Source organism: Triturus cristatus, chromosome 6 (genome assembly GCF_964204655.1).
Source record: "Triturus cristatus chromosome 6, aTriCri1.1, whole genome shotgun sequence".
Lineage (NCBI taxonomy): Eukaryota > Metazoa > Chordata > Amphibia > Caudata > Salamandridae > Triturus > Triturus cristatus.
The window spans coordinates 525,185,753-525,329,931 of record NC_140589.1 but is presented as its reverse complement, the minus strand read 5'-3'; positions in this window follow the sequence as shown (position 1 = coordinate 525,329,931).

Genomic DNA, 144,179 nt, shown 5'->3' with positions numbered 1-144,179 from the left:
CTTTATGCATGTAAGTATTACTAATTCTAGTTGGAACTACTTTTTGTGAACTTCTCTCTACATTAGTCTCATTCCCAGTATGTATTTCAAATGTACCTATTGTAATTCTAAATGTAACTAATAAAGCTAAAACACCCCATAGTAGCATTAATAATCCAGTACAGCAACAGTACATTCTACACCATCTTTTCAAGAAGGCACATCTACTTTGATTATTCTCTATGTTAGCCATTTTACTACTTTGACCGTGTCTTTTGACTTAGCCTCTACTACTCCACTACTGTATTACTCTTTATTTCTGGATTACTTCAGACAGCTGAATTTCAGACTTACTCCTTTTCACTTTTCTCCAAGTGATTTCTTCAGTTCACTCAATTTGGATATTCATCACTTTTCACTCCTTCTTCTTCAGCAACATCAAATTGTATCAAATCATCAACAACATCCTGTGCATCCGACTCTTCTCCAATGTCAGTCAGGATAACTTTTAAGATTCCAACAGATTTTTCCTTTTCCTCAACCACTTTTCTCAAGATCCCCTCCGGATTGTCTCGATTCACTGTTTCTTCTTCTTCTCCTCCTTCAGACAGTGCCACATAAGACCATTCCGGTGATCTGTACTTTTGGTTGGGTCTTCTAATTCTCTTTATCTCCTCAGGTTCTCTTGACTCCTTTTGCTCCTTTCTTTTTACTTCATTTTGACTCGACACCTCATTCACTTGTTCAGCTTTCGATGTATTTGCTCTTATCAGTCTGTATCTCAGCCTCTTTACTCTGTTGTTAGGCCAAAAATCTCCTCTTACAACCTTTTTTGGTCTTGTTTCTGTATTATTTCTTTCTCCAATCCAAGTTCTCTTTCTCAGAACTCGACCTTCTGATATTTCATTCTCCCTTTCATCCGATTCTGTTTCAAATGCCTCTTGTTCTTCAGCAGTTTTCTTTCGCTCCACAGTCTTTTTCACCACTGTTTGAGACTTCCCTACTTCTTTCCCTCCTCGAGTCTCCGACACGCAATCTTCTTGCTGTCTACTTGTCCCTTCACCTAGCTTATCAGGAATGTTCCCTACACCTCCTCGGGGGTCTTCCGCAATCTGTCCCTCTCTATCTTCTTTTGACCCTACTTCTTCAGGTATAATCTCAAGTGGTTCTTCAATCTCCTCTTCTGATTCAGGAGTCTCTGTGGAATTACTCTTTTCTCTTCTTTTCCCTCCACTGCTTTTTGGAACTTCAGGCTCTCTTACAGAATCTGATCTCCCTTCTGAGACTCTCAATGGTTCTCTTGAAGTCTTTTCTACTTCTTTTCCTGAACTTTGATTTTTTCTCACTGGTTCTGGGTCTTCATCATCACTGGAATCTGATTCTTCAAAATACTCCTTGCCAGTCCCATCCTTTGGGTTTGGAACTCTCAGAGTATGACTCGCATGTACCCAGTTTTTCACACCAGCACACTTCACTGCAGTTGTCGTAGTCAAAATAACTTGTCTTGGCCTTCCCCACCTTGGAACCAAGCAATTTCTTCTTCTGTGTACTTTAATCCTCACCCAGTCCCCTGGACTCAGATCATGAGCTTGCTTCTTCTCAAGTGTGGTAGCTTCTTCTCCAACCTGGTGAAACACAGAATGAACTGCGTCAGCCAGGCCTTTACAGTAATCCAAAATCATGTCATCAGTTATTGTCATCAACTTATTGACAGGTACAAATGCATGACGCATTGCACGTCCCATCAAAATCTCGTGCGGACTCAACCCAGTAGTTCTATCTGGAGTAGATCTAATAGTCATTAGCACTAGAGGCAAGACATCAGGCCATTTCATTCCAGTGGCTAAACACATCTTACCAATCCTGTTCTTGATTGTGCCATTTATCTGCTCAACAACACCAGAAGCCTCTGGCCTGTATGCACAATGTAGCTTTTGCTGTATGCCCAATGCTTCACAAATCAAACTCATGAGCTCATTATAGAAGTGTCCACCTCTATCAGACTCAATCGTTACTGGAAACCCGTACCTAGGAATCAACTCTCTTAACAGTAACTTTGCCACTGTTATTCCATCATTTCTCCTAGTCGGATAGGCCTCCACCCATCTTGAGAACAAACAGACTACCACTAGAACATACCTCAGTCTGTTCACTTGGGGCATTTCAATGAAATCTACCTGCATTCTCGTAAAAGGACCACCTTCTCTGCCTATCGTTCCCAGACTCACCACTGTCTTTTTCCCAGTGTTAAATTGCTGGCAAATCAAACATCTCTGACAGATGCTCTCTGCAATTGTCCTGAACTTTGCATTGTACCAAGTCTGTTTAAAAGACCTGATCATCGCATCCCTTCCCAAATGTCCCTGGCCATGATACATCCTTGCCATTGTCGACAGCATTGAGTTTGGCATGACTGGTCTGCCATCTCTATAGACCCAAACATGGTCTGTTTCTCTTGGGGCACAACCTGCCTTGATCCAGTCTTTCTTTTCTTCCTTTCCTGCCTCATCCTGTAACTGTTTCACTTCATCCCACGTTTCTAGGACATTAGTAAACATCACAGAACAAAAAGACATTTCTCCTTCTCGTTCCCTATTAATCGAGTGATTGTTCTTAGCACAATATTGTGCAATGTCGTTGGCAAATCTATTTCCAACTGTCACAAAATCATCTCCTTGTCCATGAGCAGCACATTTTACAACTGCTAATTCTTTAGGCAGCTGTATCGCCTCAAGCAATTTCCCAATCACTTCAGCATTCTTTATTGGAGTCCCACTCGACGTCAAGAAACCTCTCTGTAGCCAAAGTTGGCCAAAATCATGCACAACTCCAAATCCATACTGACTATCAGTCATCACAGTCACTCTCAGATCTTTCCCAATCTCACAAGCTTTCGTCAATGCCACCAATTCTGCAACTTGTGCAGATTTCACTCCTTTCAATGATGATGCTTCCATAACTTCTGAAACCTTGCACACTGCATATGCTGCACTCAGCACACCCTCATCATTCCTCAGGCATGATCCATCTACAAACAGCACATGATCACTCTCAAGTAAGGGAAGATCCCTTATGTCTGGTCTCGGTTTTGTACAGTAATCCAGCACATCCAAACAATTGTGATCATCTTCTGTCTTCACACCCACATTTTCAATATCCGGCAACAATGTCGCTGGATTCACATTCACACATCTTTCCAGAGTCACATTTGATGCTCCCAGAATGACTTTTTCATATTTAGTCAGCCGACTATGTGACATGTACTGAGTTCTGCTTCTTGTCAAAAGAATTGCCACATTATGAGGTACGAATACCCTTACAGGATATCCCATTATGATTCCCTCACTCTGTTCCAGACTTCTGCATGTTGCAGCCACAGATTTCAGGCAACCTGGTAAACCCACAGCTACAGGGTCAAGTGTCGATGAGAAGTACGCAATAGGCCTTCTCAGTAATCCATGCTTCTGAATTAACACTGAAAGTGCACATCCATTTCTCTCACTACAGTACAATTCAAACTCTTTCTCATAGTCTGGCATACCCAAAGCAGGGGCTTCACACATTCTGCTCTTCAGCTCCTCAAATGCTGCCATTTGTTCTCCATCTAGTTCCAATGGATCTGTCATCTCACTTTTTGTCAGCTTAATCAGTGGCTTTGCTATCAGCGAGAAATTAATTATCCACTGACGACAATAACCCACCATTCCCAGGAACATTCTCACTTCCCTCTGGGTCTTTGGGGCTTTCATTTCTCTGATAATTCTAATCCTGTCATCAGTCACTTTTCTTAGACCTTTTTCAATATTGTGTCCAAGATAATGCACCTCTTTCTTGCAAAATTGCAATTTAGCTGGAGATACCTTTAACCCTCCATCTGCCAGATGATTCAGTAAAGCTATGGTATCTACTTCACAAGCTTCACGTGTCTTTGATGCCACGAGTAGATCATCAATATACTGCACTAGTACTGAATTTTCAGGCATAATCAAGCTCTCCAATGATTTTTTCAATAACTGATTGAATATCGAAGGACTCTCCGTATACCCCTGTGGGATACGACACCATGCTAAAATACGCTGGCCAAACCTAAATGCAAAAATCGGCTGGCTGTCATGATGCAATGGAATTGAAAAGAAAGCATGACACAAATCAATCACTGTGTACCACTCAGCATCATGTGGAATGTGATACAAAATCACTGACGGATTTGGCACAATAGGACAACATGCCACCACAATTTGATTAACTTTTCTCAAATCCTGTACAATCCTGAACTTCCCATTAGGTTTCTTTAGCCCCATTATCGGTGAGTTACACGGGCTACTCAATAGTTCTCTTAAAACTCCTTGCTGAATCATTTTCTCAATAATAGGAGTTATTCCCTCAATTATTTCTGGTGTCATTTTGTACTGAGGAATGTTAGGATAAGTAATTCCCTCTTTCACTGAAATTTTCACAGGATCTACATTATTCATTAATCCCACATCTTCTCCAGTAAAATCCCAAACTGTCCTTTTCACTGTGTCTCTCAGCTCTTGAGGCAAATCCTCCAGATCAAACACAGCATATGCACCAATTAACTCACTCTCTCTATTTTCTAGAGTAATTCGGCACAAAACATCCTCATCTGGTGTTTCAAAAGCTATTCCATCCGGTGTACAAAAAATTGTACAGTTCATTTTACAAAGCAGATCCCTGCCTAACAAGTTCACTGGACTAGTGTCACAGACAATAAATCTGTGCATGTCTGAAAATTTCCCTATTTGTACTCTTACTGGTTCAGTAAGACTTGTCTTGATTTGTGTATTGGCTACACCAACTACTTGGATTGCTTCATCCGAGAGAGGAAGATTTCTAATATCTGTTGACCTGACAGTTGATCTTGTCGCACCTGTGTCTACTAAAAAAGTAACACTTTCTTCATTTATTTTTCCATCCACAAATGGTCCTGCCTGGTCTATTTCTAGAGTTGCACCAAGTATGCACTCTTCCTCCTCTCTTCGGCACCGTCAATAATCACCTTCAGACTCACTCCCTTCATTCTTTAACAAGTACTGCTGTACCTGGTTAGAACGCCTTGGTTTGTTTACCTGCTCATCATTGTAGAATCCCGAATCCTTATTATACTTTTGTGATCCTCTATTCTGCGGCAAGGGCGGTTTTGGCTCTTGACTCTGCTGTTTCACAACAGAAGGTTGTTGCTGCTGTCGATTATTCCCTTCGTTCTGCACCTGTTGATTTAAGGGTTTACTCTCATTATTCGCTAATGGTGGATTGGTACATTCAGATCTCCAATGTCCCAGTTGGCCACAGTTGTGACACGGGAACTTTTTTTTGGCTTCCTCAAGATTCCCCTTTCCTTTCCCTGCATATCTAGGCCTATTCCCTGGATTATTTTCTGCATTATTCGCCTGTTCCACCAACTGTGCTTCCTGTCTTTCCGCAACTTTCACTTGTGCCCACATTGCTTTCTCTTTCAGCTTTCTCTGTTTTGCTTCAATTTCATCACTGAAGTATTTTGCATGTCTCAAAATCTCATCTATTTTCTTACTCTGCCAGTCCACTGTATGCTCACGAATTCTCTCACTAATCTCAGGTCTCAGGCCATCTACAAATCTGTATACAAAATGACTCAAATCCTTGTCACCCAGGTGTTCATTCCCACTGAATTGTTTAAAAGCCAGTATCAGCCTCTCATAAAAAGCATGAACCGATTCTTTTGCTTCCTGATGTGTTCGATCTATTTTAACCCAGTCTGTCTCTTTTGGAGGTACTTTATTTTTCAGGTATACGATCACCTGCTCATACTTTCTCATTACCTCTGGATCTGGTGCTCCTGTTCTCTGGTCTCTTGGATATTCCTCAGTAGGCCAACTTACAACTATTTTACACTCAGCCCACAAGTCTGCTGGAACAATTATATCCAACAGACTATTCAGGTCAATCCACAGCACTTTTGACAATTTCACAAACCTGTCTACCTGCCTATACCACTCGACGGGCTTTTCTCTCAGTCGAGGGAAATCATTCGTAAATGATAAAATATCCTGTCTGGTCCATGGAACATGTACATATCCTCCTCCAGGTATTTCTCTCATAGGATAAGCATCCACTGTTTTCTCTTTTTCTCTCACAGAAAATGCTGAATAAGTCCTATCCCCTGATTCTTCTCTTTTCTTGTACCACCTATCCTTCCACTTCTCAACATCACCCCATTTTCGCAATAAAGCGATCATCTCTTTAATCTGTCCTGGTCTACCAGCACCATTCAGATTCTCAATATCTTTGTCTGTGAAATCCATCCTGTAAGACTTCTGCAAAGCTTTCACTTTATCAATGTCAACTCCGTGCTCATTCACTATTGCTCTTAATCTGTCATGTGTATTTTTAGCTCTCCAGGTGATATTTTTACACATAAATAACAATTCACCATCATGATGATTTTTCAGAATTTCTGTAGGAACTGTCCCTGCAACAAGCTCTTCTAATTCTACACGTAACCTAGCCACATCAATTGCCTGTGAATCTTTATCCCTCTTTTGAAGAACTTTCATCCATTCATTCAAATCTTCAGCTGTTATTTCAGTAGATTTTCTCACTGGAATCACTTTCTTCTGCGGTTCTAAAATCGGCATCCCTGAACAACTAGCTTCACCAGCATCCAATCTTGAATTAGACTGTATCTCTAATCCTTCACTACATGTCTCATGTCTGGATTGTTTCAAATCATCATTTTCTGTCCTTTTCCCTGAATCTCCTGAAGGACCAGCCAAACTTGTCAATCTATTCCCAACATATGGAATCACCAAATTATTTTCACCCGTCCTCTGCTTATCAAAAACAGGCATAACTGGACCTATGGTTACAGGCACCGTAACAGCTTCTAGATTCTTTGTCAGCTCTCTAATTTTTTCAGTCAACTCCGATGTAGTTCTGGCTAATTCTCTTGTATTTTCGCCACCGCTTCTATTCTCTCTTTCCCTGAAAGGATTACCACTTCTTAACTCAGGTGTCACATTTTCTGTCTCAATGATACGCAATGTATCTCTTATCGGAGAAACAACTGGTGTGCTCTCTTCTGGTTCTGGTCTATATGGAGGTGGTCTTTTGTAAATCATGTCATTCAAGACTTCATCCTCATACTCATTAACTCCATATCTTCTCACTTCTGCCTCAGGAACCCTTTCTGTACCCTTCTCTTCAATTGTTCTCATAGGGTATAATCCCTCTGACATACTAGCATCTCGCCATCTCTTCATTCGATCATGATGAGTTTCACGATCATGTCTCCTCCCAAACATGTACCTATAATTTCCCCCAGACCTTTGTTTTTCTCGCTCATGTACTTCCTCTTCCCATTCCACTAAAGCCTCAAACTGTGTCGGCCTTGGTCTTGGGTCAAGACACAACATCTTTTCCCGCAAATTTTTCAACACGCCCAAATTAAATGAACCATGTTCTGGGAATGCTAGAACACCATCTTCTTTAGTATACCTAACCCAATTCTCCAACCATATACAGGTATGATACCCATATCTCGCAGCCATGAAGGATGCAGGCGTTTTCGATGGAGGTAACAATTCACCTTCTCTCGTTTTAACATCTTTATCCTTATCGAACCAATTTTTAATCTTTCTAAACAAAGATTTTTTCTTTTTCTCTTCTTGGTAATACATTTTAGTTTTTACCAAACTTTCTAATCCCTTCCGTAATACAACTGAATAGTACGATGTTTTATCCAATAACAGCGCGACTCACACTAACGCACCACTCCTGGAGCGTCTACGTCACAAGAATACAAGGTGACTCTTTCCAATCCTTGCGCGGCTCACACCAACGCACCAATCTCAGCGCGAGCACTGTTCTGATCTAATATCCAATCAGAGCGCGGTCTGTTTGACGTCAGCAGTTGCTGCAGTCTCTCCTGCTCCTGTCTCCTGTCAGTCGTCTACCCCTCCTTTACAAAACTTCTCAGTAGACTTCGTGTCAGATTCTACAAAATCTATTAGTTACAACATATAAACATCTCCATTGTCTGCTTCGCTAACCAAAGAATAGTAAAGAAAATCTATTTCACAAGAATACCGTTGACACAGTAGCACATCCCTCTACTCTGCCCTTCTAACATGCATTCATTAACTGTTTCCTCTAGGACTGCTCCAAAGAGTATTACAATTAACTAAATATATGAGCATTCATGCACATTCATACAAGAAAATGTAGTACATACACACAGAATCCTGCTTTTCCCGAGAACAGCGAACAATCTGCCCCACTACAGAATTATAACATACGTTAACCAAGCAGTGTTTACCTCTGCCCAGTCCTTCAGACAAGCTCAGAGAATACCTATTACTCCTCCCGCGATAAGCTTTAACGGTGAACCTTACGGATCCCTGGGACTTAAGACCAGAGTTTCACAGATAACCTTCGCTACAATACACACTCCTTTTATACCAGAAATATTTCTCTAATAGTAACACACGACGATGTCACTGATTCCGAACCCAGACAATGTGACGCGCAACTTCAATTGTCACACGTTTTTCCTGCATACGTACAGGACCAACAATCCCGTCTTTCCCGAGAGCAGCATATACTTCCCTCTGCCCTACTACGGAACTGCTACCAGCTCCCAAATTCCAGAAGCACTACATAAAACTCAACATGACGACTTCAACATATAGTATTAGTACATATACCAACATCAATCAATAATCAATAAATCAAAAGCCAATGTACAAGCAATCTAATCAGATCAAGACAATCATCAATAACCATCAAATTCTGCTACCAGGAAATTGGTGCAGATTGGGGTGTACAAATTCTCCCTACTTCCACGGATAGAGTAAATTCACAGATACACGCACATACACTCATCATACGCTTGGGCCCATTTCACTAACATACACTCAGATTACTCTATCAGCACTGAACCTGTGGAAAGAAAACCTTCTAAACACCCTACATCTACACTATGGTCGATAAGACCTAATTGACACTGTCTTGAGTCATGATTTAACCAATAATAATCAACAATAATCAAATAGAGTACTCAATAATTGACAAGAAATAATAACCAACACTGTATTTAAAATTATGATTCTTTATCTAAAATTAGTTCAAATGGAAAGGCAATCAAAATAAAATCATTATTCTCATAGTTACCTATTCTAGCCAAATGTCATAAATGGATCATCAGGACAGGTCTCTCAATAGAAGTCTCTTAGGTCACCGTCCTCACAGCATCAATCCTCACCAACGCAAGTTCAGAAAGAAGTGGCCTCAGAATCCAAAATGCAACGAACGAACCCTCTCTAAGCTAACAATATTTATAATGAATTTAACAATAGAAGGCAACATAAAATGTTTTCGATATCCGCTGAACCGCTGAGCAAAGCGAGCAGGAAAGGATGTAGCATCGCTACATTTGGAAAAACTCCGCTCAGAAAAATCACAAAAATAAAAAGACGGAAGACGGAACTAAATCTTGAAATGTTTCTTTTCATGTTCATATTTCCTCAGAACCAGCATAGTGATCACAATGTTCATTGAGGCTCCTTTGTCTTCCAAGGACATTTGGATGTCCGCCCAGAGCTGCTGTCCTCACGGAAAACTTTTAACCATGCGAAGACTGTGGTCAGATGACTCTCGACCATGTTCAGCAAGGCCTTCTCATCAAAATCTCAGCACTCAAATATAGGCTTTAAACGGTAGCCATTTTTCACTAGGCCAAAACGTATCATCTTAATTAAAAGAGACAAAAACAACGTTACCACAGCATAGTGATTAAACAGTGTTAACCCCACTAATACCCTTATGTGTATGTAATTATCTAGCCTTTGCAACACAAGAAAAGCATTAGTACATGACATTTAAAAAGCGTTTTTGTGCTTTAAAATAAACACCACTCAGCAACATTTATTAATAAAACATGCACATTATTAGTAAACAACACAAATGCATCCCCACGTGTAGTTTTCTCTTGTTAGTTTGTATTGGTTAATTAGAACATTTACACAAAACAAATAATTAGTAATTATAAATTAATAATTTTAATTTCTTTCGACAATAGACAAACCAGAGCTTAAAAAAACCAATAGATTTTCAACAGAAAACTCTGCTCCAGCATTACTGCTTCAGTCGCAGCTGTACAGACAACTGTTACTAGGGTTGTAACAGCACAGCCATTAGATATTCGCACAATGACTCGTCCAACTAATGTCATTCCAAATGCAGTTCAAGGAATGTAGTTCAAGGAGCCACTGGAGGAGCATCTGTAACAGGGTTTGTTCTGACATTACGTTAGACATTGGGTTTCTGATGGCAGAGGTATGCACACTATCCAAGCATGAACCACAATCCTAGTCAGGGTAAGTCAAATACACCATAAATTAACATGTACCCACCCTCAGGTAGCTTGGCACAGAGCAGGCAGGCTTAACTTAAGAGGCAATGTGTAAAGTATATGTGCAACATTTCAAACAATAACACAGTGAAAACACCACAAAAGGACTCCACAGCAGTTTAAAATAAATCTTATATTTTTATGAACAAAACAGGACCAAAACGAAAAAAGTATAAATGGAGGTATGTATTTTTAAAGAATAAATGACAATATAGTGCCTAAAAGCTTAAAGCACCAACCAGGGACATCTGGTTTTGCTTGACGGAGTAAATCCAAAAGATCAAGCCTACCATGATCAGCCTTGGCCTGCTGAAAAGAACCTGGGATGTGTCGTCAACCGAGGGTAGCAGGTAGCAGGGCAGCACAGCAGAAAAGTGTTATAAATGGTAGTTCAGCTTTAATTGTGGCATGTGGAATTTGACGTGTGTGGAATTCCATGCATTGTTTCAGACTACCGTTCCATGAGAGAGAGTTTACCTGACCAGCATGGGAGCTGGTTGCAACTGGTGTTACTTGAATAAAGCATTGAAGATATACATACCAGAAGACCTCTAGGCTTCTTATTTATGAACATTTTTGGGAACGTGCTGGCCAGAGGTACTGCTTATTTGAGGCAGAGACTGGAGTATACCTGTTGCAGCATTGGTGCGACAACCTAGAATCCATGGAGTGGACTCATGAAGAATTCACAGTACTACGATATGGAAGTCGATTGGAAGTACTCCGGATGGTCCTGATGGCAAGTGCAGCCACAAATTAGCTGAAATTTAAGGAATTACTGTTGCGCTTCTCGCGTTTGAGCTCCCGAACCTGAAGCGTCCACCCGGGCTGCTCGGGCTGGTGCCTACTATTGCATCATGTACGATACCTCATGCACTGTGGCCATCTTAAGCAGAGTTCGGAGACCCGGTCTAGTCGTCTGGTGTGCCATGTCAAGACGCATTACGTATTTACCATCTTAGAAGAAGATCCCAATCCTGACATAGAATGCAGAGTGTTTGACTGGTGATGCGCACATCTGCACATCTAGTCGAGTCATGTCATTGCCCAGTGCTCATCGGAATGGTGATGCACACACGTTTTGAGGATTATTCTGAAGTAAAGACAAGTGAGTCATAATGGTGACACGCACACCAAACTGCGTGTGTTTTAATGGTGTCACACACCAAGCATCGGTAACACATAATCTTCATTTCTGTCTCTACAGGTGTGCTCAACTACAGTGGATAGTAATGTCTCTAATGTTTTATTTTTATTAACATGTAGCAGGCACAAGTTATGCAATACAAAATTTCAACTGTTATTTTGTGTTTTTTAGAGTGTAGTAATAATTACATATTACATACCCTCAACTGACAACAACCCTCTAGTTCTTGAAAATTCAGTAAGACATGGAAGCTTCACAACTCTCAGTATTAACACCACCAAGGTTTTTAGCACAGCTTGGAGAACCATCTATTCTATGGGAAGATTGGTTATCCATGTTTGAAAATTACATTGTGACCCTTGATAGTCTTGAGTTTTCTGTTGTGCAGAAAAAGGCTTTGCTATTAAGCACTTTGGGGAAAGAGGGTCAGAATATTTTTAGATACTTGCCTCAGGCTGTAGAAACCAATGGTCAACCTGTACGTAATAAGTTCGAGGACACCAAGTGTCGCTTAGAACTTAGGTTCACAAAGGAGGAGAATTTAGTCATGACTTGATTATAATGCTATACTCAATAACAGATGAAAGAAGAGTCTATTGACAAATTTGTGGTCAGGCTAAGGTAATTATCTACCAAATGTATGTTTGGCACCATGACAGATGAACTAATTTGGGACCAGCTAAGAGTTCAGTGCCATAGCAAAAAAGTACAGGAAAGACTCTGGGCAGCTAAAATCCTTTCTTAAAAATGCTATAGATATTGCAAAAGCCATTGAACAATCTACCTATTGCATGAAAGAAATGGAAAGGAAAAATAATAAAGGGATTCACGATGCACCAGATGTTGGTGAGCTCATAAGTCCAGGTGGCAGTTCTGTTTTAGCTGTAAGTTCCCAGAAAAATTACAACAAAGGAAGTGCCCAGGGAAGTGGACAGTTGAGACAAACTACTAAGCATTGTAGCAAATGTGGGTGTATGGGTCATACAAGTGAAGCATAGTACAGTTGGGCCAACAACAAATGTCAAAAATGTGGTAGGGTTGGTCACTTTTCTAATATGTGTAGGACAACAAGACGAGGTAAAGTGTCCATAGTTTCTGCTGAGACTCAAGAATGTGACCATGAATGTGACAGGATGATTGTGAGGGTGATTGCGAGGGCAAGAGAATAAATTGATCCAAAGCTATGTTTGTATTTGATGGTCGTGATGTGCAACTTATGGTTGATACAGGGTCAATGTATATGATCATTCTTAGGAGTATATTTGACCATGAGTGGCATGGTAGAACTCTATCATCCAAAGACATTTCCCCTGGAGGCTATCGGGGGAATCTATAGACATCTTGGGTTATTTGGATGTGGGCATTAAGTTCAGTGGAAGGAGTATTTGAGGTAAAGTGTACATAGCAGGGCGAGGCCACCCAATATGGGCTGGCTACACCAGTTCTGATGTTTTCTCTTGTGAACTTTGGATGTAGTCCTGATGAGGTTGCCAATATCGGCTCTACTTCTGAATGTCTCCCCTGAAATATACATATTCCTTTCTATGGATGCTCCTTTAAATATGTATTTGTTCTAATGATGACCTTATAATAATATAGGTCAAAACACCGTCAATGCCTATTCTTGGCTTACAATTATAAAGAAACATTGACTGCTATTTTCTGTTCCTGTTACTTGTTGGACTGATTCTTGTTTAAAAATGTTGTTTCCTTTTTGCCATTGTTTTTTGTCTTGCACTGTATATTATGTTATAAATTATGTTTTTTGTATCACTATGTGGGCACCATTTCTTGTAATTGTCCTTTTATACCTTGATATTGTAGTAAAGAACATATTTTTCTAATAATTTTCTGTGTTTAATACCCTTTTAAGATTTATTTTGTCTTAATGTTATGTCCAGGTTTTCTTGTACAGATTCTCTTGCTCTGATATCCTCTTGTGATTATTTGTATGTAATTTTCGTTTTTTTTTAACCATTGTAGCTCTAATATTGTTTACTTACCCCAGGTCTGGGAAATAAGGTTATTCCCTGTTTGTTTTAATCTATCCTTCTAAAAGAGGCATTTTTGAAAGGGTAAGGATAAATCCAACTTTACTTGTAGAGAGGATTCATTATCACTATTCTAGTGATATGAAACATAATAGATCTACTCCTTCTCACTCAGAAATTACAGCTTATAAGTGTATTAAGGAATTTCCAATGTTCCACTAAGACAGAGGTAGGCCTCAGAGTAGTGAAAACCGAATTTGGGTGTTTTTCACTACCAGGACATGCAAAACGTAAAAGTACATTTCCTACCTTTTGATTACACTGCACCCTGTCCTATGGGTTTCCTAGGGCCTACCCTAGGAGTGACTTATATATAATAAAAGGGAAGTTTAAGGCTTGGCAAGGGGTTTAAAATGCCACATTGACACTGCAGTGTGAACTACACACACAGGCTCTGCAGTGGCAGGCCAGAGACATGTTTAAAGAGCCCTGCTTCCTTGTTGCACTACACTCCGAGATTTCCGAACTGATATGTACACTGATGATTATTTGTGATTCCTGTACTATAATTACTGTAAAGCGCTCCGATACCCTCGGGTCTGGCTAGCGCTATATAAAACTCCTAAAATAGAATAAATAAATAATAAAAACTTGTGTGTGTGGCACAATTAGTGCTGCAGGCCTACAAGTTGCATTTCATTTAGTTAAGATTTCCAAAGTGTTGTGGATTGAATTGAATACATTTATTGAGATTGTTGTGCCAAATGATTTTTGGCCTGAATGTAAAGTTGCGGTACAATGGCAACTTGAAGATCCAATATGAGATGCTCGCACTAATGCACTATCTCCTATAGTCATGGAAAAATATGAAGCAGTGATTACATTTTTTAAAGGAAAAATTCCTCCAAAAGATAATGACTGGGTGAAGATTAAAAGAACTACACATGAATGAAAAGAAGCAGTGCATGAGTACTATAAGCAATGGCTTTAGGTGTTTCAACAGCACAATGGATGGGAATATCCAGAATCAAGTGATATGAAATTTTTCATGTCTCAGTTTGTTATCAGATTAAGACCAGAGATCAGTACGCATATACAACAAAGTGTGATTTGCTGGCAAACAAAATGGTCGGATGAAATTTTGAGATATGTAAAGTATTGCAGAGATTAAACAAAATAAGCTTAAGGAGAAATGTATGTAGGCTCAGATGAAGTTTGCACAGTATGGTTTCCAGAAGCAGTTGTTTGCAGGAAATCAAGGTGGACTGCAAACAGTTGGAATGCAGGTTCTAAACGTTCAAGGAGGATTTGGTGTTTCATAGGCTAGAGGTAAAGATGTTGCAGTTGATCTGGCTTCTGGTGTGAATGTTGCAACACTGAAGAAAATGACCCCATGTTATGTTTGTAATAAAAGCAATCATTGGAAGAAGGAGTGTAGACTTAATCCTGATAGAGCAAAAGGAAATATTCAAATGCAGGGAGGAAATCAAATGCAGATGCAAAAGTACCCGTTCAGCTGATGCAAGTGCCAATGCATGAATAAGTTCTGACGATGAAGTCTCCGCAAGCCCAAATGGTTGCAAAAAATATGGGGAATCTTAGATTTAATATTATTCAACTGCTCAAAGCTAATTTGAATTCCCAATGACGGTGCCTGAGAGGGGAGGACGATTACTTGCTTGGCACAGTCTTGGAGGCATACTGTAGCTGACTATTTGTAGAAGGAGAAGTAAATGGCCACCAAGTGTCATTTCTAATTGACAGATGTGCAACTGGAGCCACTGTGAGAACAGCAGAAGTTTCAGACCTACCCCTCTCAGAAAAGAAGATCCAAGTTGTAGGCATTTAAAATAAACAGATCACTAAACCAGTTCCAGAGAAGATCCTTGTAAAATGTATTCTTCAAACACATTTGCCTCTGCTTGGATCTGGTTTAGAGTGTCTGTAACTCATTCACAGTGCTTCTTTCTAATCTGTCCTCTTCTAATTTATAACAATCATTCTGTGTCGCCTGCTGATTTTTTACTGCCAAGGCTCCTTTGAGCAGCCTAAGTCATCCAATGTTTTGGCTCATTTAGGGCCTACCTCCAGCTATTCAGGAGTGTTAGGCTTATCAGCCTGCTCATCTAAGCTTCTCCAGACACCTTGGCAGCAGTGGAGCTGTGTCATGCTGGTCTGGGCTATGAATGGGTTCCTGGTTTTATTTGTCTCCACTGTCTGTTGCATACATCTCCATGCTCATCCATGAAAACAGTAAGCACTGTTAGTGATATTAAAGCTTTCCTGCAAGGAACACCCATGGGGGCAAGCAAAAAACCCTTACGGCAGGGTACCTTTTTGTCGCAAAGCCAGTGTAGTACCACTCTAGAAAAATATTGACCTGTTAAGGTTTTCTACAAGATTGCTTTCTCATTCACTTTCTTGCTTGTGGGTTACAGTTACAAAGCTTAAATACTAAATGGTATAAAAGAAATGCAAATGCGGCAAAATTTAGGGTTTTTCAGTTTCCAGCGAAAATGTACATTTTTCTTGTTATTTATCGGTTTTACCTGATAAGTGAAAATCCGATGTATGGCCACTCAAGAATCAACATTCTTAGATAGGTAGGGGAGCACAGAATAATACTGTCAGACTGATGTTCTTCAGCAATGTGGCAGGAGAAAGCATCTAATAATAAAAGCATATAGTAATATTTAACACTCTAGTTTACTCTTGTTCTCAGTTTGACCATTGCTTTTGCTGCCTCTTTTACCTTCTGTAATTGGTTGGAATCAGGATGTGAATAATAATAATAATAATAATAATATTAATAATAATAATAATAATAATAATAATACTTATAAAGCGCAAACAGCTACCTCAACCAGAGGTGTCCTGGCGCTCTAGCAGCAGGCAGTACGCACATAGAAGTCCAAGCACTGGTCCCAAGCCTAGTCTAGCCTAAAGAGCCATGTCGTCAGCGCTTTCCTAAAGCAGGTCTCTGAATCAGCTTGGCGGAGGTCCCAGTCAGGGCGTTCCACATTTTGGCCGTCCTCACTGAGAACGCTCTACTGCCCAGACGGGCTTTCGCAAAGCAGGGGGTACAAAGCAGATTTTATGAATTTCTGCTTGTCTACTGGGACCCAGTGAAGCTCGAGTAAATGCGGAGAGACATGATGCCGAAAAGGTATGCGTCTGATCAGTCTCGCAGCTGCATTCTGTACCATCTAAAGGCGTCTAATCAAATATTTAGGAAGGCCAAGATATAGACCATTTTCGTAATCCAGCCTTCATGTCACTGTGGCATGGACTACGGATTTTGTTTTATGACGGAACGCTTGCCCTTAAACTGACCGGGTTTGGCCAGTTTAACAAAAAGTGATCCGACCAGACCAATGGGCAGGGAGCCTCCATACCTATAGATGCGATGTTAGAAAAAACTAGATCTAGGGTATGACCTGCTTTGTGCGTAGGGGAAGATACATGTTGCATAAAATTGACCCCTGCCAAGGAAGAGACCAACTGAGCTGCTTGTGCACAGCTGGGGTCATTCACGTGCAGATTAAAATCGCCAAGGGCCGTAAAATTAGCATGTACTATCGATTTCTGAGCAATATAATTGCAGAGATCCTGGCATACAATCGCTGCACAATCAGGCGGTCTATAAATAAGAATGCCCGAGAAGGAGGTTGAGGGGTTAATTTGGAGGCAAGAATTGAGGCCTTCAATGCCCTGCATGTAGAGTGGGGCAGAGGAAACTAACTACCATAAGTCTTTAAAGATAATGGCCAACCGCCCCCTCTTTTTTTGAACTCCCTATTAGCATAGCACATTTTAAAACCTGGCGGGATGGCAAGAACTCTTGCTGCCACAGAGTCCACGTTTAGCCAAGTTTCTGTTAGAAACATGGCGTCCCAAGTATTCTCAGCTAAAACTAGCCAAATATCATCAGCATGTATGGGCAGAGATCTGCAGTTTACTAGGCACACCCTAATTCTTTCAGTGTGCCTGATTGCTATGCCCTGGGGAGCAGCTCTACCAATGCTACTGTTCCCCTGCAAGCATGTGGGATCTCTCTGTGCCAATGTCTTCATTGCAAGGTTAATCTGGTGAGCCCTGGGGCAATCAATACCTTTGTGTGACAACAGCTCGTCCCTAGACCAACGTATGGCCTCTTCGCCCTCCCGACCGCAGCATGGCTGGCGCTGGCCGCGTTACGGTCGTGATCGGCTGCAGACAGGCATGCCTTTGGGCGTGCCCGCTGCGCGGCCAGGCCCCCATTTGCCCTAAATACCCAATTGAGTAGGCAGGAAGTGATGGAATTCGGGGGAGGAGTGGCATCCCTCCATTCAACCAGCACCAAGAAAGCTATGACTGACCTGGGACAGCGGGAAAGGAAAGCAAGATAAAAGTGCAAATACGCAGGTAGGAACACAGTACAGTACTAATCCAAAGAACAAAATTTAAAACACAACTATACAGATTTAAAATAAGATTAAAATCGGATGCCTGGTAGCATGTAGCCTCAAGGCGCGTGCTACCTACCGCTGCGTGGCTGGGCCCTCATCTGCCCTAAATACCCAATTGAGGAGGCAGGAAGTTTTGGAATTCGGGGGAGGAGTCGCGTCCCTCCGTTCAACTGGCACCAAGAAAGCCGTAACGGACCGGGGGCAGCGGGAAAGGAAAGCGAGACAAAAGTGTAAATACGCAGGTAGGAACACAGTACAGTAATAATCCAAAGAACAAAATTTAAAACACAACTATACAGATTTAAAATGAGTTTAAAATCGGATGCCTAGTAGCATGTGGCCTCACGGCGCACGCTACCTACCGCTGCACGTCCGGGCCCCCATCTGCCCTAAATACCCAATTGAGTAGGCAGGAAGTAATGGAATTCGGGGGAGGAGTCGCGTCCCTCCGTTCAACCGGCACCAAAAAAGGCCATGACGGACTGGAGACAGCGGGAAAGGAAAGCGAGACAAAAGTGCAAATATGCAGGTAGGAACACAGTACAGTACTGATCCAAAGAACAAAATTTAAGACACAACTATACAGATTTAAAATATGTTTAAAATCGGATGCCTGGTAGCATGTAACCTCACGGCGCGCGCTACCTACCGTATGCCTAAACATCTTTCAACTGGTGTTATTAAATGGTGTTGTATTAGAATGAAGCAAACACAAGGAGATGATGGATGGAGTGCTGAAACTTTTCAGACACTCACCCCCAGTCACAGATCTGGGTTGAATCCATCATGGCTTTTTAACTAACTTTGCCACCTCAGTACAGACCCAGCCATATGCAAATCAGTCTTGACCCTGTGCCTCATGGGAACAGTCCAGCCCGAACTGCCAAGCCGGGTCTTCCCTGAACTGGAAACAAGCATCCTGGGACCGGTTTCAGCCAGGCTAGCTTGAATCCTGTGGCAAAGTGAGCAAGGGACCCACGTCTGGGCAGACCCTGCCAAATCAGGGCGAACAAAGCAAGCACAGGGAGATGATGGACGGAGTGCAGAAACTTTTCAGACACTCACCCCTAGTCACAGATCTGGGTTGAATCCATCATCGTGTTTTAGCTCACTTTGCCATCTCAGTTCAATAATTTTATCGCCTGGCTTGATAATATGCCCCTGTATTTGCATACTCGGACGGATCTGAAGGATCTCAGGCTGAGCCATCCTTGGTATGATTGAAACGTGTGATCTGCATATCCACATGCAAGGATTCCTCCAGTTCCTTTAACAGTTTAAGAAATCAATGTCATACGTTTCTTCATTTCTGACAAAGAGAGGCGTGCTACATGTCCAAAACTAATGCTGACCAGCGTTGGCTTAAATGTAAAAGAGAACATCAGTTGAAATTAAATCATTTATCATGCTCAATTGCAGACTGCCACAGTTCTTCTACTCTCTTTCATGAAGCAGTGCTTACACCAAGGAAACCATAGGTAGGAAGCCTGCCAGAACTGCATAGACAGATTACAGCGAATCAAAAGGAAAACTCAACTTGTTGAATGGGCGGCTTGTAAATATTGCCAGTTACGCGGCTAGAAACACGTCATCTTCATTCTTCTACAAAGCACGATCTATCAATGCACCTGAACCCGACTGAAGGAAAGAATGCAATCACGTCATGCCCGGAGAGTTTTCCATAACCCAGGCGAGGTGACTTCTCACCCAGCTGCGGAAACATGTCCTGAATGCTAATGACGGTGAATTTCTAAAACCATAATTGCTCAGTAATTCAAAAAAGGCATTTCGCGGAAAATACCAATCGCACCACGAGGATGCATGTTTCTCCCGATGAAAAGTTACTTAAGATTAGGCAATGCATTTATTAAAAATGGTTTTGAAGTAACTGGCGCGGGAGCTTCATTCTGTAAGCCCAGGAGGAGCCATTCTGTAAAAGGTTGCCAGAGCTCACTAATTTTACATGAGTTGCTGAATTAAAGGATTCATCTCACCGAGAGTGTAAACCCTGTAGATCTGATGTTTCCATAAGCGTTTAAACATATTTTATTGACCAGACCAATACAAGAAAACATCTGCTTTTCGGAATGTGTGACCATAATTATTATAATTGCCATCTAACTGCAATTGTTTCAGATTTCAAGTTTAGCGAGTAAAAATGAAATCGTGACCAGTGTTGTGTGGTATGCTTCCCCTTATCCGAGGAGTCTGCATATGCCAATCGATCTGTTAACCCGTTCCGTGCTCATGACGGAACCACTCCATCATGAGCCACGGGTGCGCTGTGCTCATGACGGAGTGGTTCCGTCATGCTGCGGCCGTTGGCGGCTGCTCCGCCCACGCGGCGCTAATTCCCCGCCTGTGCGGGCGATTAGCGCAGTGGGCGGAGACGTGACGGAACCACTCCGTCATGAGCACAGCTCACCCGTGACTCATGACGGAGTGGTTCCGTCACGAGCACGGCGGCACCATAACTGCCCCCAAACCCCCCCAGTGCCGCGGCGGAATTCCTGCCGCGGCGAAGGGGTTAATTACTACTCTGTCTTCCTTCCTAAAACACTGCCTTTATTCTTTGAGCGGTATCAGATTCCCTGGAGTGAGCCACCCTGCTTAACTTACTTTAGTCATCTACTTCCGGGTGTGTTTATATTTGTATGTTAAAATAACTTATTCGCCATCAATTCCTCTATAGGCCTGACCAACCCAATCAGTCTAACCCTCCCAATTTCTTTATCGGCTATGGGAAACAACTAGCAAGGACATCTAACCTGAGCTTCAATTGGAATTCCATAGAGCATATTATCAAGCCCATTATTGCCGTTTTAGCGGCAGTTTTCTGCCGCTAAAGCGGCGATAATTTTATCACCTGTCTTGATAATATGCCCCTTGTTTCTTTGCCTGCTACTACGCGATATGTCTCTTTCTTTCTATTTTGCGGGTATCCGTTGCAAATACTTTGAGCTATTTGCTTTTCTTTGCACTCGGATCATGCATGGTGGGAGTTGTGTGTGTTGAACATAGGACGTTAATTTCTTATTTCTCACTACTCTGTTTTGAGCTTGTGCCTAAAGCTGAGAAGGTATATGGGAAAATATTTTTTGTCTGAAATGATTGATCTCTGTTTTGATCTTGTGAAAGATATTCCAATGAAGCGTAGCACATGGATATTGCAGTATGGGTGCTATGGTCATATTGCAAGCTGCCATCCAGCAGTCAGTGGAATTCTCACAGTGTGGGATTTTGATGCCCACAGCTCTCCTGATTTTCAATGGGCAAGTGGGTATTAGGAGTTCACAGAAGTGCACACCTCCAAGGAGGAGCCAATGGGAATCGGATAATCCTTGTCAGACCCCATTGGGGTGACTGAGGTTGTGTGCCACATGTGTCCTGGGGCACTCCCTCATGTGACACTGAAAACTGGTTCAGGTACAACCACTTCTACACTTCAGGGTAGCGAACTTGAGTAGCCATTGGCTTCTCAGGAGGTAGCGTGGGGTGCATGAGCTCAAAACTTAACAATTAACCAACAGATGCAATAACTTCACTGTCTATCTCTGTGCTCATATTTTAGGAAGAATGTATGTTTAAACCTTACAGCAATGTTAAATAATACACAATTCAACTTAAGACACAAGCAAGTGACCGTTTTTGCACTTCTTCCTTGAGCCGCCTTGTTCATAACCCTCCCTGGTTAACACCCTAGGTGGCACATCTACCCCAGTAGTTATGGTGAAAGCATGAATCAGGCACAGGTGCATTGTCGACTGTCCCCCGCAAATCAAATGAACACTAAGTCAACTTTGAATCAAGTCCCTAGTAAAGCAATAATTTATGATGTTCCCCCCAGAGCATAGCCAGCAGTATTTTATTCCTTCTCACTGGTGGGCACAGAATGAGCAAGAACAGCCTCAGGAACTTCTGCATAGGCTAGGCATGACCGTGTCTCCCTGACTGGCTCTAACTTCACAGTGCAGGAGATCTGCACATACATTATAAATGCAGCCGATGCAGCTGTTGTTCAGTTTAGCTGTAAACTGAATGTATGATCCCTCGACCTGTCTGGGCCAGCACTATGGCAGATGAAGCCCTGGTCAGGCCAATATCATCCACTGGGTACATAAAGCCAAGTCAGGCAGGTACAAGTAGTTGGAGACCCTAGTAGGCAAATATTGTCAACACAGTAGATGTAGCCCTAACCAGGCCAAAGTCATCAAAATGGCAGATACCAGCCAAACCAAGTCAGAGCAGACAGATGCAATCCCAACCGGGTGAGAAGAAACAGTTGTTGGGCCGTTCAGGTGAATGTCCTAAATATTGCAGCTTCACCCGCAACAGAGCCGGAACAGGTATAGGCAGATATAGGCCTCATTCGCCCAATGTTGTCAACATGGTAGATGCAGCCTCAACTGGGCTTACTGCAGCACAGGTCGTTCCAAACTCACTATCACATAGTCAGATTCCACTGGATGTCCCACAGCCTCTGGGACATGCTTGGCTTCTCCTCCTGGACAGAATCTGTTTCAGCAGGGACAGGCATACCTTTTCCATCTCTGAGCGTTCAAGCATGCAGTCTTCTAGGCACTCAAGTAGACCCCCAACTTCACTTGCAAAATGTACAGACTTCAAGTGAAGTTTCCTCACTACTGGGAGATTGGCAGTCAGGCAGACACCAGCGCTGGTCACACAGGGGGCTCTTGAAAACTCTGTGGAGTACTCCGTTCATTGGCCTTGAAGAACATAGAACTGGAAACCAATGAGGTGGTTTATGCCCCTACTCTTATAAAAAAACTTCTACTTCTAGGATGTGGATCCACTGTCTCAAACTTCAGACCAGGTTTGAGTTGTTTCTGTTTTCAAGTGTCCTTCTCAGGTTTCTCACCAGAAAAACCATTGTGCAATGCGATGCTTCTAACTGCAGATAGCACTGGGTTGCCTCCAGACTGGAGCACCCAAACCACAGGTGCAATAAAATGCGATATTTCTGCACCTGGCAGTCATTGGACTCTCTAAACAACAATAATCAGGGATAGGTAAAGGGCAGGTCTGACCTTGAAACCTCCTCACCTATCACAACTGAAACTACAGTCCTACCTCTTACGCCTATGATCAACCAAATGGAGGTGCTCAGGAGAACTAAGGATAACTAAGACTAAGAGAGCTCAACGTCGCCCCTGCGGCCGTCTGCTCAGACTGGGACACGACTGTTGGCAGCGGGGCTGCCTCCGCTGCGGGTTGCTGCGCGGTCGGCCAGAAGACACCTGCGTTGCTGTAGCCCAGGCTCGAAAGATACCCGGACTGCCCGAGCTGTGACTGCTTTCCCCCCGGTGGCGCCAGCCGGCTCCATGGATTGGAGACGCACAGAGGTGAGCTGAGGCCTTGCGCGCTGAGAAGGAGGTCCCCAAGCACCATCAAGAGCATTGGGAGGCCTCCACCAGGCTGGCGGTAGCCACAAAGATCCTGCTGAAGCCGCGTGTACCTGTGGCTCCTGCCGGCTGGCAAGGAGCTGGAAACCGCATGTGGAGGTGCACTCCCCGAGCAGAAAACGCACTGAATAATTAACTGGCACGCAGGTACGGAGGGTGGTTCAAGGGAGTTTGGCCTACACTAATGAACCACTCAGTACACGGTCTTTATGATCTAACTGGAATCTGCTCTGCATTCGCCCTTCACAGCGATCGCTCCCGAAACACTGCCTGTACCTGCCTGACTTTAAAATGGCAGCCGCAATATCCCTCGACCCTCGTATACACACATCTCGCCGCAATATTTGTTTCCTTTGTAATGCTGAACCCAAAGTTTTGCCAGCGCTCTCTTCACTCTGTGGCCCTTTGACCCGTTATAACTGCTCATTCACTCATCTTTAGTCCATGAGTGTAGCAGCAACTGAAGGAGCTATGAACAAAATGGCCTCAACCCATGTTAATGCTGTACTTTACCTGCAATATCATTACCAACATTTGCTATATTGAGGCAGCAGATTCCAAGACAACTGAACCAGCGAACCAACTATTCAATAACCCCCACAGCAATTAGGGTCTTTCTTACCAGCCTGACTGTCCCTAAGATTAGCCACCACGAGTGGGCCTTCCACAAAAGCACTCTTTCTCCCCTTGTGGGTGAGGGATCCAGCATTTGCTCTCTGGGGGTTTAGAGACCTCTCTAAGAGTGAACACAGAGGCAAGGGAGACACACTCAGTAGAAGATTGGGAGTGGTACCACTATCACTGGGATCGTAGCACCGTACACTGTGACCAGTGCTCTCCATGGAACTTTTGACGATGGCCCCCAGTTGGCAACCATAATCTGTCTGTATGTACCGGGGAGCCCATGCGACTTTGGCCGATACCCGGTGGAGCTGTCCTATTCAGCTATAGAGGAGTTTGTCTCTGGTTCACCCCTCAGCCATCACCTACCCAGCCGGACATCGGACATTGTTTTCCTCGTCTCCCCCGTTGGGTTTCTTTACCCCCCACGCCTCCTCCCTCCGGGATTCATTGTCTACCTCCCCTTTTCCAGCTTGACCGTTTCTACATCCTCTGAAGTACTTTCCCCCTTGCCTGTTTTTTCTATATTATGCTATGCTTCAGTAACTCAGTATAATAAACTATTGTTATACTGTCTCCCTTACTATGTTATGTGGAGCTCCAGAAACTGATGTAACTATGTAACAATGTTCTGAAACAATGTTCTACCTCATGTAAAGCGCTCTGATACCTCCAGGTCTAGCCAGCGCTATATAAAACCTTTCAAATAAATAAATAAACTAATCAGTGTCTCTTTGCTATCAAAGATCCTCATGAAATTTATTAAGATAGTTCTATCTCCATCCTCCCTACTGTAGCATCTGGATTTCCACCCTCCAGCCAAAGTATTACAGGCAGCACTTCCACTCTCTCCATCTCGTGCTATGCCAAGTCAGAGGCATCCAAAATATATCACACTGGCCTCAGTGTCCAGGCGCACTCAAATACAGACCCCTAGCACTGCACACATGCTAAACACATGCACTCAACGTTTACAAAGGGTGCGATTGCAAGGTCTGCGCTTACACAGCAGAACTTTACTCAAATGGGCCCTTTACTTCACACTCTCAGTGACGCAGGCAAACAGGTGTAGTCACACTTTCAATCTCTAAACACGCAGTATGCAGTCAGAAACAGTAATCCTCTATGCGCTATGAGGGCATTCTTGGTGCACCCTTCCAGGCCACAGGACGAGCACAAAATTACCCTGCATTAATAGGGATAGGCCTAGGCCTCTGCACAAATGCTCAGATAAGCGTGGCACTAGGGCCAAAATAAAAGTGTAGGATACCAGGTATACATGTAGCCATACACTCAGGGCAAGTCTTTATACTACACCATGCAGGGCACATTCCAATCCCAACAATCTTAAACACTTTACATCTGTAAAGAAGGATTGTGTGAGTCTTCAAGCGTTCTTGAATAGCTGTGGCTGTTCAGTAAAGTGCATAGATATCATGGTGGTCACCAAATAACCACAAGTGCCACGTTGATTTGCATGGCTTGTAGGAAATTATATATTCACCTGAATATAACTTGTTCGATTATTATAATTGCTGTAGTAAATTATAAGACTGCTTTGCCAGAATCTTTCAATTTTTTTCTTATAATGATAAAAAAAAGTATTGGTCTCATGTGCTGTATTGGATTAGAACACTTAAGCTTCCATCCCCAGTGACATTAATTGTGCATGCTTTCTTTGGAGCCTATATTGACGTAGCGATTAGACGTTCCATCCATTCCTTTCTAGAAGTCCAAGAGAAACTGGATCCTGACCACACACATTCATAGTAAAATATTGCTTGATATTCTGATTTATGCTAGGAAGATTCTAACATGAGCTGCAATTGTTGCATGACTCCGATACAACAGAAAGCCTCTTGATTGAAAACTACTCTCCCGTTGTTTTCAAATGCTCATATTTCAAGTATTGGATTCTAATGGCTATGACGGTTCAGGATTCTTTCCAATGATGACTGGTTTCTCTACACCTCCTCTCTTCGCTGTAAACTATCTCCTGGTAATCAATGCCAGCAAATCATGCCAGGTACTTACCAAAGTCAGATGATGTTTGTTATAAATTTCCAAGAAGCCCCCTGTGAATCTAATGATCTAATTAAAATTGGAATTCATTACTTGGCAATCTCTGAGCCTCTGATGCTTCGTAGGTGGATGAGTCTCAACTCAGGGAAGTTTGAGACTAGGCTGTTTTTTTGTAATCTGCACAACCATTAAAGATCAACTTTGAAATATTGGGATGTTTGCTTCCCTTTGCCACGTCTGTGTGAAAACTCAGGAGTTGCAAACATATATGTTTTGTATATATATATATATGTATGTTATATTTACAATATTGTATTACAGTATATAATTTTAGCATAATGCATCAGGTAAATGCAGACACCACACCTTTCTAAGTTTCACACTTCAGCATGATAATTGCATGGCAATGGTTTTCCCATTCGCAGGAGCAAAACAGAATGTCATGTTTTTAATCCACAGATTTTACAAAACTTAACCTGGTAGAGAATGTGTGTGGGAAAATACCACAGGTGCAGTAATTACCTAAAAAAATCGGAATCTCATTTGCAATCACATTTTTTGCTGCTTGGAGTCTTCCGTGAAAGGGGAGAGCCACGCTGTGTGCCAGAAAGAGTCCAGGAGGGGAAGACTGCGGGTGAGATTTACTAAGTTTTTATGCCATGTTTGCAAATTGACACAAACATCTTTTTTACCTAGTTTACTTTCCAGCGAGTAAAAGTATCATGTGAGGGGCTGATAATAATGTAGCCACTGGGGCCTGAAACCAGTATCCAACCCCCAGCTATCAAGAGAATCCATACAGCTGGGAGGAGTTGTGAGGATCTCAAATAACTACTTACCCCAACTTACCCCCATAAGGAACTAGCAGGTTGCACACCACCAAGGCACTTTCATAGTCCAGATTCCTCATCGGTGGATGACATTCGAGACCGGGTGATACAGGTCCCTAGACCTTCCACACTGATAGAGGCAATTGATGGGGAAAAAGACTGAGGAGGATCCCAGGGGAAGGTTGAGGCATGCTGGTAAGCTGCCACAAAATTTAGGTCTCCCGCCAGCCACCTGCCCTTATGTTTTAATCTTGGCAAATATCCAAGAGCTGAGGGGGGCTCAGTCGGAGACACCTGAGCAGCTCATGGCTAAAGTGCTCAACTGGCTGACTAGGACAGCGAGGGGGGCAGGCTACCTTAGCAGACATATTATTATGACAAGGAGAGTGGCGTGGGTGGCTGGTCCCCTAAAGCACTATCAGGTGATTGCATAGTTGTTAACTTTAACGATCGAAGGGTGGTGGGGAACTTGCTACAGCGACTTCCCAACACACCCTCCCTAGGGTCGCAGATCCATGCCCTTCCCTTGGGATACTTTTACAGACCTGTTAGAAATGGGGGTCTCTAGTTGGCAGAGGTAGGTACCTTTGTCCAAATAGGGACCATTGCTTCTAGTTAGGGTAAGGGAGCTCCAGTCATAAATAACCCCTGATCACCCCTTGGTAGCTTGGCACGGGCAGGCCGGCTTATCTCAGAGGCAGTGTGTAAAGCATTTGTGAACACATACAGTAACACAGTGAAAACACTACTAATGGACACCACACCAGTTTAGAAAAATAAGTAATCTTTACTAGACTTAACACAAGACCAAACAACAAAAATCCACAATACTGTAATCAAAAATAAGTCTTTAAAATGGTAGAAAATGGTAGAATGGTAGAAATTAGCTTAGTTCAATGTAGATGGTAAATGCAACACTTTACTCTCAAATTACCTTAGATGCATCACACAATACAAACAAAAGGGTCGCAGGGAAGTTGATGCACCGTTCCTTACACTCAGGGGAGTGGATGCGTCGGTTCCTTATTGCTGCGCAGGGGAGGTGATGCGTCGCTTCCTTACTGTGTGGGGAGTTGATGCGTCGTTTCTTACTGCGGCCCAGTGATGATGCGACAAGATGGCGCCTTGATGCGATGTGAGAATCCGATGCGATGCAACAAAATGGCGTCTTTGATGCAATGCGACAACGTTGGATGCAATGCATGCACGCCCGACTGCCGCGCCGCAAACTCAGTAACTTCTGAGCCGCAACAGGCCCTGCGACATGCTTCTCCGGTGATGTGACGACGACCTCTGTGGCGGCGACATGCTTCTCCTCGTTGCGTCGCACTTCCAGCTCCCAGCGACACTTCTCAGAGGGCCCAACCAACTGTAGGCGCCTTTCTGCAGGTAGAATTCCCAGCAAGGGAATTCAGTTGAGCTGGTGGTGAAGTCTTGTATCCCTGAGACTTCAGGCAGGAGACAAGCACACTTCATGCTCTTGGAGATTCTTCTTCAAGATGATGAAAACTTCACAAAAGTCCTGTTCTCCTTTCCTTGGCAAATAAAGTAACCACTGCAGGCCAACCTCAGAAATAGCACAGCACAGGGGTAATCCCCTCCTTCAGCTTTTTTGGTTCTTCTCCTTGGTAAAGGTTTGGCTTGATTCCCAGAAGTGATCTAAAGTTCTGGGGTCTGGGCCCCAATATTTATACCAGTAAATCCTTTGTCCTCTGAAGGCAGAGGGTGCCTGTGCCCAGCCAAAACCAGTCCTGTGCAGCTTCCTGGCAGGAGGTGGAGACAGCATCGTTTGAGAGCAGACCTGGCCCAGGTAGCTGAAAGGAAATCTCCTCCCCCTACTCTCTATTCTATGAGGGCTCAGGTCAGTGAAAGGAAATCTCCGTCCCCACTCTCTATTCAATGTAGGTTCTATTCAGCCCAGCACTGACCCATCAGACTGCTGGAGCCAAAGCTCTCTCCAACCCCCTGTCGCTCACAAACCAGACATGGAATACACAAACCTAGCAGAGGCATCCTGGATGGTTAGGCAAGAAAATACCTACTTTCTAAAAGTGGTATTTTCAAACACAGAATGTAAATATCACCCTCACTAAAAGATGTATTTTAACATTCTGAGTTCAGGCATACTAAACTCGTATTTCTACCTTGTTCCCTGGGTCAGTTAGGATTATAAAATGTTATAATGAATCTGCCCATTCTGGCCTGTGGGAGCAGGTAGCCTTGCAATAGTGAAAATCAGGACATGCCACACACATCAGGGCATGTCCTACCTTTCACGTACAATGCACCCTGCCCATGGGGGTACCCTGGGCCTACCTTAGGGTGATCAACATGTAGAAAAGGGAAGGTTCAGGGACTGGCAAGTGGGTGCAAGTGGGTGCATTTGCCAAGCCGACATGGCAGTCCCAGACAGCACACAGGCTTTGCAATGGCAACCTAAGCCATACTTTACAAGCTGCTTCTGTGGGTGGGACAATCAGTGCTGCAAGCCCACCAGAAGCATTTGATTTCCAGCCCCATGGCACACATGGTGCACTGTACTAGGGTCTGACAAGTAAATCAAATAAGCCAATCATTGAGTCACTAATCCAATACAACAATTTACAATACGGAGCACTTGCACTTTGGCACTGAATGGCAGTGGCAAAGTGCCCAAAGCATCTAGACCAGCAAAAACATAGCAAAACAACGGGAGGCAACAGTGAAAAAATGTAAAGGAGACCCACGCCAATGGTGCCAGGTCTAACAAGACCTATTAGGTCGACAGCCTTCGAACAGGTGAGGAGAAGTTCTGGAACTCGCCGCCCCACTGTGCCACATGTTACGACCCAGCTAGATTTGAAGTAAGATTTGATAATTGGTTAAGTCCTCTGGAGGACCTGGAGTCCTGTGATTGACTGAGTAAAGATTATTCAGACCCCCTCATGGCTACTCATCCCAAACATGTAAGACAGAAAGGGGAGGATATGAAGGGGGTAGTTAACTACAGTGTAAACAGAGTTACCTGGAATGTAGCAGGTTTAAAACAAAAGTTGGGTAACTCAGATTGGAAAAGTCTTGTGGTGGGATAGGATATTTTTTGCCTCCAGGAAACATGGGAAACAGGCCCAATTTCTCTGGATGTGTATAGATCCTTCCAATCCACAGCAGTTCCCTACCTGATGGGCAGAGCGAGAGGTGGTTTTGTGACCCTAATAGTAAACACACTAAGATTAAATGTAAGAAAGTTTTTTAACTCCTCTCCTTACTTCCATATTTTACTATGTGAACGTTTAGACAACTGGGATTGGTATTGATTTATTATTACAACAATAACTTTGGTTGGAATATGGCTTCAGTGGTTGGGTTACTGGAAAAGGAAATTGTTGCCATCTGTGAAGCACACCAAAAATTTATTAATATTGTGTGTATGGGTGATTTTAATGCTCATTGCTGTGAGAATATGACAAATCCTGTGTGTGATTTGTAGATGCTGAGGGAAATGTAACCCCCCATTTCATGCACAATAAACATGGCAATTTGCTTAACAGGCTTCCAATAATTATGAATCTTGAGGTAATTAACAAGCCAGATCCCGAAACAGGATTAGTCCCAAAGACATTCTAGAGTAGAGCTTGGTTCCACCATAGTTTTTATATTAATTTCTGAGTCTCTCAGCGGGAGAGTAACCTATGCAGAATCATTTTTTTTAGATATAGTGATCATGTAGCCCTCTTTTGTTGTATAATCTGGGGGTTGGATAACTAGTCTGTGAAAGACAAGGTCCCAAGACCAATCCTAGCAAGGACGAATGGCTACACACTTAAGTGGGCCGAAATCAATAAAGCGAGAGTTGTACCATTGATAATATCAAACCAATTGAGTGAGGTATTAATATGCTGAGACCCTAATCACATTATGGAAGGTCTAATCTTGGGATTCTTTGAGATACTGGGTGAAGTTAAAAGTAATCTGGTCGTCCGGTCAAATTCTCCCAAGACAATCCAATTGGTTTGCGGGTTTGATGCGTAATGTTCAAAGACCTTAAGAAATTTGCATACTGCTCTTAGAATGGTCCCCAGAGGTCAGAGATTGGTACGGGCTTTGGGTAACCTCTATAGGGAGTCACAGAAAGCCAGAATTAGGGGCCTGGGTGAGGAAACTCAGGTGAATCTGTGTCAATCCACTAAAAACTGTAGGGACTTTTGGAGAGTGATTAATGCTCCCTTCCTTAAAGATGATAGTGACCCAACATTAGATTTTCATGTCGGTGAGAAAGCCTGGGTGGCTCATTTTGGGCAAATATTTGGGGTGGCTGATGTGACCCCCGCCTCCCCATCTAACACCTGGCAGGTAGCCCCTAAGGATATTTTGGTCTTTTGATATGAAAGAGGTTAGGTGTGGACTGGCCCAATAAAGTTCTGCAAAGACCCTGGGTCCTGAAAAGGTCCCTATACATTTTATCTTAGATCACCTGGCTGATGAGGGGTGAAACCCCGCAACCAGTCCTACGATGCTTGTTTCCAGTCCAGGGAGGAGCTGGCCTGGCAGTTCGGGCTGGACTGTTCCCATGAGGCACAGGGTCAAGACTGATTTGCATATGGCTGGGTTCAAACTGGAATGGCATGGTGAGGAAAAAAATATGGATTTAGGCCCAGATCTCTGTACTGGGGTGAATGTATGACATTGTCCTGCTTTCAGTCCATCAACTGTTGTTTTTGCATTTGTCACCCATAGTGGGAAGGGCATGCCCAGACGTGGGTCCCGTGCTCTCCATGCCACTGGAATCAGGCTATCCTGGCTGAAGAGGGGTGAAACGAAACCGGTCCTAGGATGCTTGTTTCCAGTCCAGGGAGGACCTGGCTTGGCAGTTCGGGCTGGACTGTTCCCATGAGGCACAAGGTCAAGACTGATTTGCATAGGGCTGGGTTCAAACTGGAACGGCATGGTGAGCAAAAAATGATGGATTTAGGCCCAGATCTCTGTACTGGGGTGAATGTATGACATTGTTCTGCATTCTGTCCATCAACTGTTGTTTTTCCATAGGATGAAATAGGAGTTTATATATAACATCTTATAAAGATAGCTTCCCATTGGGACGAGATGGAAAGATGGAGTTTAGTATGCCCTAACTCATAATATCTCTATATATTTTTATTTTACGGAGTTTTATACAGCGCAAACTTGACCCGAAGGTATCAAGTATCAGAGCGCTTTACATAGAACGAGTTGCATTACATGAAGACACATTCATTTTTGTTAGGCACTGGGAGATTAAGTGATTTGCCCAGTATCACAGGATGTTGAGCGTCATCGCCGAGACTCAAACCCAGTTCCCCAGATTCGTGGTCGACCGACCTAACCATTAGGACAACTCCACTCCCTCTTTTATTAAAGATGATTTTTATATTGTGTGTTTGAAAATACCACTTTTCAAAAATGGGTATTTTCTTGCTTGGCCATCCTGTGTGCCTCTGCTGGCTTGTGGATTGACTGTCTGGCTTTGGAGTGACAGGGGCTGGGGATGTGCTTTCTCTCAGATGGCTACGGTGGGTGGGGTTGATGTGTGTCCTGCCTTTCCTGAATGAGTCAGGGCTGTACTGAATAGACCTCGGCTGCATTCAGAGTAGTGGGAGGCGTTTTCACTAGAACCTGAATAGGCCTGTCTGCATTTAGAGCGGTGGGAAGAGGTTTCCCTTGCACCTGAATAGGCTCGGTCTGCCTTGGACAATGCTGTCTCCACCTCCTGCCAGGAAGCTGCACCAGAGAGGACATAACTGGTTTTGGCTGGGCAAAGAGCTTTTCTGCCACCAGAGAACAAAGTAATTTGTGCAAGAAAAACTGTGGCCTGAACCCCAGAACTTTACATTACTTCTAAACTAAGGAATCTGCCAGGAAGAAGAGCTGGAAAAGCTGTCAGGAGGAACTGCCACTTTGCTGAGTGCTCTGCTATGTTGGCCGGCTGCTTACTGTTTCTGTCTTGGGCAGGGAAGGCGCAGGATTGTACTTTCATCATTCTGCTGTTAGAGTTTTCTCCAAGCGCTTGAAGTAGAGCTTGCCTCCTGTTGGAAGTCTCAGGGAGATAAAAGACTTCAGAGAACTCGCTGGAATCAAGGAACCTGCCAAAAAGAAGAGCTGCTAGGAGGAGTACTGCCCCTTTGCTGTGTTGGTGCTTTGTTGTGTTGGCCTGCAGTTGCTGCTTCTGCCTTGGGCAGTAAAAGGACTGGACTGAAATGTCTTTACTTGTGCTGAGTATCTCCAAGGGCTTGAAGTAGAGCTTGCCTCCTGTTCTGAAGTCTCAGGGACTTCAAAGATTTCACCAACCTCTGGGTGCCACTTCTAGAACTTCTGTTTCAGTTGCCACAGAGAAGGGAACTCAGTGTCCTGAAGGCACCGCAGAGGGCACCAATGCATCTCAGACCACAACCCTGGGCTCACCGACGACCGTTGCCACGACCAATCCGCTGCTTGCACCGTGACCTGTGCGCACCGCGCTCTGCACCGCCTTGCTTCACTTCGCCACCCTGGTCTCACTGATGCCATCTCTGCACGCAGACTGTGACCTCCGTGACCGCATCGTGGCTTGGGGGAACCGCTCGTAAGTCTACACAGTGCACCATGCTGTCACATACCGCCGTCCAGACCGACAAACACCAGCTTCCCGCAACCGGCTCTGTCACCTGCACCGTGATCTGTCAGCACCGAGCACTGCCTTCATTGAGCACCGCAGCCCTGGTCTCATCAATGCTGCTGGCTGACCATCACCGAGCGGCTGCCTGCACCGTGACTTGAGGGCATCCCAAGCCGCACCACCCCGCTCCTCTTCACACCACAACCGCGATGGTTGCCAGGACCAGCCAGCACCAAAGTGTCGGCCGCAACACAAAAGGTACTGTTTACGAGTCTGTTGACACCCCTGACTGACCTTGTCAGACTGAACTGTTGGATTCTGTTGTTTACAGCACCGCTGTAGCCCCGGACGGGGCTAACAACTTCAAGGAACTGTGTTTTTCAAGCTTTCTTGCATAGTGCATATTTTTAAAGTACTGTATGTTGGATTTTTGTCATTTTGGTCTTGTTTTGGATATATACAAATATTGGATATTTTTGTAAACTGGAGTGGTGTTCTTTTGTAGTGTTTTCACTGTATTACTCGGTTATGTGCAAATGCTTTAGACATTGCCTCTGAGGTAAGCCTGTCTGCTTGTGCCAAGCTAGCAAGGGGGTGAGCAGAGGTTATTTTAGAAGTGCATTCCCCTTACCCTGACTAGGGAGAAGGGTCCCTACTTGGACCAAGGTGCAAACCCTTGCCAGCTAGAGACCCCGATTTCTACCAAGACCTAACCTGGTTCTTGTAGCCGGCCCAACCTGGTCCATGCAGCTGGCCTGCTGTCAACCTGAACTTGAAACTTTGTTCAGGTTTGGCACAACCAGATAACCGCAGTTGGTGCTTTTTTATCGCTATTTTCACTCAATTCTTTAAAACTGGATATCTCCAGGTCTACTTATTGTATTTTTTTGTTTTGCTCTCAAATTATTTATTAGATGTTACTCTATGTTTCTATGTTGGTGTGTGATTTTTCTTGGTTCGTGTTTTACTTTATTACTCTTTGAAATTCTGCATAAATACTTTGCATATTGCCTTTAAGTTAAGCTTGTCTGTTTTAGCCAATATACCTGAGGGTTAAGAACAGTTTAATTTGTAATTACCTTGTGACTTCATCCTGACAAGGATTGCAGTTGCTGCTTGAGTAGGGTTCTACCCCCTCCAACCAGTAACTAAAGTAAATCTTCCTCAATGTGCTTTCCTCTTGAATGCTACCCAAAACCATGATTGTGAACATCATTATGAATCATTGATGATCAAGTTTCTGTCTCTACGATAACCTTGTACTAATTTGATTGGACTGGGGGCAAGTTGTGCATTTTTCATCAAGAATGAATTGTCTGCATTAAACAGTAATGGTAAACAGAGTCAGTTAATCAAGGGAATGTTTTTTAAGGCTTCTCAATTGTTTGTCACTAAAAATGTTTGAAAAGCAAATGCACCAACAAGCGCCCTTGTAGCATGCCTTTTGTGCTGTCAAAAGATTTACTGACCTTTTCCTCCTGAATATGCTTCTGCTTTGAGCTGGTTCCAATGTAGGTGTTTATTAAAATTGATAGGAGTCTGTCATTCATATTTATTGTCCTCATTTTCCTCCTCAGTTTTTCTCTCTTTCTGTTAGGATGTACTAACCTTGCAATGGGAATCCACAGAAGAAATGCACTCTTTCATCTCTCACCAACTTCACCAGTGAAAACTAAGGTTTTAGTTTTTTTATTGAATTTGAATGTTTTTTATTTTAATAAACTTTTGTTTAAAATCATGGCGCTTACTGTTGTTGAGTGGCATGTTATTAGGAAGAGTGTGGTACAGTAGAGTGGAGGAAAGTGTTGTACAGTGTACTGTCGTAGAGTATAGTATCATAGAGCGGAGTGCAGTGGAGCAGAGTGGAAATTTGGTGCAGTGGAGTAATGGGCAGTGGAATAACATACAGTGGAGTGGAGTGGATTAGAGTGGTGTGCCATAGAATAGAGTAGAGTTGAGTGGAGTGGAGTAGAGTGGAGTGGAGCAAATTGTTATGTAGTGTAGTGGCATGTTGTATAATACAGAGGAGTGGAGTTCATTATAGTGGACTGTTGTAGTTTATTGATGAGTAAATTGGTATAAATTGGAGTGGAATCTTGTCCATTATAGTGGAGTGGTGTGTTCTAGAGTGTTTGAAAGTGTGGTAAAATGAAATGGCACTGTGTTGTACACTGGGGTGTTGGGGAAGAGAGTGTAGTAGAGGGCTATACATTGACGTGTTGGGGCATAGAGTGGAGTACAGTGTAGTAGAGTCTTGTAGAAGGGAGTAGAGAGCAGTACAGTGGGGAGGCATAGAGTGGGGTGACACACAGTGCCATAGACTGTGGTAAAGTGTTCTTCAGTGGAGAAGAGTGTGGAATAGTCCAGTGGAGTTGCATGGCATAGAGTTGACTAGCATAAATATTCTAGTATACAGAAGCATGTAGAGTGGTGTGTGATACAGTGGAGTGGACCGGTGTGTTGTAGAGTTTTGGAACGTGTTGTAGAGTGGAGAAGAGTTGAGTTTCACAGAGTGGATTAAAGTGTTGTACAGTGGAGTGGAGTAGAGTGTGATACAGTATGGTAGAGTGCAATGGGATAGACTGTCATACAGTTGAGTTGCATAGAGTAGCATGCAGTGGAGTGGCGTAGAGTGCAGCAATAAGGTACAGTGGTTATAGTTATAGTTATAGTTTATTTATTATGCATGATTAATTAAAACCTTTACATATACAGAGGTAAAATTCCACTCATTTCGTACTAAAATCGCTATGTACAGTAAAAACATTTTTATCACAATCAATAAAATAATTAACACAATTTTGCGAAAGTTAGCTGTAGTTATAGCAACTATAGCTGGAGGTGATTTGGTCAGGATTTCATCTAAGCTTGGTCTTTCGGCAATTCAGTCCGGATTTCTTTTAGTCTCTTTGCGGTAATATCAAGAAATTTAATTAACCTACAATTTAGCTGAACCCAGGCGGGGTTAAAGCACAACATTAGTGCTTGTCTGCATGTTCTGGCTCCATGTTGTTTAAAGACGGGTTTTAGTAGGGTACTCCTGATGTCTTTTAGCTTTTTACAAATGCATATAATGTGAATTGCGTCTTCTGTACCGCTACTACATAGCCGGCATTGATCGTTTTCGTCCTTTTTCTCCCAGGGAGGCAAGAATTGATTAAAAGGGCCTGCCCCCAATCTTAGTCTGAGGAATTTTTCCTTTACAATAGTTTTCAAACCCACTTTCAAGTATGGTTGAGGTGTTAGGTTGTTGTAAGTGTGTAAGACCATCCAGCCATGCGATCTTTTAGCTAGGGTATTTTTGTCTTCTAGTGCAGATAGGGTACGAGATACCTTTGTGACTGTTTTTTTAAAAATTTGATGATTGCTCTGGACTTCCCACAGTTCTGTTAGCCCCAGTTGTTTTATTGCTTCCTGAAGGTATACTTTTGCCGGGGTTTTCCTTGAGAGGGAGAGTTCTGTCCAGAGTAGCTCATTCAGGCTTCCCTTGACATCAAGTTTAATTTTATGCCAGCATTTCACGTAGGCTCCCATGCGTTCCAAGGTCTGTTTTTGGAGTCCGAATTCCAATCGAATTTGGGCGGGGGAGGCCGTTCTAGGGAGGTGGAAAATTGCGCGGTATGCCTTTGATATTATGTTTTCGAGGGTTGTGGCGTCTTTTCCCTTCAGCGTTTCACTCCCGTAGTAGATAGTTGGCTGGAGTTTTGCTTGTATGATTTTAAGCAGGGGGTCAAATGACAGATCCGGTAGGTGCTTCTTTAGGGGTTTAATTGTTAAGTATGTTGTTACCCCCTTTCTCCGCACAGCTTCTAGTTGTGGTTTTGCCGAGTTATTTTGGTCCAATATGACCCCTAGGTATTTGTAGTTAACACCTTGATCCAGGCGATGTCCTTCTAGGAACCAACTGTACTGTTTCCTCTTGTGGTAATTAACCGCCATGGTTTTTGTTTTGTTATAGTTTATTTTTTAATGCGTTGTCCTGCGAGAATTTTAAAGTGGCGTTCAGTAGGTGTTGTAGGCCAACTGGAGTTCTGCTTATCAAAACCAGGTCGTCTGCATATAGCAGGCAAGGTAAGTGGACATTCCCATGTTTTGGTGCGTGGCCTGCGCTGCTACTCAGTTTCTCTGGTAGATCTGCGAGAAATAAGTTGAATAGCATGGGCGCTAAAACACATCCCTGTTTAAGGCCTTTTGAGGTAGGAATTTTTCTCGATATTTTACCACCATCTGTAAGCTTTATCCTAACCCATGTGTTGGTGTGCAGGTTCCTTAGTTGGGAGAGTAAGTTGGAAGGAATTCCCCAATTATCAAGTTTTCGCCATAGTTTGGTACGGTCGACGTGGTCGAATGCGGCGGTGAAGTCTATAAAACATAGGAAAAGTGGGTATTTTCCCTGTTTAGCAGCATCCATGAGCAGGGTCAATGCCATTATATTGGTTATAGTTCCTTGACCTTTTCGAAAGCCAGTTTGTGTCAGGGGAATTATCTTATTATCTTCATCCCAAGTAGATAATTCTTTTAAGAGGAGCCCGGCAAAATATTTAGCCTCTATGTCAATCAGGGTAATTAAACGGTAATTTTTTGGGTCTGTCCTTGCCCCTTGCTTATAGATTGGGCTTATGATTGAGCCTTTCCATGAATCTGGAGTTGTGAAGTTTATTGCTGCGTATTGGAAGATGGGTTCCAGTGCCTTGCTCCAGAAGACCGGGTCGCTTTTAAACAATATTGGTGGGATGCCGTTAGGGCCCGGGGCTCCTGATGATCGGCCCTTTGCTATTTGATTCATTATCAGTTTGGTTTTTTGGGCCGTGTTCTCTCCGTTTGTTGGTAGTTCTGCAATGAGATCTGTGGATAGCTCTATACTTTGGTTTGGCCCTGTCCCTTTAAGGTTATCAGATGGGTGCTGGCTGTAGGGGAATAATTGGTTTTTAATCTTGATGCAGCTCCCAGAAGCTTTAGGTTTAAGGTGGCTTGTTAATTCATCGTTTTTGTTGAAATGATTAAAAAGAAAGTTTGCCCAGGCCTCTTCGGAAATATTAGAATTAATTGCGCAGTGTTGCGGTTGTTGCAGTTTATTTATTGATTGCCAAAATTTAGCGCTATTTTTTTGTTTGGCATCATGAATCAATTTGGCCCAAAAATCGTTGTTCTTTGTTGTGCGTCTTAGCCATCTTCTCTTTTTTAGGAGGGCTTTGGTTTCTCGTAGCGACTGTCGCAGATGTTGATTATCTGGTCGTCTCCGTAGTTGTCTTAATGTGGAGTTTATTGTTGTTTTAAGTTTTTTTGAGTTTGGACTGATGTTTTCCCAGTTAGGAGGGACATTTATATGTGTCCTTGGACTTTTGTTTACAGGGAATCTTTTTCCGAGTGAGACGGTGAAAGTCTCCCATATTTCCAATGGGTGGGCTAAGTTGTCTTGAGCTTCCTTCAGCACGTCTTTAGCCTGAACAGTTACATGTTCTATATTTGTTGGGTTGCACCTAATGCGGTGAAGGTTTGTCATTCCCACTGAGATGATTGATGTTTCGGCCTCCTGGTGCAATATTGCTGTAGAGTGAAGTACCATCTCTTGTGGCATATGGTCGCTGAAAGTGTTATTACCTATACTGAATGATACAATTTTATTGAACATGGCTAATGTAGTGAAGGTGAAATCAATTGTCGTTGATGCTTTAGATGAATGATACGTTGGTGCTGGAGGGTTGTCTTCTTTAAATCGGCCGTTAACTGCCCTCAGATTTAAGTGTTCGAGTTCTGACAGGAAGAGTATTGAGCTCTTCGTAGATTTGTTTGCCAATGCTTGGCCTTGGTTAGGAACTCCCCAGATGCCAGTCAAGTCGAGGCAGAGATCGTCTTCCCGTGTTGTACCTAAGAGGTGCATGTTAAAGTCTCCTGCCAGAATGACTTTGTCGGTATTTTCCTCTTCCATTATTCTCGATAGTTCATTGACTACTTCCTTAGATGATTGTGTTTTGTTTTTTGGATGAAGGTAAACGTTTATCAGTATTACCTTTTGAATTTTCTGGTCAAGGGACATTTGGATTGCTGAGGCTTGTATACAACTTGGGGAAGTGATTTGCATTGTTAATGGGCGCGTCTCACCGAATTTCAATATAGAGGAGAAAAGGGAGTAGGCCGCCCGAGCGGCGGCCGAATCTGGTGTTTTTTATTGCTGGTTTGAAGCATGAAATATATCCGGGGAGGTCAAAAGGTGTGTCCTCCCAGGTCTCCTGGAGTAGTATGATATCGAACTTTTTAAGGTAGTTCAGAAAGTCCGGGTCACATTGCTTGGAATTTAGGCCGTTGATGTTCCAGGTACTTATTTTGATTTCGTGAAGGTACTTATAAGGGAACAATTTTGGCGATGTCTTTTGTCAGTTTGAATTTGTTAGCAATAAGGTACAGTGGAGTACAGTAGTGTAGTAGCTAATAGAATACAGTGTATTCAATGGGTTGGAGTGGCATAGAGGGAGTTGCGTAGTGTTGTAAAGTGCTATAGAGTCAAGTAGAGTGCAATACAGTGGAATTGACAGGAGTGCATTGTTGTATAGTGCAGTGCTATAGACTGATGTACAGTGGAGAGAGGTAGACTATTGTTGAGTGGAGTGGAGTAGGGTAGATTAAAGTGGCGTAGAATGGAGGAGCTTACAGTGAAGTGGCATGGAGTGAAGTTGCATACAGTACAGTAGCATAGAGTGGAGTGGTGTACAGTGGAGTGGAGTAGGGTTGAGTTACGTACAGTAATTTCGTAGATGAAAGCATCATAGAGTGGAGTAGCATACATTGGAGTGGCGCTGACTGCAGTGAGGTAAAGTGGAGTGGTGTACAGTGGAATAACGTATAGTGGAGTGCTGTAGAGTGAAGTGATGTAAAGTGGAGTGGAGTGGGGTAGAGTAGAGTTACATACACTGGAATAGCATAAAGTAGAGTGGCATACAGAGAAGTGGCTTAAAGTGGAGTGACATAGAGTAGAGTGCTGTAGAGTGGAATGGGTAGAGTGAAGTGACATAAAGTAGAATAGCATACAGTGTAGTGGCATAGAGGGGAGTGGCATACAGTGGAGTGGCATACAGTGGAATAGTATGCAGTATTGTGGTATACACTGTAATAGAGTACAGTGGAGTAGCGTAGAGTGGAGTGGCAAACACTGGAGTGGCAAACACTGGAGTGTCATAGAGTAGCTTGGCATAGATTGGAATAGCATGGCATGGTGTAGAGTGGAGTGCTGAACAGTGGAGTGGCATGGAGTTGAGTGGGGCATACTGGAGTACTGTACAGTGGAATAGCATACAGTAGAATGGCATACAGGGCAGTGGGATAGAGTGGAGTGTCATAGAGGTGAACAGCAAAAAGTTGAGTGGTGTAGAATCTATTTGTGTTCAATGAATAGCATATACTGGACTGGCATTTAGTACAGTGAGATACAGTGGAGTGGCATTTGTAGTGTCATGAGACTATGTGCTCTAGGACCCTTGTGGTTCTGGACAAACATTATGGATGAATTGTGGCATACACTGGAGTGGCTTAGTGTGAAGTGGCATAGAATGGAGTGCTGTAGAGTGGAGTGCGTAGAGTGGAGTGATGTACAATGGAGTGGCGTAGAAGGGAGTGGCATAGAGTGGAGTGGCATAAAGTGGAAAAGTGTACTGTATAGTAAAATACATTGAAATAGAGTACAGTGGAGTAGCATAGAGCAAAGTGGGGTACAGTGGAGTGGCATACACTGGAGTGCTATACGGAGGAGTGGCATATAATGAAATAGCGTGGAGTGGAGTGGCATAGAGTGGAGTACTGAACACTGGAGTGACATGTGGTGAAATAGGGTCTAGTGGAGTAGTGTAGAGTGGCATGGCATAAAAGTAAATAAGGTAAAGTTGAGTGGCATAGAGTGTATTTGTGTACAGTGGAATAGAATATACACCATGGCATTTAGTAAGGCGAGGTACAGTGGAGTGTCATTTATAGTGTTGTGAGACAATGTGCGCAAGAACCCTTGTGATTCTGTGTGGACTCTATGGAAGAATTGCATAACTTGCTGGTAGGTGTTAAGGTGTGGTTTTTAATGGTTGTGATGTAATGAGAGTGCAGTGTGTGATTGTATGCTGAGGGCTAAAGACGTACAATTCAGAGCTCCATGTGTTGTGTGTTCACTTGCATGCTACCAAGCTGGGGAGGAAGCTACAACTGGCGACGAGTAGGGGATCTGAGCCCAGAAGAAACAAGACTGATCTCTTTAAGAGTTCATAATGCTACTTCAAATTGCTTGTGCAAGCCACATGTCACCAACCCAATGAGAAGCAGTTTGACGTTGGCATGTGTGGAGTCGAAGTCCAACTCCAGCCCATATACAGCCCTCGAAGAAGTTGAAGGCCCTGCTAAAGAGTGCATTCAAAAAGCCCACCAGAATCCACTAGTAAGGCGGAAAGAAGAAACACTGCATTGGACTTTAACACAGAGCCAGTATCCATGCAAAGCAAACACTGAATGCAGTGATAACCAGGTAAAAAAGTGCAAACTTACTTACCAGCAAGAGCAAGGGAAGTCATACAGTGCACTGAACGACTTTTAGAAAAGTACATTTTTTTAATGGCTGCTGAAGGTACCGCAATGTATGATGCAGCTGCGTTCTTGAAACCACTACCACCATTCAACACCACCAAGAAGCAGAATATTAGCACCAGGTGGATTGCATGGATCAGGACGTTCGATAACTTCATTGATGCCCTAGAAGAAGTAGATAATGAGAAAATCATTAAGTATTTGAATAACTTTGCCAGTGACAGAGTGAAAGAAGTGATAAAGAAAATATCACAAGCTGATGCATACCGTCAAACCGAAGAAGCATTGGGAAACAAGCTTAGTCTGATGCCAAACGTCGACCATAAAAGGTATATTTTCAATCAGGTAAGACAGCCCGCTTGTGAAATGATAGAAGAGTTTGTTGAAAGACTTGATGTGCTTATCAAACACTGCAAGTTTAATGAACTTAATGATGAAGAAGCCATATGCCTCACGGCTGTTTATCAGACTCTTTCAGAATAAGCATGTTGAGAGAGATGTTAAGTTTGAAGAACCTACTGGACTAGAGCGCTCATATCGTAAACAGCGGCATACTGTTTACAATATGAGAGCTCCAGTCTTATTATTGGCATGCCACAAAAACACCCCTTATAAAGGGGGTGCATAAGATGTTTTGAGGTATCACTTCACCTTGGACTGAAAGAATGATACATCTATATCGAGTTATTAATCGTGTTGATTTACTCTTACATTATTCACATACTAATTTACCAATTGTAACGCCATCCATGTGGTGATTATTGTCGGTGGCACATTACAACAGCCCCGAGGAAGTCGTTTCAGACTAAACACATGTTCGCTGTGCTGTTTCCATCTTAAACAACTACCTCTTTTAGTGTACCACATCATGTATATTCACGTTGAAACTGAAAAATTGCTATTAATGTAATTTGTTGCATTTTCTACTATTGTGAGAAACCAATGCATTTCACTGAGACTGGTAACAAATAAGTCTCTTATTTTCTAACAAAATTGTGAATGACTGTATTTTCTGTGTGCTCCATCCTCTAATAATATATCGGTGCAAGCACCAATTCATGTTCTTCGAGGAACATCATCCAGTGCATGTGTGCTCAGTTTTGGCAGTAGGGCTGACTTGGGACTGAGATCTCTCAATTACAACCTGCATACTAAATCTGAAATTGTGAGTCAGTTCCTGTTGTTATTTCATGACATAGGCAGGCTCAAGACAATTAAAGTGCAACCTCATAATAATAAGGACATGCGCCCTGTTGCCCAGCTACACCGCAGAGCAGCTTTTCAGTTGCAAGGAGCCATTGGGAAAGAACTAGAAACTCTATTGAAGCATGATATCATTGATCGCTCTACCAGTATGACGCCCTGGGTTTTGCCCATAGTGGTGGTGTCAAAAAAAGACAGTGGAGGTGCCATGCGCACCTGTGATGTTATGCCCCAGTCCAACAAAGCAATCAAAAGAGAAAGACATCCTGGTCCATACATAGCAGACATGATCATGCAACTGAACCGTGCCAAAGTCTTCTCCCATCTACACCTTGACAAGGGATACTAACAGCTCGAGTTAGAAGAGAACTGCAGGTACATCACTACTTTTTCAAATCATGTTGGTTTGTTAAGATACACATTTTTGAGTTTTGGAGTGTAACCAGCTACAGAAATATTCCAGGACATTACATGTTGAATAATTCAATCTGTCATGATTGCTTTTAATTACAGTGATGGCATACTGGTATTTGGGGCAGCACAAAAGGAGCACGACAAGGATCTTACACAAATGTGCCAGTCACTTGTTGATGCAGGTCTCATTCTGAATACAACAAAGTGTGAGTTTCACAAGATCAAACTAAAAGTCTAAGGACACTTATTATTTGACAGGGGAATGACTCCTGGCCAAGATATAGTGGAAGCACTGTCATCGACGTGCCCCCACAAGATGTCACCATGCTGAGATTCTTCTGAACTAAAGCTAGTTATTGTTCAAGGTACATTCGTGACTTTGCTATTGTGAGTGCCCCATTGAGAGATTTGACAGAATGTGATGTCCCTTTCAAGTGGTCTGCTAAATATAATCAAACCTTCAAACATAAAAAACATGGAATTGAGATGGCCTATTTTAATCCCAAAGTTACATTCTGAGATCACAGTTGATGCAAGCCCTTTGGGGCAATCCTTGCTCAATTGTGTCTGATGCAGACGGTGCTTATTCTCAGCCTGAGAAGGAGAGTGTGAACTTGCAAACATTTTCTTGTGGTTCTATATGGAAAACGTTTCACTATCTTTACAGACCACCAAGCACTGCTCACTAATTTTGTGAACCCGAAAGCCAAGATGCCCCTCGCATTGAGAGGTGGGGGTTGCAACTTAAAAAGTATGACTATGCGAAAGTACACAAGCCAGGTAAAGATCAGAACCCTGCTGATCATTTTTCATGAGCACTATTACAGCGGCACAGTTTGGCATCCAAAACGGCTGAGAAGTACATTAACTTCATTGTGAGATCCAGCCAGCAGCTCTTTCCATTTAACAGATCCCTGCTGCTACAAACACTAATAAGGACACGCTCATCCTCAAGAACATAATTTCAACCCAATCATGAAAGAAGCTTGCTCGACTTTTGGCTGCGGAAGTTGAATTTCAAAAATTCAAAAATTTAAAGGATGACCTGTCCGTTACCACTTAAGGTGTTGTATAGAGAAGCTCAAGAATTGTCATACCAGAGAGCCTAAGACAGCAGGTCATTGACTTAGCCCATGTAGTACATCTTGGCATTGTAAGCTACCAAAAGGACCATCAGAGACTGAATGTTCCTCCTGCACCTAGATGAGTGAGTTGAGAGGGAACTAAAACAGTGCCATCTTTGCAACTGCCTTTCCCCTAAAGTGACACAGCACCCATTGACAATATCTGATCTTCCTGCACATGCATGGGAAAGAGTTGTGGTTGATTTATTTGGACCTTTCAAAAACAGACATCATCTCATTGAACTCAAATTGAAGACCTATGGTCATCGGTGTCAATGAGCTCAGGAGACAGTCTCCAATGAAAGTGACTTGGCTTTGGTTAAGCAGAAATAAAAGTGGAAAACAGACACTCTGTTTGCTGTCGATCCTCTGTGAGTTGTGAGGTGCAAAGGACACATGGTGACCACGCATCAGCATGGAGAGCATATACCGGACTCATCACACTTTAAGCACACCTCAACCTTTCTCAGCTCCTGCAATCATGGATGAGGCAACCTTGGCAGACAGTGCAGATCAAGCAACCTGTGTCTCCGATGCACAAACAGAGTACATCTCAGCTACCACTAACCATTCAATCAGGCTGCCTAGTGTGAGCTCCTTGATGACTTATTGAAGCAATGTGATATAACTGTTGTTTAAAACTTTGTATTTAACAAGGGAGGAGATGTAGTGTTGTTAGACATTGTGCGCTTGGACCCTTGTGATTCTGGGCAGACTTCATTGAGAAATTATGTAAGTTGCTGAAAGCTGGTAAAGTGTGGTTATTAACTGTTATGACAAAATGAGAGTGCAGTGTGTGATTTATGCTAAAGAATAAAGACGTACAATCCAGAGCTCCAAGCGTGGCATGTTCACTTGCATGCTACCGGGCTGTGGAGGATACTACAGCGTTGAGTGGAGTGGTGTACAGAGAAGTGGCATAGAGTGGAATAGTGGCACTGTAGTGTTGTAGAGTGGAGCCACATACAGTAGAATAGAGTACAGTGGAGTGGCATAGAGTCTAGAGTGGTAGAGTGGAATAGTGTACTTTGGAATAGTGTAGAGTGGAGCCACGTACAGTGTAGTAAGGTATAGTGTAGTAGCAATGATATTTGATTAGACACCTCACTCACTTGATTCTGACATGCTTCATCATCGGCCCCCATCCACACCCTGGTAGGATGGTACCAGCTGGGCAGACTCAACCAAAGATGGAATGGGAGTTCTTAGATTAATCAAAACTGGATGAGCAGGGATCCAGGTGAAAAGTATATTATTAACAATATCTACAGGTATACCCATTAGTTTCTCTTATTCACAGGGTACCTGGGGTAGGGTTATAAGGATATTTTGAGGTTTTTTGTTGAAAGTAATTGTTAAGCTAAACCTACTGTGTTTTTGCCAACATGTTTTGGCCCCTGCTTGGAGCCTGTTCGGGTCTGAGGCCTTTGTCAGTTCTTGCTGTGTGTATCCCTGCTGGATTATGCGTGCACACCATACATACTTGTGAGGCCTAAGGCTCTCACCTGTCTCGGTCTTCTGTTCATGGGAATTTCCTACAAGACAAAAAGGAGTTGGCGAGGTTGAAGGAGGACCGTAAATGTAGGTCCCTGTATGAATCGATTTTGTGTGTGGGGTGTTGTACAGTGGAGTTGCGTACAGTGGAATAGAGTATAGTCAAATTGCATACAGTGTAGTGTCGTAAAATGGAGTGGCATAAATTGGAGTGAGGTACAATGGGGAGGCATACAGTGGAAAAGCGTACATTGGGTGGTGTACAGTACAGTGGGATAAAGTGGAGTGTATCAGAGTTGAGAGGAATAGCGTACAGTGGAGTGACATACAGTGAAACAGTGTGAAAAGGAGTAGTGTAGAGTGGAGTGGCATACGCTGGAGTGGCATAGAGGTGAATAGTGTCACTGGAGTGGGGTAGATTGGAGTGGCATAGAATGGAATAGTGTAGAGTTGTGTACAGTGGAATAGTGTAAAGTGGAGTGGCATACAGTAAAGTGAGGTACAATGTAATGGCTTACAGTGGAATAATGTTGACTTGAGTGGCATAGAGTAGAGTGGAGTGTTGTAGAGTTAAGCAGGGTATAGTGTAGGGGGTAAACTGTAGTGGCAAACAGTGTAATATCGTACTGTGGAGAAGTTTAGAGTAGAGTGCTTTAGAGTTGAGTATTGTACAGTGGAATAGTGTAGAGTGCAGTGGCATAGAGTGGAGTGGCACAGAGTAGAGTGGCATACATTGAAGTACTGTACCCTGGAGTGGTGTAGAGTGGAATAATGTTGAGTGTTACTGGTAGGAAGTGTAGTGACGTAGAATGGACTGGAATATAGGAGAATAGCATAGAGTGGAGTGGAATAGAGTAGAGTGTCATACACTGGAATAGCGTAGAGTATAGTAGGGTAGAGTGGCATGGCACAGAATGGAGCAACGTATAATGTAACAGCATACAGTAGATTGTTGTGTACAGACATATAGTGTAAGGTGGAGTAGCATAGAGTGGAGGGGCATACAGTGGAGTGGCGTACACTTGAGTGTCATAAAATGGAGTCGCGTGAAGTGTAACTTCATACAGTGTAGTGGTATAGAATGGAGTGGCATAGAGTGCAATGGGGTAGAGTAGTGTGGCATATAGTGGAATGGCAGAGTGTAGGGGGTAAGTATCATAGCATAGAGTGGAGTGTTCCAAATTGGAGTGGTGTAGAGTGTGGTAATTGAAAAAGATACAGCATGAAAGTGTGTTAACGGATATGGATGTAATTCGGCAGGAAAATACATTTTTAGGTGTAAACTGTAATTTTTGCCAGTATGTGTGAATAGTGGAAGTAGTGTTAAAGTTATAATTTTTTTAATACTTATTTATATATTGTACCGTGGCATTTCACAGTAATTTTGCGTTATACAGCAGTACATGCACATGAGAAAGTAGTACGTGATTAGTTAATGGCTGTATTTAGCAAATGTAAATGGCAGTCATGTCATTTTCAGCACAATTTGGCAGCTTCTGTGTTCTGTATTTCACTGCATTCTGGAATAGGTTTCTAGATATAGGTAAGTAGTAGGCTTTATTGTTGTTCCCTACCTCTTACCACTTTATTAAAGTAGTACTAGGTAGAGAAATCTATTTAGAATTTTCTTTATATTTTTACAGCAGTTTTTGGGAGAACTTTGCATATTTTAAAAAAGCCGTAATTTCTAGGTATTACTGTGATAATCTAAAGACTTTTTCTGTAAAGATTTAAATATGTTAAACATTGAAGATACACTGTAGTACACTATGTTTGCAAAATATAGTGTAATGCATTGTATTTTTAATTTTTTAATCTATTTATTTTTGTTTTAATTTATTTTACGTATCCCAGTTTTGTGATATCATAAGTGTTGTTTTAAATGCTATTACTTTAGATGCTATAAGTGATACATCATAATCATGTATGTCCAGTACTTGGAGAAGGCGGACGTTATAGTTACTGTAGTGTGGTTACCAAGTTCAATACACTGTTTATGAAGGTGTGTGAAATAAGCATTTTGAGGTGCTGCATAAATTATATAAATGAAATATATCAACATAACTTTAGAATGTTAAATGTTTGTGTAGTTTATGTTTGGTTTGAATACAATGAATAAATAAAGTTAGAGTAATATAAAGATGGTTTGTAAATTATACACTTAAGATATAACTATAACTTTCGAATTTCAAATATCTATGTTGTTTAAGTTTGGTTTGTATAGAAACAATAGATAAGGTTTTCCTAGCTATAACAAAGATTTAAGCTTTGATTTTTTAGTGATTTAAAAAAAATGAAAATGTGATTCAAAATATAGAGTCCAATGTCACTGAGTGGAGTGTCATTAAGAGGATTTTGATACAGTTAAGTGGAGGAGAGTGACATAGAGTGTAATGTTGTAGAGTGGAGTAGGATGTAGATAAATAGCGTACAGTGGTCTAAAGTGTCATAAAGTGCAGCGGTGTGTTGTATAGTGCAGCTGCGTGTAGTGCACTAGAGTGGACAGCCTCAGTGTAGAGTTGAGTACTGTCATAAACTGGAGTGGAGTGTCGTACAGTGTGGTAAAGTGGCACAGAGTATAGTAGAGACTTGTACAGTGGAGTATAGTGTGGTAGAGTGGAGTGGCGTAGAGTGGAGTAAGGTATAGTGCTATAGAGTGGGGTAAAGTATTGTGCAGTAGATTAGAGTGGAGTGGAGTGGTGTAGCGTAAAGTAGAGTAGCATGTTGTAGAATAGAGTGGTGTGGCGTTCAGTGGAGTGGACTGGCGTTTTAGAGAGTCAGAATGTTTTGTAGAGTAGATTGAAGTGCCACAGACCAGATTACAGTGTTTTACAGTGGTAAGGGGTGTAATAGAATAGAGTGTGGCACAGTATGGTAGAGTGGATTGGCACAGACTATCGAGAGTTGAGAGGCATAGAAAAGCATACGTAGAGTGCAGTACTGGAGTATAGTGGAGTAGAAGTGGAGTAGTGTCTCATAGAGTTGAATATAGTAAAGTGGCATGGAGCAGCAAAGAGGGTTATAGAGTGGAGTAGAGTGTTGCACAGTGAAATAGAGCAAAGTAAAGATCGGTAATCTTGTATGAACAAGAGTACATTGTTGTGCAGTTGTGCAGTAGATTACTATAGAGTGGAGTATATTGTGGTAGATTGGAGGGGCGTAGACTGCCACTCAGTGGAGTACACAGTGCAGTTTAGCAAAGTAAAATGTAGTGGCGTGTGATGGAGCTGGGTATAGTGAAGTGGCATTCACTGGAATAACATAGAGCATGGCGTACAATGGAATAGCGTACACTGGGGTGGTGTAGTGTTGAGTGGCATGCAGTGGATTAGCCAGTGTGGAGTGGGGTGAAGTGGAGTTACGTACAGTGGAATAGAATACAGTGGCATGGTGTACAGCGGAGTGGCATAGATTGGAGTGGCATAGCATACAGAAGAGTAGCATACACTGAAAGAGTGTACAATGGAGTAGCATAGAGTGGAGTGTCATTCAGTGGTGTGTCATCAACGGGAGTGGTGTACAGTGGAGTGTCATAGACTGGAATTGCGTACAGTGGAGAAGTATCATAATATGGTGTGATGTGCAGAGGAATAGCGTCTAGTTGAATAGCATATAATGGAGAGGCATACAGTGGTGTGGGGTATAATGGAGTGGCATAGAGTGGGGTGGCATAGACTAGAAAAGCACACAGTGAAGTGGCAACCAGTGGAGTGATTTAGAGAGGAGTGGCATAGAGTGGAATAGCGTAGAGTATAAGTGACATATAGTGGAGTGCCAAAGAGTGCAGTGGTATACAGTGGAGTAGCTTACAGTACAGTGCTGTACAGAGGAGTGTCAAATAGTGGAATAGAGTTTAGTAGCGTAGAGCGGAGTGGCATAGTGTGGAGTGGTGTACTGTGTATTAGAGTACAATGGAATGTAGGAGAGGCAAACAGTGGAGAGGTGTAAAGTAGAGTGGGTTAGAGCAGAGTTGCATACAGTGAAGTGGTGTAGACTAAAGTGGCATGGGGTAAGGTAGACTAAGTGGTATGCAGTGGATTAGCATAGAGTTGAGAGGCCTATAGTGGAGTGACATAGAGTAGAGCAGCATAGAGTGTAATAGCATACTGTAGAATGGCTTAGAGTGGAGTGTCATAGAGTGAAGTGGCTAATAGTGGAGTGGCTTAGAGTGGAGTGTGGTATTTGAAACATATATAGCCTGAAAGTGGGTGTAATGTGGCAGGAATATAGATTAAGAAGTGTACATTTTAGAATTTGGTAGTAAGTGTAAATAGTTTAAGGTATGTTAAAGTTATGTGGTAAAATACTTAGGGCAAGATGTACGACCAGTTTTTGAATGCGCAAACGGGTTTGGTCAATGTACAAACACTCTTTTGCGAGTCGCAAAAAATTGCGACTTGCAAAATAGTGTTTTGTGACTCGCTATTAGGAAGGGGCGTTCTCTTACGAATAGCGAGTCCCTAGCCATGTATGAATGTTTTGTGACCACAATTGCGGTCGCAAAACCCTCGCAAATTACCACCCTCTTCAAGAGGGTGGCAATGGAGTCTTAAATGGGAAGGGGACCCAAGGGGACCCATTCTCCTTTGTGACTAGCTCTAAAAGTATTTTTAAGGGCCGGCAGTGGTCCCAGGGACCACTACCAGCCCTTAAAAGATTAAACAAAAACTTTTCTTTTTTTTTAATGCATCTCGTTTTCCTTTAAAAAGAAAACCTGCTTTATTGAAAAGCAGTCCCAGACATGGTGGTCTGCTGAGCCCAGGCCACCATCACTGGGAGGGCCAGTAATTCCCAACGGGCTCGAAAATTGCGAGTGGCTCATTAATATTCATGTGCCTCGCAATTTGCGACCCCATTGGGAATCGCAAACAGTGTCTGAGACACTGGTGTACATTGGATTAGGCACCTCGCAATTTGCGACTCGCAATTTGTTGCAAATTGTGAGTCGCTAAATTCAATGGTCGTACATCTGGCCCTTAGTTATGTATTGTGCTGTGGTATAGTATGGTAACTTCTCTGTACACATGGTACATGCTGATGACAAAGCAGTATCTGATTTGCTATTGGTTGTATTTACTAAATGTAAAAGGCAGCCAAGTAGCTTTCAGCACACTTTTCTTGCGTTCTGGGTTAGGACCTTAAATATAGGTAAGGAGTAGGTTTTATTATTGTTCCCTACCTATTACCAATTTATTAAAGTGGAAATAGGTAAAGATATGTATTTATATTTTTCTATATATTGTTACAGCACTTTAGGGAGAACAAGAATTTGCCTGCTGTATGGAAGGGTGTTTGGTATTTAGCTCTTTTGTTTCCTTAGACTTATCATGTAAATGTCATAGATGCTTTAACAATGACACAACCCCACACACACACCCGTAGAACTAGTGATGGGACACAATTAATTCTGGACATTTTTAAAGCACTCATTGCACCAGTAGGAGTTGTTTAAAAAAACAAGAACATTAGAAAGTTATCTACTGTAGTAGACAGACTGGCTACTATTGCATCTAGTGCTTTGCTGGTAGGTAACACAGAATTAGTGGGTATTAGATCAATGGTCTTGCGAGATCAATTAGCTTTCGATATATATTAGCAGAGAAATGTGGAGTTGAAGGCTCAACAGTGCTGCTCCTACATACCCAGTAAAAGTAAAAAATATTTCAGACCTAGAGCTTTAATCAGAATCTTTAGAAACAGCAAGTGTGCTAGGCACTTCAGATAAGGGGGACTCTTTTATCGGTAATTGGTTTGCAGCAGCAGTAGAAGGATGGGCACTGGACCTTAACTGGCTCCTGGTCCCCCCCCTTCTGTACGTTGATTCAGTTATAGCACGGCGGCCCAGCCGAGGGACCACAGCTCTTTCTTCTCGCCCCTCTCTTTCCTCCTTTCACTTCACGAGACATGGCGACCTCTACCACCCCTAGTATGGGGGACAACTTGGGCCTTTCCTTTGGTGAAGACATCGTTGCTGAGATTCTTAGAACCCCCTCTTTACTAGACAGTGAGGGCCAGTTGGCAAGCACCAGCTTACAAGGGGATTGGAATTCAGTAGCTGCTCTAAAAAAAACAGCAAATCAAGCTTGCACTTCATGGCTCCGTCATGACGGAGTACCTTAGAGCAAACGCGGTACCCAACGGCTTGATAGTACGTACAGCTCCCAGGATCTTCCTTGACGATCTTGTGTTCAGACGAGAATGGAGCCAGATCGTTTGGAAGTGTACCCGCAGCTGGATAATCCTGATCATCGGCACTGCTAAACGTCTCTCTGAGGCCCTGATCATTAAAATCAACATTGCAGAGGAAGGCCTGAAAATGGATATCAGCATAATGGCTTACAAAACACGCCAGGCCGAGATTAATGCAGAGATGTCCGACCATCGGGACTATCTGCTACAACAAAAGATTACCAAGTTGCAGAAAGACATCAAGAAATTTGACAGATAAAGGATATATCCATACACTAGGGAGGATTTCCTACCATCTGACAATGATGTTGGATTGGACGATGGATCATCCGCCTCAACCAACTCTGGACGCTCCCATAATAGCAACTCAAGTAACAGCAGTTGGGGAAGAAACTCCAACAAACCAGGACTTCTCCCACCTCCACCGATGCCACCCATGTACTGATACCCACCTCTTACCTATCCACCACCAGGACCCATGTGGTACCCAGCCTTTCAGGGGCCACAACCTGGTTTCCAACAACCTTTTTTCCAACACCCACCTTCTCCTTTTCAGAACAGAGGCAGGGGGCGCAGCAGAGGAAGAAGAAGAGGGAACAAGCAGGTGCAGTGACATAGAGGCATAATAGTGGAAAACGAGGAGCATGACGCAGCCAAAACCTTTGTTGTGAACCTTTCGAAAAAACAACTCAACACTGATGAGGTCACAGCATTGGAGATGGGACTAGGCTTTGTACCCACTCCAAAAGAAGAGAACTTCCTGATGAATGAAGAAATTCACCAACTGTTCCGCAAAATACGGTTGAAATCCTTCTTCAAAGACAAACCGTCACTGGAGATCATGGACTCAGGCCTCAGACCGCCATCTAAATGTACCCCTGTGGCCGGCATGGTCCCTACCAAGGTACTCACCTTTGAGAAAGCCATACTTAAAAAGGCAAATCGCTTGAGGGGAAAATCTACCTATGACAATATGCCCAGAAGACTGCGCCAGACAATTAACGCCATGAAGGATGACAAAACTATCATCAACTATCATCAAACCCGCAGACAAGGGTGGCGCCATTGTCATCCTTGACATCGAGGACTACTAGAGGGAATGCGCTCGTCAACTGAGCAACAAGGAATACTACCGTAAATTGGAGACAGATCCAACTGAGCAACTACTTACACGGATACGGATCATGATTAATTGGGCATCTGTTGAGGGCTGGATCTCCCCCCAGGAAGCCGCCTTCCTAGTTAATGGGAACCCAAGGATGCCATACTTTTATCTTCTCCCGAAGATACATAAGGGCATTGTCCCTCCACCTGGTCGCCCCATTGTATCTGGGATAGGCTCCCTGCTTAAACCATTGAGCCAGTCCAGCGACCATTTTTTGTGCCCATTGTTCCAGGCAACCCTGGCATATCTAAAGGACACATATGATGTCCTGAATCTGATACAGGAAATCAACGAGGATAATACAGAGACGATCAATCTTCTCCTGACTCTTGACGTAGAGGCGCTCTACGCCAACATTCCGTAGGATGCAACCATTGAGGTGGTTGGGAAACTTCTCCAGGAATCTGACCTCCATACAAACACGAAATCTGCTTTCATCACTGACATCATCACTATTGCACTTAAAAACAACTTTTTCATGTATGAAACTACCATCTATCACCAAGTACAAGGGACCAGCATGGGCAGTACCTTTGCGCCGAGCCTGGCTGGATTATACATGGCAGACTTTGAGGCCACTAACATTTTCACGGACAACAACCCTCTCAAGGATAACCTCATAACCTGGAAACGGTATATTGATGACGTCCTCATCCTCTGGAGAGGTAATGAGGACACCTGCATCAGGTTTCACAAGTGGGTGAATAGCCTCAATCCCCATTTGTGTTTCTCTAAAACAGTTAGTGACAAGGCGATCCCTTTCCTGGATATGCTGATCCCCTTGGAGAATGAACATCTTAAAACAACAACCTATAAAACAAGTCTGATCGCAATAGTCTCCTCAATTTCAAGAGTCACCATCCCAAGGCCCTCAGGGAGAACTTCCCATAAGGCCAGTTCTTGAGGTTACACCGTAACTGTAGCATTATCCAAGAATATGATACCCAAGCCAACTCCCTGTCCATGAATCTACAAAACAGGGATTACCCCAGGGACATGGTACACAAGGCGAGGAAATGCGCCAGGAACAACAACCGATAGGCTCTTCTCGAAACAAGAGAAAAACAATCGAGGAACGTAATTACTTGTGTCACGACCTTCACCCCTATGTCCAATAAGATCAAAAACATTATTAACCACAACTGGAGGATCCTGAACACTGGGTCACTGAATCTTGACAAACCACGCTTTGCCTTCAAAAGAACCACAAACCTTTGCGATCAACTGGTCCACACCAGACCACGAGTTAAAAAGAAACCACAGGACAATACCCTATGGAACCTTCCACCAGTACTTGGCCACTACCCATGTGGCATGTGCAGCACATGCTCTTTCACTCGACACACTAAGACCCTACATTTAAACCACTTTATATGAGACCAGCGTACACACGCTAACTGCAACACCAAAAACTGTGTGTACCTGATGACCTGCCCGTGCTCTCTTATGTACGTTGGGATGACGACCCGCCTAATAAAGACAAGGATAAGTGAACATAAGAGCATGATCAGACGTGGCCGAACGGCAACAAGAATGACAAATCACTTCATAGAAAACGGGCACAACTGTGAAGAAATTCAGTGGACTATACTGGAGGCAAACAAGACATGGAGCAGTGCATCCTGACTACGTAGGGAAAAATGATGAGTGTACCATCTTCATACTCATGAACATGGACTCAATGATGAAATCCCCTGGGTGGAGCTCCAACCCACATAGCACCCCCTAACCACTAGTCATGAGCACTGGACTATGAATCACCCCGGGTACCCCTTGTTGCATAATTCTCTGCTAACAGCTACAGAGGACACTTCTCTCTTTTCTCCTCTGTCTGACTGGTGGGGCCGCCGTGCTTCAAACCGATGGTATCTCCGTGACTAGGAGTATAACCACTCCTAGTTCATGCCCCTATTCCTGGGGGAATGACACACGATACCACTCAAAGCTGCACATACCATTTGTTGCAACGATCGGCACTCACTTTCATGGCCACCCTTTCCCCAACCTGGCTTCTGTCATTGCTATGATGACCAGGATTCACCAGCACACCTTTGCACAGGCCCAAGTGATAGCGTCCCTCTGGGAGACATGCGCACAACATTCCCCCGCCCCCAACAGATCTGAGCACGGATTTAAGCGAGGAGTGCTTATTGCTACGTGGGACCTTATTGCTGTTTGTTTCTGCTGACCCTGCATTTCAGAGGACATTTGCCGGTTTTCCATTTCACGCCTCGCGGTACCCGCTGCGCGGGTCCCGCTTCGCTGCGAGGCACTTTCCAACACCTGGGAGCAGCTGACTGGGGCGTACCTGGGGCTGAGGGCTGCGAGCACAAGGGATAGGACTCCATCTCCCAGGAGTCTCTGGTCATCCCCCGCCCGCTCCACCTGGGCCGCTCTCCCTCATCGCCCCGCCCCCGACAATCCTCCCACCTCTGCAACATCCACAAAGGAGTCTGCATCTGCCGCTGCGCGGGAGCGCGCGGGAGCACGCCGGGAGAAGCCCGGGACAAGGGCGGGACCGTCTGTGGCCGTCCGGGGCCGGAGGAGGCCGAGCTGGGCCCTATTATTAACATTTTCTTCCTAATTACGTATTTTTGAACCTTATTAACTGGTATAATTATTATTGTTACTGTTTGTGTCTAAAGTGACGTTAAAGTCCCCATATTTGGAAGGATAAATACTGTGGCCTGAGTGGCATCGCTGATTGAGTATTGAGGTTGGTTATATCCCCGCCCGCTGTATCTTAATAAGAATAACAAAAATGCCCTTAAGGTCTGGTAAGGAGAGGCAAGTTCAGGTCTCAACCTCTAATGGTACTTTCACTGGTACAATTGATCAGTTTTTTAAACGTTCTACTGCTATATTAGAGAAGGAGATCGCCCTGGTTGAAAAACGCCTTTCGCTTGATATTATTACTGGCAAGCGGTCTTCACTAGGTAAAATCAATGAGGCTGTCTCCCCTGTCCCACTTTCCACGTTGAACTCGGACAGTAATGTAGAAGTAATGTTGGTAACTGCTCCTGAGATTCATACTGTGGAGATAGTGGATTCTAACCAGGAAAATGCTTTTAATACTGCGCACGTTAACTTACCAAATAGCGGGACCACTTGCCTAGATCAGTCCAGGGATAATTCTGGTCTTTCAGACTCACCAAATCTCAATATTAGTACTGAACTAATGGATTCCCTTTCCCATCCACAACAAACACCCACTCATAACCCTGGGAAACGCAAGAGGGTAGACTCACCGGACATGGAGGAACAAGCTGAGGGGTTGGGAAATGCCTCACCATCCCCCCCACAGCTACCCAATACTAACGCTACTGCCCAGCATGGGGGAGGTGAGACTATGATTAGCATTACAGAAGAGATATTTTTGGCTAAAATTGAGCTGCTATTCAAATCTCTACTTTCACCTCTTTTTGAAAGGACTAGGTTACTAAATACAAAAATGGATTCCTTAGATCTGCTAGTGAAGGATAATATAGCGACCTCTGACAGAATCCTCGCCAGCTTAGCAATTGCTGGTCTGATCCCCCCTGTCCCGACCATTCCGAAGCCCACCATTATGATGAACAATAAAGCGGGGGGTAATAGTTCACAAGTGGGACCCTCTATACCCAAGGTCCCGCAAAAAACTGTACCCGCTCCTAAGAAAGCAGTTTCTACAGAGAACCCTGCAAGGCCAAAGCCTGTAAAAAACCAGCAGGTTCAGAAAAACTCAACTTCCGTTAGGGGCAAAAATATTAGTCATCAGCCCATCGCCAAACCCATCCCAAAGAAACAGTGTGTGAACCTCCCACCGGAGTCAGTGCCTTATACAATTGTTTTAACTGGCGTGGCTCCGCTTGTAGATGGCAAGAGGGAAACACACAAGGATCTTTACAATAAGGTTACATTCTGGCTTAATAAAAACCGGCCACTCCCTCCTAACCTAAATCCTGAAATACTTAATGTAAGGAGGGTGGATTGGATAGGTTTTGGTAAGAAAGATCTTGAGGGGGATTGTGTGGTGGTTAGCTTTAGAGAGCCTTGGGTTGCCGAATACATTTGCAGGGAACCAAGATTCGGTAGAGTTGGGGATGTACAAACTTTACTATTGCATTATTTTTATCCAGCTTTATATGCAAATAGATCCCACACCCCGTTTCATCACTCAAGAAGGGACAGGTCTAGAGGGAGATTCCATTTTGACACTCCGCTCTATCCAATGTTCTATCCCCACCTTGCGAACCGGTTTGCTCCCCTTTCCGGCCTGGAAGGTGTGGATTGACATGATGTAGAACAATCGATTACTGGGCGTTCTAGTGCTGTAGTAACTTGCTCTTTAAATAATGTGAGTGTCCCTGGGGTAGAGACTGTCCCTGTGTCTAGCGCAAATTCACAGAGGGTGGAAATAAGGGAAACATTCTTGTCAGGTACCCCTAGACAGACGATCACTAAGGCTGTCGCCAACCCAACTGCCAAGATGGCAGAGAAAACAACTTACACCCTCGCAGTCTTGTCTTGGAATATAGCGGGCTTAAGGGGGAAAGCGTCAGAGGCTGATTGGGGCTCCTTTGTGGATTTACATGATGTTATTATCCTGCAGGAAAGTTGGTCAACCGACGCTATTTATCGGGTTGGCTACCTTAATTACTACAAACCAGCTAGTAACGGACCGAAGGGTCGCCCTTCAGGAGGTCTAGTTATTTGGATTAGACAATCCTTAGCCATTACTATCACGGAACTCCCTACTCTGAGTAATGACATCCTAGCGTTGAAATTAACCGGTAAAAATAACCAGGACCTTTGTTTGTTCAACATATATGCTAGAGGGTTACCAGGTGGGAAGCCTGCGGGAGTGGTAGTTGAACTTGACTCCCTACTGAATAACATTAGTAGTGACAAATGTGTCATGGTGGCAGGTGATTTCAACTGTTGTTTCGAACCGTTTCCTAATCTTGATAGCGGGGGATATGGGGAAATTGATCAGATTTGGAATATTCCCCCTTTGTCTATTCCTCCAATTAAAAAAGTCACGGAGGCAGTTATGCAGTGGTTGGGTCTTTGCCTTGAATGGGATTTGCGTGCAGCGAATGGAAGGACCAAATCAGACCAGATGGGAAAAGTTACATTTGATAACTCCCTAAACTCGAGCCGCATTGATTATTTTTTGTTAAAGATAGAGTTTTGGGAAATATTGGTGGACATGGAAATAGTCACTAGATCCGAGAGTGATCATAACCCCCTGGTAATAAAATTATCAGTGGATGAGGGTCTCCGCATGAACCCTGCAACAAATATTGATACAGCAGACGCTGGTCTCACAAATGATTGCAGAAGGGTAAGATGGGCTGGGCTCCAAGACAATACTGCTACTATTAGCAGGATTGCCATGGAGGTCCTAGCGGCTACAAAACAGATGGTACCCATACTTGAGGATGGAACCCCACTTGACCAAATCGGGACAATTCATGAGTCTCTTTTTAGTAAAATTAAGTCTTTTTTTATCAAACCCGTAAAAGGAGGAATTAATGTCCCAGCACAATCTAGGTTGAAATGGTATGATAAGACCTGTAGTATTGCCCACAGCTCTCTGTTAAGGGCTATTAAATCCAAATCATGTCCGGATATAAGGATATTATAATAAAGATATCTCTGAAAAAGAGTGGGGGTCCTAGGGATAAGGTTTAAGGACTCAAATAGTTGCAATCCCCAAATCCACAAACTATAACAACATGAGCAACTATGAGTCTCGCCTATGTGAAAAACTTGACACAATCGTAAGGGTAAAGCTAGTGTTGTGAGTTCATGTGTACATGTGTGCGTGTACGCATGAGTGTAAGATTCCCATCATCCACCCGAAGTGGTTTGCTTCATCATCTGGGAATTGAGGACTAATTTAGAGAGCCATCTTCTACTGAGCAAGTCGTAGATATTGGTCTCTTATTTGTCCCAAAGTGGTGGAAACTAAGTTTTGCTAGATGATGATTGGGTGTGATGGTCGCAGTGCTGGTGGGAGGCCTCCCCTACGAGCTCAGCACTGACAAGAGGTACCGACGGACAGAGCGGGGCCTCCTTACACCTGAGCAGTAGCCAGGTGAGGTGAGGCGCACACCCATTACAGATAGGGTCAGTGAATATTAACTACCGCCCACGGAGTCTCTTGGACACCTATCAGGGTCCAGGTTGTATCAATCACTTTATTATTTTACACAGTTTTTCGCAGTAGCTTCTAGGTCCTGACGAAAGCTAGGATGATTCAAATCCATTAGCAGAAACATGTTGACCGTTCTTCAACACAGTTATTATATTTGAAACTGTTAGAGCACTGTTTTTAGAGTTTGTCAACAAGGTAGTTACCAATAAAGTTGTTTTAGTACCTTGTTAGACATTTTTAACCAGCACTTATACACCATCACCACACACCAGCACTGCGACCATCACACCCAATCATCATCTAGCAAAACTTAGTTTCCACCACTTTGGGACAAATAAGAGACCAATATCTACGACTTGCTCAGTAGAAGATGGCTCTCTAAATTAGTCCTCAATTCCCAGATGATGAAGCAAACCACTTCGGGTGGATGATGGGAATCTTACACTCATGCGTACACGCACACATGTACACATGAACTCACAACACTAGCTTTACCCTTACGATTGTGTCAAGTTTTTCACATAGGCGAGACTCATAGTTGCTCATGTTGTTATAATAACGGATATAAGGATAGCCAGGGTGAATTATAAGAAAGCATTAAAAGAGGCAAAAATCAAATGGGATGATCAGCGTTGGTTAGATTTATACCAGGCAAGTACCTCATCTAACCAACAAAAATTTTGGGAGGTTGTGAAATGGGGAGGGGCGGGGGAATTACATACTCCAGTAAACCACGTCCCTGCAGAGCAATGGGTCAAGCATTACGAGGCACAGTTCAGCCACACGGAACGGATCTCACTTACTACTATTAGGGAAGATGCCAGTGTGCAGTCTGAGGTGTCCTCACTTGATCACATTGTTTTCACTGAAACTGAAGCTATTTCTGCTCTTAAACAAGTGCAGAATGGCAAAGCCCCCGGCATGGACTGCATCCCTGCGGACCTCTTCAAATACGATCAAACACACTGGGTCCCGTACATATTAATCTTAGCAAATGCTATAGCTAGAGGGACTAGGATCCCAAACTCCTGGAAAGGGGCTGAGATTTTGCCAGTGCACAAAAAAGGGGATAGATCTGATGCGGGAAATTATCGCCCCATCAGCCTCATCGATGCCCTACAAAAAGTAATAGCCAGAATGCTGTTAGGGAAAATCCATTCGTGGATGTCAGAAGTAGATATTCTGTCTCCAATGCAGGCGGGTTTTAGAGCACACATTAGCACAGTTGATCAGATATTAAGATTTGTCATGATCTATTGGAAAACTGTGTTATTGAGAGACGGGAAGATCTTCGCTGCATTTGTGGACCTCAAATCAGCGTTTGATCTGGTCCCCAGAGGGAAGATGTGGGCAGCATTGAGAAGGATGGGGGTCCCTAGTGCACTATTAGAACTTACCATCAGGATGCATGAGGGTAACTTTGCAAGAGTCAGATGGGGTCGCCAGGGCCAGGTTACCGATTCCTTCCCCGTAACTCGCGGTGTGAGGCAGGGTTGTGTCCTGGCCCCCACCCTATTTGTACTCTTCATTAATCAGGTGGTTAAGTTCCTCTCAGATACCCCCACTGATGCTCCTTCACTGGGTGGGACCAAATTCCCTCTTTTAATTTTTGCAGATGATACTCTCATATTGGCCAAAACACAGAAGGGTTTACAGGCAGCAATAAATAAATTCATGGACTTTTGCAATATGAATGATCTTGAGATCAATATTAATAAAACCAAGTTCATGGTCCTGACTAAGAAAAAGCCATTGAGGGGCCATGTTTTAATGAATGGGTCTAGACTGGAGCAGGTTGATGTAATGACTTATCTTGGTGTTACCTTGGATTATAGGCTACAATGGAAAGATCAAGTAGCGGCACTCTGTTTGAAATTTGCCCGCCTGACTGGTTGTCTAGTAAAAGTACAGCGGTGTTCCCTGACTAAAAGAGTACTGCCCGCACTTAAAATTTATAGTGCTAAAATCAGCTCAGCCATATTATATGGGGCCGATATTTGGGGATGTGTGGACCTGGCTGTCCTGGATAGGATACAGAATAAATTCCTTCGAAACTTAGTTAGTCTCCCCCCCTCAACACCAGTCCTTCCACTTTTGATGGACATGGGCATGCATACCATTAAACACCAGGCCCTCTATAGGATGGTGGCGTTATGGAGACGCATATGGTCCACCCCGGAGCTGGCCATGTTTGCCCGTGAATTACAGGATGTGAGAATGCAACAAGGGGCAGGTGACATACCGTGGCTAAAGCTAATTAAGAACACTCTTACCGAAATGGGTCTTCCCTTGCTTTGGTCGGAGCCGGGTTCTCAAACCTTCCCTACCAAGAATGAATTTAAACTTCTCTTTTGGTCTATGGTAAAAACGGAACATGTGGCACTTTCTGAGAAAATGAATTTGACAGGCCAGTTTTTGCTCCACAAAACAGTACCTAACAAAGAAGTATACTGGGATGTTATCCTTAAAACATTAGATAGGAAACTATACCATCAGTTCCGTGTAGGTACACTGCCTCTGAGGGCTTTTACTAGTGGCTGGCAGAGGTTGGAGTCAAGTTTCTGTCCCTGTTGTACCGTTTGCAAAGAAACACTAGGTCATTTTTTATTTGTCTGTACTGCTTATTGTGAACCACGTAATAAGTGGCTGAAACCTATATGTACTAGACTAAACACCCGAGTGAGTAGTGAAGCATTGTACATCTTGAGAACCAACACTTCTGAATGGCTAACCATAGGATTGGCCAAATTCCTTGGGTGGGCTTGGCTGATAAGGATTAAGTCAGTCAGCTCATAGTATCATGACCCAAATAATTTGTATACTGTGTTATCCCACTGATTTTTTGGCCTATGATTTTATTAGTATTGACGATCTGCTATTTTTTATATATGCTCAAATGTTCTTACAATTCCCCTTGACGTCTTTACAAGCATGTTTAATTGGGATTTTTAACTAGATTTGCCTTGCCTTAACTTTTCTTGTCTTGTTTCTTTTTGATTTGTTTAGTATGTGTATTTAAATATTTATGATTTTATGACTTCGGCGCACTAATTGTATTTAATGTAATTTTGTGTATATGTGTGTCTTTTATGATGAAAAATCGAAATAAAGACGTTAAAACTGTAACTGTGGATAGCGTCCCTCTGGGAGACATGCGCACAACATTCCTCCTAGTGACGCACGTACGCAGGTGGAAACCATTACTGGATGTTCCGGAAAAGGGAAACTCCCTTGAATTCAGTTACCTAGAATATATTTAGCCACCATCGCCAAGATGTTTTTACTGCAGGCAGACATATGGACGGGGTAGGTGGACTCGAGCCGGCACCCGACGTTAATTGTGAGTAAGATAAGACTGCCATTGTCCGGTCATGATTTAAACACAAGTAATTCTTAAATGTACGATGGGCATAGAATTTTTCCGATGTCTTATGTACATATTTTTCTCTCATTTCTTGCCCGGTAAGGTGCGGGCATCCTACGTTCCCTAGTTTATGGAGCATTACTCCCACTATTGTTAGGTAAGGCAGCATACAGCAGCCGCATTTTCATAGTGGGGAAAACTTGTTTCACAAGTGGTGTGCTAAAGACAGTTGGAGTAATGAGGGGACAATGTATGCATGGGGCGGACCGGTGTTACTCCGGTTTAGTCCAGCCTATGGACATGGGGATTTGTCCCTCTGACTGGCTTAGCACTTCACCTATAACATCTAGCACCTCATTTCTGCGCTCTACGACAGTCGTGGCTGAGCTCCCGGGAGGCCGGCAGGACCGCACATGCGACGGCCATGCTTTCTGGTGCTGCGTGTATATGACCCACCTCCACACCCTGAGGAGTCAACACATGGTAGTGTCATTCAGGGCTCTTCTTTGGCCCTAACAGTCTTGCTGTATATGATGGGGTATGCGAAGCTTGTACAAACACATTGGGGGCATATCATTGAGTGCCTCCCTCACATGTTTGACACATGTCTTTCATTTGTGTAAATATTCTCTTGTTTTTCTGTTTATGTCTCACCTAGGTCTTGATCAGTAGCGGTGTCAACTATTTAGTTGTAGCCACACTGTAGGGTACACAGCAGCTGACCCGCCCTGACACTCAGATAGGGTATTTAATTATTTTCACGTGCACTTTACCTTTGTTTTCTTGGTCCTGAAGAAGCGCCAGAGATCTACAACCACATAGGCGCGAAACATGTCGACCTCTTTTTAGTTACCAGGGCACTTTGAGCCTATTGGGGTAACACTTTAAACTATGGGTTTTTTACTTGGTCAGGGGAACCTCCACATTAAACACTTCCTTTGGTTACCCCTAGACTATTTTAAACCACATTGCACGCACTTCACCGCCCTCCAAAATAGGACCCACCCTACACACCCGCACTCATCATACAGCATTTCTCTAAAAGATCTTGGCTAAAGTGACCCTTCGGGGGACCCGTAGGGCATTGCAGCGCCGGCCCAATGAGGAGCATCGCCCGATGATGAAGCATGACATCCTTCGGGGGGTGTGAGGGCAACAAGAGGCAAGAATTGCTCTTCCCTCAGACTAGTGGGCCCTAGCACCTAGGACACCCTTGCCTTTTGTTTTTGTTTTTTCTCCATCCTCCCTGTTTTTTCCTTTCACTGTTTGGATTGAGTGGGTGACATATGACACCCCTCCTTTGGTTTTGAGTAGACGGGGTCTCGTTAGAGTCATATTAAAACCTGTATTAATCATTGGTGTTTTCTCAAGATGCTTATATGCTTTATATAAGGGATTTAGATGTTATTTAACAAGGAAGAAGAAGAATGAAAGAGAAAAACAAATCAGAGGATAATTGGAAATGGAAGAGAGAAAGAATAGAAAATATAGGGAGTTGAAAGAACTTGAAACCCTGAAAAATTAAAAGGATGAATCAGCAAAGAATGAGGGTGCACTCTTAAAGATTCATTTGTGAAGAAGAAATTGTAATGGTTATTCAAACATCAGATGGAGGAAACTTCCCCAAAAATTGGATTTGCAAAAAAAAATGCTTTATTGAAGTTGTGTAAAAGTCTATGTTTAATTAGCATATATACTAAACGCAAACTTTGTAGTAGGTAATCTTACGTTCAATCTTAAAAATCATACTTGAACTTTAAAGGCCTATAAGTAAAGAACATAAGTACCGATTTAGCTTAGCCTAAGTTCAAATACCATATTAACGGAGGTTACAGGTTAACATTGAAAGGCTTGTTTTCACATTGAATAGCTGTTTGCACACAACATTTTCTCTTTTGTTGCAGAAGCTGTAATTTTCCAGAAGCCTTTTATTAGTTAGTGAATAGGTATTTGTTTTGTATTAGATAACGGATAGTAGCCAACCATTCCAAGGACATCTTGTTCTGTGTGTATTCATCTTCAGGATTGTCTCAATTCTCTCTTGTGGCACTTTCCTCAGTCCCTTTTCAATGCAATGGCCCAAATATAGGACTTCTGTTTGACAATATTGTAATTTGCTCTGGGACACTTTATATCCGTTCTCGGCTAAATGATTTAGAAGATCAATCGTATTCTGTTTACAAGCTTCTTTTCAACTAGATGCCACAAGTAGGTCATCAATATATGCACAATAACTAAATTGCAAGGCATCTGTAACGTCTCAAGATTCTTTTTCAAGATCTGATCATCTGATTAAATATCAAAGGGCTCTCTGTATAAGCAGGGGAACTCGGCACCATGCCAAAACTCTATCTCTAAATACAAATGAGACCAAGAATTGACTGCCCTCATGCAACGGGATAGAGAAAAAGGCCAGGTAGGCACCATACCAAAACTCTATCTCTAAATACAAATGAGACCAAGAATTGACTGCCCTCATGCAACGGGAGAGAGAAAAAAGCCAGGTAGGAATCCACAACTGTTAACCACTCCGCTGTGCAAGGTCTCTAAAACGGTATTGTTTCTGGATTCAATACCATGGGACAACATACAATAACAATGGGCCCGATTCACAAAAGTAATCTGAGACAAAATCCTAACTTTACGACTTTCGGAAGTCACAAAAGGCATTTAGGAGTAGTAAAGTTAGGATTCCTAACTTTACTACTCCTAAATGCCTTTTGTGAATCCCGAAAGTAGTAAAGTTAGGATTTTGCTCAGTTTAGGATTAGGAAAGTTAGTATTCCTAACTTTACTACTCCTAAATGCCTTTTGTGAATACCGAAAGTCATAAAGTTAGGATTTCGTCTCAGTTTAGGAGTAGTAAAGTTAGGAATCCTAACTTTACTACTCCTAAATGCCTTTTGTGAAAAACAAACGTCGTAAAGTTAGAATTTTGTCTCAGAATACTTTTGTAAATCGGGCCCTATATTAATTATCTTTCAAAGATCCTCGACATTTGCCTTTGAGCTTCTGTAAAGCAATGATCGACAAATTGCAAGGACTTTCAACAATTTCTTTTAAAATCCCTTGTTTTAAAAATGTTTTCAGTCACTGAAAATACTCCTGCCACTCTCTCAAATGTTGGGTTATATGGCAGTGTTCTTGAGAAAGCTGTATTTGGTTCTATTTATTGTGATATACCTATCATTAGTCTGTTGTCTTTCCCTGAATAATCCCATTATTCTAATTTTACAGTGCCTCCATACACTATCTACTGCTGAGTATCTAGGCTCAGCAAGTAGTGTGAGAAATTGAGTTACTGGTTGAAGGGGATGAGACCCTACTCAAGCAGCAACCACAATCTTTGCCAGGGTGAAGTCACAAGCAATCCCTAAATTATCATGTGTGCAATGCTCTCATAGCTTGGCACAGAGCAGTCAGGCTTAACTTGCAGGGAATATGTAAACTATTTGTGCAACACTTCAAACAGTAGTAAAATGAAAACACTACAACAACACACCAAATTACAAAACTATAGTAGGCTTAACTTAATAAAACAACCAAAACAAAAAAAATCCAATCAGTACACCTAGAGCTATGCACTTTTCAAGATTTAAGTCAAAATAGCACCAAAAACCCCAAAGCTCCACTAGCGGCTATCTGGTTGTGCGAGACCGGGAGAAAGTCACAAGTTCAGACTGACTGCGATGGAGTGTGTGTCGGATTCAGGGACCAAGTTAATCCCACTGACAAGTTACCTTCTCAGTACAGCACAAAGAGTCCCATTTCAACTGGAAGGGGCTGTGAGAAGCAAGGAAGAGTTGAGGACAGGCGTTGATGTATCACAAAGAGCAGGCCTGGCGTCACAGACAGGTGTTGCTGCTGCATGAAGATACTGTTGTTGGGCTTAACTGAGAAGCAATGTGTAAACTATTTATGCAGCTCTTCAAAGAGTAATACAGTGAAATCACAATAGAAGAACCCCCCCCACCAATTTAGTAAAATATAATACATTTTAATAAATTAATCAAGACACAAAGGGACACAGTCAGTAGGACTAGAGATATGCACATTGAGAGATTTTAGTGAAAATAACACCAAAAAGCACAGAGGACCAATTGTGGTTATCTGGTCACAACGAACCGTGACAAAGTTACTAGTTCAGGCTGACTGCAATGGTGCAGCCAGCTACAGGGGCAATCTTCGTTAGCTGAACACAGTACCTTAATCTTGGGTACAAAAATATGTGGAGGCCTGTGTTGAGGATGCGTTGCGCAGCAGAGGCGGTGCGAGGTCTGGGAGAGGAGATGAATTGGGCAGCATCAGTTCCAAGGTGATGCGAATTGCAATGCAATGTCCTTGTGTGGAGATGCCTCGCAGAGCAGCGGTTCTGATGGGCTGCGTTGGACGAAGTAATTTCCTTGCATGGAGATGAGATCCGTCACCCATCGGTGGTTTCAATTGCCTGCTGTAGCAGGTTTTTCTATAGCTCAATCTCCCTGTGAAATGCTAAAATGTCCCTTTCCGCAGGTCATATAGGGTCACATGCACAAAGAAACTGTTTTGCAATTTCCTAATTCCGAATATTTGCGATTCGCAATTAGGAAATCGCAGAACCAAATGCATGAAAGTGTGTGGAACACTTTTAGTGATGTCCTAGGGGATCGCAAATGACCTACCTCATGAATAGTAATGAGGCATGCCACAATTTGTGACCCTCTAGGAATTGCAAAAATCGTAGGAATGGTGGCCCCACCATGGCTGTGATGGCTTTTAAATAAAGACATTTTTTTTTCAATGCAGCCCATTTTCCCTAAAGGAAAACGGGATGTGTTTTGAAAACAAAAATTAAAAGTTTTCTTTTCATTTTTGAAGAGAAGGCAATGGCCCTTGGGACCACTGCCTGCTCCTAATAAATGATTTTGCAAACATTCACAAAGGAGAAGGGGTCTCTTGGGGACCCCTTCTCCTTTGTGAATGGGTTACCACTAGGGGTGGGCGGAATTTGCGTAATCGCGTTACGCAAATCTCCGCGAAACGGTAAAAAATCTCCGCGAACACGCAGAAATTCCGCGAACACGCGGAATTGCTTGTTCGCGATACTTTTTTCCTGTTCGCGATCGCTGTTTGCGTGCTCGGGGTGAAATATCTCGCGAACACGCATATTGAGAACGCGAACAAGCAAAAAATTTCGCGAAGTCGCGGAATGCAGATTTTTGGGCAATTTCGCGTTCTCCGCGGAACGCGAAATTACCCAAATTCTGCAAATTCCGCGAATGGAACGGAATTTACCGCCCAGGCCTAGTTACCACCTATTCGAAGTAGGTGGCAAAATGCGAATGTGTTGCAACTGCATTCACGGTCTCAAAATATTCATGCATACCGTTAGGATTCGCTCTTTGGAAGGGACGCCCTAAACACGTCCCTTCCAAATAGCAAATCCCAAACCCATTCTGCGATTCGGTAACAGGTTACCGAATCGCAAAATTGTGTTTGCTGCATCGGAAAAGCATTTTTTGCGATCGCAAACGGTCCGATTCTGTGATTCTTCCCGTTTGCGAGGAGAAAAATGCTTGATGCATCTGGCCCATAGACCTTTGTTCATCGACAAGGAGAAGTATAAATGAGCAATCACCTACATTAAACATATAGCAATAAATCATACAAGACTTTTAGTACAGTCAATAAAGAGAATCAGTGTGAGCTAAGGGTTTTATTTTCAATTATTTCTACGATTTTATTATTTATTCAGTAATAATTTAGCTTATGAGTATCAATGTTAAAAGTTATAATAATCCAATAATCAAAATTTCAATATAAGGAAAAATACAATATTAGTTAAAATGACAGTTAATATGGTAATAATACTGCAAGTGTGTTCCATAAAGGAAATTGCCTAATCTAAATAAATTGCAATAAGATAGAATAAGGTGCCAGCTCAGATACACAATAAAGCATTCTGATGAGATAAATCAATGTATAGGCATAAAGCCTTTGCATATCAATCTGGAAACATTTGACAGCCTTAAATCAGCAGACATCAAAGAATAATAGTCTAAGCAACCTTCCATGTAGAGAGTATAAGAAACTCAGAGATGAGTCCCCAGCCAGAGAATCGGGCAATTACTCTAGGAACACCCATTAATATGAGAAATTGATAAACTTGCCTATAAAAAAGCACTCGCTAGCTACCAGAAGAATATAAAAAAGACGCGGAAAGCCCATGTTATCTCAAGTCTAAGTCAAGCGGTCAACTCTACTAAGGAACTTTGCAAAGTTCTCAACACCTTTACTAACCCTATTGCCTGCTCCCAAAAGGCTTCCTCTTCCCAGGTAGTATGCGATAACATAGCTAATTATTTTGATGAAAAACTCATTCTAATTTATTATCAATTTCCTCATGATTCTAATTTCTTGGATCTCCCTAATCTGCTGCCCTGAACCTTATGAAGGAGCGATGCCTGCCTTGAGCATTTTTCTGCGCTGCAGACACCACAAGCCGAAGCCATGTTAAGAGCAGCGAAATCTGGTTCTCCTCTACATAATATGCCGGCTTATGTGTTTGCCTTACTTGCTCTTCTCTTGGCCCCCTCCATCTGTAACATCTTAAACACCTCATTGAGTGAAGGGGTACTCCCACTTGAATGGAAGGCAGCTCAAGTGCTACCAATCAAGAAAAAAGCACAGGTACCCGCTGATGTGCTGGCTAATTATCGCCCCATTTAGCTGCTGCCACTTATGAGCAAACTGGTGAAAGGGTACGTCAACACTCAGCTGATTGGATATTTTGAATCTCAAGGCACCCTTGATCCTTCCCAGTCTGGTTTCAGACCTAACCACTCTACTGAAACCACCCTCATCGGTGTTACATATTACAGCAAATTGGCACTGGACAACAACAAGGCAGTGCTGCTGGCTTTATTGGATCTGACAGCAGCCTTTGATACTGTCTCTCACCAGAAGCTGATTCACTGATTGAGAGAGACTGCTATGCAGGGACAGGCATTAAAGTGGCTTGCTAGCTTTCTGGACCAGCACACTCAGATGGTCAATCTGGGCCCCTCTCGTTCTCATACCTTGAAGCTTACTAAGGCGGTGCCCCAGGGCTCTTCCCTAAGCCCCACCCTGTTTAATGTGTATGTGGCCCCCCTTGACAAGATTATTAGATAATATGGATTTACTCCCTATTCCTATGCATACAACACCCAACTGCTTTTATCTTTTGACAAGGACACAGACTTATTTAAACATCGTTTTGCTGAGGGCATGCAAGCCGTATCCAGTTGGATGACAGAAAATTTCCTCCAGCTGAATGCTGCCAAGACCAAGATCTTTTTATTCGGCACCCCTCAAACAATTTGGTCCCAAAACTGGTGGCCTGCTATATTAGGCCCCGCACCTACCCTGACACCCATGGGGAAAAATATGGGGGTCCGACTGGACAACTCTCTATCTATGAGAGACCAAACCATGGCCACCTCAGGGTCCAGCTACCACACTCTGAGTCTCTTGCGTAGAGTGTTCCAGTGGCCACCCTTATCAGTTTGAAGAACTCTGATTTGAGCCCTGGTCATTGGCGGACTTGATTATTGTAATGCTCTCTTAGCATCTGCCAATGAATCCCTCTTGAGTAGACTGCAGATAGTCCAGAATGTTGCTGCGTGACTGGCTCTCAAGATGCCACCTCGAATCTCTTCCCAGCCTTTGCTGAGGCAGCTTCACTGGCTTCCAATCCACCAGAGAATTAAGTTTAAACTTTGCTGCCTTGCCCAGAAGGCTCTTCTTGGTGTGAGCCCTAGTTATTTGGCAGAAATACTCAAGTTTTACCACCCGAGCAGACTGATTAGATCTGAGGGTAAAGGTCTGTTTGCGGTTCCCCGTTACAGGAAACTACGAACAGGAGGCAGAAATTTAGCCTATCTGGCTCCGAAATATTGGAACTCTCTGCCCATGGGCCTGCATAAATGCCCCAATCTTTTTCGGTTCAGGAAACTCCTGAAGACTGAATTATTCCAGTACTGATCTTTCTGACTTGTCTTTTGCCTCTTCTGCATCTTCCACAACATGTTTTTTTAGTTTTCGACATCCTCCAATAGTCCCGGGAATAGGTGAACTCCCCATCTTCACACAACTGTATAATAGGCCAGAGACTTTTGCATGAGGCTGGCTTAGTATACCTAAAAGAGTGATGCAACTTGCACTAATCCAGACAACCCTTATGGTGATTTCAGTGGTTCTTTGATAACCTTAGGCACTCAAAGTGGTAGCTGTGGAGAGCAACATTCAGGTCTATCTTGAAGGAGTGTAAAGCAGCTTGATTTACCACATTTAATCAATAGTGTAGACTAGATGAAATATAAGTCAATTTATTACACAATACAATTACTAACACATTGGTATGTCTCCTACAATGAGATATTAACAATATACATGAAAATACTCGAAAGAAGTCAGGTTTGTAGCACAAATATACACTGGTCCCTAGGGGGAGACCAAACCATATACTAAAGAAGTGGAATGCGAACTGCAAAGGAGAACGAGATTTGGAACAAAGGACTCAAAGGAGCTGGGAGAACCAGGAACCACCCGAGGTAAGTACCCAGAAACCCCACGGAGGCTGTGTGCAGAGTGGAAACACAGCTGCATGCCCAATGGAAGTCTATGGAGAAGTTGCAGTTGCAGTTTTAAAGAAGAATGATATTTTCCAGAGGACCCCGAAGAAAACCTTTGGAGGACAGAAGGTTAGAGAGCCACACCACTCATGGATGCCCTAGGAACCAGGTTACCTGCACTAGAGAAGCCAGGAGCATAGGGGTCAAGTGACTTCAGGCTCTCCCGTAGATGACAATGGAAGACTCAGGATGAAGTGCCTCTGTAGAACTCTCTGAAGATGTCCAGTGGAACGCAAGGGTGGATTCTTTAAGAGGAGAACCTGCAAGCAGCAGGGAAAACGTCTATGCCACTTGGAGGTGACCAGGAGGCACGGAAGCACAATGTCCAGCCTTGCCAGGGAGCTCTGCAAGAGTTGACAAGGACATTAGTGCTGCAGCTGAGGGGACCAGGCAATGCCGAGGAAGACCAGGAGCTGTGCATGAGCTGTTTAATATCAGATGTCAATGTCTAGGTGGTAGGTGTCTGGAGGAGCACCAACAACCTTTGGTAGCCGCAACTGGTGTGGAAGATAACGAGATGCAATTGTTGGGGCAAGCAAGGCCCAAGGGACTCACCAAGTGCAGGAGTGTCAGAACAGGCCCTGAACAAGCAGGGGAGCCTACCAAAGCCTAAGACGACTGCCAGGGGACCCACAGGCCAAAGGCACAAGAGTCGCAAGAGGACCTCAGGCAACTTAACAAAATGGAGGCCCACGGTGCAAAGGATGCAGTGAGGACACTGATCTTCAAGGGATGAGGTGATGGACACTGGAGCTTTTTGTAGCTTGAAGATCTCTGGAGTGCAGAGCCAACAAGCCTAGGCAACTGCAAGTTGAGGCAGTGCACAGGGGTTTGGTTCCAGCAGCTCCGACGAGGGATACTGTTCTCCAAATTCCATTGAAGATAGGTCAGGCCTCTGAAGAGCCACAGAACCACCACATGTTGCTAGTCCATTGCTAGGATTACAGGAGCAGCAGACTGGTCAGCTTTGTTGCAGTGCCTGCAGATGCAGGGGAGTGACTCCTTCACTCCGAGGGGGATTACTTCGAATGTCGTTGATTCCCACATGTCTTCTGGGGAACCAGAGTGAAGCACAGACACAGATGACACAGCAGACTTGAAGAACAGCGAGATCAGGAACAGTAGGAGTCTTTGTTGATGCAGTCTTGATTCCAGTCGAAGTCCAATGAAGTCCAAAAGTCCAAACGGTTGAAGAGTGTCTTGGTTTCAGATATGAGTCTTGTTCCATGATGAATCTGAGGGCCTGCCCATGGGTAGCCCTTAAATAACCATGAGAAGGTTTGGAGCAACACTTGGGTCCCTCCAAGAGGAGAGGCTGGACAGAGGGGAGGATACTCCCCTGTCCTTTTTCCAGTTTCATGCCAGAGCGGGAACCAAGGGTTCCTGAACTGGTTCAAACTGGAGTATGCATCGAGGGCACTAAATGTGCCCTTCAATGTAGTCTGATGGTGCTGGAATGCACCCACACCCCAGCCCAATAAACTGAGTCCAGTCTGGGAGGTGGTCACACCTCCCTGTGACAGGAGACCTATTGCTCTACCTTCCTCTGCTCAAGCTCAGCTCAGCAGCAGGACAGCGGAACTGTGTCTATGGTCAGCAGCAGCACTAGCTTGCTGGCAGACCCTGAAGGGCTGTAACCGGGAGTACAGGGGGCTCCACTATGTCCACTGTATATCTTAAAATGTCTGACTGCACTTACAAAGGTCGGAGAATAGACTCTGGGGTTTGTAGGGGTGTCCTACTCATGCAGGGGCACCTTAACACTTCTAACCAAGTAACCTGCCCTCAGGACTGAAGGGCCTTCGGTAGGGGTGACTTATAGGCTTTAAGTGTAACATCTACAACTGCCCATTGGCGGAACTAGCAAAAAGCTGTGGACTTATGTTGTTCTCCTACGCAAACGATACCCTGGTCATTTTTTCCTTGTCATCTGGGTGGGAGGTCAACTCAGAAGAAAGTGAAGAACCTTGGCTTCTGGCTGGACACTTCCCTGCCCATTAAGCCACAAGTTGGCCAAATATCTTCTAAATGCTTTGCCACGTGAAGTGGCTAAAAAATGTTTTGTGGAGGCTCCCTTTTCCGGCACAGAAAAAAGTGACCCAAATCATTATCCTCTTAAGGATGGACAACAGTAACATCTTGAACCTAGGTGCAGACAAGGCTACGATTAGACACTTCCAGACAAGGCCCCGATTAGACGCCTCCAATTAGTCCTGAACGCAGAGGCAAGGCTTTTATTTCAGCTTCCCAAATACTCCTCAATATCCAGTCTCCTCCACGATCCTCACTGACACACAATTGATAAACGCATCAATTTCCAAGGCACCGAGCCTATGCATAAAATCAACTCATGCTCTGGACCTCACTACCTGCAAGACCTGATGGTGCCCTTTCATCCTCCTCGCCCTCTATGTTCGAGCAACCGTTTTCTATTTGCAGTCTCCTGAATGAAATGCACCCGGATGAGTGGCCACTGCTTCTCTTTCCTGGGCCCCACACTTTGAGACTGTTTCCTTGAGCCTTTGAGTTGGTGTTGCTCTTTATTTGCGTTCCGTAAGGAGCTTAAAACCTACTTGTTCTAGGTCCTAGGTTATAGGCCCATTACCTTTTGGTCTGTTTCTGTTCACAGCACTGGGAAACCCTTTGGGTAGCTGTGTGCTCTACAAATCTTAATAATAATAATAATAATAAGCGTAGTGACCTCAGATATAAGAAATATTACATCTGTTGTGAGAGGTGCAAGCACCTTCTAATACAGGCTGCAATGGTAAGCCCGTAGTCAGAGTTGAAGTGGACTACCATGGGTGGCACAAACCATGCTGCAGCCCATGAGAGACGCCTCGTGTACCTATGGCTTGGGTACCTTAGTACCATATACTAGGGACTTGTAAAGGTACGCCAGTAGCAAATTGTGGAGGTACAAAAGTACTTACCAAAGCCATATTGGGAGAGAAAGCACAGATGCTGGGGTCCGGATTAGTGGGATCCCTGCAAACTACAGTCAAAACACACTAACTACAGGCAAAAAGTAGGGGTAACCATGAAAGCAGATGCTTCTTTCCTACAACGTTATTCCTTGAAAAGATGCATTGTTCACATTCTGCAGTCCAGACAGTTCTTCTCATGAGCCATCCTTCCTGATGCCTCCTCTCTACCCAGTCAGGACCTTATCAGTTGTCTAATATAAAACAAATACCTATTCAACAACTAACATAAGGCTTCTGGAAAATTACAGCTTCTGCAGCAAAAGAGAAAACGTTGTGTGAAAACAGCTATTCAATGTGAAAACAAGCCCTTTAATGTTAATGTGTAACTTACTTACCCAGGAAACAGGGTAACAGGCAGCAGGTCAGCACAATTAGACAGCAGTCCTACCAGTCAACAGTCCAGCAAGCGTTCACCCCTTTCAGCAGCACAGCAGTCCTTCTTCCTGGAAGAGTCTGCAGGTACAGAAGTGTACTGAAGAGTTGGGTCTAAGGGTTCGAAATTTATACCTGGTGCCCACTTTCAAGTAGAGGAAGCTTCTGGAGGTTTCCAACGCCCCTCCCCCAAGGTGTCAGCCATCCCCTTCATCCCTGCTTTGGCCCCAACTTGTCTAGGGTCACAAAAGACCAGTGTGAAACCATTTGTGAGTGTGCTTAGGCAGGACCTTACTGATGTATAAGTGTGGTAAGTGACAGCTCCTCCCATTCGTTAATTCAGAGTGGACCTTCCTGTCAACACTTTTTTTTTCTCTTTGTCTCACTGTTAGGGAGCAATACAGAAAGAGCAACTACCAGCTACACCTAGTCATATGACTCAGGATTAGGCTGCAGGCATCAATTGGTTAGGACTAGAAAATGGCAGCTTTTTTAAATGGGCATTTTCAAATTGTGTGATTAAACATCCGAAGTTTACCATTAAGGAGAGCTTTTAATGACAATTCTTTAGACACCAACCTCGACCTGCCCACCTACTCGCAATTTTAAGTTACAGCTCATTAAATGTAAGAAGGTAACTTCAATGTTATCCTATGGGAGAGGTAGGCCTTGCCTTAGTGAAAAACGACCTTAGGAGTTTTCCGCAATCAGGACATGTAAAACTTGAAAGGACATGTCCTACCCTTTAAATACACTGCACCCTGTACTCTGAGTTGTTCAAAGCTTACCCTAGGGGTTATATGTATTTAAAAGGACAGTTTGGACTTGGCAACAGTTTAATTTTCCCAGTTCAAAACTGCACCTGCATGCTGCAAGGGCAAGCCTGAGACATGTTTAAATAGCTACTTAAGTGGGTGACTCAATCAGTGCTGCAGACCCACTAGCAGCGCCTAATTTACAGGCCCTAGGCATAGGAAGTACCACTTTACTAGGGACTTAAAAGCAAATTTAGTGTGCCAATTGGGTGTAACCAATTTCACCATAGTTTAAAGAGAAAGCACAAGCACTGGTTATCAGTGTTAAAGTGCAAAGAGCCCTAAAGCCAGCAAAAATGAAGTGAGCAAAATAGAAGCGTTAAAAACAAACACTTAAGGGAGAACCACACCAAAGATGCCAGGTCCCTGTTGCTGCCATTGTGAGCCCGAGCTCTTTGCCAGCAAGGGAGGTTTCATGGGTACGAAAAAGCAAGCCAACTGTAGCCCCTGGTGACCCTTGTTACATCTAATTAACGTTCATGCCTTTCCTTCCCTGGCCCCTATGGCTCTGTGGTTCCTGGTAAGACCATACTCGACGTCTTCTATGTTTATTCTATACGTTTTTTTCTCTTGATTCTTCACTATTTTCTGTATTCACACTTACTGCGAAGAGTTATTTTTAAAACTATCACTTTACATAATTTAGCGTGTATTGGTTCCGCTACTGAATTTCTGATGTTAGTGCTTCTCAGATTCTGCAGATCAGACGGTGTGTATTCAGAACAAATTAAGGACGAGCTGGCCATAAATGGAACCTCTGGTTGTGTACAAAAATGAGTGATGTCCTCTCTTGTATTTTTCCTTTCAATGCTGGCAGGTTGCTTGACAGACGAGTGATGTCACGGAAGGAACATTTATCAAAACTTCCTGGAAAACAGGATATATGGTTACAGACAAAAAAGATTTATCACGTATCTTTTCGCAACCTCCCTACGTTTTTTAGTGGCCCTGGACCTTATGCGAAGTGTCTGGCCCAAAAAACTATTTAAATGTGAAATACACACTGGCCGTTAAAGCCATACTGTGACGATGGAAAAATGACCAAATATGCATCTCCCTTTGCACCGAAGGCCTGGGCCACAGTTGCCATGGATACACTCCAACACAGCTGTTTCACCTTAAAATTTAATGACAGTACCAAGCTACATAATTTGTGGCAGTGCACATTACTACGGTAAATAACCGGGTTTCCCGATGCATTTCCATAACTTTAAGCCCTCTGACCCATTGAGTTTTATGATTTGGTAGCGGTTCCAGATTACTTTTCTTTTTACTCATAATTCCTGGTAGTCTTGAAGAAGTTTGCATTGTGCAAGCCGTGTGTCCCGTGTAGACCTGCATTGTCCCGTGGTTTGGCATCTGCCACTGAAAACCAAGAGCATATCTTGTTCCTGTAATTGAAGCTGATGCACCCCAAATGTCATCATCACTGGCCTCCCCTTTGTATTGTTTGTAACACACTTTTAGTACGAAAACCATCCTTCCCCAAATTCAACATTATGAGTGGAGATTTAAAGGATATGCGCAGCTGGATTTCATGAGAAACATGCTTTTTATCCCTCAGATATCACGCGCTTTTCATCACAGCCAGTGGGAGGCCTGCACTTTGTTACAAAGGTGAACCCAGAGCCAAAAGATAGAAGGGCACTGCTTTTGCCACACACAGTGGTCAAACTTACCTCACTTGAAACAACTTAATTTGTTATGTTTGTGATCTTCTCGAAGCCTGTTCTTTTAAATTCTGTAGTGTTCATATGGGTTTCACCGCTCTTTACAGCATGAGCTTGATTTTGTACGGAAAAAAAACACTAGGGGTATGGGTAGGGCTGTCACTACTGGAAAGTGATATTTGGCAGCAGTCTTACAGCGCCCTCTTGCGTTTGCACCAAATTACTGAAAGAGATCAGAAATTAAATTATTTTCAGTGGATAGGGAGACACATTTCGGTTTTGTCTAGAGCTCTGAAGATCCTTGTCCCATCCCTGCTTATGGCGCCCAAGCAGCTGTCAAAGAAGTGGCTATTGGCACACAGCTATTTTCTCTCCCCAGAGTATTTGATACGCTAGGCATAGAGCATTGGGACAGGCGGAGTTATTGTAATCTTGATGGCTACACCGGTCATCACTATTAATCATTACCAACCAGTCAAGCAGATTAAGAATGTCAAGGTAATGACAACACAACACTTGTGTACAAAAGATGCAGGAGGAGCCTGTAGTGACCTGCTTATTATGTTCAAGTAAGATGGATACAAGATGCATATTGCTGCCCTTACTACATTCCAGGGGGACCCAGTGATAATGTAGATGAGTGTGATGCTCATGTTGTGGCTTTCATTTGAAGCCAGAGGAGGAAAATATTTCCCTATTAAAGCTTAACTTTGAGTGGCATGCTTCCGTATGTGCATTCCTCACATTGTGAGCTATCAATATTAGTAGGCAAATGAGGAGGTGCGCAGAGGTGTCATGAGACAGTCATAGTTAGTAATCTTAGATTCTTGTCACCCTCCTCCACTTGGATATTAAGGCCGTGACAAACAATATAAGTTGTCTCCTGACACTCTCAAGCTACCTAACACTGCATGCTTCTATCTGAAATCTAAAAGAATAACTGGGGCTGTATTACATATATGAAGCACTTTCCCTGTTTGCGCCACGACACAAATTTACATAGGTGTGCGGTGCACAAACAAGGAAAGTGTTCTGTATTGCCGTTAATGCACTGTCCCCAGGGCAGCAGCGAACTTGAGCTGCCCAGGAGGCAGCTCATTCAAGTGAAATGCATAGCAGCTGCTTCCAAGCCACTACATGGTTCACATTGATGGCAGCAACCTGTCCGCATTTTAAAGAGGAGGGAAGGATCCCTTTTCAGGTATGGTGCAGTGACTGACTTTACCTGCCTGCAAGGCGGTGTCTTTATACTCTGTACAAAAAAGAGGGGGGACCAGGAGCTTGTTATGGTCCAGTGTCTGTGCTCCGTGTGTCATCTATAATACTCAAAAAGAGAGACACTGTTCCTAAATAAGAAAAGGAAAACGAGAGAAACTCAAGGAGAATAGGAGAGATTAAAGTCCTAGGCTAATATTAGGCCCAAAAATAGATCGAGGGGGAGGCACACCTTAATTTCTCTTGTTGCCCTCACACACCCCGAAGGATGTCATGCTTCATCATTGGGCGTTTTGCTCCTTGTCGGGCCGGCGCTGCAATGCCCTACGGGTCCCCCGAAGGGTCACTTTAGCGGAGATCTTTTAGAGAAAACGCCGTTGGGTGCATGCGGGTGTGTGGTTTGGGTCCTAATAAAAAGGCACGTGGTGATGTGAGTGTGTCAGTGACATGATAAATTAAAAATGTCTAAGGGTTGCTAATGAAATAGAATTTAATATAAGTGGCACCCTTGACATACTAAAAAACCCGTAGGTTAGGTGTTACCTTACTGGAAATAATGTACCATCAGGTGACTAATATGTGGTCGACATGTTTCGCGCCCCACTGGTCCAAAATGGATCCTTGGCGCTTCCTCAGGACCAAAATAAAGGTAGTGAATTGTGAGTGTGGACTAAGGGATACTACCCACAGTCAATATCCGGGCGTGCAGGTAAAGATAACCCTGCTCTCTGTGTAAGAGTAAAGTTGCTCCAGGATAAAAGCCTAAAAATGGGGAGAATGATGCTCCATAGATTAGGGGACGAGCGTACACACCTTCATGTGAGTTTAGCTCCGGCGTGGCCTCTTAACCACCTACCCCAGCCGTCCTCCTATCTGGAAAGGATAGGAGGACGGCTGGGGTAGGTGGTTAAGAGGCTTTTATCCTGGAACGACTTTACTCTTACACAGAGAGCAGGGTTATCTTTACCTAGGTAACACCTAACCTACGGGTTTTTTAGTATGTCAAGGGTGCCACTTATATTAAATTCTATTTCATTAGCAACCCTTTGACATTTTTAATTTATCACGTCACTGACACACTCACATCACCACGTGCCTTTTTATTAGGACCCAAACCACACACCCGCATGCACCCAACGGCGTTTTCTCTAAAAGATCTCCGCTAAAGTGACCCTTCGGGGGACCCGTAGGGCATTGCAGCGCCGGCCCGACGAGGAGCAAAACGCCAAATGATGAAGCATGACATCCTTCGGGGTGTGTGAGGGCAACAAGAGAAATTAAGGTGTGCCTCCCCCTCGATCTATTTTTGGGCCTAATATTAGCCTAGGACTTTAATCTCTCCTATTCTCCTTGAGTTTCTCTCGTTTTCCTTTTCTTATTTAGGAACAGTGTCTCTCTTTTTGAGTATTATAGATGTCTTTATACTCTCTGATACTCCATTTCTCCCCTCCAGAGGGCTGCACCCTCGAGGTACTTTTCGTAATATGGTCCTTGGTTTCCATCACACTCAGCCATCTTCTTCCAGGTGGTAGATAACTATCTACATGACCAAACATGTGACCTCCTGCCAGCTTTCTTCATGTACCTTTCGCATCCACATCATTCAAAGGTGAGTCTCCCATTCACTGACAAAATGGGAACAGCTGCCACTTGCAGCACTAGTCCAGTCAATGTGACAGTCATATGTGCCAACATTTCCCCTGCTTCCATATACCCAGATATAGCAAAGGAAGATGTGAAAGCAGGTTCCACCACACAGTGATTCTCTCACTTCCTTTCTTTGGGTTTGTAGGGACTTTAAGGAGGCAGGTAAAGTTGAAGTGGGGTAAAACTAAGATCATGTGTCTCCGCTTCTTCCCCAAATGTCTATAAGAACTGAGGATAAGGAAGAAAGGGCACTTGTAGCACCACAAGTCTTACCTTAAGTTGCCTCATGCCTCCACAGACCTGCAGTAACCAGTGGAAAGCAAATGCAGATTCTGGCACTTCCCACCAGGAAGACATCAATTTTCCTTGGCAGTAGCTCAGCTGTTGTACTGATCCAGCGGCGCACCAGCAACAGATACTCCAATACCATATACTCACCAGGGCCTATAAACACACATCCACAATTGGGTAACTGCTGGAGTCAATTGTTTTATGTTTCTAAAGCCAAGATTAGTTTCCTTTCATTTCTAACTAATCTTTTCACTGATCAAAAATTTCTTTCCTCCGGTCGATGGACCATTAGTTGAACTAGTTGATGGTGAAATGACATTAATAATTTCTCTTATTACCAATTAAATAACAACAGACTCTGGAAAATATTTTTATCTAAATTAATTGCATGTTAACCACCTCAAAGTACAGTCAAGTCTCTGTCAATCATAGGAGAGAAAATTCAATTAATCAATCATCAAAAACATACTTAATACTTGCAATGACTTATGCTCAGAAAGGAGAGGACAGAGAGAAAAGAACATCTGCACATTCACGGAAATAATAGTTATCTAGGATGGTGTGAAAACCAACCCCCTGGCCAAAGGGCTGGTATGGGTCCCCCGGGAAAGATCAACCAACAAAGGCTTCAGGACAGGATTCAGGACAGGACAGATGACCTCTCGAACACCGAAGCTCGCGTAACACCCCTCTCTGTGACCCTCTCTTGCTCCTCGAGATTCTTCCACAATCTTCTTCTAAATCAATTAATAAAAGATAGATGGTTCTGCATTCTATTCTTCATCAGCATCTCACGTTACTCCGACAGCATCCCTGAGCTCTGCAGCATTCAACAAATCTCTGTCTGACTAACTAACTAAAGCTACCTCAATTATACCCTTCCATATTCATATACCACCCATTAATGTTTCAATATCGTAAAAATGCTAATTCTAATTGAACAGGCAAGGGGAGATGATCATCACACCATGCTTATATGTCATTTTAGTCTATCATTCCATTGTTCATAAATCCAACCTCTTCATTTTTATTCCAAAACTTTATTTCCACCCGTATTCACATCTTGTTAGAAACATGTGTTTATTTTATCGTGAACATCCATTCACCCAGAGGTCTTCAGTTCTTGTTCCCAGGGTATGTAACTTTTGTGTACTTGGATCGCATTCAAGTGTATCGTCACTCTTTCGGCTCAATCTTACCAGGCATGCGCTGAGGTCACATGTCCAACAAACTCTGGACTCATACGAGAGGCCAAAATGTGTTCTAATAAGAAAGTCAGAAAAACAAATATTAATTTCAAGAATAAATGGTTTCACTGCATCTCTACTCTAACCCCATTTATTTATTAATGCTTTCCCCGCATTAGCATTAGTGAAATAGCTTGGTTTAAATTCAGCAAAGCATATGCCATGCATGTGAGCTTTCAAGCCATCATATTAATGTTTTCTGCTCATGTGGAAGAATTTCCCTCCAAGTGACAGCTCGTCATACTGCGTAGATGCAGTTGATGCATGCGCAATAAAGATTTCCGTTAGCAGCCATTTTAGAACTTCGCTCGAGTTACTGATGATAGTAAACACATATGCAAGCTTCTCTGACCCTTATTTTTGATGTGGTGTATATTAGTTTTACACAATACATAATTAATACAAGATTAGGGAGTTAAATAAGAGGTTTGCTTCCAAGCAAGTCTCTTTTCTACGACTCCTTGCTCCATCAGTACCACTGTGCTAGTGTTGCACTACTAAATACTTCATGTTATGGCATGAAGGTTCATCATGTAGCATACAGTCTTATGTTAAATGTTCTCTGTCAATTTCGAGTTTGAAGCAGTTTGAGTCCTTAAGACAGTGCAAGTGAAATGCTATGTGTCCAAACATTGTGAGTCTGGGCAAATCACTTAATCTCCCTGTGCCTAATAAAAATGAATGTATCTGTCTGTCACGCAACTGGTGTTCATGTAAAGTGCTCTGATAACTTTGGGTCAAGTTTGTGCTATATAAAACTCCCCCCAAAAATATATATCTTAATTTGCTAAGCTACAACAGAGTGAGATACATAATGGTGCTAGCCATCACAATACAGAAGCAGATTACATCAAACAAGTGTTTCCATAAAGAAACTTTCCTTCTCCCTTCTAAACATAAGTCAGATACAGGGTCATCTATTAACAGTCTCTAATTTGGTAGCATTGAAGAAGTTGTCAGCATGATCAGACTTCAGTATAAGTCTCTGGAAACAAAATACGTTTTTAGCATAAAGCTGCACACTTGTAAGAAGAAGGCAAGCAGAGAGGTTGTACCTCTCAAAGTCGAAAGTAATCTCTGGTTACTCTAACTGTGTGAACACCCGTTTAAACAGGAGATGCAGAAATTTCTTTATTCCTTTCATACCAACAGGGACCAATCAGACTGCTAGTTCAGTGTAACTGCAACTTAGCTCCAATTTCCCAATGCATCGAGTTGAGACTACAATTCTCAACATTGATCATCTTGCCATCCTAGTACATGATGAACAGAAGGCCTCTTATGACTAGGCCTGGGCGGTAAATTCCGTTCCGCTCGCGGAATTTGCGGAATTTGCGTAATTTCGCGTTCCGCGGAGAGCGCGAAATTGCTCAAAAGTCTGCTTTCCGCGATTTCGCGAAATTTTTGCTTGTTCGCGTTCTCAAAATGCGTGTTCGCGAGATATTTCTCCCCGAGCACGCAAACAGCAATTGTGAACAAGAAAAAAGCATCGCGAACAAGCAATTCCGCGTGCTCGCGAAATTTCTGCGTGTTCGCGGAGATTTTTTACCGTTTCGCGGAGATTTGCGTAACGCAATTACGCAAATTCCGCCCACCCCTACTTATGACCATTGTTTCACCAAGTTCACTGTTAAGTCTTCCTCTCTATCGGCAGTCTATTGCAGACTATAAGCATTTCTCTAACTAAATAATAAACCTGCAAGAAAAGGAAAACATGTTGGCAAAACAAAAAGCATTTCAACTGAGTCCTGTAGTCAAGCAAAATTTTAAATAAGCATTTACTGTGTACTTTGAATACTTGGTTATAAATGCAGTGGGAAGAGAGATTAAAGGTAACATCTAAAGATCTAATGACAATGCTCATTGAATTTGCAGACGAAGAGAGACAGAAATTATTTATAGAGATTGATTCTATTAAGAAAGAAATAGAGAATCTTAATTGTCCAGATAATACAGCCAAAAACTATGAAATTTTAGATAAGATAATGGATTCTTATCAAATAGAAAAAAAGAAAAGAAGAGAACTAAGTTCTCAAGAGATGAGAGAGACTATAAATATGGGAGGGTATATACCTATGCGAGGAAATTTGATGGATCCTTTCGATATGATGAAAGGAGTAAAAAAACTCCCACCAGGGATACCCCCAGGATCACAACACTTGGTGATACATCTAGTACAGGTTTATGTAGCAGTGAGTCAGATTTGGATAAATCTAATAGAGAAGAAGGAGGAGCTGGAGTTAGATCCTCTTCTTTTTTAGAGGAACTCAAACGAATTCGGAAGGTACATTTTCAAACGGGAGGGAGAGATCGAGAACAAGATATCAGAGAAACAGAGGCACAAGAGGTGGGGGGACTAGATCTTACCGCAGAAAGCAGAAACAGAGATGGAGTAAGAACAAGGTCACAATTACAGATAGATACAGCAATTAGGAAGTAGAAAACCTCATTGTGAACTTGTCAGACAAAATCCTTACAGACAAAGAAATTAGTGTTCTTAATAAAGGATTAAGTTTTGCACCTTTATACAAGTGGGACGATCTACAGGCTAAAGTTGATGTTAATCGTTTTGCTAGAGCAGTTAAACTGAAAAAATACTTTCACAATAGATCTGATGTGAAACCAACTGTGAGTATTGAGCACTCTATTAGTGGTATGTCGATTAAGGAATTGAATGAAATTGAATGTCTTGTGAATTTAGACAATGAAACCAATTGTGATATTGAAGATGTTGCAGCTGATTTGAATATTATTACTGACAACAGTATACCGAGCAATTTGAAATCCAAATCCAAGTTTGTACCTCCCATGAAGGGAGAGAATGTAATTGATATATTTACTAATCTTGTAATGAAAGATTTTGACAAAACATCATCTAGCAAAAATAATTATAATCTCAATAAAGGTGAATCTCAAGCATTACACAACTTGTGTTCTGACAAAAGTATTATTGTTCGCCAAGCGGATAAAGGGGGCAATGTTGTTATTTTAAATCATGAAGATTACCATAAGGAAGCTTTAAGACAATTGAGAGATTGTGCCAGTTATGGTAGAGCTAAACTAACTCAAATTACCCAAGCAAAGGTAACAATTCTGGCAATGTTGAATCTATATCTTGACAAAAAACTAATTGACAGGGATGAATTTAACTATTTATTGGTTGAGAAAGCTAAAATTCCCATTATCTACTTTCTCCCAAAAATACATAAAGGAGGCCAAATACCACCCGGACGTCCTATTATTTCTGGAATTAATAGTATGACAGAACACATATCGGAGTATATTGACATGTTCTTAATGCCCTTTGTCAAATCACTTTCATCTTATATCAAAGACACCAAGGATTTTCTATGTCAAATAGGAAACATTAATTGGGAAAATGGTTTGATCTTGGTAACAATGGACGTTAATAGTCTTTACACTAGTATAAAACATGAGAAAGGCATTGAGGCTGTTAAATACTTTCTCTTTACTAAATCAGCTAGCTACTTACAACACTCCAAAATGATTTTAGACCTTTTGAATCTAGTCCTCTCTAACAATTTTTTCTATTATAGAAATGATTTGTACCATCAAAGAACTGGTACTGCGATGGGTGCTAAATTTGCACCCTCGTATGCAAATTTATTCATGGGTCACTATGAGAGGGAACATGCCTGGAAATCAGGTACCAATTTTGAAGACAGTATTATATATTGGGCCAGATTCATAGACAATATTTTTCTGATTTAGAAAGGTAGTGAAGACAATTTAAAACTGTTTCATAAGTACTTGAATAATAATAATTATAACATCACAGTCACATTAGAACACAGTACTGATAGAATTGTATTCTTAGATGTCGAAATGTATGTTAGTCAGGGACGCCTTGAGTCGAAACTGTACCGAAAACCCACGTCAACAAATTCTATTTTACATGCTAGATCAGGACATCTTAAGAAACAGATTGATAATATTCCCTATGGAGAATTTTTAAGAGCAAAGCGAAACTGTAGTGAGAACCAAGAATATCTATACATTAGTGAAGATATTACCAACAGATTTCTCAGAAGAGGATACGACAGAAGGATTGTAGATAAAGCAAGAGAGAGAGCGCATAAAGTTAAGAGAGAAACACTTCTCCAAGAGAGACCAAGATTGATGAATGAACAAAAAGAAATAGTCAGATATATTACGACCTATAGTGAAGGCAATAACAAGGTCTTCACATCCCTATGTAAACACTGGGAAGTACTAACTTTAGACAAAGATATTACAGAATATTTGGGAGATAAACCTAATATGGTTTATAAAAAAGCTCCCACTTTGAGAAACATCTTAAGTCCTAGTGATACACTAACTTATCCTATACTAGGAGAAGATCAATTGACACGGATGGATCATCAACTAACACCAGGTTCATACAGATGCAGTAAATGCATCTGCTGTAAACATGTTGTTGACAAAACTAAAACTTTTGGTTGCGGTGCAAACAGCAATCAATTTAGAATAAAATCATTTATCAATTGCAATACTAGTTATTGTATTTACCTGATTACTTGTGCATGCAAAAAGATTTATGTTGGTTCTTCTACCAGAAAGCTTAAAATTAGATGGATGGAACATCTTAGAGCCATAAAAAACTGCGACCCTAAATATCCTATGGCAGTCCATTTTAAGAAGGTACATTAACGTAATGAATTGGAGGAAATTAAATTCATGGGTATTGAGCAAGTCACCCTAGACAGAAGAGGAGGTGATTTAGAAGCAAAATTGAGATGTAGAGAAACTTTTTGGATAAATAAATTACAGGTGGTACAGTTTGGATTAAATTTGGATCGGGAAATCTATACTTTGCTTAGTTAAATCATAGTCCCAATTAATTACAGACATTAAAAAGACTGAGTAACTGAATACATATAATGTGTATTCTGTTCAAATTTCTCTGACCCTCCTATCTTCAAAAAACATAATAACTCTGAAAGTATTTAGAAGCAATATAGGTTAAGCCACAGAACTGCAAGCCTATTTCTGTATATTTGTACATATGGACGGCTGTCTGAACTTTGAAGAGTCGAGTCACAGGACTTCTGTACCAGTATTTGTTCTGTTAATACACAAATGAACTTGAACCACTTATTTCAAGGTTACAGCACAAGATTCTCTAGCTAAGCTACTAAAAATATAATGAAAATTAATTAATAATGATTTAAATAATCAAAGAATCTGTGTACCAAGGTAAAGCTTTGACTTTAAGTTGAAAACTTATTGTATCCATATTATGTCTGCAATCCACACAACTGATAGTTTAGCTCACAATAAACAAGTGGTGGTTTCTATGCTTGCTAAGTTCACGGTTCGAACCCTAGTCCTATGGATTCTGAATTCACATTTTATGATTATAATTTTATATTAAAACTGTTTATTATGATAAAGTTTTTTCGTATGCAGAACAAGAACTGCATCTTTATCAGTTTTGAATATCCTCGAACATGATAGTCTAGCTCATACGAATAAGTGGTGGACTTTTACTTACAGGGCATACGGTTCGAGGCTTTCTGATTTATCATATTGTGACTTTAACTGATAACTTTACTATGCCATAAATACGCACCCCTAATTTAAATATTAGCACCTTGTGATTCTCAAATAGTTTTGGCTATTCTTAATATGGTGTTTAAAGATCAATTAACAACATACTTAAGCCAGAATAGATAACCATACTATTTAGCTCACTTCAAATGAGCGATGTGATTTGATGTAGCTTCAGACCGGGGTTCGAACCTCATCCGTTTTTGAGGACTTGAACAATTAATTTAATCATTTATATTTTCTTTAAAAATCTCTATAAATAAATTTGCAAACATTTGGTATATATTTTAACAATCCAGGTAACGATATTAAATCGTAATCGATGATCTTAAACCTTGGGAAATGTTCGTAACTACTAATAAATGGTCACCCAATCATCTAGGCTGGTTTTCTTCCTACCGAAATTTGAAAATAGCCAATTGAGTCGTAGAGTATAAATAATGGTTGGAGTTCCCATAGGTTCGTATTGGTGTATCAAGACGGGAGGACTGAATCCGAGTCAGACTTAAAACAAATGGTAAGGAGATCTGTGGCTTTTAAACCTTAGCATATGGTTTTATAAACTGGTGCGAGTAAATTAGGGGATAGAAGGACAGAAATTAAGACCTTAAGAATGAGCGGTATGGAGACAAACTTGGTAAAACCAACTATGCAAACTAGCCTCTAAATTTAGATTAAGTTGTTGACATACATGTGATTTTTTGCTATTCAAACTAAATTCAGTTTAGGAGCGTTGTATTTTCAGTACCGATTAATTTTATCTCGGGCTTTATATTAACTCCTAGATAGAGTATCTGACACACAGGGAATCTTTTTGCAATTCTAATAAAATTTAGTTCATGAGAGATGTATTCTTAGGACTATCTCAACTTCATCAAGTACATTTAAATTAATTCACTTATATTTATGTTTGTAGATCGTATCATGGATCCAAAATCGAACTATTATCACTGACATATAATAAATCTAATACATGACCATCTGATATTAATGATATAATAAGGTGAGACTTTCCGTCTATCAAGAGTATCTATTATTAGGATTCACTTAATATAACAGTTAATTTTGGATTATTTTGTCTCCAGGAATGAAATTGAAAATATAAGAATTACTCACTAAGGATGAAGGCTGCTATCTAACGAATTAATTAGCAGCTATAAATGGAAGAAGAGGTAATCTCTGTTCCCTAACTAAATAATACTTATATACTAAGATTAATACTAATGTAGATATACTAGTTAATATATAAAGGTTACCATTGAGACAGGCCCTCTGCTCCTATCTGCCTTTTTCCTTTCTTTCCTGCATCTTTATATTTCAGTGTAATATCTATGTTTGTATGCATTATGTTCATTTTTTGTATAGATTATGATCATATGAGTGAGGGTTATCAATGAAATAATTTGGTTTATACTGTTCAAAAGTTTGTTTGCATATCAAAGATGCATGAATTTGTTTTAAATATATTTAACTTTGTTTATATGACAGCCCCGAAGAAGCGCAGTGTGGCGCGAAACACGTTTTTTCGTTATTACCTTGTCATTGTTCTTTGCAAATAAGATGATCATTGAAAAGAAAGTGAATAAACTGATCATTGAAAAGAAATAAGAAAAATAAACATCTTGAAAGAACTGAAGCAGGAGATCAATCATTTATGCACTTTGAGTATATTGATTATTATTGTTCTCAGCATGTTTTGTACAATACGTAAATATAACTTGAAGTGTAAGTGTAAAACAAGAATAAGGAACACATACTTTCATGTTTAAACTGAACAGTGAACATGTGTATACAAGTCTAGTTTCTACAGTGAATACATTTCATTGTTACATTTTAATGCTTCACACATGTTAATGAAGTTAAGGCACACAGTGAATATTATATCAAATGTATGTACATAATTGCATTTCTGTGACATGTCAGGGTGGAGTCTAACTTGCGCTGCCCCAGATACAACATAAGCCTAAGAGTATTGTCTCGTACAAAAGGCACATTAATTAATTACGTGCATACAACTTAGACAAATGCACCCAACTAGTTCTAATTTTTTGGTTTGACCTCTGCAACCCAGTGTTTAACAGAAGTCAAGATTTTATACAGGAAACTAAAAACAAAAGCCTAGTCAGCATCCGAAAGTCTAGAAGTGGCTGACATCTCATGGCATCCCAACTATGTAAGCAATTCCCGAAGACAATGCTTTATATGTTGTTTTCCTTTAGACTTTAGATAAATGTTTATGGGGCATAAAGGTAGGATTTAAGAAGAAAAAGAAGAAACACAGAGGACACTGTCAATAGTTTAAAATAATTTTCCAACCATCAAGCTGAACTAAAACTCTCCCAGAGATCTTTTTTAAACACATTGGTTACAATTCCAGCAGCAATAATCACAATGTATATTGAAACTCATTCTGTACCTATATATGTGTGTGTGTGTGTATGCGTGTGTGCGTGTGTGTATGTTAATGTGCCTCAGGCTGCATTCCTTACTTATTTAAGTGATATTCCATAGTTTTCTTATTTGCATATTTCTTTATCTTTACAACAAGTCAAAGATCACCTCCAATCTCTCCGTTACCTGATTCTGCAACAACCCAAGTCCATGCGCTCCGAAGTAGAAGCTAAGACAAACCGCCACATCAACCTCTCAAATCTCACACATCAGCTACGCGCATCCTCTTCAAAACAAGACCTCTCTAGGTGGAGAACAGTTCCATACACCAATGCCCCATCCCGTCCGGCCAGGACGAAAAACCCTCTATCATCGAAAGATTTAACCTCCCTCCTCCACTTTTACGAGCTCCTGTCCGCACCCACTAATACTGCACACACCGATAACTCACAACAAATTCCTTAATCCAATCCATCCCATCCAATGCCTCTAGAGCCATAATACACACTTCTAGAGGTGTAGTTGAAAAAAACCTCACACGAGTACCCATCTTATACGAACCCATCACTACTCCTACCATAACCCGGCTAAAATGCAGTCTGCTAAAATGTAGGTAGGCCGCAAGACACTCTGCCGACATAGCTGACCTCATACTAACTAATGAACCTGACTTTCTAATTTTAACCAAAACATGGCTAAATGAATCATCCTCGCCCATCCTCGGCATACTAGTACTCCCAAACTATCACATCACAAGACTAGATAGAATTGATAGGCCAGGTGGTGGGATTGCTTGCATTCATCGGAACAACCTCTCTGTGAACCACTCCAAATCCTGGGTTCTCTATTCCTGTGAATACTTATGTTAAGACATCACTCATAATAATAAACCAATATGTTCACTACATTCATTTTACCACCCACCAGAGAATAATCTCACCTTCATCGAACACCTCATGGACATACTAGCGGCAAATGTTGGACAACAAACCTTTCAAATATTCCTGGGGGACTTTATCCTCCACTGGAATGACCCTGACGAGCCAGAGGTCAATAGCCTCAAAGCTTTCCTATCCGACCTTAACCTATCCCAAATCTGCAACAGCCCCACCCATGATAAAGGTTCAAACCTCGATATAGTAATTTCCTAAGTGGACTGCACCCAGCTTGAATTGATCCTCCCCTGTGACTGGCCTCACCATCATATCATCACTTTCCATATCAATGAATCAGTCAAACAACTTTCCGTCCAACCCACGAGAATGAAAATCTGGAAGAGGAACCAAAACATATTCGGTCCTGACTTACTCGCAACCTTTAGTCCTAACATCGTGCTTCCACTGGAAGGTTTAGACGAGGTACAAGATCTGACTAATCATTACTTCCACTCCAGGAACATGGTATTAGACAATCTAGCACCCTTACAACTGAAAAGAATCACCACTAAAGACTCAAAACCCTGGTATGATGGTAGTCTAAATGAAAACAGAAGATCACTTAGAGTAATTGAAAGGCAATGGAGATCAGCACCATCCTCAGACCACCTCAAGTTACTAAGAAGCATGAGAAAAACCTATTACAGAAAGATTAGACGATCTAAAGCAGACTTCTTTGGTAGGCAATTAGACCAAGCCAAGAATCATCCCAAAAGGCTATTCAAACTAATCAAATCCCAATCCAAGGGTGTCTCCCACTCCCCCCAAGTGAATCCAGACACACTGCCCAATTGCGAGGAATTTGCCTCCTTTTTCACGACAAAGACAGAAAACAAAAAAGACAGACCTGCTTAATGATCTACTATCACACACTGACCCTCACACAATCTCCTAATTGACCCAGTTAGGGAACCCTCTTTACAGTGAAGAAACTATCCTAAAAACGCTCACGGCCCTAAATCCCTCCAACCACTTCACAGATCCACTCCCAGCAAAATACATAAAAGATTTTATTCCAACGCTGGTGCCTATTTGGACTAGGATTATAAACACATCTCTCATTCAGGGAACCATCCCAGACATCATTAAAGCCGGCCAGGTATCCCCCATCTTTAAGAAGCCATCGGCTGACCCAGCAGACCTGAATAACTATCTCCCAATATCCAACATCACCACCTTGGCCAAACTGCTAGAAAAATGTGTTCACACTCAGCTTAGCAACCACATAGACCACTTCAACCTGCTCGAGCATTTCCTATCAGGCTTCCGTGCAGGGCGAAGTACTGAATCAGCCATGACCCACATAATAGATGACGCATTAAAAATCCTGGATGAAAATGAAGCCTGTTTACTAATACTGCTTGACCTATCCTCGGCCTTCGACACCTACTAGATCTCCTGAAACACAGAAGGGGACTAACGGGATCGGTACTAAATTGGTTTACCTCCTTCCTTCAAAACAGAACACAAAGATTCAAGATCAATCAATCCTTATCCAAGCCCACCCCAGTCACCTTAGGAGTACCACAGGAATCATTTATCTCCCCTACACTTTTCAACCTGTTTATGGAGCCACTCACCAAACTTCTCAGCTCCTCGAATGTCCACTATCACTTGTACGCAGATGACACACAACTCTACATAATCTATTAATTCAACGCTGCAAAAAACACAGTTGTGGTTTGCCAAAACCACTTAAAACTAAACACCCTCAAAACCAAATTCCTCCTAATCGCTCCTCCCAGCCAATCAACCATAATCCTCGAGTGGATGAAGCACCTAACAGCACTCGACAGTCATCCTCTCATCATCAACTCAGCGAAATCGCTGGGAATAACTCTGGACAATAAGCTAAATATGCAGAAACACATCAGTGCTGTGACTAAAGGGGCACATTTCCAGATAAACACCTTGAGAAGAATGAAACCCTTCCTGCCCGCAAATGATTTCAAACAGGCAGTTCAAGCTCCAGTAATTCTTAGAGTGGGGTATGGGAGTGTCGCTCTCTGTGGCCTTCCCAGATTGACAACAGCCCCTCTAAGAGCCCCTATCAATGCAGCAGCTAGACTCATCACAGGCTCCAAAAGAAACTGTCACATCTCCCCTGACCTTCGTGCCCTCAACTGGCTACCTTTTAAGGATAGAATTTACCTGAAAATCACCTGTATGACGCACAAGGCATTACATCACCAAACCCCGAGATACCTAGCTGAGAAATTGGTTCTATCGGGCGGTAATAGAATCACCAGGAGCTCCTATATTCTTCTACTGAAACCACAACGATTTACCAAGAAGAAAACATACAACCGGACCTTTTCAGGAATGTCTCCCAGGATTTGGAATGCCATGCCCCCAGAAATGAGAGAGGACCCTTCCACGGCATTTTTAAAAAAAGAAGTGAAATCGATTCTCTTGGCCAAATTCACTTGATCAATTCTTTCATCCGTGTATATATTTGCTATATTTGTTATATTTGCCAGTCTGTAATAGTTTACTACTTTTTTATTGGTTTAATTTATGTTATTTTATGCACGTTGCTGTCACCCATATTTGCCCTGTAAAGTGCTCTAATACCCGCAGGGGTCTTGTTCACGCTATACAAGATCTTCTAAATAAATAAATTATATGCTCACTAGTTTGCAAAATGTCTTGCTATGATTTGCTTTGAGAGTTTTTGATTTATTTGTTTAAATGAGTTTGTTAAATATGCTTTTAGAGCAATTTAGAGGTTTTGCATATTGTTATCTAAGTGTAGTTAGGCAAAGCAGATATTAGGTTCATTTTACGTTCTTTAGTGCCACGGCCATGCACATGTTGTTATCTGCGTGAGGTTTATGGCTTTATCTAGAGTCTGTCCGGTCTGCTGTATTTAGAGTGCAATTGACACCAATGCACTCTTAATACAACGGAGGAAATATGCACCACTTTTTGACAGTTCTCCTGCCTCCACTCAATGTAAGTAAGGTCCTTATCCTTAATTTAGGTTGGTGACGACTATGTAATTGGCTATAAGTACCCTGTTCGTTCAAGTATATGCTAGTTGTTTGTGATTTATTTTAGATGTTAGAACTATTGGTCAGATGTAAAAAGGGTGTTTGGGGTGGCAGAGAGTCAGATTAAATAAAATACAGGGTTTGAATCCTCAAAAGCATTCTTACATATGTACTAACCATGTATTGCAAATCAAAAAGATTTTGTGGATCCCAAAATGGGTTTAGAATTCATTCCGGAATCACTATTTGGAAGAGGTGTGTTAGGGGGAGTTGCTTCTAAATTGTGCTTCGTCAATTTTCTATATCAATTGTTTGCAACCATAATAAGTTACAGACTCCAATGCTGACTTATTTGTGAAGGGGAAGGATTCACCTCTGAATGTAATTTACTTTGGGTATATGGACGGCAGCATGAGTGGCGGGAAAGCCAGAACTTTAAGTACATACAGAAAAACGTAAAACGTAAGCAGTAGCTGAGGCGATTCCAAAACATAGCCTAGTGCACTTAACCAGTTCTAAATTTGTGGTGGTTGATGCTATGTTGAGGTACAGGGTATACAAATAGCCGTTAGTGCCAACCATTTAGGACAAGTTAAGTAAAAAACTTGTTTCTACAGATTTCCGTCACTAGTTCTTCTTATGTTTTGGTGCTATTTCTCTAACTTTATGACTTTCTTCAGTCAACTCTTTGCCTTTCTCCAGGTCAGTTGAGTATATGTCACCATAATCTGAGACAGCCATTTTCTGGGCAATTTTAATTTATCTAAGATGATGGCCCGTATAGTTTGGTTTTTAAATTTGACTTCATGGAATGGCAGTCTGTGCTGCCAGCTGCATTATTGTATCTATATAAACAGGGACCCAAAGTCCTCAAGAATTTCTTTCAGGTTGTGTTCTGGAACTTAATGCAGTTGTTGATGAGTTAACGCACCTCCATTGTGCACAGCTTTCTATCACTGCTGCAGTCATAAAGTTCTGGGACAGCGCCTCTGTTTCACTGTGTGATATCTTGGATTTGAACAAGTCCTTTGCTAGAAGAGAAGTCACCCTCTCTCTTTGCACTTCTTAGTAAATCAGCTAGCACCTGTTTAATGAAGACTGCACTAAATGCGATTTCCATGAATGGAATGCATACATGCCAGTTCATATGACTTTCGAATGCCTGATATTCTGGTGAGAAAGATCCGAAGTCCCCTGAAGATTTGAGTTCTTAGCTTGTCAGACCTGCAGCCCTGGACTTCCTCTGGTTTCACTTCAAAATTTTGATCGACCTGGATGCATTTGCTTGCCTTGCATCATATGTTTCAATTGATTCAACTCATTTGTGAACGTGTTTTCCAAACACCCCGAAAACAGAGCTTAGTATAACACATCTTTATTCTTCTACTTGAAACCGCAAAGTCAATATTCTATACCTGCATTCACTTCATTATGCTCCAATGATTATATCATGCTTTCACGGAGTCCATCAGAAGCCAATAGGATTCCGTTATTACAAACTCACACCACACTACTTCTCCCCCTCTGTTAAATAGAAACGTAATTTTTTTTACAGTTTGATCACACATCTCGACCGTGTCTTCTGAAACTCGGGACAGGCAGTAGAAGTGCTCATGACCAGTGTATGGTATGTACAGAAAGGAGCATTCAGGGGGTCTTTACATGTCCTTTCACACCCAGTCTCTACATTGACATTAGTGCCTGATGAGCAATGAGCCACACGTTGGAAATGCAAGGAATTTTACGTATTGGACTTCCCAGGAGGTTGGGCAGTCACCATGTGTCCTTTGCTGGTCACAACATAAAATGGTTCAGCATCAAAATGAGCATCAGTCTTTCATTTTCTATGCTCATGAACAAGCACTCGATCTTCTCTAGTGAACATATTGTCTTTTGCATGTTGATGATTGTTGACATAGGCCTTCATTTTCCACTTACGATCCAAGCCTTTCATGCAGATTTCTTCCTCAGTATTGGATCTTCTGTTGGTCCATCAAGGTAACTTGGTCATCATGGCTCTCCCAAGCATCAAGGTTGCAGGGTTTTCACCTGTGAGGGGTCGAATTTAAGACAGTTTTAAGGTTGAGGTTTTCTGTCCGAGCATGCTGGACAGCTTTCTTAAGAATAGTTTTTAGGGCTGGTGGGTCGGGGTAGTTTTTTTAATTAGGGGTTTGGGTGTTAGGCCTAAGGGCAGTGGAAGGGGTTGGGGTAGATTTAGGGACAGTGCAGGGGGTACGAGGGGATCGGTATAGTGGTTGATAATGTACTGAGCTTCAGGCCTCAGGGCAGGGGGAGGGAAATGGGTAGTCTGGGTAGTTTTTGGGGCTTAGCGGAGGGCGGGGTAATTTTTTTAACTCAGGGGGGGGTCGTTTTTTAAAATAGGGGTTTGGGCTTTAGCCGTAAGGGCAGTGGAAGGGGTTGGGGTAGTTGTAGGGACAGTGCAAGGGGGTGGGAGGGGTTTGAGGTAGTGTTTATGGGTTAGGGACAGCATGGGGAATGGGAGGAGGTTGAGGTATTTGGACCTCAGTTAGGGGAGGGTGGCTGGGGGATTCATTTGTAGCTTAGGTCAGGGGGGTCACGACCTTAGCCATGCATACCCCTTTACCTTTCATGCCTTTATCACGAAAATAAGTGGTAAAGGCATGCGTGGGTAAAGGAATGCGTGGTTAAGACACATTCATTGTTTAGGGGCCTACACTAGGGTGTAGGTTACTAATTCAAACCAAAGCCCCCTGTGTAGTTGGCCAGGCGGGGCTGTCTTGTTACAGGGTTGGATCTGGGGCCAGGCACAAATACACCCCCACTGGGGCTAAGGCGAAACGATATAAAGGGGACACACCATTGCCAAACATCCAGAGTATACTACCCGTGTTGAAAGACGACCTGGCGGTCATGTTAGAGGCCTGTTTGAGTTCCCTTCTTGATCGCCTGGACTTTAAGTTGGAACCAATTAAGCAAAGGCTGTCTTCTATAGAGAGAGACCTTTTAAATTTGTCTCAATTTCTTATAACATCCAATTCTACCCCCCCGCTCCGGTGACGCAGCGGTTGCATCTTCCAGCTTGGTTCCCGTTACTGCAGCCTCAAGTAAAACACATATTGCCCAAACCCCCCACCCAGTCAGCACTACCCCCTTACCTGGCCCATCTACAAGCATCAGACAATCCCTACCTTCGTCATGTGGTTCGCATACGAGGCCACGCCATCAGATGTCATCTAGACCAGAGGCCATTCATCGTAGGGAGTGAGTTCCTTATGTGAGGGGGTTAGAAGGGGACGCCCCAATCTTTGCTGATGTTAACCAGGACAGTATGCCCCAGGGTCCAAACTCCATCCACCTACCCCCAGAAGCTACACCATATGTAGTGATTTTAGGTAATTTGCCAGTCTTAAAGCCGGACACCACCGAGGATTTTTACCAATAAAAGAGCAAGGTCCGTTAATGGCTTAACATCAACACACCCTTCGGCTTTAGAGTGGAAAGAGACATCCTATTGGTCAGGAGAGTGGCCTGGATAGGAGGATCGAAAAAGAGTAGTGATGGGAATTGTATAATCATTCATTTCAACAGACCACATCTGGCAGAAATGATTCTCCATGACGCCAACCATTGTAATAGAACAGGACCTTTTTCCTCTATAAGAGCACTGCCCTTGGGTTACTTCTACCCACCCACACCAATGGTATTGCATCTGAGGAAATTGGAGACCCCGATCCCATCTTGATGACCTCAACTACTGCCTCCGGTACCTCTATTCAATTCATGTGAGTCCCTGGGACAACTTGACCACTGTTATTGACTGGGTGGACAGGGTCCAAGAAAATCCACCGTGCTTTTACAAACGGACCTAAAGGATCAGCTGGCTCAGGTGAACCATTGCAGCCATCCATTGGGTAATACCTTTTTTAACATCATTTTTCGGAACATAACCGGTTTGGCAAGCAAGTTCTCGGACCTGGGGTGGTTGGCTTTCATAAAAAAATATGACATTATTTGTTTCCAAGAGACATGGACCATTGATAACTCTTACTTTTTGGAGTGCTTCAAGCATTTAACATCCCTGCAATTCCTTCAAACGCGGGACGTCCAAAAGGGGGCCTCGCAGTTTATGTGTCTCTTAGTCTAAGAGGTGATATTGTGGTATTGAACACGGAGAATCCGTGTCTCCAGGCGTTAACCTTCTCCTCAGGGTCCCTCAGCCTAATGCTTTTGAACTTTTATAATGCCACTTCTCTTCTCCCTGAGGTGTGTAACTTCACTTGCTTATGTTCATTTTTAAAGAATGGTATGGTCCTGCCACGTAAGCCTGGTAACATAGTCCTGGTAGGGGACTTTAATACGCGTATATGTATGGCCTTAAGGCAGGAGGGCTCAGGGGATAGTAAGGAGTCCTCTTGTCATCTTGTAGACGGTGTGCATTTTGATCATTGTAAGCAGGGGGAGAAATTAAATGCATTGGTTTGTGATTTGGATTTGCAACTAACCATAGGCAAATCAACCCCCTCTAGGCGATATCTCATCCCAACTTTCAAGGGGCTGGGCCAGGAACCATCGATTATTGATTTTATTTTAATATATAGCCCCTTTATTATCTAATCTCAGAGTTTTCAATAACAGCCAGTAGCCACAGCGATCATAATCCCCTGTGTATTAGAGGTATATGGCCCACTTTTGATTTAAAAAGACAGATCACAGGAGGAGGGGTTCTACGGGCAACAGATGGAGGGAGACGAGTTAGATGGGGGCAGATTTCTCCAGACATTCTGTGCAGGTCTCTATTGGAGAAGCGCCAGAGTGAATTTCAGTACTGTCAGAATGCAAAGGTTGAGTCAGACGAGTCTATTATCCGTGCCTTCGAATCAATATCGGGCTCCGTTGCTAAATTATTGACTGTCCCATCTCAGGGAGTTCTGAGGGAGAGGGGATCCAGCTGGTTTAACCCTGAATGCTTGCGTGCTGCCAAGATGTTGAAATTTGCTCTCCACGCCTCCCCGAGGAATGCCGCGCTAGTTAAAATCCGAAGAAAGCAGTACAAACTAGCTCTTAGTAAACGCAGGATGGCTCTGAAGGAAGAAGCTTGGGACAACCTCATGGAAGCAACAACCTATAAGTGCAGTGCAAAGTTCTGGAGCATTATTAATAGCCCCATTTTGGGAGAAGAGGCCGCTATGTTTTAGAAGCACATATCACTGAAAACGAATGGGTCAGTCACTTTGAGGACATGTTAATGGGAGACTTGGCCCTGCCCCCCTTACATAATCCTGGTGGTACCCAAAAAACTAGTAGTATTGGAAGAAGAAGTAAGGTGAGGTATTACTGGACTGACACACAATAAGGCCCTGGGCCCTGATGGAATCCCACCTGATCTTTATTTGTCGGACGTGGCACTTTGGGCTCTAGTACTCACTTTCGTAATTAATGCAGTTGCTAGGTTTGGCACCCACTCTTCATGGGCGACCTCTATTATCGTGCCAATTTTTAAAAAGGGGGATAGGGACAGCACTGTGTGTTATAGACCCATCTCCCTGCTATATTCTGTGGTAAAAGTGGTTGGTAGGATATTGTTGAATGGGTTATCGACCTAGGCTACTGACAACAACATTCTGTTGGATGTCCAATATGGGTTTCAACCTGGGCGTTCCACTATCGAACAGTCTTTGAACCTATTCCTAATAACCAGTAAATATACAGTTGCCAGCAGGGGTACCATCTGCCTGTCTTTTATGGATCTGTCATCCGCATTTGACTGCGTAAAAAGGGGCAAATTATGGCAGATCATTTTAGCCTTAGGGGTAGACAGGGAGATGGTCTCCTTCCTCTATGACCTTCACCGGGACACCAAGGTGGTAGTGCGATATTCGTCGAGCTTGAACGTATCGAGTTCATTCCCCTTTAGGGGCGGTGCCCGTCAAGGCTGTATATTGGCCCCGTTTCTTTTTAATCTCTACATTAACAATTTGGAGAAAATCCTCCTGGAGACTAGGGCTGATTATCCCTGGAAGGGACAGAGAGGTTTTCCGCCGTTTTGATGGCTAGGACAGAGAGGGATTTACAAACCATCTTATCCACGTTCGTCCAGTGTATGGGTGATTTGGACTTAAAAGTTAACAACGCCAAATCATATACCATGCAACTGGGGATGCGGCCTAGTAGATCATACGCCTTCAAGATAGGGCCTACCCCAATTCCTAAAACATCTGCTTTCTCCTACCTGGGGGTACTCCTGGATGATAAATTGAACTTGGGCCCACAACTTATCCGTAAAGGAAATGACTTTAAAAGGGAAACTGTAGCAATTTTTTATTTGAGACTGGGTAAAAGACATGTGGGGGCTCTTTTGGAGCTCTACAGGGCAAAGTGTCTCTCAAAAGTACTTTATGGCAGCGAAATCTGGGGATATGCTGAAGTAAAGGATGTCCAAATATCGGAAAACAAATTCATGAGACGTTTGCTGTCAGTTCCCCAGGGTATCCCCTCTTTTATTGCCTAATTAAGAGCTAGGAATGCCCTAGATTACAGATCAGATACCCTTTCGTCCACTGTTACTTTGTTTAAAAATATGGGCTAAGGAGGGGGACTCGCTAAATAAGGCAATCCTTAAATATTGCCTGGACCTGGATTAAGTATTAAGGATACCATGGCTGAAATATATTAAAAGAAGTCTAACGAACCTTGGAAGAGGAGCGTTTAACACTCGTCAGACCATATTAAGGGAGGAGAGGGAGCTCATGAAGCCAAGTGTTCGCCACTTTGTTATATTGAAGTCTGCAGAGAAGGCTGAGCCGTATATACTTGGTTTAGCGATTCCTTCTGACCAGGTTTCGGTTTTATCTGTTTTATTTACTTCTTACTTACCCAAGGGGCGCAAACAGAGGGCAATCTTTTCTGCCCTGCGGCTGCGATGGAACATCTCCGCAGGAAATGTTACATTTTACTATGCTTTGTCCATTTTATGATACCCCGAGAAAATCATATTTAATTCCCATCCCGAAACAGGCCAACTTTAAACAAGTTCAACCTGCATTTATATTTCTCCAGATGTTGACAGGCAATACCGTATTCCATGTTTTAAGTTTTTTTAAATCTGCTCTTAATCTTAGGGCAAGTTGTGAATAGCTGGCTTTTCCCTTATCACCATTTTTGGTTTCATGTACTTGTATAGCTAACAGGTCGTGGACCTAGCTTTTAACGTTTATGTACTGTTTTAGTAGTTTTATCCTAATATAATTGGTGTCTGGGATTTTAGATGCAACTTGTACATATAAGATGAATTATGAACTTGCACAGGCTTGCTCTTGTGATTGTACATATTGGGAGATACTCTCAAGAACGTGCGATAATCATCGCCAAAATAGGTTAACACAATTTTTAATATCGCTGTCTATCGCAGGAAAATAACTTTGTGTTAACTTTGTATTCTTAACACGGCGTTTACATGCGATAGTTACCCGATAACGCGTCAAATGTCCGCGATAAAATTACCGGGACGGCGATAAAAATCTAAAGCCGAATGTGAAAAAAGTGGCGATGGGCCCAACCGTGTTAAAAAAATCAGCGATAAGCTGCGCCAGGCCTGCAATTCACACACGTCAGGCGGGAAAAATCACCATAAAAGCAGAAAAAACCCCACAAACAAAACCAAAACTGCGAAGCACAATGGAGGTAGCCGGAGCAAGTACAGAGGACAACCAGAACCTCACAGGCCAGCCTGGGACCTCGGAGTCAGGGAAGGGCAAGGAAAAGAAGAAGAGAAAGACGCGGTTCAGTCCGCAGGACAACAGGATCCTGATAACGGAGGTGATAGAACACCATCAACTACTGTTCGTCACCTCCACTGTGTCATTGACAACAAAAAACAGAATATGGCAGTCCATCGTGGACAAGGTAAATGCAGTCGGAGTGCTGAGGAGGACAATGGAAGAGGTCAAGAGGCGCTGGAATGATGTGAAGCGCAAAACCAAGCAGAAACTCAGCCACAACCAGAAGGCAGTGATGCAGACTGGAGGTGGGAGTCCACCACCACGCGAGGAGGTGGATGAGATGGAGGAAATGGTGTCCACAGTCATCAGTGTGGGGATGGTGGCAGGAGTTGGGGAACCGGACACTGCTCAACATGACCTGACACAACAGCAACAGGGTGAGTAACGACCAGGGACTGGGGGGACAGGGGGAAATGGGCACAATAGCACACAAGCACAATTAAGTATAGCACAGTGCACACCCACAATGACTCTGTATCATATCCCTGATCCCCTTGGCACTCTGAAGCACACCTAGAAACAGCAAGTAGGCCCCATCGACTATGTGCCCGGTGGGGACCCTTCCCACACATCACCAATCTCACAACCAACCCATGCACATGTGCCAAACCCAGCAAAGCGGCGTGTCTGTGAGCCACACTAACAATGCAAGTGACACTGCATGACGAATAGCATGGCTGCAGTCAATATATTATGACATGTTGCACGCCACGACACTGAGATGGCTGAGTGTGGACCACGTCCATAAAGGAGCAGGTCACACTCTGACACATCCACGTGCACAAACAACCCCTGATGTCAACAACACATCAGCAGACAAACCATGCCCCACCCAGAGTCCCAGCTCCCACCAAGAGCCCAATTTACCCAAGTATGCAACATCTCAGCACTGTATAAGCACAGAAGTCAAAGGCACACCACCTGAAAGGGATAAGGGGCAGCAAAATCAGAGCTGCAGGGGAGAGTCTCCCAAAATGCAGCACACACACATAACATTCACAGCACATCAACATTGACAAAAATGTGGTACAAACTGCAACACGTTCACAACAGAACAGAGGAAACAACTGGTGCCGCCTGTGTGTAGAAACTGGCCAATCACATTTGGCATAGCAGGGAAATGTGAGATGGCAATGTACAAGTACAAACACACATCTGTGATGTTGTCGACATGTCCACTGTCCCGCATCAAATAGGCGGCTCCTCACAATATACATTGTCATGCAGTCTGTATGTAAACTAGTACAATGCATCAACATACATGTGAACCCAATGTTAAACTGCATCTCCCCTTTACATTGCAGAGGGAGAATCAACACATCCTGCAGAGCAGACCGAACATCTCTTCACCTATGACGAAGAGGACCTCCACACCTTCGACCAGTTGCCCTCCAAAAGCTCATGGACAGCTTCTGCACCTCACGTCCAGGAGCAGGGCAGCCTAGCTGCATCAAGGAGACCTCACCCCTGCAGAGACCACAAAGCAGGAAGCACCCACCACCACGGCTGTCTCTCAGGACCCCCACGAACAATACATGGCCTTCCAATGCCGTGTGTTAGGGTGCCAGGAGAAGATGGCTGATCAGGTGCGGGTGGGGTTCGACTTCATGGCAGCCAAACTAGGTGCCATATGTGGGTGTCTTAGTCCCATCAGTGACCACTTACAGTCCCTAATAGATACCCACAGACTGCTCCATGCTCTACAATGATCCATGGCTGACATCGCTGGAGTCCTGACTCTGAGACAAGAACAACTGTCTAATCATAGAGGCTCCAGCGATGTCAGCCGGCAGCTGGGACACATGCGGAGGAACATGGAGCGGATGCAGGCGGAAAGAATGGCTGCCACGGCTGCACACCAGTGAGATGTAGCTGGGATCTTCCATGCCCTGCAGCCCCTCATCATGGCATTGCTGCCACAAGGCCTGCGCGGATGAATGCTGCTGCTACTACTCCATCCACATCTCCGCCCCCTGAAGTGTCAGTGCCACACATTGCTGCAGACAAAACTCCACCACCCACATGTGAGGCACATGAGACATCAGAGGACGAAGATGCGGAGGATTCTGCCTTAGTGGTAAGAAGGAAGTGGTAGCATTCATCTCCGCCATATGACCTGTTTCTGCTTGGTTCTGCCCTCTGCATCAATCATCACCTTCCACTGTCCCTCGATACACTCTGCGACACTCACCTTGGACTTCGACATGGACTGCCATATTCTGTTTGATTACCAATGACACAGCAATCAGACTGCGGACTGAACTCTTCCTCTTCCGAAGAACTTGTCATTCCCTAAAGGACTCTGGCTGGCCCTCCATGGGGCAACAATGTAAAGTGGGGTTTGCATGGCCCTGTACTGCTCCAGCTTCAACACTCCACTGAATGTGAATAAAACATTCAAATTCACACAGATATGTCATGTCTATGATCATTTAAGTATGAAAGTACAGATGAATGTAGGGTCAGTGATTCCCCCTTACGTCCATGTTGCTCATGTTGTGGGACTTGAGTCACAGGGTGCAACATTGCTGATTGCAGTGCGGGTGGAGCCGACACTACAACAGAGACACATGCATTTGTTCCTTTCTTGTCCAGCCCAAAACTGAACCACGCCCAGAGCCCCGACCATTCATTCACAACATACGCTGGCCAAGGCCACTCCGCTCACGCTTACAGGGGGGGACAACAAAGCTACATATCCAAGGTCTTCCACACTGCCTGAGGTGACCTGTTTGCGTCCACTGTCCACAACACTACAAGCACTAGCAGTATATGTCCACATGGACATGTCTGTGCTCTGCATACTGAAGTCTGTCCAGCATATCACCGCCACACTTGGCATTGTGTACATTCTCATTGATGGGTCTCTTGCCTCCTCCGCACATACTTGGTTCCCACCTCTCCCCACATTCTGCAATTGTGTGGCAGAGGTGCCATGCCGTGGATGGTTTGTCTAAATGGCTGGCCACGGTCACCACAGTTACTTGTGTTGTTGTGTCCGGTAGTTGGGTATGTTGATTGGCATGTTGTATGTGATTTTTCAACATGTGCATTCCTACAGTTGTGAGTTGTATGATTGTGGAGTTGAGGTGTGTGGTGTGTTCAGTTGGTACTTACCGACGAGCAGTGCATTTCCATAGGTGCCATCCTCAAAGCGCTGATTGGTGATGGACTTGCGAAAGATGTAGGAATCAAGTTTGCGACGTCATTGGTGAACAGGCCCCAGTGGTTCATTCACTTTTGCCTGCACATTGATGGAATGCATGTGGTTTCTGTTGCGGTGATTGTGTGCAGTGTCGGCAGGGGGCACAAGTAGCACATGTGTGCAGTCAATTGCCCTCAACATGTGCGGGAAGCCAGCTATGGTCTAGTTCCCTTTCTGGGTCTCCAGCTGTTCTTGCGCAGTGTGGGGGAAGTGAAGGTGCATGGATATCAAGCTGAAAAAAACTGTGATGCTTACAGGTATGATACATCCTGCATAATGAGACAGTAACAGAAGTTTGTGTGGTTGTATCCTTCCTTTTCTTTCCTACAAAGGTTACGACAACACAAACTTCTGTAATGGTCTTTTTATGCAGGATTTATCATACCTGTAAGCATTTCGGTTTTTCCAGGTGCAATACACGGTACCAGATTACGTTTGTGACTATACAGACGCTTGACTATTGTCACCATTTATCCAACAGGTTTCTGAATATGGAATTGTATTGGGGAGTTCCCTCAGCATATGCAGTTAATTGAATCCACACGTTGCCCTGATGAAGCTCACCATTGGGAATGGAACGCGTTGGCTGAGCTTTTCGTATTGTTGATTTATGTATTTGTAATAAAGAACTGTTTTTACACTACTGTTGACTACTAGACTTCATGACCTGGTGCACCCCCATTACAGTAACTACAATCTTGGATCTGGAGCACAGAGGCGTCAAGCAACGGCTGGCATTGGAGTTGGTTGCGAAGGAACGCTACGAATTTGAACTAGCGTGTGGTGCGGATACAGGTGCCCGCTGTTGCTTTTGTGGACATGCATCCAAGACATGTGTGAGGAAGTTTGATAGGGCTGGCTGTGGGACTCCTCTGACTCTGGCAGTTGTTGATTGGAAGGTCCCAGAGGTCAACAGATGCAGTACAGCGGGGGATGTTGGTTCTCTGCTGTGTTGGTACAGTGAGCCTATGGGCAATGTGGGTCAGGATGCGGAGGATGGCTGTCCTTTTGAGCCTGTAGTGGGCAATGGCATCCTCTGGCGTTGAGTCTCTGAGGCTGGTGTGTTTTAGGAACGTCCGCTGTCTTGTTCTGAGCTGCCTAGGTGGCAGTCCTGAGGGGGGTGGTCCGGGGCGGGGGTCCTGGGGGTGGTGGCGGTGGGTGTTGTGGCCCACTTGGGTCTCTGGGCTGCATGATCAGTAGCTTCATGACATGTGTTGGTCTTCAGATGTGGCTCTGGGCTGGGCTCCCTTTCATACTGCAGGTTGTCGTCCTGCTTAACACCAGAAAAAGGCAGGCGTTAAATCTCTGCTGCTAACGTGCCTTATCGCCTATTTTGGATCGCATCGCAGATCTGGCTGGTCGTTGAGAATATCGTGAAGTGGTGTTTTCGTGTGTTTTTGCACGGGAACGCCTACTCTGCATATAATTAGCGTTAGTTGTCGCTCTCATCCGTGGCAATGTTTTTTGCTGCAGCTATTGCTGGAAAACTGGCGATATCGGCAGTTTGCACCAGCTTGAGAATAGGGTGATAAATCGCCACTTTTGTGGCGCTAAAGTGCCGATAAATCGGCGATTAGTCCTTGAGAATATGCCCCATTGTATTATACCATTTTTATCTCGGTTTCCACGTTGTGATTTTATGGTTTTATGTATCATGAAACCGATTAAAGAAATTTGACTTGACTACTTCCCAGAAAGGGAAAGCCTGGGCACCTGTTCCCTGTTCCTCTAAGGAAGGTGGTTCTCCCGTTGCTTTTTTAGAACCCTTTCCTTTAGCCCATTTCTCTACCCATTTGTTCAATGCTTCAAATGAATGCTCAGATGTGGGTCTTTAACCCTGTTAATCTCAGATTCTCTATGTCCTGATCGCTGAATACAAGTCTGTGGTTCTTCTGTAAGGCTTTGTTTGTTCTATGTCAACATCATATCTTTGAGCCAATTCAGATAATTTCTCAGGAGCATGTCTCTATCTATTTAGTTAAGCTGTAGACTCCCACTTATCATCCATCTATTTCAATTGTCAACTTAACCACATCATATCCACCTTTACATCCGATTTTATGGTTCCTTGTCTTGTCTCTGTACTCTGACTCTCATTTGAATTATTATTGCGCGCCTTTAACCATTGCTCTAAATCTGGAACATCAGATATATGTTGGCCCTCAGAAGTTCTTTTTGTGGTGGTCCTTTCTCGAGGCGGACTGTTACTTTGATTTGGGAGTGCCTTCCATAGGCGAATCCATACCTGCCAATCCAGGAACAGACCTCATGGGTCCAAATCAATTCCGTACTGCAGAAGGATCTGCACTCGCTGCATAAGGTGAACCCACATTCATCAGAGTTAATGGAACAAATCTTGCATTGGGGAGATCTATTCTTTTCTCTGATGACCTCACTTCTGTAGGAACAGGCCTTTTCTAACCGGTACTGTAAGAGCATCCAGAATCCTTGTAGCCAAATTAGAATTGCAAATTCCTGAAGGACCAGAAGCACATGTTCTTATATTCCCTTCTGCTACAGCTTGTCATGCCTGTTGCCATGACCCTCAAGACACCACAGTTTGAAGCTACCAGAGCTGAAGCACCTCCTTAACTGGTAGTAACAATTATTTCTCCCCACCTCCTGTGTGTGACTGATTACATGGAAGTGGATGTTTTTTCTAACAGTCCATCCAAAAGGCTATAACTTGAGTCACTGTTACTATCCTCATGCCCATCTTCCCTTTTGTTACTTTCTCTACTACTTCCCTCGCACATTATGTTAAGATATATTCTTGCTCCCTTGATCATATCTGCCCCCATTTCTTTTGTTGTACACCCCATCTCACGTCTGCATATGCACGCATCGCATTCTTCATTCTTCCTCAATATTTGTCCCTTTGTTTTACATGTGCTGCATTAAGCCATGCATTTAGCATTTCAATCTGTGTAGGTCTAGGTAATGGTTTAATTACAAACAATATTCCTCCCAGATTGTCAATTATCCTCAAATTTAATGTGCTATAGATTGGAAATGCTTTTGCATCTTCTTTCTCTGATCTTGTGACAATTTTTAAGCCATATAATAGTGTGGAGCCCTACATTTGTCGCCATGTAATGAGCTGGCATATCTTCTGCTGGCGCCTCTTCACCTACTCTAGTAGGTACATCTACATCTCCTCATATTATATCCCTTATTGCTTTGAAGTATATCATTTTCAAAGCTATCTGGACAACTGCAAATCAGTTCCAAACTCAATGATTTCAAGTTCCGTACAAATGCGACCACCAATAGCAGTGCAGCATCAAATGACAAGTACAAACAATCCTAATGTGGCATTACACCACCCAACCTAGCCCAGCGCGGCACACTCTGACTTCACTCTCACTCCTTGCAGCAGTTCACCCTCCTTCACAGCTCTTCACGCTCCCACTCATGCATACTAATCATATGAAAAACAACAAATGACAATGGTCTGCTCCTCTAAAAGAATTGACAGAATGTAACCACCCGAAGAACACACACATTCAGAAATAAAACATCCACGAGTGGGAATCACTTCAATCAATGTAGTTTCCTTCCTGTGCAAAAAGGTCCACCCCACTAATCACAACTCTATCTTGCACACAAAACTTCCCTATCTCAATTGGGCCGGTGATGATGTCTCACGACAATCCCCACCAACCTCCAGCAGACAATTACTACACAGTGTCTTCTGCACCATTATTATATATCCCAGGATCTTAGGTCATATAGGACCCAATACCAACTTCAACAACAACTTAACACCACATTCACACAACTTTCACAACATCTTCACCAGACATCACACAATAATTATTTCACCGCAAGTTAAGCATTGGATTATAGTGCGCCAGCAGGCATAGAGAAATGCTCCTTGAATAATCCTCAGTGGTGATTTTAAAAATGTGTTGCTGATTTTCAATTTTAATTGTGTTGTTTGTAGCAAATGCTTTGAAAGCCTTACCTCGCACCTGCACTTTATTATATCCCGGTCCCTGGTCCACAGTGGCTTTTGGTGCCGATTGTGTGGAGGGACGCGGCTCCTCCCTCTGACTCGGCACTTCCGGCAGGGGATTTAAATTCCATGCTTGCACGGCCGCGCAGCAATAGATTATAGCGCGTCGGCAGGCATAGTGAAATGCTCCTTGAATAATCCTCAGTGGTGATTTTAAAAATGTGTTGTTGATTTTCAATTTTAATTGTGTTGTTTGTAGCAAATGCCTTGAAAGCCTTACCTCGCACCTGCACTTTATTATATCCCGGTCCCTGGTCCACCGCGGCTTTTGGTGCCGATTGTGTGGAGGGACACGGCTCTTCCCTCTGACTCGGCACTGCCGGCAGGGTATTTAAACTCCATGCTTGCACGGCCACGCAGCGGACGCACTCAGCGGGCACACCTAAGGCTAGCCCGTCTGCGTCCGTCCGCGCCAGGACGTTGCCAGGTGCCAGAAACTCTGCTGGTGTGTCAGTCATTATTGCTCCTAGGCTCACCTTTACATCCACACAACTTTTTCAGGTGAGACAAGGTTTAGCATCCTGTCCCCTTGCTCATAAAGCTCAGAATATGGAAGGTCCTTTTGCTTGCCCACACTGTCTTTTCTCTTGTATTGTTACTCCACCAGACATAAAAGGCAACTTTGCCAGTAGGAAAAATTTGACAGAGAGGGGTATGACTGCCAATAGTTATGCCAGGCCCTATCCCTTAAAACAGGCTTGCTCCTGGAAGGGGTTTCTGGCAAATGTGCGGTTGCTACCTAAACACGCAACCGAACTCTGGGATCAGCTGAGTTCGGATTCCCCAGATATGGCTTTCTTACCGAAACATGGCTTAAATCCACGATCCAAGATAATACAATGGAAATGTGTATATTTAAAATCGAGGTCACGCCCCAAGAAACCTTAGAGGGCACTCTTGTTTATCGACCCCAGGGCCATTAAAAGATTTTAATTTAAAAATAATGGAAAGAATTAGCCCTTACATAATTAAATTAATGCAATTCTTGTTACTTGGAGATTTTAATGTCCACAGTGATGATAAGGAGAACTTAGAGGCGTCAAGCTTTCTAGCTGATATGGCCACTTTAGGCTTAAAAAAAATTAATTCTGGGCCTACAAACTCAGCCGGTCATACACTGGATATTATACTCTCCACATCTCTTCATATTGTTGCTGATCCTCCGTGCCCACTAATATGGTCAGATCATTTTATGATTCCATTTAAAATCAAGAGCAATTACAGACCCTTACTGACGGGACATTCTGCGAGAGGAGCCCCTTGTAAAATATACCATGTGTACTAAGGGCACTGCGACAAAGGAAGGCCTCTGAGGGCTGCAGCACCTATTGTGTCACCCTTAGAGGCCCTGCACCTTAAACCCACACACTCTGCCACTGCTGGCTGCCTGTTTCAGTGCAGAAAAGAGTGAAGAGTCGACATGGCATACATACCTGTGTGAAATACCTGCAATCCACTGGCTAAGGCCTAGGAAAGATGCCCTCTAGCAGGGTTAACTAGCCCTAAAGTGGGGGCACAGAGGCATGAGCGCTGAACCCCTACGATATCTAAGTCCAGTCTTAGATATTGTAAGTGTACTAAAGCCATAAAGAGTCTATAGCCTGGAAGATGGTCACTACGAACTCCACACCTCCGTGATGGATTTATTACAACTGGGAATTTTGGTACCAAACTTCTCAGCACATTAGACCCACACTGATTCCAGTGTGGGATTTATTGTAAAAGGCACTCAGAGGGCGCCTAAGAGATGCCCCCTGATAATCAACCAGCCATGGTGTGGTTCCTCAACGGCTGCCTGCCATTTGCAACCACCTGACAGATTCCTGGACCCCTGGGTAGAGGGCCTCCGCTCTCTGGATCCAGAAAAAAAGCCCATCCTGGGCAGAGGTGTTATGCTTCCTCCCCCAGAATGGTCTGGGTCCACAAACAGGGAAGCTTCTATGTCCTTCTGCCTTTGGACGCTGTTCCTGCCTTTTCCTGCCCCCAGCAACTGGCTCCTACTGGTTCTGACCCCCATTTTGGGCATGAGAGTCAGCAGGAAATCCAAGCTAGGAAGATAGGTGTGCCCACCTTGCCAACCTCACCCCTCAGGTGAGTGAGCCGAGATGAAACACACATCTCAGTCACCTCCATAATGAAGATGAGGGGACAGAGCCAATTAAGAAGAGGCTCATGCCTCCTCCCAATCGAGGGTAGCACAATAGGAGGTGCACCCACCCCAAGGAAGGGACCCATTGGTTTCAACCTGCACACCCCTTAATGCCCCTAAACTTAGTATTTAGGGGCAACACTGAACCTTGCCTTCTCAGATTCGACGAAGAAAGAAGAAGGACCAAAGAGCCGTGCTGACCCAGGAAGAAACCGTGGACATCAACTGACATGGCTTCAGCCTTACCAGCCTGTCCCAACCATGACCTGCCTACAGCGTGGAAACAGGTGTGTCTAGGAGCAGCAGACACCCAGAATCTGGAAGTCCTGCCCTTCACTCCCTGCCTTGGTGGTCCAACCACCGGTGTACAGGCATCCTCCTAGATCCCGAGTTTCCTTCCCAGTCATGGGTTCCCTCCAAGAATTCCCCACGACTAAGCCTGCAGCTTCCTGAATCCAGAGGTCTCCAGTGAGAAGCCCAGGTACCCCAACGTCTACTTTTTCCTCCTACACCAGCTGCCTCGGTGCTGCTGGTGGTGCAGTTAGTGCTTGGTCATTGGCCCCTGTAGTGCCGACCGCAACCTTAAGAGCTTTGTTACAATACTCGAGTGGCCTGCTTGCCAGAAGACCCGAACCAAAGGCCCCCTTAGCCCCGTTGGCTAAAGTTGAGCCCCTGCACTCTGCAGCCAGCCACCCCAGTGCTGCTGGGGGTGCAACTAGAATGTCCACCTGGACCTTGGGGAACCTTGGTCCTAACCCAGAAACCTCGTAAGTCAAAAACGTACCTTCGAGTTCGATAACCATTTTTCCTCACAAAGGGACCCATGGCATGTAGAACTGCTAATGTATGGGGTAAAGTGTGCACTATTTTAAAGTAATCCAAATGTAATCAATGAGTAATTACTGTATAATTCAAAGTGTATTCTATAAAGCAATCCTAACCTGTAATTGTTACAATTACAAGTACAATTGCATTTCCTTGAACAGTCATGAATTTGCAAGTATTTATTACCTGATTGTGCAAAGTCCTGCTTGTTTCTAAAAATAAACCAAAGGTATACCATTTTTATACTTACCTAATTGGTCTGGATTCTGTATCTGAGTGTGTGACCTCAGCCTTGATTAAGTGAATACAATAAATGCTTCTCACATCCTCCTGATAAGCCTAACTGCTTGACCACACTATCACATATAGCGCTGTTAGTGATAATCTAATTTAGCCTCTGTTATACATCTGGGGATCCACTGGAATTTGTGCACACTATACCTTACTTTGGTTTAGTATATACAGAGCCAGATTCCTACACCCATCCTTAAATTAATTGAACTTACAATGTTTGATAAGTGTAGCCAGTCTCTCAACAACTTTTTTGATGGTCTCACCAGCTTTCTGTCATTCTTGACTAAAGAAGTATACATTTCATAATCTACCTTCGGCATTGGATTAAACTTGAGATTCACACTGCTTTGATTTAACTGTATGAAATTTCTTCAGCTCACAGCATTTTCTTTATGACTTCTTTTACACCTTTAAAAGCAAGATTCTTTTTTTTTTTTTTTTTTTTTTAAAATTTTTATTGAGCAGATTCAAGAAATACAAAAAAGAAATAATAGTAGAAACTTTAGGGTGGCAGGACGAACAAATAATGAATACTAGGCGGTTAAATAACGCAGTAGACATCAATGGGAATCCAATTACATTTCTAGGAGCAAGAAAGGCAAGGAAAGAAGATAAGAAAAAGACACATTTTTTTTTTAGAAATTAGCATTGAAGCGAAATTCACCTGAGACACAATAAAATATTCATAATGTACATAGCCTTCAAGTATACATATATACTTATGTTTTAACAGGAGAATCAAATTAGTCCCTCAGCGACTCATACCAATTAGTTATTGGTAACCAAACTTGTTCCCCATGAAGTCGAGACTTTTTCCCTCTGGCTCCATAGATAGCTATTTCCAGCTTGTATATTGCCAGTAGTCTATTTAGCCATCCCTGGAAAGTTGGTGCTTCGGGATCTTTCCATCTTGTTGATAAAATTATTCTATAGACCGCAGTGCCTATGTAAATAACAGGAATTTCTAGGTTGGTGTGGCCGAGAGAGTCATCATATCCTAACAAAAACAAAGTAGTTGACGTTTTTATCTCATGCCCAAAAATTTCAACCCAATGCTTAATGATGGCAATTTTAAGCTGCTCCAGTTTGGGGCAATCAGAAAACATATGTATAAGGTCAGCCGGACCTAGAGTACATCTGGGACACTTGTCATGTTCTGCCTTACCCCAGGAGAACAGTTTGGAGGGGGTGTAATATAAATTAAATGTAGTTTTATAGACTTGGGCCTTTAAGTTAGAGGCAAGTAAAACTTTGGAAGACAGGTAAAGAGTCATATCTATATCTACATTAACATTGTTCAATTTATTAGCCCAACTGGTTTCTATATATTCAAGGTCGTCGGGGTGATTTCTTATGAAAATATCATATAGATGACTTATTCTGGTGCGGTGTTTTCCTATAAGGTCAAGAAGTGGTATGGGTTTTAGTTCTATGTCGGATTTAATTTGTCTAAGACTTGTATAAATTTGAATAAATTTTAGATAATCTGTGGGTTGGATATGATATTTAGCATATACTTCATCAAATGTTGTTTTACCCTCACTATCCAGAAAATCCCCAATAGTTATGATGCCCAGATTCGCCCACCGCCTAGTTATATTATCATTGAGGAATTGCGGTATAACTGCGCTATCCCATAGCGGTGTATATGAAGTGAATTTTGAGATAGAAAGCATTTTAGTAATTCTATTCCAAATTTTCCGGGCGTCTGTAAAGGTCTTAAATTTAATTTTTTTGAAGTAGGATGGTTCTACTTGTCTCAGAAGCAGACCTCTTGCTTTACTGCCCAGCATCAGCTCGTAAATTGATGGTATATATTGATCATGATTGTTATTGTTACTGTTGTTACTGTTAGTACCTGGTATAAGCAAAACCATCATCGGTTGTAGGAAAGCGGCCCATAAATAATAAGTTAAATTTGGAATAGCTAAACCACCTCTTGAAGATGATAATGTCATTTTTGCCAGCGCTCGCCTTGTCTTCCCATAACTCCAAATAAAGGATGATATCGCACGATCTAAGGTTTTAATTGTGTCGATACTGGCAAGAAGGGGGATTGCTCTAAATAAGTATAAGATCTTTGGGAATACCACCATTTTAACGTAGTTACCTCTACCAATTATAGAAAGATGAAGATTATTTATTCTGAGTAAGTCTGTTTTTATTTTTTTAATTAGGGGGTCATAATTTATTGCATTAATTTCACTTATTTTTGGTGAGATGGTCACTCCGAGATATTTTGCCGAATTAACTCTATAGAGGCTTATAAAAGGAGTATTAGCAGTAGATAGCACCATTGTTTTGTCTTGGTTCAATGAGTATCCAGAGTATAAACCGAAAGTACGAGTGATTTCTTCAATATTAGTTATAGCCTCAGTGGGGTTAGTTGTTAAAACCGCAACGTCATCGGCATAGGCAAGAACTTTAGTATCATATATGCCAGCTTTGATAGGTCTAATCGATGGTGAAGTTAATAGTTTGAGGATAAGGGGATTAATATATAAGGCGAACAATAATGGAGAACACGGGCAACCTTGTCGTGTACCCCTTTGTATATTAATAATTGCAGACTCACCTCCACCCGTCATAACTTTTGCCTTGGGGTCTGCATAAAGGGCCTTAATAGATTTTATAAAGACCGGGCCAAAGTTGTTAACGGCTAATATTTCCCAAAGAAACTGCCAAGAGACCCGGTCGAAAGCTTTCTCAGCATCAAGCAAGATCAACGACATCTGGTCCCCCCTTGCTCCCACGATGTCAAAAAGGGAGATCACTCTACGCGTGTGATCTGTAGTGCTCTTACCGGGTATGAAACCGTGCTGCCAGGGAGAGACCAGACGTTCGATGATCCTGCTCAAGCGATTAGATAAGATTTTAGCATATATTTTTGAGTCTGAATTAATCAGGGATATTGGTCGATAAGAAGTTGTTAATTCGGGTGGCTTATCTTTTTTGATAAAAATGACAATATTCGTTAGTTTCCAGGATTCAGGAGATTTACCAAGCCATTGTATCCCCAAAAAAAGATCATGCATAAATGGGATAATTACATTGCCCAGTATTTTATAAAGGTCAGTAGGTATTTTGTCTGGCCCCGCCGCCTTTCCCGCTGCTAATTCGGCCAAGGCAAGTTCTACTTCAGCTAAGGTTATGTCTATTTCGAGTTCATCTTTTGTACCATCATCGAGGCAATTAGTCAAATTAGTCTCTTCCAACCAGTTCTCTAAAAAATCCTTGGTATCAACGGCTAAGCCATGATCTTCATTTTGATACAATTTTTGATAATAATCGTGAAAGCATTTAGTGATGTCCTCTTGAGTGGTATATTCTCTTCCCTCATATTTGATATTCTGGATGGAATTACGAGATTGTGATTGCCGAGTTCTAAGGGCAAGATATCTCCCTACATTCTCGCCAGTCTCATAGACCTTACTCCGATTCGATTGGAGAGTTTCGGCTGCCTTACGAGTTAGGTCATCGTTAAACTCGGCTTTGAGCACTAAGATTTTATTTAGTATGTCTTCAGCTGGAATCCCCAAGCGCAACTGACTGGCATGTAAATACTCTAATTCCATGAGTCTATTGGTCAATTGAATTTGCAATTTTTCCTGTTCTTTTTTTCGGCTGGCGACAAAGGTAGCGGTCTCTCCCCTTAATGCTGCCTTGAAGCAGTCCCAAACATTGAACCGAGATGCACTATATTGATTAATATCAAAAAATTCTTGGGCCCATTGCCTAATATGATCGATGTATGCTTGATTGACTAGAAGTTTGCGGTCAAATGTCCATTGTGGATAGGCCCTCTTAAAATTGGGGACATCACATATTAGACAAAGTGCGTTGTGGTCTGATATTGTCTTTGGGGATTTAACAATAGAGGCATTAGAAACAATATCGGTAGTTGTGTATATATAATCAATCCGTACATATTTCCGATGAGGATAGGAAAAATACGTATATCCAGGATCTCCGCCATTCTTTAATGACCATATGTCACACAGATTGTGGCTATGAATCAAATTTTGTAGTGCCCTGAACACTCTTGGTTTTCGACCCAGATAAGTATGTTGGTTTTGATTATATTGTAGTGGGTCACTTGATAAATTGAAATCACCACATAATATTAGAGGGCCAGTCCATAATGCTAATTCTGAGTCTAGCTCAATAAATAAAGTAGGATCATCAATGTTAGGGCCATAAATAGAACATATGACAATTCCTATATTAAGTTGGGCAATGGCCCACCTACCATGAATGTCAGCTTTTTTACGTATTGGAGTGCCGAATCCTGTTCTTGCAAAAATAGTGACCCCCCTAGTTTTAGAGGTTTGTGTGGTTGCAGCCAATAGGTTAAAGCCCGGGATGTTCAATTTATCAATCTCCCCGATCGGAATATGGGTTTCCTGTATACATATAATATCCCAGGAATTTTGTCTCACTAGTTGAATAAATTGAACCCTCTTTCCTTTGTCATTAAGTCCTGCCACATTCCAACATCCTAATTTTAACTTCCCGATTTTATTGTTTTATTTTTTAGACACTGCACATGAAGCGTAAATAGTAGTTTAATGTCGATACATAATCTTATAGTACTCTCAGATCTGCTCATTTTGCAACTCATTTTTTTCCCCCCTTCCCCTCCCACCCCTCCCAACAAAACACCCACACAGCCCCCCACCCTACACACCCCAACCAACCCACCCAGACATCCCAAAAAAAGGCAACAAGACTCCATAAGAGTCTTTTGTGATGGTTTAGCAATATCTGACCGACACCGGAAAACAATACAACCCAAAAAAAAAAAAAAAAAAAGGAGAGGAAACAAACAATCAGAAGGAAGAAAAAAGGAAAAAGCAGAGCAAAGCCGCACGAAAATCAAGGAGAGAGGAATAACCGGAAATTGTTTGACCCTCTCTCTACAATATATAGTACAATTAATCAGTAATTTAGACACTGTGAATCACCCTCGTTCTAAATTTAGCATACTAATTACAAATTTAAGAGAGGTGATCCAACAATGTTAATGATATAAGGCGTTATAAAGTGGTTTAAGCAATTTATGCATTTTACTTTAAGCTGTCAAGGTACTCTTTAGCCTTGATCTCGGATGTGAAAAACTTAATTTGCCCACCATTGATTACTTTTAACTTAGCCGGGTTGTTAAGATATACCGTTACATTCTTCTCTTGAAAAGGTTTAATTAGCTGTCTTAATCTCCATCTGCGTTCGACTGTGTAATGACAAAAGTCAGGGCGCACGAAATAGGAGATGGTATCCTTGCTGCGAGGTTTATCCGGCTTGGCTTTATCGGAGATAGCTTGTCGAAGCATAAAGTTTCCAAAATAAACTAAGATCGCTCGTGGGTATTTCCCAGCTGCAGCCGCAGATTTTGGAGTTAAAGGAACTCTGTGTGCTCGTTGTATCTCGTAATCCCAGTCCCAGGCAGCAAGTTCAGGTAATGTATCGCGCAACAACTGTATAATGAAGGAACGACAATCTTCGCCCTCGACTTTCTCTGGAACACCAAGAACGCGAAGGTTATTCCTGCGAAGTCTATTTTCATAATCCTCCAACTTCCATCTGGTATCTTTGAGTTCTGCCTCATGCGCCTCAAGCCGATCATTTACTCTGGTAGCATCGGTTTCATTCTGAACGATCCGCGCCTCTATGTCATGCAGCCTTTCTGTAAAAGCGCCCATCGTTTTTGAAAGTTTTCGGACAACCCCTTGGACCTTCTGCACAGCTACTCGCGCTTTGCGACTGTCTCTTGAGGTCTCTTCACGATGAGAAGCAATGGCTTGTAATACTGTTTCCATGACTTGAGACAATGTCGCACCAGTTACACCAGAGACATCAGGTTGTGGACCAGCTTGATGAGTGTTTGTGGCTTCATTTAAATTTGGTACCTGTGGCGTGGCAATGATATTTTGACTTTGGCTGGAATTCAAAGCAGTTGGAGTGTAATCCCATGTTAGTTCGTTTGTTCCTTGACATCCAGCTTTCACCTTTTTGAGTACTGTCCGTTTTTTATCACGAGGTTCCCTTGAAGGGTTGAAGTCCGAGTCTGTACTGGAGTACGAGTCAGAATCGTTCTCACCCTCATCCACCTCGTCCTCTGTGTCACCGGACAAGCTAAAGCCATCTGATAATGAGTAGAAGTCGGTTATATCTTTATCTTTATCTTTATCATTGTCCGCCTCAGTTGACTCCATATGATCAGTATAATGGTCGCTTGTCTCACCGTTGACTGTATTAACTATTTTGAGTTCTCCCCCCCGATTTAGCACAAGTTCAGCTGTCTCTTCTCTCTCAGTTATAGGCCGGACCGTAGTATAGGGTGATTGGGTTAAAGGATCTATTGAGGCCCCCCTGACCGGCTCTGACAGCACTAACGAACAATGGGTATCACTGCCACTGCCAACATGAGGATAGGGACTGTCTAATCCTGTAATTGGAGCGACGGCAGCTACAGTCTGTGGCTGAGCTAATGTCACCAAAGTCTCAGAATTAGGTTTAGAGATATCTCGACCATTGACAATATTAGTAATCGTAGAAGCAGAAGCAAAACCAGAAGCAGGAAGAATCGCTTGACTTACCGGGGTGTTCGCAGCGTCTGACCCCTCGGCAGCTAACAGAGCGTCTTGCCCTCCGTTGCATCCTTTAATATGATCTGGTGTATCGGAGTCAGGAATCTTCCTCATCTGTTTAGGGCTATCGGTATTCTCCCCGTTATCAATATCAATATCAATATCAGCAGCCGCTCCGGCTGTTGTGGTATCGGTAGCATCTACCTCCTTCAGCTCCTTTGATTGGCCATGCCGAGTCTGCCTGTGTTGGAGTCTCTGATTGGCAGCATGCATCATTGTCAGAACAGTAGGGGGAGTAGGAGCACTTACAGAAGCAGAGGCAGACGAAGATGCAATAGACTTTTTATTTAGGACCTCAGAGCCATGGGACGCGACTCTTGTAGCTGGACCCCCAGCATACTCCTCTCGGGTCGTCCCGCGTCTGTTGTTCATTTCTTGCTCACGTAGTGCTAGACGGGTCGTTCTAGCTTTGGCGGCTGCAGAACTGAGAGCAGCGCTTTTGGGAGGCATGGTATCAGCGCCGTGCTTAACCTGTAGTTTGTACGCGGAGCCACTGCCACCTTCGCTAACGCCACAACCACCGCAACGCTCAGGGAAACGCTCAGGGAGAGGATGAATGCCGAGGAGGAGGCGGCCACCAACCAATGAATGCAGGACGGCGCGTCCGATGATGGAAGCCAGAAGTGACAGCGGCGTCCTCGAAATTGAGATCGCGAACTGCAGCGGTAAAGTCAGGGTTTTGGTGGGCATATCTTCCTGAAACCTACTTAATCCATTGCAATGCTTTTTTCTTCTTTCGAATAACCAGAGGGAGCATAATACATCTCTTGTTGTTATAATCCGATCCGGGTCGGTCAGGAGCTGCTACCGGCGTCTAGCTCGACGCCGCCATCTTGCCCGTGGAACTAAGACCACTTCAAATCAGACAAGATTCTTAAAGGACTTGATAATCTTATCTGCTTCTTCTATCGCATTAATAAAATCATCAAATGCCTCTATCCAGGCAGTTCATCTGTTGCCAATATTCAGCTTTTTGGTGGTATCGAATAGTGGTGGAGGTTTCAAGAAGGCCGCAACATTGTTGGCATTGGTGGAACTTACAGATGTGGAGGTGCCTTCCAATGCTGCTTGGTGATATTGTTTATGCAAACCATCTCTAAGGCTCTGCGACGTGCTGGCCTCTGTGTCACCTTTGATCATGACAGGAACTGTGACCTCTTTCTTGGTCTCCATTGGAAAAGCAAAATTTCATGATTCCGATCGCCACTCACGACTTTGTGAACTTCAGAGACCTTTGGAGTTGTTCTGAGCCCTACACAGCTTCTTTGGTGGTGTGCTGCTTTGGGTATGGATGGCTCTGCAAGCACAACCTTGGGTGCTTTCTCTGGGGTCACTCCCTTCAGCGCTGTGGTATAATGACTCTCTTTAATCAGCACTGGTAAGCAGATGTCTGTTTCTTTTATGCCTTTGTCCTTAGGCGTCTCTTTGTGATGTCTGACACCTGGTTGATCTCTGCCTCGCAGCTCTTCTGTTTGCAGTGTTATCTTGCACTGTGCTGCTGTTTTAAAAACCTGATTACATCCTCCTATGGTGTTACCACTCCGTATGATGTACGGTGTGAGTTGTGTAGTAGCACAGTACCTCTCTTTACGGCCTGCCCAGCAGGTTCTCAGCCAACAATGTGTAGACTTCTCCGGGAAGCTTTTGTTACCTTCAAATCTTTTACAGACTAGGGACATTGATCCCACATAGCCAAACTTCAATTCCGCACTTAAACGGAGGAGTTTGCTAGAACACGGCAAACTCTCTGGGAGAGCACTGTCGATCTTCAGGTTACCTATCCCCTGTCCCATAGCCAGTTATAGAATCCTCCCCAGCCTGGGTACTCACCATTGACTATGCCACACACAGAGTTTAGAATAATACATCGTTTTTCTTCTGTGTGCCACCACAAACTCAACATTCAAAACATGCAATCAATTCACTATGCTCTAATGCTTACGTCACAGTTCTACGGAGTCCATCAGGAGCCACAAGGGTTCCATCATTACAAACTCACACAATATTACTATAACCTTTATAGCGCTTTATCTTGTGGACTGTAATAAGTCATCAGCATTGCAGATATCAATGATTTTCAGCGTCTGGAAGATTATGGATATGTCTTTATCAGAAGATATGAAAGTAGTGATTAAGGCTTATCATCTATAGCACCAAGTTGTTGGCATGCAATATGCAGCTGGAATTTAAAGTTGCGTCTGAACTTTTTCTAGAGGTCCAAAACTATCTCACTCCGTGGCTGAGTAATTTGCTTCATGGCCCACTAGCAGAAGACAGGACAAAACTCGAGAAAGATTGCCCTGGGGTCGCAGAGCACCGCAAATGTAATGCATAGTCCTTGCTGCTTTCATTCACCTGTCTAGCCGAGTATTCAAGTTCAAAACCATTATTAGCGCTTAATTCAACAATGCATCCGTAGGCTCTTGGATGGTTCTACCCTTCTGAATTACCTAACTCTTAAAGGGTCTGCGGTAGCAACGCATGGCAATGCAAGCAGAACAACAACATTCCTCTTCAGCTGTTCCCTGTGAATACAGCTGTCAGATACGGTACGGCTTAAGAACCGTCACCTTTAATAACCTACATTATTTGTTGTGAGAAGCATTGACTACGTTTCCAACTTCTACTTATAGACATAAATAAGTACACATTTATTAATTGCGTGATCCAGGATTTAAAACATTGAATATGTCTTTCATTCTACATTATAATCATTTTAGAATTAATTAGCTTGATATTTTTTGACGGTTCCGCTAGTTGAAGCAAAGTTGTACAACTTTGCTAATTGGTTTACGCAAACGTTTCTCGTGGATGAAATATTTAAACAGTTGCACATGTAACTTCCGCGTTTATTCGAAAACTAAAAAGTTCAAAGCCAATTGTGGTGGTTAAAAACATCTGTCTTGCAAAAAGTGTTGCCTAATCTTCCCAGGGAAAGAAAAAGTGTAGGATACTATCAGCCAATATTTAATAAAAAAAATATTTCTCCTTTTTTGAAAACATCAAAAATGTTATGGAACTTTTAATTTATTAAGTGGCACAGCGTCACTGTTAAAGTCTTGCACAGCAGTGGAATATCAAAAGGGACATTAACAAACCCATAAAGATAATTAAAAAATAATGGTTGTTTTTAAACAATGAAATGCACCATTCTATTACATTCCATTGCTTGAAAAAAACAAAGTAATGAGAAATATGTCAATATCATTTGCTTCAAATAAAACGAACTAACTAATATGGTGCAACTGCATCTGAAAGAGCTATTTTTACATATGAGCAAATATGGCTTAAAGCAAAACATGCACTCATATGATTTCTTTGGAAAAAGATAATTAGTAAACACCAGTAAAAAACATCGTAAACATGTTGGCTCGCCTCCAAACCCAGGGCTCTCAATAGTAGTGGCACACTCGACATGAATAGCAATACTATCAGCAAGGGAGGGGACAATGGGACTGATTCACAAAGCCTGTTAGGTCTGGTAGCACAATGGATCACATGAAAATTCATTAAATGCACTTTGTCCAGTAGGATGATGAGCAATGTGCTTTTCAATAGGTCCAATAACATTTAATAGTAAAAATACATAAACCGACACCAATTAGCAAATGGAACAACAATGATTGTGGTTACCAGAAATCCATGCTTCATGGCTTGTTACGGGCACATTTCTATCAATCTAGATGAACATATGATAGGTGATATTGGGGACAATTCCTCCTCCTGTAGCATTGTATCCAGCAATGATGATGTATATAATATTGAAGCTTTTCCAAAAGGCACTTCAGAGATCTCCTCATCAACTCCTACGCCCACCTCTTCCCAATCATCAATCAATCAATCAATCATTGGCATTTATAAAGTGCGCTACTCACCCGTAAGGGTCTCAAGGCGCTGGGGGGGGGAGGGGGTTATTGCTCGTACAGCCAGGTCTTGAGCTGCCTTCTGAAGGAGAGGTGGTCCTGTGTTAAGCGGAGATGGCTAGGGAGAGAGTTCCAGGTCTTCGCTGCGAGGTAGGAAAAAGATTTGCCTCCGGCGGTGGCTTTGCAGATGCGGGGGACGGCTGCCAGGGCTTGTCCGGTCGATCGCAGGGTGCGGGTGGGCATGTAGAAGGAGACGCGGTGGTTGATGAGTTTGGGTCCTTGGTTGTGAAGGGCTTTGTGTGCGTGGGTGAGGAGTCTGAACGTGATCCTCTTGCTGACTGGGAGCCAGTGAAGCTTTTCCAGGTGTCCGGAGATGTGATGGTGGCTCGGGACGTCCAGGATGAGGCAAGCGGCGGCGTTCTGGATTCGTTGGAGTTTCTTCTGTAGTTTGATCGTGGTGCCGGCGTAGAGGGTGTTGCCGTAGTCCAGGCGGCTGGTGACGAGGGCGTGGGTGACGGTCTTCCTTGTGTCGGTGGGGATCCAGTGGAATATCTTGCGGAGCATGCGAAGGGTGTTGAAGCATGCCGATGTGACTGCGTAGACTTGTCTGGTCATGGAGAGGGAGGAGTCCAGGATGAAGCCCAGGTTGCGGGCGTGGTCGGTGGGTTGGGGAGTGCTGCCTAGGGCGGGGGGCCACCAGGAGTCGTCCCATGCGGTGGGAGTAGGGCCTAGGATAATCCATTGCTGAGTCTTGCTTGAGCCCGCAAAATTGATGCACCCTAACTCCCAGGATTAATTTCCTCTCCCAAAAGGGCCAACTTTTAATGTTGTTGGTTCTAATTACCTCTGAAACAATCAGTTAGGGGACCCCTCTGCTATGAATGCCCTTGCCCCTCCATACCAGGCACACATTTCTCCACACCCAAAATCGATCCATAATTGATGGATTTTTTTGAAGCACCAGGGTTGTGATCCCTGACAAGGTGTAGACTGTCCCCTTAAGCCTTTAAGCTTGGCAGGATTGTTTGCTAAGCACAGCCGGTATCCTCATGTGCATCAGTTAGGCCCTTAGGTGAGCTACTTAAAAACAAGAAAAGGATAACTTTTGTATAACACACTCAACAATTCACACCATTTATGACTCTATCTCTGATATAGGTATAGAGAAAATTCCCCTAACTATTGGTATGCATCAAAATATATCCATAGAATTAAAAATCAACATTTTAAAATCGCACACTGTTTAGTATATGTAAATATTTATCACAAATTAATCTCAAAATAATTTTCCTCTTCAAATGGTTATGGGTGACAGTGACTCTAAATTCATCAAATACACAAATAATTATAACCAAATCACGTAACAATACAAATCTTTGTCTCAAGTTGTCAATGCAGTGTTTCAGTGGTTTTTTTTTATAATGACATAGATTTATGTAAAAAATTGAAAGGACAGCATTCAAATATCCAAACCAGTTTTCAAATTTATAAGGCAAGTTAACATAAACAGGCTCAGTGTGTAGATTCTTTCTATTCTCTACTATTCCCCAATACATCCCCTCATCCATTCACATACTCATACTATATCCATTCCTCACAATTAATAATCAAAACTCACTTATGATCAATCAATGCCTTTTTTATGACTCATTCTTCTTTAAGTCACATGGATTCTCAGTTATTTGTTTTTTTTGTAAACCACTTTTCACATTCAATCAGTAGAGGTCCTAACTTTCTATATATTCAAATCCTTTGGAGCTCTTTATTCTGAATCCCCCTAAGTCATTCATATGTTACTGACTACAAAAGTGTATTTCACATACTTCAGAAAAGGAGCTTCCTTTCTACAGCCTTGTTCCTTTTGGTTGTATCCTCAATTGAGTGGGGTTATCGCTGTTAGTTCTCTTTGAAGAGAGAAACAATTCTATTAGATTTCACTAAACAAGTGTGGTCTTTCAAGAACAAAGTCTATAGATAAATATACTTATTCAATATATAGTGATCACCTTTCTGTTTTACTACCGCCAGGTGTTCATTGACTGTCCTGGTTGTTTATTACGGGATATTACTAATGCTTGATTACCTATCCATACATTTACTGCCAGAACTGTGTAGGGAATATAAAGGTACATCTAAATAGTCCAGGGATCTTAATAACACATTCATATCTGCCTAATGCCACATATATCACAAATATCCTTCCATCAGTTTTCAATGTTGGGGTATTGACTGTAGATAATCCTCTTTAACTCTCTATTTATAATTTAAAAGAGGCCTAATTTCATTTGCTTCCTCGTTTTGTTGGCTCACTGTATGGAGTGGATCTCTATTTACAGCCTTCCTTGGTTTCCCCTTCTGGTCTAAGCAGCCCCCCCCCTTTAGGATGGGATATTAGCCTGATTATGCCTCAGGGGCTGATCGCCCCTCTAATATGCTTGCTCTCAATGGCTCACTGTTCAGTTTTTACAGTGTCTTACCATCCATGGTTGGACAGTCCTTTTGGCTATGCCAGCTTCCTTCTTGGCGTGCTTGCCCTTCTTCCGCTTCTGGCAGGTGGCACACGACTGGCCATCTGGGATATCCATGCTGACTTCTAGGGCGCCCATCCACAGGATGCAGATTGGTTCATCCTGCATTGGCATGGTCCCAGTAATCTTTAATGTTTGCCAACAAGACAGGAGCAACAAATCCAGGTGCATATGTTAATATTGGGAAAGTCGATGTCACTATGAATAACGATACATTCATCTATAAAAACGAAATAGCATCTTTATTAACAAATTTGTCCATTATGAATGCCACATCAATTCTGCCTCAGAAATATGTAGTTAGGTAGGCTCTGAGACCCAGGCCTGAGATCACTGATTGATAGGTCACAGGTGGGGTGGCAATAAGCTGGCAGACAAACTCACAAACAGGAAACCCCATATCAACCCCACAGATAAGCACAGCGCACCACAATAGTCCAGGGAGATTGGTCCCAATAAAGCACACATGGATGGAGGGGTACGCACCCTCCTAAAACACCGTAAAGTCAGAAGCCACATAGGGTTAAGAACATATAGCCAATCAGGACAAAGCACACACAGTACATGTAGGGATCACACGCTCTCAATTGTGGACATCTGGACACATTACCCACAGGCAGTATTGTGTCAAAGCAAGGCCGAGGCCCACCTGAATTCCCCATCAAATACATTGATTTACAACTCCAAAGACAGCAGTTTACATTTCTTACAAAAATTGTCTTGCCTGAACTTTTTATGGCATTCAATGAATTGTTTATAAACCCATATCAGATCAATTGTAATTTGAGACAGCCCTCAGACCCTATACCTTTAATTGTTCTACCGGCCGCACTGTTTAATTAAACAAACTGTTCCTGTTTTGCCAAATTCCTCTTGTCTCTTGTTTTTTCAAGCTATTTCATGTTCAACCAAAAAATACTTTATCACGGTGCAAACAGTTGAGCTGTGCATGGGCCCATTTTACAGGCTCAGGGCGGATGATATTCTGATTGGAATTTGGCCATGCACTGGTACATCCTCTTTTGGTGATATGACCATGTACAGGGCGATCTTCTGAACTCAACACAGGCATGCCAATCTAATGGTTTGTCAGATTAAGGCTCCTTACCTCTGGGAAGTTAGCTGTCAGGCAGACATCAGCTCCAGTTGCACAGCAGTCCTCTTAGTACTCTGCAGATCACTCTCTTTCTTTGACAGGATAGGAGATGTGTATCTGCAGTCTGCATCTTGAGAGTAGGTAGGGAATGATTCTCCTTTCAGTTTCCTTTCTGGATTGCACTCCAGACACAGCCTTTGTATAAAATAATGCTTATCACAGTACAGTACTCTTGAATATGTATCTCAGCATTACATGCGTTGTAACAATGCGAACCAGTACATCACAAGTCATTACAACTACTTGCTATAGGGGGCACGCTGGACTTAGGAATAGTATTATTCCCTACTCCTACTCCAGTTTATGCAACAGCAGGGAAGGTGATGGATTGTAAATGTGACACCAGCGCGCCCCCTACAGCATGTCGTTGAAACGATTTGCAATGTAATGTTACACGTGGTAACAATGCGGTCATAGTAATGACTGCGTTGTAAAGGTACCGCGTTGTGGAGACAGAGTTGTAAACGTTGTTTCCCATGGTCTCCAGCCTGTAGTACCATAACAGAGGTACAAAGATGTGTAAACTTTTCCACACCTGGTTATCATTAGCCAAACTGAAATTGTGATCAGGGAAACATAAAATACTGGCCCTCACCTAAAGGATCCCTTTCACTTTGGACATCAGAATCTTTAGTATCAATCTTTACTCTTACCATTCCTAAATAGCAGTGTTCATGAAAGATTAATCATCAATGCCTTGCTCAGCAAAATGCCTCATTCAATTTCTCTCCCCGTACTTTAGTACACTTCTACAGCCTTGGAAAACAACTGAACCTTGTCATGTTATCATGTTATGTTTATTTGTATAGAGCACTACTCACCCACGAGGGGATCCAGGTGTTGGGCAGGCGTGTAGGGGTGTGGTCCCTAAGGTGTTTATATTAAGAGCCAGGTCTTCAGTTTCTTGCCGAACTCAAGAAGTGAGAACGAGATTCTGATGCGGTGAGGGAGGTCGTTCCATAGGTGAAATGTAGGAGAATGAGTGACCTCCAGTTTTGCTTTTGTGGATGCGGGGAGTGTGTGTGAGTGAAAGCGAGGCAGACAGTAGGTGTCTGGTGGGTTGGTGAAAGTGTATGCGACTGTTCAGGTATCTTGTTGTGTGCTGTGTAGGGCTTTTTATGCACATGTGAGAACTTATAAATGGAGAGCCAGTGAAACTTCATAAGTGTGTGGTGTGGTGTTAAGTATGAGTCTTGTGTTGGTATTCTGAATGTTCTGAAATCTCTGTAGGAGTTGTTTGGAGATTGTGGCATAGACAGTGTTGCGGTAGTCCAGCCATCTGGTGATGTGTGCTTGCATGATGGCCCTGGTGTTTTGAGGTAACCATTTGAAGATCTTTCGCAGCATGCATAGGATGTGGAAGCAGGAGGTGCACACTGCAGTGAATTGACCCGTCATGTTGAGCTTGTCATCAAGAATGATTCCTAGATTTTTCGTGTGGCCTGTGGGTGTTGGTCCTAGCTCCAACGGCCACCAGGTGGAGCCCCATGGGGAGGTCTTGTTGCCAACGACCAGTACATCCATCATGTCAGAGTTGAGCTTCAGACAATTGGTTCACATCGAGTCTGCTACCATGGTCATGCAGTATGAAGAAGTTGATTCTGGTAGTGGTCGTTTTGCCCATCAGAGAGAAGATGACTTGGGTTTCTGTAATAATCCACATAGAGGTGTTGGCAAAATTATGTTTATTAGGATAACATGTTCCCACAGACAGCCGGGCGTGCAAGCCACTCCAAAGATGGCAAACAGTAACGTACAAATCCAAACTGACGATAGTTTATACCTCGCATGCCAACGGGCAGCGAGAGACAGGAACAACACAATGTCTGCGTGCGGACGGCGCGCGGGGATACAACATTACATATATCTCCTTTCCTCAGAGAAAGAAGAAGAAGAGGCGAAAAGGAAGAGAGAGAAAGACAGAAAAACTAGGGGAGAGAGAGAGAGAGAAAGAAAGATAGAGAGAGATAGATAGAGAAATAAATAATAGAGATAAAGGCAGGGCGAAGGTAAAGGAAGGCAATCACCTGTACCTTGCGGGAAGTCTGACCACTCTGGAACTCCTCCTGGGTATGGCAAGAGGGTTACTCAAATCATGAAAATTGCGATTTCCTAATACGGAAGTACGTTACAAAGCAACATCAACATTAGAATCATTCGTTTCTCCAACAACATCATTTACGTTTACGATCTTGTTCATGTTCCACCAGTTGCGCCCATTAACGTGGACAGCACTGCCACATACTTTGTCCACAATGACAGGCTCACTGACACCCCTTTTTTCACAAAGCCTTGTTTTTTAATTTTTACCTTGTCACCAACTGCAAACTTCCTGCTGTAGACATGTTTCCTGTCATCAAATTATTTTTTTTGTTTACCTTGTACATCACTTATTTTTTCTAACCCTTTCATCCAGCTCCTGTGGTGTTGTCTTGTGTTGGATTTGAACCATTTAGACATCCATGCAGGTCTAAACTCCGTGCATGGCTTCCTACCGCTAAGTAGCTCGAAAGGGGAGATGCCCTTGGATGAGTGGGGAGTTGTCCTGTAGAACCACAACATGGTTCTTACAGTAGGGGGTATGACTTTGTTGTGTTCGATGGCCCATTTGATACAATCCCCAATGACTCTGTTTAGTCTCTCTACAAGCCCATTAGTTTGGGGATGATAAAGTGAGCTTCTGAGATGAATGATTGAAGATTCATTGAGAAATTCTTCAACCTCAGTTGACACAAATTGTACCCTATTGTCTGAGATAATGGTTTTAGGGAAACCCTCCCTCGTGAAAATTTCTTTCATAAAATCAATGATCTCCTTAGAGTCAGCTCTGGATACAAATCTGACCTCAGGCCACTTTGAGTAGTAATTTATAAGTACAATGGCAAATCTGCTCTGATGAGGCAAGGTGTAGAATGGTCCTAAAACATCAATGACTAACTTTTCCCAAGGCGATTCAGGAAGGGGAATAGGCGTGAGGGGAGGATTGGTCGTACAGAGACTCTTGTCACTACCAGCACAAATGGTGCACTCCAGAACTAGGGCATCGATGTTCCTATCCATTTGAGGCCACCAAAAGTATTCCCCAATCCTACGTTTAGTGAGAGTGGCTCCCAGGTGTCCCTCATGTGCCTTAGTAAGGAAAGTATTTAAATATTGACTGGGGGAACAATTTTATCAAGTCTGAAGACAAGGCCATATTCTAATGATAGTTCATCACTGATTTGTATAAACAGTTGAATCGCAACATCAACGTTCTTTTCTTTGGGCCACCCCTGGATAATATATTGTTTAACAGTTTTTAAAGTGTTATCGTTGTCCATAGCAGCATACCAACTCTTTTCCACCACAGAACACATATTTTGTATCTCTACACCCGCTATTATGCAAGTCTCCTTTTCATCATCATCAATGTACACATCACCATGAACAGATTCATTAGGAGCAGAGGGCAAACGTGACAGGGCATCCGCCCTTACATTTTTCCCTCCCGCAATGTGTGTGACCTCAAAGTTGAATTGTAAAAGTTTGGATGCAAGACGGGCTATGCGTGGTGTAGTGTTGCGGTGGTTGGTGTTCCCCAAAATAGCAACTAGGGGCTTGTGGTCTGTTTGTAACGTACATTTTTTGCCCCATAAGTAACTCTTGAACTTTTCAATGCCCCACCAACATGCCAGAAGTTCTTTTTCAATGAATGAGTAGTGATGCAAAACCAATGGTATGTTCCTGATGTTTAACTTCCTGGGTCAAACAGACCGTAACTGCTAGCTTCTACAGTCAACGTGCAGGGCACAGATGGTTCAAATGGTTTCAATGCTTTAACAGAGCTTAATTGTTCTTTTAGCCAGGAAAATGCTTGTTCACAATCATCGTCCCACACAAATTCATTTTGGTGTTTAAGTAATTTAGAAATGGGTCGTACCCTTGTAGCATAGTCCGGAATAAAGCGAGCATAAAATTCAGACAGCCCTAGTAGAGATTTCACTCCGGCTTTGTCTTTTGGAGCAGTGGCTTCGAGTTTGGCCTGTACGAGACTAGGTTTAGGTGTGATTCTCACACTTGAGATGGTGTGACCCAGATATTCTACTGAGTCTTTTGAGAACACACACTTGTCACGTTTTAGAACTACACCATGCTCTTGAAAGATGGTGAGAATCTGATTCAAGATCTTGTCATGTTCTGCTTGATCTTTTGCATGTATGAGGATATCATCCTGAAAGATCGCAACATCTTTTATCCCTTTTAGCAAATTGACCATGGCTCGCTGAAAGAGCGAGGCTGCTGAGGCCAGGCCAAACGGCATGCGGCAGAATTGGTACATGACAAACGGTGAGTTGAAAGCAGTAAAATGACGCAAGTTCTTATCTAGTTCTATCTGGTGGTATGCAGAGGCCAGGTCTAATTTCGAAAACACTTGAGCCCCCGCTACCACTCCTAGCATTTCTGTGATGTTGGGTAAGGGGTGTGCGTCAACCCAATCACTTTATTTAGGCTGCGTAAGTCAATGCAGATTCTCAATTTATTCTTTTTTTTTCGTGCTACAACTAGGGATGAAGACCACTCAGACGACTCAATAGGCTCAATTACACCTCTTTTGTGCATAGTCATGAGTTATTTTTCTAGTTCCTCCCTTATGCTGAAGGGTACGCTTCTGATATTATGTCTCACAGGAACAGCATCATTTCTAACATTTATTTCATGTTTGAATCCTTTTATTCTGCCTAACTCGCCAGAAAATACTCTGGGATATTTATTGAGCAGATCTTTTACATGTGTAACGTCACGGATGGCCAAAACTTGTTCCTTAGCGCCTAAACATAACATCATCCTTGGTGGAACCACCCTAATATGTTCAAACCATGTACTGCAACATATATCTTACCATGAATGTGCCTATTTTTGAATATCATAACATCCTCAAAGTATCCTAGAAGATCGATTTTCCGTCCTTTGTAAGACACGGGTGCACGATCCGGGGAAAGAAGTGCTCTTCCACCCCAGTTTGCTCTAAAGAGAGATTCAGTGATCATGGTGATGCGCACACCAGAGTCCACCAGGAGACGCAAAATCTTTTCTCCAACACCTATGTTAACATATGGATCAACACAATCATTAGGATCACCAGTTTTAACCTCTCCATCTTCCACAACGAGTACCATGTCTTTTAATTCACTTAGCGTATCCTCGTTATCGCTGTCACTGGATTCTTAGATACATCCTATACGTACTTTTCCTCTCTTGTAACTCTGACTCACTTTATCAAAGTGCCCAACTTTTCCACATGAATGACATACTGCATTTTTAGCCGGGCACGGTCTTCCATTTTTCATGTGAAACGGGTTGCCACATCTAAAACAAATGTCAGTTCTCTTAAAGAAACTATTTTGTGGTGTGTCTCTTTTTTTTTTTAAAGTGTAAGACACACAGGAGTGACCACTTCAGTGTTCTTTCTTTCAAGTTCTTTGATGGATGATTCTGATGTTTCTAAACTTTTTACGACCCTTATAGATTCATCAAGAGATGGGTTTTCTAAAGAAAGTAGTTTTTGTCTGATAGACTTGTCTGAGCATTTGCTTATAAATTGGTCACGGACCAGCTGTTCGCTGAAATTCTCAAATTCACATTCTGCGACCATTTTCCTGAGGGCAGTGATGTAAGTGTCAACGTCTTCATCACTCTTTTGTTCTCTATTGAAGAATTTGTATCGCAAAACAACTACGCTGGGTTGTTTATCGTATCTCTTTGCTAATTTCCTGACAGTGCTTTTATATTCATCTGGTTCCTCCCCTTCTACACTTTCAGCATCAGGTAGATGCTTGAGCGTGTCCTTACCTTGAAACCCTAAGGAGTGTAGCAGTAAAAACGTTTTCCTTTCAGGTCTAAATCTATATGCACCTATTGCCTCTAAATAATTTTTCAAATGCATCAAACCATTTTCTCCAAATTATGGGTGGTTCCCCTGGTGCATCGAGAAATTGAGGAGGAGGATGAACAGATTGCATTGTGAATACCACTGAAAGTGCTGACACCAAAAAAAAAATCAGCAGAGAGGATTTATCATGACCATAGGCTCAGACAATAAAAAAAACTATTTTTTCAGAGGTTACAACTATACTGGTGTGCGTGTCACCGAATTATCCATTACACGTTTTTTTTATTTTTTTTATTTTTGTTTGCCATTCTTCTTCTTATTTTTTTTTTAAATAAGCTAAGACACTTTATTGTTTTCAAAACAATTAATAGGTGTGCGTGTCACCGTTTTTTCCGTTGCACGCAGAATATATACCAAATGCTCCTTATGATGGGAGCTAGGATAGCGATGTGGAGCAAAATTCATAAAGAAAGTACCTTATTTCCAGCGTTGCACTTTTCGAGAGAGATTAGTCACCAGATGAACAGAAACCCTCTTTCCGTTGTTCTATTGTCATTTACCTCCCGTCTCCGATGCTTCTTTATTACAGCAAATGCGGAGGGAAGATGAGGCAAATTCTGACAACTGAAAAGTATGAAGGAGGCGTTACCGTCTTCCGTATCTCCCAACCATGGCAGACGGCGTCAGCAGCGGGCAGGGAGTTCGAGTTCATCCACAAGTCTTTTTCTGGAGGCCGGTGCTATTTCCCAGCTCTCATGCCACCTTGTTATCCGGCTGAGAAGGTTGAACTGGGAACTTCCTCTCACTGCGCTGTTTATCTTTTCACATAAATTCGAAGATCACAATCTTAAGGTAGCGATTGCTTTTCACCTTTCTTTTGCTCTTCTTCTTTTTTGTGGGTTCTGTGTGGGAACACTCCGCTTCCTCGTCGCCAGATGAATGTAATAATCCACATAGAGGTGTTGGCAAAATTATGTTTCTTAGGATAACATGTTCCCACAGACAGCCGGGCGTGCAAGCCGCTCCAAAGATGGCAAACAGTAACCGACAAATCCAAACTGATGATAGCTTATACCTTGCGTGCCAACGGGCAGCGCGAGACAGGAACAACACAATGTCCGCGCGCGGATGGCGCACGGGGATAGAACATTACAGTTTCATTGGTGTAGGATATGATGGTGATGTCTTGTGATCAAATGATGTTGGCAAGCGGTGTCTTGTAAATGTTAAAAAGAGTGGTGCTGAAGGATGATCCCTGAGAGACTCTGCATATCAATTTCTTGCTCTCAAATGTGAAGGGTGGTAGCCTGTACTTTTGGGTTGTTGCTGGGAGGATGGAACAGATCCATTTTATAGCTGACAATCTTGTGAAGTGTTTGAATGAGGTTTCATGGGAGACAGTTTTGAAGTCTGCGGAGAAGTTGAGTAGGATGAGGGCCGCTGTGTCACCTTGGTCTAGCATGATTTGATGAGTGCTATTTTGGATTACATCTTGTGTAAAAGGCTAGGCCTGTGGTATCCAGACCAATGCCATCGAAACATTAAATTCCATTGATGAAACAATAGGGTTTACTTTCACAATGAGCACAGAAAGAATTACGTTTTTAGATGTAGAAGTAACAATACAAGCCCAACGGCTAACAACCAATGTTTTTACCAAACCCACCGATCGGTTTATTGCACTATTCTTGTTTCCTTCAAATGTCATTTAAAAAGCATTTACATTTCTCTCAATTGATTGCTCAGGTCAAAACATATATCCTCCAACCAACAACTCTACAAAAATAATCAGATTACCATGATTAACAAATCTAAGCAAGCAGATTAGGCTGATAACATTTTAGATTTCTCAAACAATAAAGTGGATTCTGTGGAACGAGTGAAACTACTTGATAGCAAAGCCAAACCTAAAAAACAAGAAACCAGAGCAGTTTTAGTGTCAAAGTTTTCAACTTAGAGCCAAAAAGTGAAGAAAGTCATTTTAAAACATTAGCCAATGTTACAAACAGAGAATTACTTTAAAGGTCTATTTAAAGATCAACCTCGTTTTGCTTACCAATGATCGAAGAATCTTAAACAGTTACTTGGGAAAGCGAATGAAGATCAAAGACAGACACACAAAGACACTATACCCTGGTTGAATTGCGGTAATTGTAATAACATAATTAAAGGCTCTACCATCATGCATCCAACAAAGGAAACAGCAATCAAATTAAGAACCACAGCAACCTGTGATAACAGGAATGTTATTTGCTTATTAAAATGCCCATGTGGACTCGTATACGTGGGTAAGACAGAACGTAAAATAAAAATATATTTAATTGAACATAAAAGTAATATACGTACTAAGAATTCTAAATCTACAGTTGCAGTATACTTTAATACCTATAATTATAACATTAGTCAATTGAGATTCTTGATATTGGAACAAGTACCCGTTAAAGTTGGTAGAAATAATAACAGATACCTACTCCAAAGAGAGGTTTATTGGATAAACTGCCTGGACTCGGTCAACCCAAAAGAAGTGAATGAACGTATGAAATTCAGTTGTTTTTTATGAATTATGATGTATACAGTTGAACCTTACAGGCTAGATAGTCTGACTTCACCCAGACTATCTATTGGGATTACCAGGAATATGCTGTTTGTAACATGTTTCTTCACATAATTTCCTATACGTTTTCCCAAATACGCTTTCATTTATTTATTTTTTAAGGACTGCTTCAGTTTCTCTTCTAGCAGGTATTATTGTATTGATCGTAGCACCTCCTTCTTTTCTCAATCCATAACCCTCTTTTTTCTCCTTCTACACTCGTTTGCAATCATTTACAAATAGGACACTTACGGTTTTACGCGGTCACATTGTAATCCTCTTTTTATGTGTACAGCTATTGACGTGGCACACACTTCTGTCCTAATGCTATTACGTGGTGTTTGAAAAAAAATACCGGAAATACAGGCACACTTTTGGCATCCGGTTATGCATGGGGTCCAGAAACAAAGTAATTGTGCTTCGTGCACTTCACATGTATATTTAGTCATACCTGTTTCGCGTTTCACATTTACTCATGCGTTTGTATGTTTGATATACTGCAGGCACCTAATAGGAGCACCTCGTTGCTTAAAAAGAGCTATCAGCATTTACGCCACAATATGTAAGAGATTATCAAGCAACAGGCATGTGCACTACATGTTCTATAAATCACTATGCACATTGGGTGCTCTCAACGACTTTGTCACTTAATGTATAGGTCGTTTTCAAAACACACAACTTGCACACTTTTCCTTACTCATAGTTAAGTTGCCCTTGTATTCCTCTCCAACACGGGCTTAACCGTCATTACAGGTCCTATGGGCACCAAGACACACACGTCCAATATTTCCTGTGCACATTATTATTTGATTACCAAATGGACTTAATTTTATAGATATTCTTTAATTTCCGTTTTGTACTTGAATACTGCTTTTTTACTTTTTAAGATGGCGCAATGTTTTGATTAATTAAGGTCTCACTCAGTTTCAAAGATTGATGTATGTGATTTACGTTTACAGGAAATATTCCCTGACGAAGGGCCATGCCCGAAATGCATTGGGCTTACATAATAGGAATGCCTTAGAAATACCGTATCATGAAGATGTAATGTTAATATAACAATATAGATGAATGATGATTTAAACAAAGTCAAAGAAGAACAAGAAAGTAAATAAAGCAACATTTGGATCAAACAGATTAATGTTTCATTTATTTAAACCATTAAGAGAGTGCAGATTGCGGACGTTTACCTGTTTTTTGAAAATGCATCGTATTAATATACAAATACGTCTTGAGCACAGTTGATGAGACCCATCAGCACACAGGAACTACTATACTTGATGAACTGATGAATACTTACAGAGTGCAACAGACTTTTCTACTTTAGCTAATTGTATCCAGAATGGATGCCATATACCTCCATTGCTCTGGTTCACACACACCTTGCATATACTACGGAAGCTATACAGATATAACCATGCACAGTATAATTAGGGTGTAGGAGTCAGGTGAGTAAATAGAAGCATAATTTTACATAAGTGGGTCAGTAGTAGTTAGTGACTTAGATAAAAAAAAGTCTGGCCACAACTCTGGAGTTAAACAACATGGTGTTGGGATGAAAATGTCACTTGTGTTTTAATGGTTGTACACCCCTGCCCTGAGTACCCCAACTGTCATAATATCTGGATCACTAATGCTGATATTTCTTGTCATAGGCATGGCCAAAGAGCTACTATCATAGTGGTGAAAGGATTCTGCATTTACTAGAAGTTGAGCAACATGAGTAAGGTGGTGGCAGCATAGCATGTAGTGATCAGTAAAAGTAAACAGGTCCTTTTTACCCGTGTCACTTCAGAGAGGACTATAGGCTAACTCATTTAAAGTTTTGCTACTAGGTGCTTAACTCAACCTTGGCCTACATCATTTTGGTGTGTCTACATGTGCTGTGTATGTGTATGTGGGCTTGTAAAGGTTAGTTAGGCCTGGGCGAAGCACTACGCTACGCTCGCGTAGTTTGCGAAGTTCGCGCTACTTCGCACTACGCGAACTGCACGTAGCACAGTGCGAACACGCGTAGCGTAGTGTTGCGTAGTGCTGCGGTCATTTTTTGCTTGCTCGCGGTCCTCAACGTCAAGTTGGCGACCGCGAGCAAGCAAAATGACATCCCGGCGAGACTTTTTCCTTGTTCGCGATCGCGAGCATGGAAAATAAACCTACCGGCGAGATTCCCAACGCGAGGAGGTCAGGTTTCTCATTGCGAGGGGTCGCCTATGCTCGCGACCGCTCGCGATGAGAAACTACCAGTTCGCGTTGAGAAAGCTGCCGCTCGAGTAAAAATCTACTCGAGCAGCAGAAAACTACAGCTCGCACTGTGCAAGATGCCATTTTCAATGATTGCACAGTGCTGGTTGCTTGTTCGCACTGTGCAATCATTGAAAACAACATCTTGCACAGTGCGAACATGTTACTACGCAGTTCGCGAAGTGCTACGCGTAGCTCACGTAGTGCGAACTTCACTTTGCGTAGCTTCGCGAAGTGCTACTTCGCGAACTACGCCCACAATGCATTACTGTGTAGTACATGCATGTTATATGCATGTGCAGGGTGTATGTGTGCCTATGAGTGATACAATAGAGCAAGGATGTAGTTCTGTGCAGTGTGTGTATTGTGTGTGCACGTGTTGAGTGTATGTGTGCCTGTGAATGGTTCCATATTGGGAGTTCGAAGGCTGACTGGAGAATCAGGAGGAGACTGGAGAGGAGTTGGAGGAATCCTTCTCCTGGATAGATTAGTGTATTGCTGCTTCCTGTCAGCTGGGTAGGATACACTGGAGGAACAGAGAACCAGACTCTCCAGCCTATTTCAAAGGGTGCTCCTTGATTCAGAGATAGGTCACAAGGAAGGGGCCTGCACTCATCTCAAGAAGGAGATTGGGCTGAATGAGAATAATAATGAGCAGAGCTGAGGCCCTAGGATAACATTTTGATACCCATATAACTGTGGCTGACACCCAGGTGTGACTCCCATGGCCTGTGTTATGGGGCTATGAGATTTGGAGTTGCTATTTCTGTGAAAGACTTCTTTCAGGAGGAAGATGGAGCAGAACGGTATGAACTTCAAAGGAAGCAGCCCCACAACGTAAACTTCTAATACTCAGACTCTAAATTGCATTTGATATCTGGGAATAGGCTATAAGAGGGGGAGCTTGAGACCCCAAACATTTTCAACTGTCAAGGTAGTCCACTGGGCTGTGTGCAGAGGAGAAATGGTGCAATACTTCTGCCTGTGATCAGGACTAAGGGGCAATGACCCACAAGTCCTCCAGTTGGGTGAGGGGACAACACCCAGGGAATCCAAAACCACCTGTCTTGGAGGCTGGAGCACCAGTGCCTGCCTGTGTACCAAGACCAGTGTGCCCTGTGAGGAAGAGAAGATTCTTGGAGGGAGCAGGGTTTAGTGGGGAATGCTGGTGAGTAGATCCCCCATAGCGAGGTGTGAGGAGATGGCTGCTGCACCGATCGGGTTGTGGCTCATGAGCAGGGGAAGTCAGCAACCTTAGTATGCCAGAGGAGGGCCACCGTGAAGAGTATTGACATGCTAATCTGCTCGTAGCTCATGTGCAGTGGTATGTCAGTGACCTCGTATTTCAGGTTGGGTAACCGTGAAGAGAACAGAACCACTGTGCTGATTGAGTCGCAACCCGTGTGCAGTGGAGATGCAGTGACCCCATATACAATAGAGGACCTCCAGGACCAAGCAAGAAGTGTGACCTCGTAATTGTAGGAGTGATGCTGCCATGGTGATCCTAGGGGCCTGAGCTGTAACTTAGGATGAAGGAAGTGACCCGATTATGGTCACCTGGGCTACTTTCAACCTCCTCTACCCATCAAAGAATGAAGAGTCGATGATGCCGTAGAGAATACAAGCAAACTAGTTTATTCCCAGAATACACTGCAGTGGAGTCCAATCAGACCAGCCTCCTATGATGGCTGATGAGGGACTGACCTTTACAAGCATGAAGTTACATTATGTACTCCACAAAGACCCGCCGACTATGGAAAACCACTGGCAGATGTCGTAATACAATGGGGATATAGAACATAAGATTCGCTTGTGCAGCCTGGTACAAACTCTCTACATTTCATGGTTGTCTGGCCTATCCTCCCCTCTAGATAGGTGGGAGAAGGCCTTGATCAAAAAGGGAAAGGCATACGCTAACGAGCTAACATGGGTATTAAAGAAACAATACTTACCAAGGACCATTTCTCGTAAATGAGCAGAATACAGTTTCGAGTAGGCAAGCAACAGTTTCGATTGCATCAGAACATGGCGTCCTTTTAACTAAAATGGCAGCACAGATGTCAACCTAACTAACGTGACATTTGTATCAACTGATTAAGTGTTACACTTTCTATGAAAATATAATGTATTAGCCATATGAATGCTAACATATTAGAGAGCAAAACACATGTAAAAATTTAAAATTACGTCTCTATTCTATCAGACCCTCCTTTTAGCATTTATGTGCCAAATCATCTTTATTTATGCTATCAGGTAAGGGTCTTTACAATTCTAGTAACTAGGAAAATGTTATTGGATAAGCAATAATCTGTCAAATAGGATTACATATAAAAATAAAGCATATTGAACAGGAGCTGCGGCATTAATTATTAACAACATGAGTAGTATCAAAAACAGAATCAGCAAGGGAGGTACTTGATCCAAAAACTCCCTCATCCAACTGCATGAGGGTGTCTAGCTCTTGTTGGAGCATTATTTTAGCATTTGTATCATGAATCTAACTGGTTTAGGGTGTAAGATAGGTGGCACATGCTGAACAGCATACGGAAAGACACTGTATCAGATCACTGCAGCAAATTAGAATAAAAACGAAATATATCACTTTCTCTAGGATCCAGCCCCAACTTCCAAACAAGGACCAACTCCAATTGTCGCTCTCCATGGCCTTAAAATTTTCCAAAATGTCTAATATATGTTATGTAATATTTTTTTCTATATTCGTGCTGCCAACTACACACTGATCTCCTATGACAGCACATGCTCCACCATTCTTAGCCAGAATAAAATCAACAGCATACCTTGTCTGTTCAGAATATATGCGCATACTTTCTATTGGGTGGTGATATCCCGTAAAGCTGCCACCATCGAATTGGATAAAATCTGTAATTTACATCCAAAATACTCTCTAGCATGTTCACCTCTGGCCATAGCAGTACCACCAAATGTGATAATGGAAGAAAGGATGTATCCAAAAGTAATACCATTGCTATAATTATTAACCTCCAAATCTGTAACTCTTTCACAGAATTCCTTGGTCAATGTTCTTTTTACCCATTTTACTTTAGGTTTGCTATGCCTGCAAGGTACCTTGACAGGTAACACCATTCCCAAAGCTATGTCCTCTGTACCATTGTACATATTAGAATATGTGCCATTGGAGAGAAAATAGAAACCGGGGTGTGCATAGAGTGTTGCAGGGACTCTGCTTATGCGCAGAACTATGCGCAGGAACCCAGGCCCTTAGTGAGTTGCGGTGTACCAAAAACTCACCTCAGAACCCAGAACCCCTATCCGGCCAGCATCAGTGTTCCATTCGTTATCCGAGATTTAGCTCGGCGGTCCCAATGTATAAACAACCCAGAACAAGCGACTTAGTATATTTCTCAGGAATGGTGGGAATCAGAAATACCTTTTCGTAATTATTTTCATACCAGTCCACAACAGAATAAACAGAGACACGGGAAAAGTTTAAAGAGTTTATTTTATAAACCTCGTGTCCTAATATGCAGCAGTTTGGCTAACATTAGCAGACAAACGATTAAAATCAAAACCATCAGCATAGCTACAATACCATAGAAAATGAAAGGAGCAATCATAATAAAATGACAGTGGCTCTAGGCCACCTTCCTTTCTCTAACACACTAATAGTATTATTAGACTAATAAAAGGTCTCTAGGCTTGAATGGGGAACCCCATACAGTATAGATCAGCTCAGAGAATTCACATCACAGGATCAGCTATGCTCTGCTCCTAGGAACGCTCTTCTTCCGAATGTGTTGAAAACATGTAGCACTGCAATATTAAAAGCATTCGACTTTCAGGCATTCGCAGCTGCGTGCGTGTTATGGCTAAACTAGTGGGCCGATCAACTTGAACTCAACAACATGCACCGTCTAGCGATCCAGACTGTTTCTGTTACACTGTGTACAGACCAAGGTCGCTATTCACTGTTCAAGATGTTAACAACAGACAGTTCTCATGTGAAGCAAAGTCGAGTAAGCATTTCTCAATTCTAATAACATGTGACTACAGTGTCGTGTGCAAAAGCAGCAAAAGCCGCAAGATGGCTTTCTAACATTTAAACGCGGTTATGCTAACTTAGAGTTGTACATAGGTAGATAACGATCATCACTACAAGAGTGGACCTTGGTAATCCAATGGAGCATATCTAGTGCTCATTCCTTTCATACTAGGGTCATCCCTTTTTCCTAATCGTAGGATATTTTTGTATACTATTTCTCCAGAGCAGGTAAGATACAAATAAGTATCCTTACTATTTAATTCAGGACAACAGGTAGGATATATTCCTGCTTCTTTAGTAACGGTCAGATCTTAGTAATGCCATCCTGTTAATGTGATATTTCTTTTATTGAAATATAGATCACTACAATACAATTCGGGCGTTCATCCAGGATATCCTGTACCTCTTGGTTTTCTATAGTATGGACAAGGTCCAGGGTATCCCAAACCAAATTCACCTTTTACCTCAGCAAAATTGTACACATATGTGTAATTTACTAGTGCTAGGGGATAGGCTGTCCATAAATTGATAACAGAATCAGTGGGATAACAAGCTGTGTTATCCCCAAATAATTTTTGGTGGGTATCCAGGTTAACATTATTGTGCATAGTGCGTTTCTGATGATCAGAGGGAACAGCTTGATACAAGACACATGACGATGGAGTCCCAGAACACTCCATTACCCAAAGCAGCCCCTCTCCCCTAATAGGAGCAGGAACATAATTACAACCCAAAAGATTTTTTTACTGAGCAACCATTCAATACTAACCCGCCCTGGGCGTAGAGCAACAAGACCGTGTTCATCTGCTGCAAGAGGGCGACCAAAAAGATACATTTTTCTACAATTATTTTCACAGATCAAAGTGTCAAAGAAACAACGACTTAAAATGGAGCCAATGGTGAAGAAAAGGAACAAAAACACTAAAAAATAAAGAACAAAAGGGAAAAGAAAAAACCCCACAAGGGTCAAGAATCAGGGTCCGTTCTAAGCCTCCCTCGTAGGCTTCTATCATCCAATCATCATTGGTGCTATTGAGCATGCGGCGGAGGAGCCACACCCTTGCAGCTCGTCGACAGTTGTTCACTGTTCTCAGGATATGGCACACTCCCTCCTTGGAAGATACCCTCAGCTTATCCTGTCCTGCGTCACAGGCAGTGCACCATTTTTCTTATCCCTAATCTAACAAGCAGATGCAAAAAGGAGGGACCATTTACTTGTCTTATGCAATGAAGTTCATCCCTAACTACACTCACTTTTCTTTTGGCGCACCAACTTTCCGTCGAGGATGCAAATTGTACCTGTCCTTTCCAGGCACTGTCTCATCCCGAAGTAGAATTTGAAATTCAAGAGACGTTGAGGACTGTAGCTCAGGTTCCAAGGGGTCAGGTGAAGTGGAACCCTGAGCAGCCCTTATTTCCGGGGGAACGGCTTCATTCAACACAGCATCATTTTCTGCTTCTGTGTGCGTCCAAACGAATTGAGCATCTGAGAACGGTAGGCATTGCAGAACTTTTTCAGTTTCTTGGTTTCCGATGCCCTCTCGTACCCAGGCGTCGTAGGGCAGGGGCAGAGGCACTCTCTTACAGTGAGAGGCATGCACCCAGTTCTTCCGACCTTCAACTCCCACCAATGTTCTTGTGGCAATGAGGACCAAATAGTTGCCCTTCCATCTTGGCTCCAATCCGTCCTTTCTTTGAAAACTTTGGATCAGTGTGTGGTCACCAGGCTGAATCGTGTGCCCAGGCCCTCAGGTGAAGGAGATAGTGACTCGTGTATCTGTTGGTGGGTAGAACATAAGCTTTTAGTAAGTTCATACAAATAGTCGACCAACAAAGGGTACTCAATATCCGAAATTCTCTTTGGTCAAGGGACACACCACACATTCACTGGACGACCGAAAATTACCTCATAGGGAGATAATCCAGTCGTGGATTGGGCAGTCATTTTAGTGGACAACAAAGAAAGGGGTAATGCATCTGGCCATTGCAACCCAGTACTCTCCTTTCTCCTTTACCTTTGCCAATTTTAACTTGAGAGTACCATTGTACTTCTCAACTAAACCTGCTGACTGAGGGTGGTTAGCTGCATGAAACTTTGGCTGAAGATGCTAACCGTCGCATATCAGCTGGATCAGTTTGGTGTTGAAGTGACTTCCATTGTCACTCCAGATCAAGTGGGGCAAACCGTAGCGGGGAAAAACTCCTTAATAAGGGCCTTTGCTGTTGCCATGCTGGTGTTTTCTTTTCTGGGGTAAGCCTCAATCCACTTGCTAAAAGCACAAACTACCACTAGTATATATTTCAAATTGTTAACCTGTGGCAATTCTATATAGTCTATTTGGAGTTCCTCAAAAGGGAAGGAGGGAGGTGCAAAATTACCAGAAGGTGTAGGGTTACCCTTCCTAGGATTGTGTCTAAAGCCAGATCATACAGTATTTAACCAAGTGAGTGGTAACCTTTGCAATATTGTCATTGCTCCACACAGGATCTAACAGTTTGCAAATACCCTTAGCGCTAATATGAGCTGGACCATGTGCCATTGTAACCACAGGAAGTACATATGCATTTGGTAACATCCATCTCTGTTTCTCAGACAGATCAGTCTAACATCCCTGATCATCCAAATGCCCTGTTTTCTCCTGCCACACTGCCAACTTCTCTATTGTTGCTTCACTCTGAATCTCCTTAATGTTGGCTATTGTGTTCTCAAACATCCCATTGTCGGGCACCCACCTAGAGGGACCCACTACAAACATATTTTTCATCTTTAATCTGGCTGTCTCCTTAGTTGTCTGATCTGCAAATACATTTCATGTCCCAAAATCATCAGTAATTGTTTTATGGGCACTGCATTTTACTATTGCCAATCATTTGGGAAGATTCAAAGCTGTCAGAAGCCTCTCTATCAACGGACCGTGTTGAATTTTGGTCCCATGTGATGTCAAGAATCCTCTCTCTGCCCAGAGGCATTCCAAAATTATGTGCCACCCCAAAGGCATACTGACTGTCAGTATAAATAATGACAGTCAGTCCTTCACTTAACTCACATGCCCGCAGGAGGGCCACCAGCTCCGCAGCTTGTGCTGATT